Genomic DNA, 111,784 nt, shown 5'->3' on the forward strand with positions numbered 1-111,784 from the left:
CACATCTGGAGGACAGGGTTCCTGAATTCTGCCCCCAGCAGGTAGGGCAGGTAATTCTTGCTGTCCTAAGCAGCAGTTATTAGCACTGTGCCATATTCCCAGTGCTCAGTGTGGGCATCATGCCACAGAGTCATGAACCCCCTCTGTTTAGGAGTCACCTCATCCAAGGGCTCTGGAAGCAGAGCCATATTAATCTTCTGCAAAGTACGTGTGTCCCTGTGAGTGTGGGTAGGGATATTGGGACAAACAAGGCAGAACAAGCTCTGGGGACACCAGATGTGCACAAAGAGAGTGATGAGCTGAAATGGACAGACTTTGGGCCAGGAGCTAGCCTTTAACCAGCGTCTCTCTGAGATAATTCTATTGCACATGGAGTTTTGTTTGATCCAGTTCCTGTTAACTCCAACCATGGGTTAAATATACAATCTTAATGAGTCTAAATTTACAAAGTATTCTATGCAATGATGTTAATAATTAACTACAATCATGTTAAATTTAGAGGCAGAATTGTGTTTAAGTAGAGATGGGAATATTTTTGAGGTCAGTGCACAATTGACTTATGAAACACACATGAGAACAAGAATGTCATCTGCAAAAAAAAACGAGGAAAACACATAAAATCCAGTGTTCACTAATTCAAGCTAACAAGAGAAACAAGACGCATCTGTATACGATTTATTTTCTCTGCAAAGGATTTCATGTGGAAATTTAAAAGGCCAGATCTGCATCTGAAATCTGTGAGCAGTTAATAAGAGCATTCATTCACAGAATCATTTAGGTTGGAGAAGACCCTTAGGATCGCTGAGTTCCACTGTCAGCCTGGCCCTGCCGAGGTCAGCGCTGAACCACGTCCCTGGGTGCAGTGTCTGCAGGGTCTCCAGGGATGCTGACTCCACCATTTCCCTCAGCAGCCTGCCCCAATGCTTGATAAGTCTTCCAGTGAAGGAATTTTATCTAATATCCAGTCTAAACTTCTCCTGGCACAATCTGAGGCTGTTTCCTCTCACTCTTTCACATTGAGCCATATGTCTCTAACAACTATTCGTACCAACCTGTGAATGGCCCTGAAGGAGACACAAGGACAGGTTCACTTATTAGGAGAAATGCCCCAGCAAATCTTTGTGAACTGCTGGGCTAAGAGTGGCATCACACAGCAAAACCTTCTTATTTCTAGTCAGAAATCTAGCTGGTATATTCTGTATGAAATCAAGCATATTAATCATGTGGGTGGGAAGCTGCTAAGTATAGAATTGCAAAAACCTGTAGGATGGATCAGAAAGAAAAGATCAGTGTTAGGAGCAGAGCTTGTGTTAAAAACTGCTTTTTCCCCCTGCAGTGATCTGCAGACCAACTGGAACACTTGACTGATAATTCTGTGATTTTCAAAGACACCAAAACTTGTTTGGTTTTTTTGTGCTTCCTGAATTTTGGCAACAGAAATGAGACAATTTGTTTAATTTCCTGGATGAGAGGGATAAACAATGCTGTTTTAAAATACTACACAGTCTGTCACTTTTGTATTTAATAGTGCCATTCACATGGTATCTTAAGCCAGCTGTGGCTATGTAATCATGACTGGAGCAGATACTTTAAAAACTGGATTTTGATTATTTTTTTATTCTGAAATACAACAATCTAAGAACAGGGAAATAAATATTCCAGGTTGGCAACCAACTCCTAGTACCTTATCTGACTGGCTGATTAAATGGGATATTAACAGGATTAATCAGTAAAGGTCCTAAAATAAACTTGTGTTTGATTCATGGAAGAATAAAATTTTCACTGGCAGTGGCTGCCAGTGAGGGTCAAAGGTACTGTGCTCACAGGGCTCAACCTCTGACCAAGCAAGTGCAAACAGAACACATTTTAATTTTAGGCTCTTGATTAGTCCAAGGTTGCAGCTAACAGGAACTGGATCAAACAAATCTCCATGTCCAATCTAATCTTCCCAGAGTCTGGGAAGTACAGCTCTGCTCTGGAGTCCCTTCCCTTTCATCCATTTGGTGCATATTTGGAGTCTGTTCAGTTGTTCAGGAAATATGAACTGAGGGTGAAAGCACATTTTACAAACCTGTTTTTCTTGTAACCAACTGAGGATTAATTCACCTAAACAAATAAAGCATATTTTAAACATGATGCTCTATTTTATTGTAAGTAGTAATAATTCTGTGGGGAAAAACTTTTCTGCCTAATCCTTGCAGTCTCTGCTTGTTTTTTATTTATAGTTCTTTTTAAGTGAAATACATGTTTTAAGACCTTTGTGAAATCTTGAAGCTTGCTAGCCTGAAGAAGATTTTGTAATTCTGGGTAGAATGCAGAAATAAGCAGTTCTTTCTCTGTCTGTATTTTACCAAGCACATCTGCCTTTGTCTGCTGTGCAACTGAAGTGTGCAAATAGCTTCACAGAAATAATAGTTTGATGCTATTTAGGGTACAAAGATAAGTGGGCACCGAAATCTTGTGGATGTGCAGAATAAGACTGGATTTAGCTATGAAGATACAGGTAAGGATCCCATAGCTTCACATAGGTAGCTCAATCAAATTCCTGATTTCTTAAAGCTGTCACAATGTTAATACTTTCACTATAGAACTCTGGCAAGTGCCATGACACAAGATAACTCATAATCTGTCTAATGGAGACAAATAGCTATGGGTGTATGTCAGAATAATTAATGTTGAGTCAAGTTAATTTTTTCATTTAACAAATTGAATTGTTTCAGCTAATTATGTAGTGTGGCCTAAATGTGATGAGGGATATTCAGAGAAGAAAATTATTACTTTTTTTCCTCCATTGGATTAATGAAAATATTAAGGAAAACGTACACTCAGAGTATGAAACAATGTCCAGCTTCACACACTGAATTTTGCAGCCTTCATTACGGCCTGAGTCTCCTGGGCTTCTTGGGCTGACTAATGCAGCATCCTCCTCAAGGCCCCAGACACTCTCTGGAGAAGACTGTCTTGGCTATTGTGCTCCATACCTATAGAAGAAACCCTTCTTTCTCTGTTAGATGGGGAAGGTGGTGTCACTGCTTCCTGTTACTCTGATGAAGAAACAGACAAAATGAAGGGCTGTTCAAAATTCTAGTACCTTTTCAACTTCTTGAGCTATTGCCTGCCCTAAGCAGGGGCTTAGGAGGTTAGGGATATTAAAGGTTACTGGCAATAAATACAGAAATATGTAGCATTTGACTGTGTCCAGGTTACAATTCCCCTGAAAGGAGGCTGGAGCGAGGTGCAGTTCATTCTCTTCTCCCAAGTACCAAGAGACAGGACAGGAGGAAACAGCCTCAGGTTGTGCCAGGGCAGGTTTAGATTGGATATTAGGAAGCATTTCTTCGCTGATAAGGTGGTCAGGCATTGGAACAGGCTGCCCAGGGAAGAGTGAGTCACCATTCCTGGAGGTATTTAAAAGACCATGGATGTGGCACTCTGGGACACGGTTTAGTGGTGGACTTGGCAGTGTCAGGGTAATGGCTGGACTCAGGCATCCCCAAAGGGTCTTTTCCAACATAAATGATTCTACAATTCTGTGATAATGAGGATGTAGGGAGCCATAATCATGTTCAGTGTGGACAAACTCTGAAGCTAATTCCCCAGATCCCATAGGGTCTGCCTTCCAGGCTTAGCATCTGTTTTACCATATCCTCCCAGTCCCCTTTTCAGTTTTGTTTTGTTTTGTTTTGTTTTGTTGGGGTTTGTTTTGAAATATGTATATTTCTTGCACCCCATCTGTTTTGCCTTTTGTAAGCCCCATGGGCATGTGCTCTCCTCTCCATGTTTCCACAGTGACTGGCAAGGATTTATTATTGGGAGTCCAAGTTCTACTGGATTGTAATAAGTACAAGAGTAACATGGATCTCCTAAGCCTCTCCATCCACCCTAGGAGCTGTAACATCACCAAATGGAAGGCCAGTTGCATGTGTAAGGTTTATATAAAAGTGATTGCCTGTGCTGGGATTTACAAATCACGTCATGCCAAGAAGTGGGAACTGCTTTGGTCCCAGGCAGCAAAGCCAGGTTTCAGCACATCCTTGACTAGAAATGGCTGAGCACTGCAGAACAGATTCACTGACTCAACTCTCACTGGAATTGAGAGAAAACATCTTGTGGTCACCCTAATATATGTTTCATGTTTGTGGCTTTAAATTATGACACACTTACCTGTTCTCTGTCAAAATGTGTTTCATTTCACAAAGGAAATCTTAAAACATTAATTACTAAAAGGTCTCACAGCTTCCTCTTGCTATTGTAGCCCAAATGTAAACTTTCAATACTTGGTAATTTTACAGCAGCAGTTAAAAAGAGACTGTTCCCAAAATCACAGACTAGTTCAAGCAGAAAGGGACCTCCAGAGTTCATCTGATTTATCTGCCACTGCTCAAAGTGGCATCAGCTAGAACAGGTTACTTGGTACTGTGTCCAGATAGGTTTTGAATACCCCCAAAGACTGAGCCTCCACCACCTCTCAGTATTCTCTTTCCGGGGTTTGACCACCCTCAGAGTAGCAGTTTTCTTCTGTGCAACCGCACAAAGACCTCTGAATTCTCCCAGTTTCCCCCCTGGCCACCTGCTTTCACCTCCAGGCCCTTCAGAGCCTCCTGCTCAGGCTGGTTTCTCAGAAAAGGTGTGAGTGCTCTGCTCAGACACTCTCCTGTGCCCTCATCTATGTGCACAGGCTTTATGTGGCCGCCCTTCCTCACAAGGTCTCTGCTGCCACGGCACCCTGCAGGCTTTCCTCACTTTCATCACAGTTTTCAAGTTCTCCTTGCCAGGCTGCTCAGCCTCTTGGTAGGGATGATTTTGCCCCATTTTTCATTCTTATCCAAGGTGACTTGAGACCAGAGGAACCTCGTGCAGAATCACATATGACTTAGATGCAGCGATGCCGATAGAATGGGATACTGAGGAATGCTGGTGTGAAGAGAAGCTCTGGGAGCAGGCAGTGAAAAGGCAGTAAGCAGGGAAATAGCCCATTCTCCACTGAGGAAATAATTCAGCAAAAAGAAGAATGTGAGGCAGTTGTGTGCTTCTGACATTTATTAAATCTTTAAAATCTTTGATGAGAAATACCTGCATTGTGAAGATCTCAGCTGTTTGCTGCTGGCAAAATGGGGCTGAACTTATGTGTGTGTGTGTAGATGTATACATGTGCATACACAGATGGCCAAAGAAAGCACTTCTTAGTGAATAAAAATTGTTGGACTATACTTCAAAAAGAAAAGAATCCACACAATGTATGGCCCACCCTGTATATGATCCTCAAACTGAAATATTCATACAGCATTTCTCCCACAGGACTTCAAAATTATGAACAACAAATATAGAGTCAAATTCTGTCCTTCATCCCTGTGATGGGCAACTTATTCCAGACTGTGTTTTAATAGTCTTTCATACACCCATGTGTCAGATTAAATAGTAGAAATGCCAACTGGATGACAATGTAGTATCATTTCTGGAAGTATTGGCTTTTAATATTTATCTTCAATGGGATGCTTTACTGCAGGCATGTGCGTACATTAGATAACCCTGGCATGCAGAGAGTATTTTAAGACCTACATAATTTTGAAACACCCTTTAATATTTAGTGAAAGTCATGATACATTCCATGCACATAAGATCAGAAGCAGACCTTCCAGGCTTGTTTTACTTCTCAGGATAGATGCCAAATTGGGAGCCCACAGTATTTTGGTTTTCTGTAGGACAGTTAAAATGGCATCACAGGCTGTTCCACTGACATCTGAGCCCGGTCTTGGGCAGTCAGATCACAAGGTGGAAGTGCCAAGGAGAATAATAAATACAACTGTCTTCACATGCTTATCTTTTAAGCTGAGATTAAATATGAGATTTCCAAAACAAATGCTGCCAGCTATTTTGGATTCTGGGATGTTGAACTGTGATGTCAGAAAATTCATTTTAGTTACTGACCTCCAGCATCTGGTGCTACCTGCACTGTCCAGAATCAACCTGTTAAATCATAGGCAACTTTACTTTGTAACTACTTCTCTCTCACTTTCTGTTTATCCATTGATGATTAAAAAAAAAAAAAAAGCATTCTTAAGCTTTAGATTTAAGCAACATCATTTTATATCCACAAAATAAAAGACTAACCCTCTGTAATTAACAGAGTTTGTAGCAAACAACATGCTTACAGATTTTCACATTGAGTTAGCTGCTGCTTAGAAGGAGGAAGAAGTGCATGTAAGATTAGATTCAAAGCAGTTCTGTGAAATCTATCTGGCCCCTTTATGCAACAACCTGCTACACGGGGGAGAGGAAAAAAATAAATCCTGGCCTTGATGTCAAAACAATGTAAACTCCTTTTAGCATGTTGACTTTTGGAACCAGAGAGGCATGAAAACAAAAGTGCAGAGCCCTCAGTAGTGACAGTGAATATTTTATCTTACCAAGAGAAAGCAACAAGAGACCAAATCCTTTAAGCATATGCCGCGCTGACAGTGTGCTCTCGCTGTGACAGTAATGGTATTTGCAATCCCAGCTGCACTCAAGGCTGTGCTGTAAAAGCACCCATTCCTTAGAGTGCCTGTTGCCCTTTGCTGGCCCTTAGCCAGATGAAGGAGCTCCTCTCTGTTGCTCTTGTTGCCCTGTAGAAACAGATGTTTAAACAATTATTTCTCTCCCCCGAAGTGAAATTGTAGAGATTTTGGCACCATTATCTCTTCTGCAATTTTCACGGTGATGAAAAGAATCTTTGGGTGACTGTAGCTTTTTGTGCATAAAGCAACCATTCTCTGGCTTTTTACAAATATCTGATATAAGTGTTGTTCTGAAATTCAGGGACTGGATCCTCATAGAAATGTGGAAGCAAAAGTACCACTGTTACTGCAGTGTTGTTGTTTAGGAGTGGTTGGTAAGAACGTTTAGAGGGTGATTCAGGGCTGTGACTAAAAGTATTCACCAGTCTCTGTCAGAGATCATTTTGATTATGTCTAATGAGCTAAGAGTTGGTGAGCTGATTAAAGATAAAGGAAGTTGCTCCTCTGGGAATGTGTTTGAATGTGAATGCTCTCCAGTTTTTCCTAGCACCCATTTGTTTGTTGTTCTCTCCCAGTTAAGGCATGAAATTCAGAGGGAATTGGAGAATGTTGCTTATAAATTATGAATTTACTGCCTCACAATTACCATTCTGTCATCAAAAATGTCAGTTTTTCCTTCACTAGTCAGTTCTTTCTCAGTTTCTCCATCCTCTGCTTAAAACTGTTCCCCATCACTGCATCCATTCTCAGTCCAGGTCTTTGTGTGGAGACCCAGTCACCCTACACTGACTTCTTATTCCCTACTTCATATTTGAGCAATTCAGGAAGTTTTGGGTGATTCACAAATGTGATTACGTGGTAGCATTTCAAGACATCCCAGTATTGCTTTAGAGAGCCAGCTTTGAAGAATGCATGTGATGGGCTTTAGAGAAAGTGAGGAAGCAACATGGATTGTGGTGTGGTAAAGGAGGGATAAGCAGGAGGCACAAATTAAATCCTGGAATTGTACATAATTCCTTCCAAATGTGACCGGTTGTGTTCTGCCCTATCCAGAAGTAAGAGCAGCAACCGAGTCACTTCCAGCTCGGCTTCATTCTCAGTTTGACCTCCTGTTTCAGAGCTGCTGACAGGCTGCTTGGAGCCCTGTCCACAACTGCAGCCAAGCCCACAGCAGAGCTTCCAGCAGCTACAGGCTCCCAGGCAAGCTCTGGTTTCAGCTCAGACCCAGCACGCTCTCAGCTCCCACATATTCACTGCTATTGCTAGGCTCGGTGAATTTAGGTTAGGAATTACCCACATTTTTGCCATCACATTTCTGATTTCTGACTGTACTGTAAGTATCCATTATATCCTCACCCTATAGGCTTTTTGCAATAGGATAATATGGATGGGCCAAAATAATCGAAAAAACATTTGCAACTAAGTTTTTCAATTAAGTTGCTAAACTGTAAATTGCCATTTATCTACATGATTAGATTTCTCTTCTAGTATGTGCTGATGTCTAGGATATAGCTTGAACATCTAGAAATTTCTAAAAATAGTGATACACTGGTTTTGTTTCCATTCAATCACTAACTAAACCCTCTAGAAGTAACAGCACGGCTTCTGACTTGATTGTAGCGTGAGTCCTTTCCCCCGGCAACTATCAAGGAAAGATAGTCCCAAAATAATGGGGGAAGAAGGAATGCCACAGAGAGGAGTTTCTTGGGGGGGAGAAGATAGGATTGTTATCATTTAAGAGTGCCCCACTTTTCTTGTAACTTTAAAACTCTCTTTTGCAGATAGACTTTCTGGTCAAGCTCCAGATGCTTTTGTGCGAGTAGCCTCGACCTCCCTATGGACTCAGCAGATGTACCACGAAATGGCACTGCTCACTGGGAATGCAGATCCTGACTTCAGCTCCCGCTCCTTCAACAACTTGGAAAACCTGTGTGAAGTACAGACCAAGAAAGGATTCTTCTACAAAAAGGCCAAACTTCTGCATCCTGGAGAGGACCTGTGCTGCTTAGCTCGCTTGGATGACCGGTCCAGGTTTGTGATCATCAACGTCGGCGGTATTAAGTACAAAATTCCCTGGACCACCTTGGAGAACTGCCCCTTGACCAGGCTCGGGAAGCTAAAATCTTGCAACAATTATGATGAGATCATGGACATCTGTGATGATTATGATGTTAGCTGCAACGAATTTTTTTTTGACCGTAACCCTAGTGCCTTCAGAACGATCATGACATTCCTGACAGCTGGGAAGCTGAGGCTTCTCAGGGAGATGTGTGCTCTTTCATTCCAGGAGGAGCTTGTGTACTGGGGGATAGAAGAGGACCACCTGGAGTGGTGCTGTAAAAAGAGATTGCGACAGAAAGAGGAAGAGGCAGCTGAGGCCAGGCTGTTTGAGAGGGAGATGGCATTTAATGAAGCCACGCAACGTGCCTTCCAGGACAACGGCCGACTGAGTTTGTGCATGAGAAAGCTCAGGGATATGGTGGAGAACCCCCACTCAGGGATCCCAGGAAAGATCTTTGCTTGTATTTCCATCTCTTTTGTTGCCATCACTGCTGTCAGCCTCTGCATCAGCACCATGCCGGATGTCAGAGAAGAGGAGGATCGGGTAAGTGCAGCTTTTCTCGGGGTAGAGCATGTTTTGGATTCTTGTCCCCTCAGGAAAGGAGACAGGAAAAATCGCTGCAGCAGATAAGCAGATATTGTGTTCAGTATATATGATGTGGAGGGCTGGCTGGGTAGAGCACAGAAAGCATTATGTCACTTAAAACTGGGGCAAGATTGGCCAAACTCTGCCCTGCTAGCCCAGCTTAGCCAGTGCACACCAGCAGATAGCCTTACCCACCAGATTTGTTCTCTGACATGTCTAACCAGATGACAAACTAGCTGCTCTGGGGATAAAAACCAGCCTTTCTTTTGGTTTAATGCTTTGAGGTTTAGAGCTAACAAATCAATTTTCCCTAAAGGTACTTTAACAAGTTGAATGAACTCTCAGTGCGCCAGTGTAAAAACCACATCTAAAGCATTTTGGTGCTATAGGGTGATGTAAAGGCCAGGGAAGCTGAGGCAGCAACTTAACAGGAGAAACAGAGCAATTGTCCCAATTTTCAGACCTGCTTAGTATTCTCAAGCGTAAGCTGTGGATGATTCATGCCCTTGAAAATCAAGTCTTACAGATATTTTGTTTATTCTTTAGTTCATCAAATTTCCTAAGGGTTTAGTCCCTTTTTTGTGCAAGCAGTTCACTTCCCTAGGATTAATTGTATGTAGGCCAGGGAGAGCTCATCTGAAAAATGGTAGAGGAGGACATTCACATTTTCTTCACCTACGTGCTGAAATGCAATCTGAGGAGTTGGGGGTGGGGACAGGTTGGGGAATTCGTGCCCTCTGTTGTTTTACCCAACTCCAAGGTTGACACTAAATGTTTGGGCTTATTTCCCAGCCCCGTGGTCATTAAATGTGGATGGCTTGTGCCCTACTGCCACGAGCAGAAAAGAGGGAGATCATCCCCAGACCAGAGGCATTCACTGCTACGTCACCTTGGAAGTAAAATGCAAGGGGATGGGAAATGGATCCAGCTGCTCCAGAGAGACCCCTGCACCTCACTGAGCACCCTGTGTACAGCTGAACCCACCCTTTGCTTGAAAGGTGACATCTCAGCTGAGGAGTTTGATTTGGAGTCAGACTCTTTCAGGAGCAGCCAGGAAAAAAAAATAAAACATTTGGTATGTTGACTGATACATGATTTATTATCAGATCTTTATTTTAAGGGCTTTTTCTGATTTAAAATTTGAGGACGGTAGTACTGGGTACTAGTTCACACTATGTTGTCCTAATAATGTTTTTTTAAGATATCATTTTTAAAACACATGCCTTTTACTGTAAATGACCATCAGGGCTCCAGTATCCTGAATTCTAAGTACAAGGGATATTCTACTGTTGAAACTGAGATGTATTTAGTGTTTAGTTGTTCCCAGGTTCAAGTGAGAGCTGAACTACTGCTTTAAGAATTACAAGAGTTTAGGGATGGTCTAACATAAATGGGACTCATAATAATAGGCTAATAATGTTTTTTGAGTGGAATAGGATAATGATGAGGATAAAAAATGCATATGAGAGAAGCCTGGATTTCTTGGTAAGCTGGAACCATTAGAAGGAGAACAATTTCATAGTCAAAAGCAAAATTTTGCAGTAAAGGTGAATGCAGGCTTGCTCGTGTAAAAGCAGGGACTCTAGTTCCCAAAATGAAGCTCTGAATAATATTTAGGGTACAAGCAACCATAAATTCCTATTGCAGCATAAAGTCAGAAGGGTTAATGCCATCCTTGAATATCTAAGCTGGGAAGTATTAATAAGAAGCTGGAAGATTTTTTTGTGTCTGTATGCAGGATTGGTGAGACTGACACTAGAATACTGCAGTCAGTTCTCACATTCATGTTTTTCGTGGTGTTTTGAAAAATTGGGAGAGGGCTAAAGACCTGTAGGTCTTAGACACCTGGGAAAAATGCCATACAACAAGAAACTTGAACATTTCAGTTGATTTAAATTATTGGAAGGAAGGTGAGTGGATTAGGCACGTAAGTAAGTTTTTTATGAGGGGAGAAGAACTGTATAATCTAAAAGACCTTTAAAATAAGCAGGGGGGTGATGCATGGATAAAAGCTGGATCCTTATAAATTCATATGGGAAACTATATGGCAATATTTAACACCAAGGTGATTCATTACTGGGACAGGCTAGGAAGAAAATTAGTGGATTTTGTGCTTTTCGACATTTTCAGTAAAAAGCTCGGTGCCCTTTTGTTTAGCCCTCAGCTAAACAGATTTTCCTTCAGTCAAAAGAAAAACATCAATTGCAGATCAAGTTACAAAGGTGAAATTCTTGCAATACAGAGAAGATCAGAATAAATTACCCAACGTTCTTCTGTGCCCTTAAATTCTAAAAGCACAGAACTCCTGCAAATAATCCTTTTTGTTCCGCGCTTTGCACAGGGAAGGTCTGTGGACAGGCTGGAAATGGTTATTCTGTTTGAGACAAAGGTGGCTCTCTTGCACAGGGGACTGGTGAAGGATCACTTCTGGCAAGGCAAGGAGTAGGCATCTGCCCACTTGGAATCACCTGTAGGGTCTGGGGCCGTGGCTGCAGACTCCCTGCATGTACTCCCTACGTGGCTTAGCATGCCAAGGCAGCTCTGCAAGTAATAGGAGTGGAGATAAGGGAGCTCATGTGAAGTCAAACTCATGGTAATCATCCTGAGCTGTATTCCCAGTATCTTGATTAAAATTTGTGCCCAGGGACAGCTCTTTGGTCTGGCTTTGCAGTCTCCTAACAAGCAGAAAAAGGATGTGCATCCCTCCTGACTCAGGAACAAATAAATAGTAAATACAATTTCAAATGCACACCATACCCAGTGTGCACATTTTCCAGGCTTTCATTGCTGGTGTTATGGTTCCATGTCAGGGCTGTCATAGGTGCTCTGGCTAGCAAACAGTGGCCTTTTCCTTGAGCTGCTGTTACCACAGAAAGCAAAAGCTCTATGTGCCATCTACCTGTCCTGTTACTGCTTCAGGGAAAGGCAGAGAAGCCAGTCATGAAAAAAGCCATTCTGGGGAGCAATTTTCCATACCCTGATCCTTCAATGCCATCTGAATGGACGAGGTGTTGCACCCAGTGATGTCCTGCAGAGGTGTAAACGACCTCACACAAGATGTAAGTGTGGGACCTTGAAAGCTAAAAGTAATTACCAGGTGGGTGAGGAAATTATTTTAGGTACCTGCCTTTCTCTTTTAAAATAGAGCAGAAAATTCAGTCATACATTTTGTTAACTTTATTAGCTCTCCAGGTGTTCTGGATGACAGTGGCAATCCCTGGTGGTTTAACAAGAGTGGGAAGGCTCATGCTCCCCTGTACTGTAGATACTTGTTCTTACTAAAGGTCACCTTGATTCACCTTGAGAGTTACTCTTTTTTGAAAGTAGTATCATGTATTTCAGATGCTGCACAATTGTCAGCAGAGTTAACAGAATCAGATCCTGAGCTACTTTTTACTTATCCAAGAAGGGTATATATTTAGTCAGGTTTTTTTCTCACTTAGCTTTTATTTGCTTAATAAATTAAATAAAATCCACCAATCCAGTAACGTGTATAATAGCTCCTCCTGGAAATTTCAGGAAAGGGGGACTTCAAGTATGTGAAGAAACCAAACATGTGAAGGCAGTCAGGTTCTTCCATGTAAAGTAACAAGACAATGATAAACTTTTTATTTCAAAATTTTCAGAATGAGAGATTTCAATGAGAGATTTAGATTTAATGGTGAAAAGTCTCCTCTAAAGGCAAAATCTGCTGAGACAAAATCATAGCGGGAGCCCCCAGGCACCAGGCTCTTTCAAGACCACCACAAAAGTGATCTCCAACACATAAAAATAGCCAGAGGCACAGAGTATCCTCAAGGCATTTTAGGCATACCCTACCTTTAAGTGGACTTCTCACCTCTCTAAACGAATAGCAGCTATCAAGTGATTCAAAGAAAGCAGCTAATACATCAGAGAAGTAAACCAGTCAGGGATATATTACAGCAAGAGCTTTAAACACACAGTAAGAGCTGGACAACCAAAAGACATTCAGAGAGGTTCAGCTAAAAGCCAGATGGTCATCATGCTAGACTCTTCATTTTTTTCTTGGTGAACACAGAAATGTCAGCCATTTCTCTCTGAAGACAAATCTCTTTTTTGTTAGACAGCAGCCTTTGTCATCAGAGAAGAAAGGGTGGAACTTAGAAAATAATATCAAACATTCTGTCCTGATTCAGAAAAGCATTTGTAGGCCTGAGACCCCTGAGCTCAGCCATTTGTAGCAGCACATTGCAAAACAGGAGAAGCAGATCAGAGAGCTCGTTCTCCACCGCACTTCGTAAGGTGCTGGGAAAAGCTGGCCTAATTAGAGATGGTGTGATAGGGAGTTACAGTTCAATAGCCTTCAGCTGAAGAACATTACAACAAAGAGACTTATAAATAATGAAGTTAATAATAGCTCATAAAGAAGCCAAAACTGTTTAACCTTCTAAGTTCAATTTACACACTGTGCTTCTACTTCCATAATGCTGAGGACGGGGAATAGGCAAATTGTGAATGTGCATTTTAAACAATCTTGTGACTAAAGGTTTCATTTCACAAAGGTGCACGCAAAAGTAATCTCAGACAAGGTTAAGAGAGTCTTGTATAATGATTCTCAATAGCTTTTCATGGACAAGCTGTTCTGTAAGAGGCTGGATGAGCAGACAGTGAGGCTGACTGAAAACTGTCTCAATGGCCATGCCCTGAGCGTGGTGGTCAGTGACACAGGGTCCACTTGGAGGTCAGTAGCTGACAGTGTGCCCTGGGGGTCTGTGCTGGGTCCAGTCCTGTTGGGCTTCTGAACCAGTGGCCTGGAGGGTGAAGCAGAGTGCCCCTGCAGCGAGTTTGCTGATGACACAAACCTGGGGCACGCTGTGGCTGCACAGCTGCGCTGCTGCCCTGAGCAGCCCCGGCAGGCTGGGCAGACAGGCTCAGGAAGAGCGTGCACCTCAGCAAGCTCAGCAAGAAGAAAGGCAGAGTCCTGCATTCCTGGTGAGGAACAGCCCCACACTGCAGTACATGCTGGGGATGCCCAGAGGGAAGGAGGATGGTGGATCCCAGCAGGCTGGCCCTAAGCCAGCACTGTGCCCTCGCTGCAAAGACGGGTACCGCTGTCCTGGGCTGCATCAGGCAGAGTGCTGCAGCACATCAGGGAGGAGGTTCTTATCCTCAGCACTGGGGTGGCCACACCTGGAGCAGTGTGTCCAGCACTGGGCTCCTCAGTGCAAGAGAGATACAAACATGCTGGACAAAGTTCAGTGGAGCTTGCTGTCCTAGGATGGCACTCTGCTTGAGACTCTGGAATTACTGTTCAATTGTTGTGATACTGAGACCTTAACTTTAACTTAGAGCCACGTGTGATGCATATATGCTTTGTTTTCATGAATTAAAGTATTAATGAAACTGCAGCTTGTGTTTTTACTTTCATTGTGAAATAAACTAGAAATTACAGCACAGTCAACAAAAAACATGTATTAAGAAATATCTCCCTGCTGATGTTACAGATAACTATTAATAGCATGTAGGCACTGAGGGTGACTTTTTATAAAAAGAATCCTGGGGAATTGGACTAACTAATTTCCCTAGGGATCATCTGAGAATTTGTTATACCACTCTCAGCTCTGCTGTTGAAATGCAAAAATCATAAGCTGTAACATTATCACCAGTTTTGGCATCTGAACTGATGTACTGTACTTGTACCCTATATTGCTAATTTGCATTTTGTGTCTGCTCCAGGCTCCTCAGGCCACAGCTGACTGGAGGCCAGGGAAAGACCAAATGACTCAGTAGCAGTGGTCACCTGCCTTTTTTACGTCCTGCACAAGAAGTTCTTGTAGGCACATGAGATTCATATTCAGTTTACCGTTCGCATGTCCTTCCTTAAGGGGCGTAGGACTCAGAGTGCTGCAGAGATCTATTTTAACTAGAAATAAGGTATTTCTTGCTTTTTTCCTTTCATAAGCCAAAGTAGGCTTTTTCCTCAGATAGTACTTAAATGAAACTAGTAACACACACTTTTTAAATCACAAGCTTTGAGAGCATCCTTTGCTCACAGTTTCAGTTATCAGCAATAATAAATGTTTGCTTTCTTGTTGAAGTCCTCAATTGGCCTCATGCAGTTCCATCACCTGTTTTGTGTAACCTTGCCTTTAGGTTGGGAACGCTTTGGCACAGAATATCTTAAACACAATGTCTATGGTCATCATATCAACAGAAATAAAACTACATCTGCCTGCTGTTCAGGTACCTTCTTCACGCCTCACCTGCAAGACGTGTTTCTAGGCAAGGGAATTCTTTTTTGCAAGTGAGACCAACTTAGTTCATGTTGAATCCAAACTGAGGAGTAACTGCAAAGTTCTCAAGTCTGAGTCACGCTAGCATGGTGTCCCAACTCCTTTCTGATGGTCAGAGGCATTTGCCAGGCAAGTTGTCCTACTGAGAGATCAGGTTTGTCTGAAAGCAGTGGGAAGTGATGAGGTTTGGTTTTAATAAGTGATGCTGCTTCTGTGTGTCACACAGACAGCGTTAAAATCACAGAGCTGAGAATGTCTGCACTACTCAATCTAAACCTTAGATGTCCTTAAAGGTTCTGTGGGGCTTTCTGCCTCTTGTCTCTGACTCCCATGGAGTTTATAAGTGTGAGACCAATGGCAAAAGGTTCTTTCCAAATATCAAGAAGTGGTGATGATGTCCTTTGATCATTTTCCTGGGAAATGTCTGTGAGGCATCTGAAAGACACAGCCCCTAATGTAAAAGAATGCTTTTCTTTGGTTTTGCTTCGTGGATCTGAATCTCAATCCCTCCTTTCCTGCTGTCCCAATCCAGCTGTTACATGGAGCATATCTCAGTATCAGTTTATTTTGCTGAGTTCAGGATTGCTCTATTCACACACTGAGGAGACACATTGGGTGCTGGGAGTCCCCAGCATCACTGCTGTACATCTCACTGCCCCCTGCACCAGCTCTGCCAGCCACTGCCCGGGACCCCTGCTGCCTGCAAAGCCCCTGCTCAAATAGCACACCATGTGCCAGCTTTGCCAACCCTTATACAAGACAGTCCTTCCCCTTTGCAGGGCTGCCTTAAGCTGCCAATGAACAGAAAACATTTGAAGGAATGATTGGTTGCTCTTGCTATTGGTTGTGTGGACAGAGTGCCGGATAACAACTGGCTGTATTTAGTCAGGCTACCTTTGGAGAGTTCTCACCATTTCTTCTCCTTGGCTTGCTCGCTCTTCTTGGGAAAAAAAGAAGTTGTTTTCTGCAGTTGTCCCACCCCTGGAAGAAAAAACAAAAATCCAGCCTTCCTGCTTCATTGAAGCCCTCTAAACCTTGGCAGAGGTCCCTGGTTGTTCCATCGTGGCGGCTGCTTCAAGAGCAGATAAAGGAACCATGGTCCCAGTAAGAAAATCATCCTCTGCTGTGTCGGCAGGATTAGGAGGAATGTTGTATTTTCTTTCCCTGAGAATTGCCCTTAGGTTGAGGGTGGGCACACAGCCCTGTGTGGCAGGTTTACACAGAGTCCCTTAGGGAGCCTGCAGACCCTCTGCTCAAAGTTCCCCCTCTTACTGAAGTCACCACCTGAGGTCTGCACGCCTGGCTCTTCCCAGCCGCAGCTCTCATGGCAGTGCCTGCCATTGGTGGCTTTCCCCAAATAAGAGAGAAATCCTGATGGGTTAAGGAGCTGCCCTGGAAGATTTTGAGGACAGTAGGTTACAATATAGACTTTGGGAGCCACCTGAGATTCTCTGCAGTGTTTTAGGCTCAGAAGTAAAAAAATGGAGAGTGTTTCTCTGCGCTGCTTGGGAACAAGGCAAGAGTTGGCTAAGATAAAATTACTTTTGACTTGTTAATAACTTTATTCTGGGCCAATGAACTCTTTCAGTCTGCAGGATATCTTCTCATGAATAAATAGCAAGCTTGGGTCTTCTTTTAAATATTATATAAATATGCTGCAATGTGACATTAGTGATAAATAATTAAACAGCTAAAACTATTTCATAAAAGCATTGGTAACTTTGTCACACTGCTAACTGGTTTATATTTGGTGCAGGGTGGCTCACCCAGCAAAATATGCTCCATGTTTAATTTCTTTTAATATCTCTCTGGTTCCACCCCCATAAGTATCTGTCCCTACCAGTGAGTTTATTCTTCAGACTTCCAGGTAAATAATCCAGGGAATCTCAGAAGATATCTCACAATAATAGCCGCTTGGCCTTCAGACATGCTTGTAAAATTTCTGCAGCTACTCATCACAGCCTAATATCCTGGGGGTACAGCACAGCTCCTGTATTCCATAGATTGCTCCACTGCCTTTTGCAGGAGAGCTTGGGCACTGTGGACTTATTGAGTACTGACCCAGTGTTCTGAGAGAAAGAACTCTCATATTTATTTGAAATGAAAATATAATCTGGAAAATTCATTTCAGAACTCCAGGATAGGTTGCTATCAATTCTGGAGGTTTGGAATGAAAGCAAGCAGGCAGATTTACATTTGGCTGCACCTCATATAGCTAGGCTGAGGTAATGAGCTGATTCATGTGTACCACACTTAGAAGAATTGCATTAAATCATTCAACATTATAAATGCTTACATTTTCATTGCCTAGAGTGTAGCAATGGAGATGAAACATAAAAGTTTTTGAAACGGGTTTTTTTCAGTGTAGACATTTATATTCAAGACAAATTGAGTGGTGTACAGATGGGGAAAAATAGTTGTAAGATTTTTTGCAGAAGTTTTTAAACAAAGGCTTGAGAAAGGACCAGGAGAAATCTATAAAGTTGTTAGGTTTTCTAATGGTAAGCATGATATTATCTCCAAGTAAAAACATCAAAAACATGGTACTGAGTACAGTCAGTCACATTTTGATCTAGTCTGTGTAGAACACCTCTCATTAATCAAATTTTTTTGAGGTTATAAAGTTTTCAGAAGAAAGTAACTTCTGATGTAAGTACTTCTGTAAGACATTTGAATTAGTGCCACAAAATATTCTTCCTTAATAAAAAGGCATTTTTCAAAAATTAGATTCCTTACTATTTAAAAAATTCTCTTAGATCTCATAATAGTAGAAAATCAACATAAGACATCAAATGAGGCTTGAGATACTGTGTCCAGCTTGGCAGGCAAATGAAAAAAAAATTTTTTAAATGGTTTAAAATCTCCAAGTTCTGCTTTATAATGAGACACTAGAAGTGCTTTTAATGCAGTGGGAATAATAATAAGAGAACGTCTGTGGGCAACAGTGAACTGAAATAACTGAAAGCTGCAGCTGGACAAACTCATGCTCTGAATTAAAGTGTGCTACAGTGTGGGTAATTAACAAGGGAAATCATTAATCTAGACATGCCTGTGTGCATCTCACAGAGTTTTTAAATACATTCTGTCAGTCCTTCTAAACATTATACCTCATCTCAGCTGAAGCCATGCATAAGGTTCATGAGCCACTTGGCAAGATCCTCTGCTCCACAGAGGATCAGCTCAAGAGCCTCTCCTGCCCTTCCAGGGTGGTGAGCCACTGCCATCCTGTCCCTGACTCCTGCTGCTGTGGGAGGTGCCAGCAAGGATGCTGTACATCTTCTGCCTGTCTGGGGCTTCCTTGGCCCTTGTGAACATTCATCAGTGAGATGAAATGAGCAGTGACAGATCATAATTGTGATTAAAGGCGAGGGCAGCCAGGAAAGCTCAGAAGCCTGGAAGCTCCCTTCAGAGCGGTGTGGCATGAGCCTGGTCCCATGAAGGCAGCATCCTAGCCCAGGTGTGTTGTCCAGCACTGACTGTGTTTGTAGGGGGTGCCACAGGGGCTGGGACGTGCTACTGGTGGGGCTTAGCCCCAGCCAGAGCAGGCTGTTCCCCAGGACACGTGCCAGCCCACCCCTCTGGCCATTCTCTCTCTCTACCTTCGCCCTTCCATACGTCACATGTGCACAAACAACCCCTTCCCCTTGCCCCATCTCATTTCCTGAGCCTGGATTCAAGTAGGAAATACAGAGAATAGTGTGAGGGTCCCAGCAGTCCAATGCATCCTGAGCTGTGCTGGAAACTTGGCACCTGCTGGAGATGATGACAGGAGAAATTGCAGCACTCTCCCGAAGAGTCCCTGGTCCGGCTGCGAGCAGGCACTGCAGAGATTTCCTCCCAGCCTGCAGCTCATTGCCTTCACACCCAGTAGAAATGCTGGGTGTTTTAGGGTAAGCTCTGGTGTGCTGCACTGCTGTCACAGAAGGCACTGTTTTTATTGTTGCCTCCAGCAGAAAGAGAATATGAAAGTGTGAGTGGTTTCGCCGTGGCCGCAGCCACCTGGTAAAACCCACTCAGAGCATTTCAGAGCAAGGGCACTGCGGGAGCTCCCTGCCAGCTGTGCCCGAGCTGCTCCCAGCTGGAAGGCAAAGCTTCCCACAGGCAACACAGCAAATCCTTCTTGCTCTCAGATAAGATAAAGGGAGACTGAGCAGGAGAGATACAGGTTTGGAAAAAAATGTCCAAGGAAAACAGTAAGCTTGACTCTGTCCTCCCTTCCTCCAAGGAAAAAACCGACACCTCCAGATCTTGTAGCAGGTTACAGGGCTGCACGAACCAGTAAAATAAATACGGGTCAGTAAAACAGAACGAGCAGTGAGTGGGATGCAGGAGGAGAAGAGCTTCAAAAATGATTGAAAGAAGTGAGAAATTGGGGTAAATAAGAGGGAAAATACACTTTAAAATTATATTAAGAATCAGTTGATCTTTTAATATAATTAATAAATAAGAGAGAGAGAGAACAAGATTCTTCTTTTAGTGTGAGACAAGCTTGAGGAGGAGAAGATGGAAAGAGGATGCTGGCTTTAGGAAGACCATAGGAAGATAGGAAGACTATAGGAAGTGTCTATCTGTGAGCATAGCCAAGTGCCACCACATCACCTTTTCCCAGGCATTGGGTAGGTGTGGAAGCCTTGGGAATGCCACTGCCTTGTCACACAGCCCTGCCCCTTTTGTGCTGGCTCTTTTGGAGGGGTGTGCAGGCATTCCCATTCCCTGGAGAAACTGTTCAACCTGCTCCCAAGTGCCCTTGGAAAGAACTCAGTCCTGCTCTGGTTCTGCAGTTTGATGCTGGTTTGGTTTATAGCCCTCATCTTTTTTTCTGCAGTCTTGCCCTGTCTGTGAGGACCAGGGGTGCTGCAAGTGCCAAGTGCCATTGCTCCAGCTTTTCCAAGTGCCAACTGAGTCTGCCTTGTTTTCAGAGCACTAGGATAGAAAATACAGAAATCAGATTTGCTAAGTTGCAGCGTAACTGGGCTTCTTCACGTGAAAGCTCAGGCCCAAGCATTTGCTTAGATTTGCAGATACTGCTTTTTTTTTTAAAAAACATTGTAGACTTCCAGGGCTCTGACACCTCTATCAGAGCTAGAAAGTAGAGGGGGCTGAGGAGGAAGATTTCCATTCATGTAACATTAGGGGAAGAAGGGGACACTTGTCAGTAAGGACACTCCTGGTGCTTCGTTATTCTCTTGGGGATTTTTACTTCCAATTTCAGTGAAAGAAATGGGCCAAACCCAAAAAAAAAACATTCTGGAAATCCAGAAATAGAAAATTCCAAGGCAATTTTAGTCAGAAATACTGAGAACATCAGTGTTTCTAAATTGAAGCTGCTCTTTGGAGGACACCTTGGCTTGGTGAAATCATCATTCTTTTTCCTGGTTCCTGCCTCTGTTGGTGGCAGTGACTGATGAGCAAATCCTCCGTGCTGAGCTGCCCCCTGAGGCCAGGCTGGGCAGGCTGGGCTTGGTCCAAGCACAGTGGGATGTGCAGAAACCCTGGGCACACCTGGACCCCTCTGCCACCCACGGGTGTCTCCCACAGAGGGCTCAGCTGCAGGGCAGAGACAAGCCAGCCATATGGGCTGTGCTCTGTGAGATCCTGCCTGGAATGCCATGGCAGTGGATGAGTTTCAAGTACAATACCTTGTTTTCCTGGACCTGTGTCTCTTTGTGTGGCTGTTTGTCTTCAGACAGTGTCCCAATGGCACTGAATGGTTGCAGAATTGCCAAAGCAGGGCCCAGGTACAAAAGTAGTGCTTTGATTTAGAATATTTGTTCAAGCAAACGGCAGTAAATCTATTCTTGTACATGTAGGTTGTAATTCTCTATATATTAGTCTGCTTATGTCTCACACTCATGCACCAGCCAGGTGGGGATCTCAGACCCCAAAGGCCAACTCCAGCATCACCAAGGGATCATTTCCTCTGCCAGCTGAACCTTATGGGCAGGTGGGACTTGGAGGAGCCCTGTTCTCATGGGAGAGAACCCTCACACCCCAACCCTCAAAACTGAGAAGCTTCATCTTAAAAGGTCTCTCATCCTCCTGTTCTTGCAGGGGATCTCTTTTGCAACCTCTTGTGTCTTCTGGAGTCCAGGTACCGACAGCTGGTGTAGTTATTTCTTCTCTGGCCAACACTCTCCTGTCAATTAGTGAGGTGTTCCCTTTGAAGGTAGCCAGCACAGACTGGCCATGTGAGGTCCCTTTCCTGCACCCTCCTACCTGCCCTGCTGGTTATTCAGCTGATGGTGCTGCCCCTCCAGCCACTCCGGGACCACATCTGCAGGAAATGCTGCCCAGGGTGTACTGCTCCTCCTTGTGTTGTAGCACAGCCCCTCACTCCAGGGGTGTGCCCTGATCAGAGTGAGAGATAGGAGCAGCTGGCTGCTGGAGCTCACACTGGTTCCTTAAGCTGCTCCCAGCCACAGTCCCAGAGTCTGAGGAGCTTTAAGACATTGGATGTCTTGACACTTCCCCCAGCCTCTCTGGATGTGGTGCTTGTTCCTGATAGACATCTGAAAATCAGACAAGTTGACAGTTTCATAGGTATTTCATGGTCTGTTTTATTCCTTCTGTGTTTCCTGCTTCTTGCAGAGTTTAGGTTTTGGTTGCTTTCCATAAATTAGAGCCAGATAGCATGTTTTTCTCTCTAACAAATACTGTTGCTTTTGGAGAAGTGTGCGCTAAAAATGGGCACAGGCATGAGGAGAGCTAGTTCAGAAGAAGGTATTAATGAGAGGGCATTTTGTGCATCTGTAGCACTACTTACCTGCTTTCCATTCTTCTCAACAACAGCTCTACTAGGGCAAAAAGAGGCAGGATAGTGGACCAAAGAATATATCTGCATGTGTCAGGGGCAGTCCATAAGGGAGGCAGGGAAGTGGAAGACAGCCTTAGGATCACAGCAAGTCTTGCCTGGTTTCTCCACCATTCAGATGCACATGCCAAATCCGTGCAGTCAGCTGTCAAGACATCTGTAGCATTTCCAGGGAAAAAGGTGTCAGTTAAGCAGGCCTCAAAGCTCAGTATTTATATGGCTTAGGAACCTGAACACTTAGGAACACTTCAGTGTCTAATTTTGGTTGTACAGTTTGGGGCTGAGATGGCCCAAAGCATCAGCTGCTTGTGGATTGGGCAGAGCAACCCAAGGAAGCGCAGCTGGTTCCCTCTGCAGCCTCCTGGATCGGGAGTGCCATCCTGACGTGTCTCCTGTCTCTGCAGTCTGCAAGGGCAGTCTTAGGTAAAGTCCTCACGTGGTCTTCTCTTCCCTCTCATGGACTCCCAGGCACTTGTCTGAGATTTCCATGAGCACAGCCATCTGGCTTCACAGTTACAGGTCAGAGCAGCAATTTGAGAGGAATGAAAGGCACGAGCAGGTATGTCAGTAACCTCTGGCTGCATGACTGCAGGTGAATAGCACAGCAATTCCACAAGCTGGTTCGACTCTGGCTGGGTGTGTTAGCACAGCCTGCAGTCACCTTCTAGCAGCTGCCATAATCTTTTGGTATCTCCCTTGTTCCCGTTGGTGCTCTGTGTTTATTTGCAGCTTCCCTGGCAGGATAAAAATGGCAGGCTGAGGGGTTTTGAGAAGTGGTGATTTGGGGCTGTGCTGTCTCAGGATCAAGGGAAATCCAGGTGTAGCTCCTGCCCACCTCCTTGCCCTTTCTCCTCAACAAAGACAAGCTGTAGAAGAGCTTTCTTGTGTCCATAACAGGGCTGCACAAAGGTGGCAGCAGCCTCAGAAGGAACAGGTTACCTTTGCTGGCAGCTGGGCTGAAGATGAAGTGCAAGCGAAGCTCGAGTTACAGATCAAAGTGTGGACAGCAAGAGGACTCTTTCATGGCCCTTTGGTGACTTTAAAACCAGAAATTGTTACTTTGCCTTCATAGCCAGCGGGCTTTGAGGACAGGCTGTGCAGTTATCTGAATCATCTCTGCTGGGAAGCACAAGGAGCGCTGGGAGCAGGCTGACCCCAGCGCCGAGGGCAGCGGCGCTGAGTTCAACAATCACCGTGCCTGTGGGTGGCCGAGCCGGGAGCTGCCTCCGCCCCCGGGCCGGGTGGGATGCTGCCCTTCCAAGGTCGGGCACAGCGCAGGAGTCCTGCACTTATCCCTGCTGGGAAAATTGTCTGGATGCTTTCACCAGCAAATGGCTTTTCATCAGAAAATTGCCTTTCATCAGAAAGTGCCAGCGTGAGCAATACCTTGGAGTTCTGTTGGTGAGGCGTGGTTGCTCTTTTGCTGGAATTTTTCTCAAGGAAGGATTCTTCATTTCACAATGACAAGAGAAGCAAATGATCCGGCAGCCGGTGCTCCAGGCACTCCCACGCGCTGGGACAGGGCCAGGTGCGAGCTTCCACCCCGCTCTCACAGGAGCAGGAGCTGGGTCTCTCCACAGCCCAGCAGAGGCTCCAAGTGTTGGGCTGCTGAATAATTGGTGCTGGAGGAGTGCCTGTCCTCCGGGTCACCCTGCAGATGTTCATTGGAACCGGCGGCTCAGCCTCCCACCCAAATCCAAGGGGAACACCCTAAGCCTGCGGACTGGGGACTGAAGGCAGACTTGTCAGCAGCCTCAGGGCACCAGGTGTCTCTGTCTGCAGGTCTCAACACGGATCTCTGATGCTGAGATCTCAGCTGCATCAGAATGTCAAGTTCCACGCTGTTGTTAAAAAAGAGTTTGATCTGATGTGCACAGAGAAACACTTGAAACGTGTGACCCGAAAGGCTCAAGTAACAAGGGACAAGTGGACATGTACAAAAATATCATTTTAGAAACATCAGGATTTTCAAGCTTATGCAAGTACTTTTGTATGCAATGCCTCTCATGTTGGGGTTTCTTTTTCCTTAACATAAAGATTTGACAGTAAGGGAAATCTCTCTATAGGGTCAAAGTGGGCAGCATCGAAACTTCTTCTTTCAAAGTGCCGCGGAGCTGCTGACCTCACAAAAAGCACATGGAAAGCAACAGAGGAACTGGAGCAGTTAAAGGTGATCTGGCTTTTGACATCTTGTAATGCAGAGGGATTAGAAGATGGTGTCAAAGCCTGCAAGGATCTAAGGAGGAGTCACAATTCCTTTTCAGGAGACCAGAGGACACGGACAGGGCCGAGAAGTCGCACAACACACAGTGCAGGATTTTTCTGGGGCTCAGTACAGGGTTCAGTACAAGTGAAACGCACCCTGCAAGCCAAAGTAAAATGTTTCTGAAAGATGTCTGCCTCTTTTAGACAGGCCATACAGAACAATGAATACAGATGGATTTGAACTCCAGTGACACCAATTTTCCTTTTTGTAATTTTTCTTTTGCCAAAGGAACTTTTGGCAAAGAAAACGCTTCTCCAGAAGAAAGATGCCACGGTTGGCTTTTTGACAGCAAATTTCCATAGATCCTAATGAAGGAGACTCACTTTAATTTGACTGCCCAGAATTACTCACTGATGTCTTTCTTACTTTCTTTCCTTGTTCCCTGTGTTGATATTAGTATATAGCCCCCAAATTCTGTGCAACTGCAGATAATTTCCCATACTCAAGAAATTTCTGCATGAAAAAGAAACCCAAACTACTCATGGTTTGAAAGAAACAAATGTACACCGATAAATAAATATACACACTTTATGAAAAACAAAATCTTCCCTGCGGCTCAATTTCATCAATCTAAATATGAAAAAGTAGTGATAAAACTGTATCCATTAGATTACAGGGGGAAGAAATTTTGTTACTTGGTATGAGGGAGAGCTCTTTTGCTTATAAAAAGTAAAAAAAAAGCACTGTGTAGTTGTTAATGGACATGTTTATGGCCACAGGCTGGTATACCTCAATCTTTTTTGAGAGCATACAGATTTGATGAAGACCTATTTTGGGCAGCATGCCCTATTCTGTTAGGACTTATTTTTCTTGTGTTCCAATGGCTGATTAATTCCTGATTTTTTTTTCCATCTGTGTGTGCGCCTTTCTGAGAATTTTTGCTTTGTTTTCTTGAACAGAAAAACCTCAAAAGCCCAAACAGAATTACAGCATCCATTTGGACTGGAACACATAGTTAGAAGGTTTAGAAAGCTAAAATTGCCTTTTTTTTTTTTTTTTTCCTTAACCAGTGCTGTAGTCAAGCAGGAAAAAAAAACCAGCAAGGAAAAGCAGCTGCAACTGAAAGAAATGAAGTGCAAAGAGTATGATATACAATTTTGAGTTGCTGTTTTTTATAACATGTGAGGATAATAATAGGACACACCTAGATGACGTTGATACATGGTCCAAGAAATAAGAAAACATTTAATCAGTAGAAAAAAGAGACCTCTGGCAGGTTGTTTTCTAAAAGCATGTTCAGACCCTCTTATTCTTAGGACAGCCTTTGGACAGAGCCTGGCTTGTTCAGATTGGGCTAGGTTAATAAGGATTCTGAGCAAGTTGCTGGAGATAACTATGCATTTGCTGGAAGGGGGGATTGTTTCATCCTGTTGAAGTGAACTCTGTGTAGTAAAACATTATCGCTCCACTGTACTGAAAGTAAACATTTTGACTTTCAAATTATTTGTCAGCTGTGGAGAGTGGGAAGAGTGGAAAAAAGCCAGGGCCCAGCCTCAGTTCTGGAAGGAGGAAATTTCAGCTCCTCATTATCTTGATGGGCAAAGATGCAGCTTGGTTCTGCAATGTTGGATTATCTGAGCTCCAGATTCCACCCAGCTTCTTGAGCTTGGCTGAACAAAGGTTGCCAGGCTGCTACTGCACTTGTGTTTGGGACGTAGTTCTGCAATGTTTTAGGTCTGTGAACCTACACAGGAGAAACATGTCAGAGTGTGAGAGAGCAGACAGGGTCTTCCAAAAGTCATCCTCCCTGGTAGCCCATTCATGAGGAGCAATCTTCACTGCTTTTTTCTCCTACACCAAAACTCACACACAAAAGCACTTCTGCGAGTCTCCTTTCCAAATGCAGCTAATAGAAGTTGCTGGGGAAGTAGGTGCCAAATTAGCTATTAATCACCTTAGTGACTTTGTAGGTTTATTTTAAGGCTAAATTCCCCATAGGCTTCACTGACTTTCCCAAAACTTTCAGTGGCCCAAAAAGTCTATATCTGTGTGTCAGAATCCAGAACTCTTCCTGCCGGATAGGGCTCTTAAGGCAAGGGGCATCCGAGTTTCCATAGGCAGTGGTCCAAGTAATGGTGCACCTGCCAGAGAAAGCAAATTTGCACATTTGGGTATTCATCTTGTCATTGCTGTTGCTTTGCTCAAGCCATAGCTATTCTTCTCTGGGTTGTCATTCCGTAACACCACAACCTGATCCTCTAGAGCACCGGCAAGGACAGGATGAAGAGCTGCAAATCACCTCCAGTGACTGCTCTTAGGTGTGAGATCAAGCACATCCTGATGAGAGATTCCCAGGCAGCAGAGTTCTGAGACAGTACTGGTCTGAGGGCTGGTTTCTGGGTCATAAGGAGAGAAGTTACAGTGGTAGAGGCAGAGTCCTTCCACTGACTTTGTGAGCTTTGTCTCTGGCTCACAGAGCCAGATTTGTGTTGTGGTGTGAAGCATCTTGATTCTGTATTTGATAGAAGAGCCTGACAGCATAATTATGCTGTGATAGGAGGAAAGCTCCTAGAAACAAAATGTTACATCCTAGGTATTATGCTTGTGACAAAAATACTTACTTATGACCAAATTAGTTTGGTGAGGCAGATATAAATTAAGCTCCTTCTAGTGTTCACACCTATCACAAATCAGAATTTAAAGAGAGGCTATCTGAGCTACTATACTGGTAAAATAAGATTATCATTCCTCCCTGCAATATGCTTAAAATCTTGACAGTCATTTCAATGGGACAAGTAATTTGTCTCTCCATATCAGCATGACCCCCGGGGAAACAGTGGGAGGTACATCATGTGCCAATTGAAAGTGGAATACAAAAAATCCATAAACACAAGGCATCACAACTTTTTATTGTGGTTACTACAAGGACCATAAATCCTGGCTCTGAGGATTCCTTTTCACATCTTTTTTTTCTTGTTGACATCTCAATAGTTATGGTCTCAATCTCTTCTCAAGTGTAAGATGTCTCAGCATTTCGGTTGTCATACTGAGGTAACCCAAGGCTTTGCATTCAATGTGATGACACTGCTCTCACTGCTGGCAGTGCAACAGGCCTTGAAACATATCCAGTCCCTCCACATCTTGGGGAAGGCTGCAGTTAGTGAAGAGGGCAAAAGCCTCATCAGTCTTTTGCTGGCTGCTTTCTTTCCAAACAGGGAAAAAGCACACACACTTCAAGAGGGATGAAGTTAGGATGTGGTGCTGTGCATTAAAAATTTCCTTGGCTCTCTGGAGCAGAAGACTCCTGTAGCTGAGTGTGTGGGCAGAACTGCTAATAGATGTGCCAGGTTCTCCAGCGGTGAAATGGGAACCGGCTTGACACAGCTTCGCCATTCTCAGCTGGTGTGTTATTGCTGTAATTTGGCATGGGCAAGTAAAACAAGGTTGGGCATTGGGACCTAATACCTGCTGCCTCCAGTGGGAGTCACACACCCCACTAGCATGGATTGACTCCTGACAACAAACTGTTTCACAAACTGTTCAGACTAGCACACTGAGTAAATATACACTTCCCCTAATAAGTATACACTTGCCTTCCACACAAAGCCCCCAGAGCATTCACACTTTTATACAAGCATTTACAGAGGAAACAGCACTAGCCCTATAATTGTCCACATCAAAATCTGTTCATTTAGAAAAGTTGTTTATTATTCAGCTGGAGGTACCAAGAGTGATATAGCAGAGAATTGCCACAGTATTAACAACCGAGGAGTGGCCATCACCAGCATGATTGTTTGTTGCCTTTCCAGTGCACTGAGGTTTGTTTACAAGCATTGTAGCTAAAGAGCCAGAGCTCTCTTTATTTGCCACCAAGTGAGCCTGCAGGGAGGAACAGGGGAAGAAAGCTTGGGGAAGGCATTGTGGTCACTAGTTGTTACAGGTGCAGTAATTAAAAACACTTATCTCTCCATAACCCACTCTATCCTGTGGTATTTTTTGTTTTAGAAATGCCTACATCTCTCAGTACTTTATGTAAGTGTTTGACTGTAGGGGTAGTGTGCTAATAAATGTTCACTGGAATATAAAATATGTACTGTATTTAGTGAATAATAGATTATAGCTAACTCCAAGCATATCACATAAAACACTGTAGGTGTTTATGAGCCATTAGTAAGCAATTTATTATTGATCAGGAAGGGAAGGAAGGATAACATATTTATTATAACCCATGAATCCTGTATTAATCCTTTTTAAAAGATCTTAAATCTTGGTTAGAAATGAAGTGCGAGCCACTGGCCTTTTAGCAGGAGGCTGTCTGGCCAACAGCTGATAAGATCACACCAAAGCTGTCTTGGCAGCTTTGGGACACTCCAGAGCATAGTTGACCTGTCCTGTAGTCAAACATGTAGCCTTGGGTTTTAGTACCTCTCAGCAGCCATGATTTTGCTTCGGTACATCACAAATCGTATCAATTTCACGTGGTGCTTTCCTTTAAGAACTGACACTCTCTTTGTTTCACTCCCTGGCTAAATCTGTTTCTTCCCTCTTTTACATGTTTCCCACTCCTCCTCTCCCCAGGGTGAATGCTCACAGAAGTGCTATGACATCTTTGTGCTGGAGACAGTCTGCGTGGCGTGGTTTTCCTTTGAGTTCCTGCTGCGATCCATCCAGGCAGAAAACAAGTGTGCTTTCCTGAAAACCCCGCTCAACATCATCGACATCCTGGCCATTCTGCCTTTCTACATCTCTCTCATTGTGGATGTGGTCTCCACCAAGAACAGCAGCAAGCCCGGCGGGGGAGCCGGGAACAAGTACCTGGAGCGCGTGGGGCTGGTGCTGCGCTTCCTGCGGGCGCTGCGCATCCTGTACGTGATGCGGCTGGCGCGGCACTCGCTGGGGCTGCAGACGCTGGGGCTCACCGTGCGCCGCTGCACCCGCGAGTTCGGGCTGCTCCTGCTCTTCCTCTGCGTCGCCATGGCCCTCTTCTCTCCCCTGGTCTACTTGGCTGAGAGCGAACTGGGAGCCAAGCAGGAATTCACCAGCGTCCCCACCAGTTACTGGTGGGCCGTGATCTCCATGACGACTGTTGGCTACGGGGACATGGTGCCTCGTAGCATCCCCGGACAGGTGGTAGCCCTGAGCAGCATCTTGAGTGGGATTTTGCTGATGGCTTTCCCAGTCACATCCATCTTTCATACCTTTTCCCGTTCCTACAGCGAGCTGAAGGAGCAGCAGCAGCGAGTAGCCAGCAGGCAGGTGCGCCAGCGGCAAGAGAACACCGAGCTCCCGGGTGGTGACAGTACATGGGGGCTCAGTGCCGCATTCCCACCGAGTGCTGGTGAGCAGGAGGGTCTGACCTTGGTGGAGCAGTAAGCCAAGAGAAGTTCTTGACCCTGAACAGCTGAGGACATACGTTGGCAGCCCCAAGAAGCAGTGGACAAGGGAGGTCAGTTCTGCAAGAAGAATGCCATGAACTGCATAAATGAGGGGCAGACACCCCCAAGGTTTCTCTAAAGACCAACTTCTGATCTTAAGGGACCTCTGAAAAAGTACCCCTACAAATTCTACCAAGTACAGCTCTGCTCCATTGCTTTTCTTAGGGCTTTTCTATTGAGCAAGTATTTTTGGGTATGCCCAAGGAGCAGCCATTGAACAAGGCCAGCCAGCAGAATGTAATGTGAAGCACAGCCCGTGCCAGGTGCCACGTGGCAGAGCACCCAGCGCGCCACCTCCTCCGTGCCCTGCTCAGCGGCACTCCCTGTGCGAGGGGCTGAGCAAGGGGCTCCCCGTGCTGCGACGCCCCACAGCATGTTTGTTTTGGCAGCACCACCGAGGAACACAAACCTCAGACAAGCCAAGGGGCGAGGGCAAGAGAAGGGCAGAAGCATTCCTTCAGCTTTACCAGGGGCTTGCTTTTGTCTTCTACAGATGAAGCAGCACAGCCAGAGCGCTGGCAGCGCTGCCGGCTCGGAATTGTGTGAGCACAGTTTGCATTATTTAGTAGAGATGCATATTTACCATCCTAAGCTTTATATCTTAGTCCCATGACAGAAATATACATACAAAAAATCTTCCTGACTGTGGTACTGAATGTTAACTTGGTTATTTTTCCTTTGCTAACAGTCAAATATTAAAAATATCATTACAAATGATGACGTTTCTCCACTTTCTGTTAACTATTTCCATCTCTCATGTATCGAGAAATGCGTTTAACAGGCAACTGAACCAATCTGAACTAGATGTAGCTCAAGAAGGGGAGGGAAATGTTGAACCAGCAGTGACTCCCAGCTCTGCACAGTCTTTCTCAGTGCTGGTGGCTGCACTGAGTGCAGCTGTGTGCAAGCAGGAGCAGGGGAGCAGTACAAACCCAGTGAAGCCAGCGAGACACCTTCAGTGGGCTCTAGCCCAAGCTGCAGTGCAGCAGCTGTGCTCTGCCTTAGGAGTAGCCTTTTGGTTTTGCCCTCCTACTAAGAAAAAGACAATCCTGTCATTAGAACAAGCGTTCTGGCTCTTCTTTCTGATTCTCAAAGGATTTAAGTCATTTTAAAGGGAAAATTAATCATATGGTGGCATCTGCATGTTTGCTTATTGATGCCAGCCCCATGCATGAGCTTTCCAGCCCCCACCCTGGCGGAGCTCTGTAGCTGTTCCAAGTCAGGATGCTGTGTGGGTCTTTCCGTGCTCCTACAGGTGGGATGTGGTCAGGGAATAGAGGGAGATGGAACCCAACAGTCTCTTGTACCTACACTCCTATTTGTACTAAAGCCATGCAGTGTCACCCTCCATATTCTCCACCCACCAGGAAGGGAACAAACCCGATGTGTTGAAGATGGGATTTGTCTGGTCTGTTGTTTGGGGTTTTTTTTTTCCCTCAACATATGTTGTAAAACTAATCCTACATTAGCAAACTCTCATATTAAGCCATTCCTTATAGGAATGAAGCAAGGGAAATGGAAAAGTTACACTTTATTTTAATAAAAATATAAAGCTTTGTTGCTGACTCTTTGTGTCTGATGATTTGGGTGTGGAGGGAGGCGGTGTTTTGCCGTGCTGATGTGAAGCAACTCGTGTTACTTGCAGCTGAGCACTGCAGGAGATGGAGGCAGCAAAACTGAGCCCTCCTACCCTGCAGGATGCACCTGGGTCAGCAAAGCCCCAGCTGGGTTGAATTGCAGGCAAACCAAACGCAGGGGCCCACGCCAGGGTTCTGCCCATCCTTCATGGCCCAGCAGCCCCTCGTGCTAGAGAGGAGGGCCAAGGGCTGGTGCCTGGTGCCTGGGCTGACTCACACTCCTGGCAAAGCAATGCCAGCACTGGGTTGCTGTGACTCATGAAAGATTTTAATTTTATTGGGTGTTTTTATTCCCGGTGCAGACATTTCTTTCATTAAGGATTATTAAGGTCTGACATCAGGGATCCAGCTTTGGAGCCAGCTGACTGCAAACCAGCAAAGGGAGCAGTGTGGCCTGGAGCTGAGGAGCAGCACTGCATCTTCTGGTGGCATTCAGACACTCAGTCTTAAGGTGGCACCCGGCAGACTCACTAGGTGGACTCACAAGTTCACTCCTCATGGTGATTTGGCTGATGCATAGCAGGTGTGTTTCATGCTTCATCTCCAGTGTGAATGAAGCAACCATGGCTAGTGCTCGTGGAAGGTGCAGAATGCACCTCCTCAAGGTGGTGAAGCCCAAAAACTGCAAGCACCCTTACCTTAGTACTAGAAAAGCCACACTGGAGCAGACATCCTTGCATAATGAAGAGTTTCACACTTGCAGTGCTAGCAAATAACCACGAATCAATGCAGCTTTTGGCTTTGCAGCACAAAAAAAACAGTGCTGGGACAGCAAACTGCAGCTCAGCAGCTGTGTAGAAAAACAGACTGATGACACACACCATATTGCTGCTGTTCTCCATCAAGTTCCTATTGTCCTACAATAGTAAGATCTTTGTATTTTTCAAAAGGCACATAATTAATTCCAGCATGCACAGAGTTTTAATAAAGTGACAAAACCCACTCATTGTCTCCTAGTCAAAGCCTGGCTTTTAATAAAGTTTCAATTTATCTATTGGGATGACAGATGAGGAAACAAATATAAACCAGGAACCTTTTAAACAAATTATTTTTGGAAGCTATATAAAGTTGTGATGCACACATTGCCAGACATAAAAGACACTCAGAGGAGAATAAATTTCACCCAGGGCAGCTGTTGTTATGGGTGATGCTTACTGCTTTTGATCAGCTGCTGGAGAATGTTGGTTTTGTTGTGTAGAGTGGTTGGGGGTTTTTGACACAGCACACAGATAATTTTAAGGCCATTTATCTCTAACTATAATAAATGCCACACTGCTGTCTGCAGGCACACCAGGCAGTTATACCTGTTTCTTTGAACAACTGAGTGCTTTGCAATTGTAGCACACTAGTTTTGCCTCAAGGAAAAAGAAAAAAAGGAAAAAAATAATTCTCTCTCTTATATGGGACAAAGACTCAAAATGTGAGCAAAGCCATCTCTCCTACCACGGTAGATGTCCCCCCACACATCCACCTTGGTGGCAGCATGCATGGATGTAGACCTACAAATTCTGGCAGCTGGTAACACGTCATGGAAACCATAGCTTAGGAGAGCTAAGGATGTGTTAACTGGTAAAGGGACAGAGCTAAAGGGAATGGCACAAAGTCAAACACAACTTCAGCTCGTACAGTGCATGTGCACAGCCACTTCTACGGCACAGTTAAGGAAAAGCAGCAATGCAAAGGAAAAGGTGATGCTCAACTGCGAGCCAGACAGAGGCTGCTGTCCCACACTGCTGAGGCCAGAGCAGGCACAGGCTGTGGCAGCCTCACAGCAGATGCTTCAGGGGGCAAAGCATCCTTGGCACCTACAAGCCACAGCTTAGAGGACTGTGAAGCCTTGGCATGGAAGAGGACAGAGGCAGGTAGAGAAATCCAGTGTGGTGCTGCTGGCCCATCTGTGGCTGAGTGAAGCCCCCCAGTCTCCCAACTAGCACCTACCAGAGCCAAATGCACATGCTGTGTTTGCTGCCAGCGCAGTTCTAGACGCTGACAGCCACTTGGGACTGGCTGCTTTATAAGGCTGTTTAGAGGAAGACCTGCCCGTGCCCCAGGGTGAACCTCACATTATGTTCTAGTCCCTGTCTTTTATTTACTGCTGTTGGCACAGGTATCCAGGAAGTGTTTATTTACTGGCACACTGTTCACTCTGATATTGATGTCTTCTTTCCTACAGAAAGCATCCAACAAAGCTACAGTTGTCAGTCAGGTCCTTGAAACCTACTGGGCTCTCAAGCCTAAGGATCACAATCAGATTTAACCAACAGAACCTGTGGGCCCATTTTTGCTTAATATCCAGTACTAAATGTTAGCTTCACTTTATGTCTTAATTTTTTTTAATTGCACCTAACTGCACGCATCTCAAACATCTAACCATGAAATCTCTCCCTCCACGGAGCCACAGTGCAGACCACTGCCTGCCATGCACAGCAGAGGGAGATTTGCCTTGAGGGAGGCCTGGGGCAGCACTGCAGCACTGTCTGGGAGAGAAGGTGCAGGCACTGCAAGTGTTGAGCAGGCCTGACTGCTGTGAGAACTGCTTGGGTCTCCACTGCCAGCAGACTGTAAGAGAGCAGGCAGGCTTTACTCCCCACCCTGATATTCCACCTCCTTTCCTGCCCATTTTGTTGATTTACCTACCTTTACCTTCATGTTTTGGTTTTCCTTCTACTTCCCTTCAGGAGTATCACCTTTCAAACCCTTCTTTGAGCAAGCTCAGTCTCCCCACATCTCCTCTGGCCCTGCCCAACCCTCTCTCCTACGCCTCCAGCCCTCTCTCCTGCCCAACTCCCCTTCTGCAGCTCCTGCAGCATTGCACACAGCAACAGCAAACCACCTCTCCATGCCAGAGCAGCCCAGCATCCTGGATCAGCAGCCTGGCAGGATGCAGGAGGTGCACAGCAGCTGCAAAGCTGCTCCTGACAGCCTCGGCTTGTTCGCCCATCCAGAATGAACAGGGAGGGTGGTCAAGACTTCTCTTGGCACAGCAGCTGGCCATGAGATGACAGACTCAGTGTCCTCATCTTCTGTGCAGGGGCTGCCAAGAGCACATCCCTCATCTGTATCCCATCTTCAACCTCATTCTGCAGCCTGCACGACACAGGGTCCCTTTAAAGCTATGTAATAATCTGTTAGTAATTTGGTTTTTACTGTGAGCATTGCAAACACAAGTTATGTGGTCTCGATGGTTAAATTTACCCTGGTATGTATGGAAAAGCAGGGAACAGAAATCCAGAATCCCTGCTGTGCATCATGACTTCACGACAATTTCTGCCTTGTGCTTACTCACCCATCAGAAGGAAAAACCATGCTAGTTATTTGTTTCAACAATGCTCCTGACAAGATGATTTATAACAAGAGTTAAGCACACATTTTGTACCTGAACAAAACAAAGCAACACTGAAATTTATATATAATAGGCAATTTTTATTAAAAAAAACATTGCAACTGACAGAAAAAATAAAAGTCCATGAAATGTGCCATACATTCAAAGAGATGTATTTAAAGTAAGCAATTTCTTATTCTCTGAGGTGATCATTGAAACAGATACTTCCTGACAATTAGAACAAAACAAAAGTTCTGTAACACTTTGTCCCTAAAGTACCTAGCAAGAAGTTCTAGAGTTCCTGGCCAAGAGTCCTACTTGCTAAATGCCACATACAAAAGATGACTTAGACATAGTTTCACTGGCTTCTCTTCCAGCATTTGCTGCTCTGGTGTAAATGAGACTGGTCCACAGAGCTCGCTGGTTTAGGTACTGATGACAGACTCAAGAATCCACCCAAGGAAGAATCCCAAAAGGAAAAAGCAGAAATTATTTTATCCTCAGTAATATCTGTAGTTCAAAGCCAAAGAGGTGGCCAAAAGTGTGCACTCTCAGTGAAGCTATAACATACAAAAGTATGTTTCTTATGAACCATTAATTTCTCACATCCCTGTTTTGCAGAATATTAGAAAAAGACCACCAAATACAAAAATCTTACCATTACAAGTTATTAAAAAAACCCTTCAGACAATTAAAACACACAACAAAGTGTTTGTTTTCTAACAGTAGAAATACAATCCTCATTAAAGCAGCATACCGGAGAAGCCAGTTGTTACGTTTTCAATTAAAAAAGACAAAAGCCCAGATGTTCTTGAAGCACAACCAGAACACTGGAGAAAAGAGAGGAACAAAACATTCATAGTCTGCCATGCTGAGTACATTGTCTTTGTAAGGTCACTTCAGGCCTAGAAGAGTATGGTATCGAACAAAGAGCATGGAGTCAGTGCCTGGGCACAGTGTGATTCCCCTCCACTGGACAGTCTGCCACCAATCCAGACTGTCCAGACTCAAACCGTGAGGTTCCCAAAGGAAGCGCGGTAGGGGAAGTATCTGACTTACACACTGAAGTTATCAAACCTCAGACTTGCTGCCACTTCTAAGAAAACAAAAGCTCTTGGGCTATTCTTAGAGAAAAAATGATTCTGAAAAATCTGTCCAACACCTTGCCTGTGGCCAGACAGGACTCACCCAGCAGAGGGAGGAAGCCTCACGAAGGATGCAGCACAGGCATAGCTGTTCCTGGGACTAAGGGCGTTGCTACGGCCTCCTCACATCACCCAGGGCAGTTTCATGACAGCAGTGTCACAACAGGAGCCCAGGGGATTGGCCACAACCCCCACGGGTCCACCCCACCAGCAGCTGCATGTAACAGACAGAATATGGTGACCTATGCTGGCTAATGGCCTTTAGAGACAACATCTATATGAACTCTGCTCTTTCAGCTTTCTCAGTCCCTCTCAGTACAGCCTGCTCATTCTTCCAAAAGAGAAGAACCTCTTCTTTAAGAGCCTAACAGTTCACAACAGTAAAAGGAAAACATGAACTCCTCCCTTGTTGGGCCAATGCAGGAAACACTCCAAAACATAACCTGGTTCTTGTTTGGCATTAAACAACATGAACACAAACCCCAGCCTCAACAAATCAAGCTGTCAGATGCTGGTCCTGCTCCAGGGGATACAGCTTGCTCCCCCATCTCAAACTTTTTCATTTCTGAGCCAGTGAAAGTGGACCTGCTTCTATCTTTGCAGCTCAATCACATCTAGAAATACTTGCCTGGCAATACTGGCAATGCCCATCTGCTGGCTCCTTGGTTTGGGAAAGACACCCTACAGCCCAGCTCTGTGCTGTGCACAGCTGCAGGGGCAGCACTGCCCCCCAGGTGCAGGGCAGGCTATTCCCACACCCCACAGTTTCAAAGCTTAAGTTCCCAGAAGTCACCTGCTGGCTCTTCCTTTTGCCTGGATGCTTGACTGGCTGTGCCAGCTCTAGACGTGACTCCAGCACCATCAGACCCCCTCCATCATCTCCTCCATGCGTCCTCCTGCAGCAGGGATGAACATCTGCTGACTCTTTAGCTTTACAGCGTCTGTGGCCGGCTCATTTCTGGCTGCTCACCTCTTTGCAGGGCCTCCCACCCCCACCTTCTCTCACCAGACACCCTTATAGGGAAAGAGAAAGCTCCTGGATTTGCTCTTCAATACTGCTTCCTCCATCGTGGAGATACTGAATAGCTAGTATATGCCACAAACTTCCTGCCATTATACAGACTTTATATCATATAAATAGGTAGAAGTTTCAGACAAAATATCCTATAATTTCTGTGGTGTAACATTTTTAAATAGCATTAAAAACACAAACCATCCAGCCCTTGTGATTAAATATACAAACATTTGTGAATTAATAAGGCTCATAGGTACCTATGCAAAAATAAAGTGCCCCTCCCCCCACCAAGAAACAGTTCTGTACAGCTAAGTCTGAAAACAGAGCAAGTTATTTAACACAGATCCTCCCGAGCTGGACACGCAGCCGTGTTTTCCATCCTTGTTCTCGTTTCTGCTTTCAACTTGGCAACACAGGAGTATTTACAAGTGGAAGAAGAGATGCCATGGCTGACTCTGCTGACCTGCAAGCTGCCCAGCCAAGTTCCTCACAGGGCCTTGGTGCTGGTTGGGTGTGCAGTGTGGGACACGGGCTTCTGAGGGTAGTGGCTGTACAAGTAAACCTGCAACAGGATAGCGATGTCCACAAATACCTGCAGGAGTCCACAGATGGAGAACTGGAAAGGGGCCTGATTCAGGATGAAGTAAACAGTCTTGAACGTGTCCCCACTGGTCCACATCAGCACCATCTTGATACTAAAAGACAGAAGAAAGGGAAGAGTGTTTGCTGAGAGCTGCCTTTAGGATTAGACCTGCTGTGCCAGAGGATCTCACCTACTGCAGGTAGGATGTATACCCAGCAGTGGGCTGGGACTCCCCTTGACAGGGACAGACAGTGTGCCTGGCCGAGACAGGCAGCACTGTACTTGAAAGGGAGGATCAAACTCTCTGCTCCACAAACTGCAGCACTCTTATCTCAGCAATTACAGCTCCTGTGGCTATGAAGGTATCAAACATTTTCATATCTCCAGCTAGGATATTTCACACAGTGGAGCTCTGTAAACATGGCTGCCACACGCTGACAGCATTGACCACAAACCGAAGTAAAACAGTGCATGGAAAACAATTCATCCCAGCAGTTACTTCTTGTGTGTGCCATTCTGTGCTCATGCAAGGTAAAGTAACACACAGTTGCTCTCTCCTGCATGCACGCTTTTAGCATCTGCTGAAACAACCAAAACAGGTAGAAGAAACTACTCCGTACTGCAGAAAGCGCCTAACTAAAAAAAGCAGACAGACAGATTGTCCAGTAATACAGAAAGAGAAGAAATTACATGCCTGCAGCTGTTACTGGAAGGATGAACAGCACTAGGGATTTTTATCAAGGACACAGATCAAGAGCAATGCTCAAAGTTCCTTTTAATAACCAAACTTGCTTTCATCTTGCTCTTCTGCTAAGCATTTCCTGTCCTGTAGTCCAGCTCCTGCTCCCCCACATTAGGAGAAACTCTGGGGAATAGAAGCAATTTCTTCAAACAGACCAAATTATTTTCAGTGTCCTCAACAAAATGTGAACAACCAAATCTGGAAGGCTGTTTCTGAGCTTCAAGCACTTTATCAGGAGAGCTCTTTAAGCAGCTGGATAAACAGCAGTGGACAAAAGCTTTGTAGTTCACAGTATGAGCACTGTACATGATTTGTCATAATTACAAGCAATTTACATTTTGCCAGCACAGACTCCATCACACACAGTCAGGCCCATGCAGCAGGGCAGGACTTAATGTTCATTTTTCAAACACTCAGGCAGGAGCTCACAGGATTTGTGTTGTGGGCACAAGCACACAATGCCATTGCAAGCCAAATGCTGCAGCCCATTCTTTCCCCACATGGGAAGGGTGGACAAAAGCATCAGTTTGTACAGCCCCATCACACCACAGAATCAGGAGCCTTTTGTAACTTGGGTCACGTGGCCCAGAGCACAAACAGGTCTACAATAATCAGGATCTTGCACAGAATCTGTGTGGAACTGCAAGCAAGGATATGGGGTTAAGTGAGTAGTCATTCCCCACCCAAGGTCATTCTAAAAATGCAAATAAATAATCAGAAAAAGAAAAAAAACTGCTGAACTCTACACATCATTTGTGCTTGGTGCAAAGAGCCCGCACCACCTGCCCTGTGCATGCTCCCAGTCACACCAAGTCACCTTACATCACACTTACAGGACGTTTATAGATGCAGGTGGTGGTCAATGAATTGACTGAGATTTTAATTAGGAAAGCAATAAACTCTGAGGGTAATAAAACTGGCACCTTGCTTGCTGGCAGTCAGTATTTCTCCTCCTTTGATTTTAGGTGTATTAGGGTTTGTTGGGCAACTGATCACAATTTAATTGTGAATCTGTCCTGGCATGGCTAGGCACCCTCACTAAAAGCACATGCTCAACCAGGCTGATGAAACTAACTGCTCACTGTTGACAGAAGGACAATACCATGAGATACCTGACTAGGAATTTAACAAACATCCTTAATACAAAGGATATTCATCACTCATTCCCAATGGAGAAAGCCACTGGGGTTTTTTTTGAGCAGAGTTAACCCCCTCAAAGAAAGAATAATCAATCCTGAGGGAAAACTTACGGACACCTGCAGTTCAGCAGTACCACAGGAGCCAAGCACATCTCTAACTGTGTCACATGCTGTGCCAGGCTTGCCAAAGCAAATTTTGCTAGGAAGCCACCTGTGAACCCAACAGTCTGCAATACCGGCTGGAAAACTGAGTGTGTGTTCTGATAGCCTGTGCACGTTCCAGAGCCCACACTTCAGCTCCTACATCTGACACTCAAGGACATCATCATGCCTGCAGTTCTCACTAGGACATGACCACGCTCCACACACATGAAAATCTCAACTTGTCCTTGACAGAAATGATCTTTAAAAATGCTACAGGTAGTTCAAAGAGCTAATGCCACTGGTCTGTCTGTGTACCAAAAAACATACATCCTCCTCTGTCCAGTAGCTTGGACAAAGCACCAGAGAAAACCTGCAAATCACCAAGGTACAACGAATATAAAATACAGAAAATGCTTGATATCCCACAACACTCAGTCCTGTAGCTGCACCAAGGTATTCTCAGGGCTGATGCAAAGTAGTGACTGCGGGAGTGCTGGCTGCCCTCCCAGAGGAGAGGCTGGGACTGGACAAAAGGAACACGTCCAGTAGAGACCAAAAGGTGCATGGGGTAATCATAAAGAGCTTAGCAAGAAAATGGGGACAGTGAGAGAAAGCAAGAGGAGAGAAAAGGTAATGAAGGGCCATAGAGGAAAGCAAAGGAGACAGCAGAGGAGCCAAGAGGTTGGTCAGATGAGAAGAGGATAGAAAAAAAGAGACTGGAACAGGACAGGGAATGACAGGAATGGAAGAGAACTGGAAACTTGGTACACAAGTCCTTGAAAATCACCTGAATTTGGGGTAGACAGTTTGTATGGCAAGGTTTTGGTAGCAGGGGCCAGGGAGGCAGACTACAAAGTGACTTCTGTGAGAAGCTGCCAGAATCTTCCCCTAAGTCCAAGAGAGCTGATGCCAGCTGGCTCCGAGATGCACCTGCCATTTGCAAAGGCTGAGCCCATCAATGACAGTGGTACCACTTCTGGGATAACGTATTTAAGAAAGGGGAAAAACTGCTGCACTACAGAGCAGCCAGGAGAGAGGAAGTGAGAACATGTGAGTGGAACAGCCCTGCAGACCCCAAGGTCAGTGCAGAAGGAGGGGGAGGTGGTGCCCCAGGCACTGGAACAAAAATTCCCCTGCAGCCCATGGTGAAGACCATGGTGAAGCAGCTGTGCCCCTGCAGCCCATGGGGGTCCATGGGGGAGCACGGATCCACCTGTAGTATGTGAAAGAACCCACCCTGGAGTAGGTGGATGCTCAAAGGAGGTTCTGACCCCATGGGAAGCCTGTGCTGGAGCAGGTCCCTGGGAGGTCCACGGAGAGTGCAGCCCACAGCAGCAAAGCTGGAGCAGCTTTCTGTCAGGACTTGTGATCCCTGGAGCAATGGATGGAGCAATCTATTCCTGAAGGACTGCACCCCATGGAAAGGACACATGGCGACCCACACTGGAGCAGCTCATGAGGAACTGCATACCAAGGGAAGGACCCACACTGGAACTGGAAGCTAATGAAGCACTGTCTCCCTGGCAGGAACCCCAAATGGAATAGGGAAAGAGCATGAAGAGGACAGAGCAGCAAAAACAACATGTGATTAATTGACTACAACCCCCTTCCCTCTCCCTCTGTGCCATTTGTAGGGAGAATTTAGAGAAGATAAAATAAAATTGAGCTTGGGAAGAAGGGAAAGGTTTGGGGAAACTGTTTTAAGATTTGGGTCTATTTCTCATTATCATACTCTGATTCTGATTGGCAATAAATTAAACTGATTTCCTTGAGTGGAGTCTGTTTTGCCTGTGATAGTAACTGGTGAGTGATCTCCCTGTCCTTATCTTGACCCATGAGCCTTCTGTTGTATTCTTCTCTCCCCCTATCCAGCCGAGGAGCAGTATGAGCAGTATGAGGGGTAGGAACCTGGCATTAGCCAACATCAATCCACCATGAGGGTAAAGCTAGGGAATGAGCTAAGAGGTGTGTGCTGGCCCAGGACCCTCACCTCACCCTCACCACCCCAAGCACCCCGGAATGCCCCCAGCACCCTCTCCAAGTCAGTACATGTCTCACTCCTCCAGTGCCCACTCCAGGGAGAGGAAAAGCTACAACTGCTGTTGGCTCTCTCCCATCTCAAAGTTTCAGCTTGCTGGGAAACCTGTCAAGTGTCTGTGTGGCACCTTGGGAGAAACAGAGCTGGCCCTGCCCCCGCTATATCACAGGCCTGAGACAGGCTGGATGAAGCTTACACCATCAACACAGTTTCTGTCAAGTCCTAGTTGCCAGATTCTCAGTGCAACAGTAATGGTCCTCCTCCCAGTTTGGGATTTGCAATTGTTCTGTCCTTGCTGCATATGCAGATGTCACTTGCAATGATGCAGCGGTGGGTGTGGCACTGTGAGGGATGGATGGCATGGATACACTGTCACTGTTCTCATACCTTTCAGCTACTCTGTCACTTCAGGATGCCACATTGCACAGAAAAGCCAGTTTTTGTCTGCAGCTTCTCAACTTTACCCAGTCATGTGGGGAAGAGAGGTAATTCTTATATTTGGTCTTACTTTTGGGATAGACAAGAAAGACACCATTCTAGCTCAGGCACATAGCTGGCCCTTACCTGCCCTGGCGCAGAAAAGAGCAGCGTCTGTGAAAAAGGAAACATTTTACTGCCCAGAAGAAATGGGAATTTTCAACTGGTTGTGGAGAAGAGGAAAAAGAGGAGAGCACACCTAAGCTCTTGCTTCACTGCTCTACTGTAACCCTGTATTTGCCGAGTCAATCACAGAATTATTAGGTTGGAAAAGACCTTTAAGATCACTGAGTTCAACCATTAACCTAAACTCACCCAACCATGTCAAGTCTACCTCTAAACCATGCCCCTAAGTGGTACATCTGCACATCTTTTAAATATCTCCATATTCAGGTGGATGTCAATCAGCACCCCCAGGTCCTTTTCTGCAGAGTACCCCTCCAGCCACTCCCTCCCAAGCCTGTAGCTTGGGCTTGTTGCAACCCAAGCGCAGGATCCGGCATTTGGTCTTGGTGATGCTCCTATAACCGACCTCAGCCCATGGACCTGCACCTTTGCCACGTGCCACGTGTTGTGGGCTGGTAGATCACAGACTGGCACACCAGAGTCTGACCCCTGGCTTCACAGTGCAAGAGAAAACGCTGCACTGCTAATGCAGAGGAGGCTTTGCTACAACAGGCAGTCAGGGCCCACCATCAACGCTACCTGAGACTGGACAGCACGGCACAAAGAGGCTGCACGCAGCAAAAATTTCCCAGACTGTCTCACAGAGACCAACTTCATATTCCACCTTCCTGCTATCTGCAAAGCCACACAAGCCAAGCTGTTCTGTGCAGCACTGGCTACAAAGCAAAGCAGGACTCAGGAGTAAATATTTCTTTCCTGAAACAGCCCAAAGCTAAGCTGGGGAGAGGTGGAAGGCAGGAAACGCTCGCCTTGTCGATATGGAGGATACGCTCTAGGAGGACAGCACAACTGCTCTTAGCACAAATGAGCAAGCAGGTTAGGGGTGAGCAGTGCCAGAGAGCAACCTGGGGATGCAGAAATAAGCAAATGGCAGCATTTGTCTGTGTGACAACAGAGATGCCAACTGGAGAGGCAGGAACTGTGCTCAAATAGCTGGTATTGCCAGAGGCTGAGGCAGACTTGCGGTAAAAATAGCACTTGCCAGTAATGTACATCAGCACCGCAGTATCCAATGACAACAAACCTCCTAAAAAGCAAGTGCCTTCCTCACGGCTGAGCTGAGAGAAGGAGTTGGTAATGTAGTAACCAACAGGGCCAAATCTGCATAAATTGCAAATGACCACAAAAAGGAAAAGCTGGTAGTTTTTCAACTTTTTTTAAAATCGGAAAGAGCCTTTATTTATTCTGTTGCTGGAATTAATTCTCAGAGAGACACCAGCCCTTCTGATCAGACACCAGAGTAGGGGTGGGTTGCTAAATGACGGTTTTTAATATGGTAATATGAAAATGCCCTATGGTGCTGCTGTTCTCTACCACTGAGAGCAGACTTCATAAATAAGCTGTACCCATCTTCACTTGCTAAATAAATAAATTACATGCTGGAAAACAGTATTCATTTTTCTCATGGAATAACTTCTTTCATTCAGGTTCCCTGTATGTTATATATTAATCATGAAGTGACGGCAACCAGAGGCAACAGCAGCTATCAGTAACATGGTATCTGCAGTCAGCCAACATCGTCAATTTTTACAGAATTGTTTCTGTAATTATTTACATGTAGAAAGAGCTACCTTCAAAACAGAAAAAAAATCCTGAACCATATTCTGTAGCTTCTTTCAGTGTAACTATACTAGAGGACGAGTAATTTACAAAACAATTATATCTGCCAGATATTCAAGTGCCATCTTCCTTATCCAGGACTAACACTATTCTAATCAAAGCTTTTCAGCCTCTTCATTCCTTCATTCCTTCTCCACAAAACCTGGCTGCAACCAGAGTCTCAAGTCTCTGATTTTCTCTTGGAGTCTTTGCACACTCTGCTCAGCATTAGTCACTTGTGGACCATTACATCTATCTTCTTTCTTCATCTGAAAGAACAAAAACTACCAAAAAGAAGAATCTTGTAGAAGGATATGAGATATGAAGCCCGTGTTCCACTTCCCTGGTGAACCAGTCTGTCTTAATATTGTTGCCACCCTCCATCCAAACAGCAGCAGGGCTGCAGAGCAGCAGTTTGCAGAACACAGGCTGGGACTGAGCACAAAACATGCAGAGGGAAAGACACAGCAGTCTCTGCTTCCTGTTTGCACTGCAGATTTTCTCACACTGATGTTATGACTCTGCATGTTTGTAGCTTAACACACAAACCCAAAAATACCCTGTTGGAAGACTGAGAGAATCAGACATTAGACGGTGACTTCCATTGAAAAATCCCGTAGTGGTTTGAGCAGACGTTTCAGCACAAATAGCAACAGGAGGAACGTGTTGCCCTGATGTAATTACATCCTGCTACAGTCAAAAACTTACGGCTAGCTGTGCTCAGACACTTGATGAACTCAAAACTTCTAAGTCATGTTTGATAAGAGAAAAAAAGAATATAATTTATTTACCTTTACCCATGTAAAGAAAAGAATTAGCCTGGACTCTGTTCAAGAATCAGTTAAGTTGTCCACGACTTCCACACATCATGGCCAACTTCCCCATATCTTGGCCATGACACAGGTTTTGCCAAATCAGAAAATCTCATTAGACTGCCACAGTTTCAGACATTTCTTCATATATTAGCACTTGACTTACATACATGTTAAAATAGAGTGACAAATAGAAAAACAGAATAAAATAATTTAAAAGCTGATAATATGGTATTTTGTTCAAGAATAAAGTCCACACAAAAGCAGCATGTCAATGAGTATTTTCAACCCTGCATTTGGTTTTGGGAAGTGAGGAAGAAATACAGAAGGTATCTCTCCAGCAACCTTTTAAGCTGCTACCTCCCACAAGCCATTTGCACAGGAATGTCTGGAAGTGAAAGCAGATTCAGTTGTAACATCCTGACTTTGGAAAACTTTCAGTTCCCATTTGCAGCTCCAAAATAGTCTACTTAGAAAAGATAGCAAGCATCCCTAACACTGCACTTCAATCACAGGCTGGCCCGCCTACAGCAGTGAAACACAGACCAGAAAACATGAAACACGAATGCCATGTTATTTTTAACACTGCACAAAACAAACAAAAATTAATAAATAGAGCATTTGTTTCTAACAAAATGCCATATGGCTTAACAAAAAAAGGAATCCTCCTCATGCTAACCAATTTGCTTAGCCTGCCAAAAACTATTAAAAGGAAAAGAAGAAAAGGAAAACACACGGATCAGATATCCAAAGCATCTGAAGTTTGAAAACATGGAAACTAAGTGTGCATACCCTAAGTCAGGTCTTTCTGTGTGAACAAGCAAAGATCTTATTTTAAATATTGCACAGCCAGCTGGGAATCCAAGCATGAAACCATTCACCAGTCCTACGTTCCCTCCTTGGTGTGGGTGCCTTACCTCACTTCTCAACAATTCCTCTGAGGCTGGAGCAGCACTGACCATCTCCAGAGAAAGATATTCATCCAGCCCCACCACACTAGCAGGAGTTAAGAGGAGCTTCCAGCAAGAGAGATCCAGCATTTATTTTGGACCTCTGTAACCAAGCTGAAGCCGTTGAGTTAAAGCCATATCCAGAAGCAATTGATACCACAGTCAGTTGCAATACAATAGGAAATTGTCTAAAAGCTCCTGTGATTTTCAGGGACTGTACTCATCAATGAGAAAAGACGAAATGCAGGATTTCACTCTGAAACAACATCAGAAAAACAAACCCAAAAAGGTGCATCTAAACAAAAGTTTCACCAAAAAAACCCAAACAGGGTAAATGGCCATTTGTCAATTTTTTCTTTGTTAATATCTATTTTCTAAACTGCCAAGTATGGCAGTGTCAGGCACTTTGATCCCATGCAGCATATCCACTCAAAAGCCAGTATTTGTTAGAACATGCCTGTGAAAGGATAGTCAAAAGGAAACCACAGGACATGCCACACAGGGCTGGTAGATAGCCCTGGATCACTAATATAGCCTCCAACCATGCCAAGCAGCTGTGCCTAAAGCTCAGCCTGTAGGGGTCCAGAAGCTGGTAACCCTTAACAGCTATAAAGTACTTCCAGTACTTTACAACTTGCGCTGCAGAAAGAAGAGCAGCAAGTCTTAAACAGCACAAAACCCTCAAAGTTCTATGAAGCAGGTGTGAAAATAAATCTCTTCTGTGGATCAGAGGAGAGATTTGAGCCACAATTCACACCAGCGCCCTTTCTACAGGAGACACAAATGGATGCCAGCCAGACTGCAAAGCTCAGGTCTGCTTAGACATGTGGCATGAACAGAGATCAGACAGGCTCTGTTTCTGCTGCTGGTGAACTGGGAAGCTTGAGGCCTGCTGCCATGCCAGGGACCAGATTTTCTCTGGTGCCAGGGCAGAAAATCACATCCTGCACCTCTTGCAATAACCGCAGTCAGCTGCTAACACACATGGTACTGCCAATGTAATGAGAATGGTGCAGGGCACACCTTAGTTACATCATTCTTCAAGATCTCACTCGTGAAGTTGTTCTCAAGGATCTGTCCCTGCTTCCCTGTCTCTCACCTCCCACTCACAGCATTGCAATCGGTGGAGCTGCAGGCACAGCTGCTGGCTCATGCTGCTCTAGATGCTCTCCTGCTGCCCATCTTCTCTCCAGACACTTGGCACAGCCCACCCTCGGGCCCCACATCATGCAATGAAAGGTGGGTGATAAAAGGACTTGCTGCCATGCAAGGGGCACAGGGACACAATTCCCAGGAAGCAGCACTCCTTCCCATGGCTTGGTTTCCTGCAGGGTGAGTTGGCCTGCCACATCCCAGCAGTTGCAGCCTGCCCACTGCCACATCACTGCTATGTCCTGCAAGGCCAATGACAAGAAGTCTTAACATTATGTCTCTGTGCAACACCATTCAGCGCATTTGCTGCTCTAGTTCTAAATAACCTGGGACAAATTCAATTTGAAAGGTAATCAAAAGACATGAGGGAACAGAGGTCTGCTTCAGCACAGCTGTGTATCCCAAGGCTCAAAGCATTGCCTTTAAATCTTCCTTTCTTCCTGCCCTAGACAACCAAGAGATCATCAGACTCTTCATTCAGCTCGAGGTAATCCGAGCACATTGTCCCTTCATCTTCATATGGTAACAATTACATAGCTTGAGCACACTTCTAGTTTCTACTTCAAAAACTGCAATTACCTCTTCGGTCAACATACACAAAGCAACAGTCCCAGCTCCAGTGCTTTCCTTCTTCTAGATGACTGGAGTTCACTTGTCTTTAAAGCCAGCATCCACAAGGACAAAATCTAATGATGCTGCAGTCATTACTTTTCATGAATAATCACATCCTTCAGTTAGTAAAAATGCTTCTCACGTTCTAGGAAAACACTGGGGAAATTAAAATCCAAAAAACACTAGTGGATAAAATAAAAGTGATCACTCAGGGACAAAGTCCAGATTACTGTCTGGAAAGGAATTACAGACATTTGCAAGAACAAAGCTTGCATTCTCCTCCAAAACATCTTAGCACAGTAAGGAAATAATGGCAGACCCGGCAGTGTTAGGTCAATGGTTGGACTCAGTAATTTTAGAGGTTTCTTCCAACCTTATTGATTCTATGAAATAACCCCTTGCAAACTCTAATGAAGGTATGTCACCACCTAATTCTTCATCTGAAATTCCAGGTTTCTCCATTTCCTTCCACATGCTGAAGTGCACACAAAGGGGCAGAACTGAAGTTACTGGTGACAGTGACACACCTTACACCTCTGTGCTGCTTCTTAAAGCAAAGCCAAGTGGCAAGGCTGTGCTTTGTCAGGAAGTGCCATCACAAACCAACCCTTTCTGAGCCATTTTCCACATTGCACTGACCCACGGTGGCTGCAGAGCTTTGAAGCCCTACTATAGGCAGAATGGAACACTGCAGGGAAGAAATAAAGGCATCACATTGCATCCCAATAGCAGGAAACAAATCTTAAAATTTCAGCCCCAGTAGGGTTTTTGCAGTTCAGCAAGGATAGACATCCTCTAGCCTATCTTCATTCCCAAACTCTTGCCATCTGCTGCCTTGTACACTATGAATCCTGTTTTAGGAAATTCTCTAATACAAGACTTAGCATCTGAGAGGACAAGACTTCCACAACTACTCTGGAAAGCTTCCCTGAAAATGCCAGGACATCTGGCCAAGCATGTAATTCCCTGATGTGATGTAGACATGTATCATTCCTAGCCATCTTCCCCAGAACAAATTAAAACTCTACCTTCTGGCCTTGTTGAAACAGGTTTTTCTGATATCAAGATTTTTTTTTTCTTTCTTCATTCCACTCAAGAATACTATGAGCACTTCCTCCCCATCTCAGTTTTTGGACTCATCATTCAGTAGGTCAGTCTTTGCACTTCCCACTCTTCTTCTGTTTGCTTGTCCCTCTGTGTCTGAAGAGCAGGGGACCAAATAAACCATTACAGGTCAAAGCTGAAACAGAAAATCTCTGTAGTCAACTCAGTGGCCTCTGCCTGACTCCCATTCTCTACCCAATTCTTCATCATGGTCTTTCTGGACCACTCTGCAAAGTCCCTTCCTGAGCTAAGGTTCTTTGATCTCTTATTTCTGCTGTTCTGGCTCCTCTGTTAACCACTTGAATTACCTCTCTGCTGACTTTACAGATCTTCATCACAATCAACATTACCACTATGGCTGTTTCATTCTTGCATCTCAACCTACATCTCTTCAGACTCAAATCTCAGTTTACTTCCATTCCATATTTCTAATCCCACTCAGTCCTATTGCACTGAGGGAGACACCTCTGCAACCACTTACATGCAGGTAACTTAACCCACTTACACAACTGCTGTGGAGAATTCTAACAAAACAATACAGGTGCTGGAATGTCAAGAACTGAGGCACTCCTGTTCCCAAATTTGTTAGGTAACAGAGGAAGACAACATTTTCAGAAAACTTTCATCTCTCAGGTATCTTCATGACAGGCTCAATTCCCATCTTTTGTGCCTTGACCTGACCTTGTCTATGCAAAATACCTTGCATGACACTTCCTTGCCAGAGGACGACCGGAGCACCTAAACTTCATGGAATGGTTTTTTAACAGAAGTAAAATAAATTTTCTCTTGTAATTCAGATTCTCAGGGCACAGAGAAAAGCACCTACCGAGAGAGCACTCATTAAACATGCCAGCAGAGCTTTATTCCTATTACAGTACAGAGGCCTTGTACTATTTGTAAAAGATGAATGCTTTTGGTTTGAAGTCATTTGCTTTGATTTTACTTTTTGAGCAGAGGGGATGAGGTACCAGGGGAAGAGAAATGAGAAAGAGTTCAATACATGCAAGAACTTTAGCAGTCCACGCTGTGCTACAACCTTAGAGATGCTTAAGGTAAGTGGATACTGCTGCTCATGCTGTCAGAAGTGCTGGGAGGCTGAGGGAAGGAAGGTCTCCCTCCTGGATTTTTCCATGTGTCCCTTCCTTCAGTTCCTGAAATTCTCAGCTGTGTTGAGTGTACAGGGCAAAAAGAACTGTCTTTGGAGACTCATGCTGTGCTGCTGCAGGTCTTGAGAGAACAGCTCTGGGGAGATACAGCAGGCGAGCACAGAGGTGACTGCAGTGCTGACCCAGCACAACAACCCACAGGCCACAGACCTGCAGAGAGTCAAGCAGAAAGTGCAGGCTCTTGAACCTGGGGCATCAATCACAGGTCTGCTCCAAGTGAAAAGAGGGTCTGAAGAAGAGGAGAGAATCCACTTAATTCCTAGGATCAGAACAAAACAGTTTCAGCCCACCTGTTCACATGCTGACAGGACTCTGCCCTCACCCTGAGTGTACTGAGACCAAGCCTGTTTATTTTTCTGATGTAGTAATACTTTCAAAGGAGAAGAAATTAGAAATCTTCTGAGGACTACAGACTACTTTCTTTAATCTCTTAACCTTAAAACAGATTAGGGAAGGGACTCTGATGTTCCTGTTGCCCATTGGAACTAGAAAGGAGAAGGTTAAGAGAGAAAACGAGCTATTTGTAGTAAGCCTTACAGTTGTACAAAAACCTTGTCCATCCAGTCAAGACAACTGTTCACTGACTATTATGCAAACCTGGATGTGTATGCAAAGTCCAGAAATGAAAAACCTTGGAGTATTTTACGTAAAAGCCACGATAAAGGACAATAGCCACCAGCTGATCAGTGCCAGAAGCAGAAGAGGAAATGTCAGCAAAGCAACACAATCCAACAAGTAAAACTTCCCCGGAAAACTACGAATGCTGGCTGGAGCTACAGAAGCAATGACAACAATTGTAGGTTCACAAAGAAAACCAAGGATCTGAGTAAAAAAGAGCATTTAGGAAGACAAAAGAATACAATCACAGAACTACAGTAAATTATATGCATCATTTAAAATAGACAATTTGTAAGCACAGTGACAGTTCTGATTAACTCAGTGCAATAGGAAAGGCAGTGAAACTAAGAAATGGGACATACAATCCTAAGTACAAACCACTTTTAAGTAGAGCTGATGATTTTACATTTACCCAATGTAGTTCTGGCTCATGCTTAAGACCTTGATTTCTCTATTTACTAGGGCCCCATATTTAACTTTTAGGTCCTAACTAGTCCCTCAAGAACTACTTCCTCTTTCATAACTTAGTCCCTATGATTGTCTGCACAATGCTTTATGCAATGAAAACCTGCTTCTTAGTTGGGTCAGATGATTTGAATCCACAAAACTATAATGGGGGTTGTTTGTGTCTTTGAACTAAATGGCCCTCACCCCCCATTACCCCTCTTCTGTGTTCTCTGTTTTGCCTGTTTAATATATAAAGCAGCTGCTATTTTAGGAATACCAGAAGACACTGCTTAACCAGCACCTGGAGGGTACAACGCCAAAGCCTGTGGGAAACTGTTCTCTCTCTGTTCAGCATCTTCCTTGGTGTTAGTTCTGGACTGGATACAATTGACTCCTAACTCAGGTCTCCCCTGTACTGGTCAGCATCTACTTTGTGTACGTGGCATACTCGGGAAAGGAAATCTTTCACATAGGCATACATTATCCCTACTCCTATTTTTTTGATTTCCCTCTCATCCATGCAATTTCTGACAGTAAGAAAAAGAAGCTGAAGAGAAAAAAGCCACAACATTCAATATGGCCATTGCCTGCATCACTCTCTTTTAACTTCCCTCCTTTTTAGCACTTTTTAAGTTCTTCTCCAGTTAATTTCTCTCACTCCTTTACTGAGCCTCCCCAAAAAAAGCACAGATATGTAACAAAGTTGCCATAACAGATGTGAATTGCCGCCCTTTTAAAGGAACTAAATTTATGCTGAAGAGGCTAATACACAGTTGGTGCCTGAGCAAAAACATTCACACGTCTTGCTACCTCCCTCTAGCACAGAGTTTTGTTTTCTTTTAAATAGCATAAAGGAAGTAATTCAAAAGTTACTCCAAAGGAAGTAACTCACTGAAGCTGTTTTACTTATTCACAAATAAAAATTCCCTCAGGCTAAAAAATCCCAAGAAATCACAGGAGTAGCATTTTTAGATCACTTGCCCAATCTCCTTAAATCTAAAATCTCACTAAGGGAGGTGGCCAGACACTGGTTAGCCAGTCCTGAATAAAGCCTTCAGTTGCTCCATCACAGCAACTGGTTAATACAATACAGGCAGAAAAAATATAGCAGCTTTCATTACTTCACAGCTTTTGAATAAACCCATGATTTGGGGTTTGTCTCTGGGACAAACACTGGTCTCAGAAGTCAAAAGTTTCTCCTGAAAAATGATATAAAGAGCTTCATGTCCCATAAAGGAAAAAGCTATAGAGCAGTATTCAATAAAAGCAACCAACAATAAAAATTATCTCCCTAAGAAATACTGTCTTCTGGTATTTTTAATATTATCTATAGAGGAGAAAGTAAATAATATATTAAATATATATACATATTAGAATAATTTAATAGTTTTTTTTCTTTCATACGTCTTTATACCACACACATTTCACTGCATACATTTCAGACAAACACTCGCTCATAACTAGCTCACAGCTGCAGCACACCTTATAAAACATTTCTGAATGAAAAAGCTTTTTCTAATTTGCAGCTTTTGACTCCAGCAGCTTCTGAGACAATAAATGCCAATTATTTCTCCATCAGTGATTTGCGCTTTTTAAAACAGGATAATCACTGTGACTGACCCAGCGCTGCCACAGGAGGGACTAAATTAATATTTTTCTTTCATAGCACAATAACCCGATTGAATGAAATCCTGAAATTATCCCCATTCAGCCTTTCCAGACTAGATTTCCCAAAACAGTCTCCTATCAACACATAAGTAGAGTCACTGATTGTGTTGGCTGCCTCCAGGCAGTGAAATTCTGCGCCCCCGACCCAATGTCAGCCAAACACAACAGTCAAAGTTGTGCAGAAAGGAGGTTCCTTCCAAGCAGACTGAAAGCTGGAAAGCTGGCCACGAGCAAGAAGACAGACCTGGGAAATTGCCTGCAGAGGGACAACACAGGTTCTCCCTGCTTGTGTCCTTCTGACCCTGCAGCTGCACGTGCAGCCCTGAGCCCAGCACAGCAAGGGCCACCCCATGCCCAGGGTGCAGCCACGGAAGAGACAACACTGCACATCAGGACCTCAACTACTGCTGCAAAAATACCTTGCTTTACTGAACCCACACGTTTCCAAGCTAACAAATGATGGGCACATTTGGGTGTGAGACTGCAAGATATGTAGCCCAGCTTTGTCCTACTGCCAGACCTCTCTGTTGGACCTGGGAAGATTGGGCCATGCAGCAGCTCAGACTGAAAATAAACTGCTTCTCCATGGGGTTTGAGCAGCAGCTGGCAGTCAAAAAGGGTTACTGCCAGGTGATTTTGAGAAGCCTTTGCAAAAAACTTTTGATGAAGGGCAGTTGCTTTTTTTTGGAGCAGGGCAGCAGACAGGAATGCAATACTGTCCTGGATCAAATCAACTCTCATGCAGTCCCAAGAGTAACATGGTCCTTGGGTAGGACCATACACCTACCACTTGGCCACAGACCTTACAGAGGAACACCCTTGTCCTGGTTTAGGGCAAATTTGGGAGAAAACCTCCAAAGGCCTTTCCTCTAGAAAGCAAACTCAAGTGGCCCCTCCCCTATCTGGTTTGGGAAAAGATTTCCTTGGAGAAAAGTGGGAAAAACCTGTTTATTTAAGAGGCAAAGCATTCATCAGCATAAAAAAATTGACCAACATTAAACAGTAGAACCTCTTGCTGCTGCAAAAGAGATGACAAACTCACGAAGTCCCCTTAGTGGGCTGTAGTTTAGTTCACTCAGTCTCTTATCAGTCCCTCCGGCGCTGGAAATGCCACAGGTGGGAGCTGCTGGTGCTCCTCTGTGTTCAGTCCAGAGCAGGTTTAAACAGGTCCAAGAAAAAGAAAAACCACAGTCCAGGGAACTTCTCTGCCTCAGCTAGGTAAAAACTAACTAAAAGGAAAGGTGAGCTCTGTCCCAATGTCTGTCCATCTGCAGACAACACAGTCCAGGAGCAGGATGCAGGGGAGCAAGGGCAGTTTCTGATAAACTCCACACTTCTCCCCCCCTCTTCACTCACAAAACCAGTCTAAAAGCTGCAAAATTTATTTCTGGGCTAAACAAACAAATGGGGATACAGGCATCATAAAGGCACCCGAGGACAACCCTCCATCCTCCTCCTTTGGTGGAGGGAGGTCAGATGGGATTATGAGGAGAGCATAATAACAGCAGTGCCTCCCCCCAGAGGCTCTCCCCACACCTGCACAAAAGCACACAGTGCCTCTCTACAGGAGCTCCTCAAAAGCTGCTGTCCACACAAGGATGTGATTCTCCCAACGCACTGACCTCTGTGTGCAGCAGTGCTGCTGCCAGATCCAGAGCCAACCTTCCTGCCCTTTCCACTGCCTCCTGTTGAACACCATCATTTCTCATAAGCGCAGTTTATTAGAGAAAGTGGGTACGCAATGATAAATGACAGAGTAAGTTCCTGTCTGTACGTTTCTTGTCTCATAACAAAAGCAGTTAATAAAACAAGGAGCATCAGATCCCAACTGTAGTATTCAGCAGCTCTGACTCCTAACAGGGGGTAGAGGAGAGGTGTTCTGGATGTCAAATCTTGAAATATTTTACCACATAACATATAGCAAATCTACAAGTCATGAACCATCTTTTAATGTCATAGTGCCTTTTTTCCTCAAATACTCTAAAGCTCTTCAACTTTGAGGCAGCTTTTGTCCTTCTTCTAACATAACCACTTATAATTCTAATCCACCCCAATATTTAAAGAAATTAAATTACTTTTACTAGGTCACCTGACACAATTAGTTTAGTTCTTGAAAAGAATGGAGATTAAGGGAATATTTATTTGATAGGTATTAACACAATTCATTACAAAGCACTTCTGTCAAGTTTAGTACAATAATTTATATAACTACTACTGTACTATTTAGGTTTGCAACCATTCAAATGTACTTAAATACTTAAACAGAGCTCCAGGTTTCCATAAAGTACTCATTCCAAAAGCAGTCAGGTGAATTGTCAAAGAGAACATGATGAAAATTTCTGCTGCTTTGACTAGCTTAGTTGTTTACTTAATCATAGGAAAGTTTCCACCTATCAACCATCACCCATCACAAGGACATAATACACTATCTTCACCGCACAAAAGCTGTTACTCAGCATGCATCTCCTTTCTATTTTTATTGTTTCCATTTCTTTCCAACTTCTCCTTTGGTCTCCACTCTGTCAGAAGAGAGAAGGAAGCTACAGGATCTAGTAGTAATAATCCCACAAAAAGAAGGAAAATGAGAGAGGAAGGGAAAAATGAAAACTTAAAACTAAGATGTGAGGAGCTCTATTCAGCAGAACAGAGATATCAAAGAACAGCAGACTCATTCTCAGGAGGACTACAAAGCACATAACTGTGATTCCTTCACTCTAGTCATGCTCTGTTACAATAAACATAGCTGCCTAAGCTGCAGGTGCCCGCTGGACATTTACTTGACACAGAGGACATTTTCAGTAGGGGACTTTTCAGGCAGTAGCAAATGGAAATACAGGGGTGAGATGACAGGACCCTTTCCACAACAGACTCCGAAAGGATATCCTGGCTGCCACTGCAGCCATCTCTCCCATTTGGCTCTCTCATGGCCCCTGGTCTTCACGTTTGTTTATTGGGAAATGACTGCTACCTCAAGTATGAGATGTCCTCAACTTCTCACTTAAACAGGTGTTACTGGGGGAGGAGAAGGATTGTGGGTAGTGTGGCCTTTTTTCAGAAACAAGAGTATCAGAGGATTCTGGCAGGATACTCTGATCAGATGGGACCACATACTGACACCTTATTCTCGATTTCTTTTTCAACAGTTAACCTTTATGAAAAGACTTATTTGCTAAATAGAATTAATGTATCAGCTGCTCTGTCCCAGTTCAGAGACAGATGCATGTTACAGCTTTTCCCAGCCAAACCATGAGGACCTGTGAACAACCACTTCTGTGGCAGTAGTGAATGCTGTGATCTTTATCAGGGACACAGACTGCACTCCTGCACAGGGTGACAGAATTACTGTGGTTTAAGAAATTACCACCTCCAACCAGGATGTGACGATTGACTAGAAGGTCACTACATAGAACAGCTTAATACTCATTGCTCTGCCCATTAAGCTTAAAGTCACAGAAACACTAGAAACTAATTTCTTTTTCTTTGCCACTGAGCCTTGCTAAGAGCATGGCTGGCAGCCAGCCATTTTGGACCAGATCCCCAATGCAATTGCTTCCAACAGTGTAACCAACCACACACATGGTTATTTCTGCCCTGAGCTGTAAATAACTGCACAGAGCAGTGGGAATCAGCTAACCTGGGCATCAGCCAGCCCTCACCTGGTAAATACCCATGCAAGTAGGCTGGCTGCACTATTACGTGCTCCCTTCAGTGTTCCCGTGACCTCGGTCTCTTCTAGACATGCTCTTAGAGAAGTGGGCACAGGAAGGTAAGTTCAGAGGAAGTATTTCCCACAGTTCCTTCAACAGAAGGCAATACACTGGGAGAAGTCACTCACTCTCACAGGAGGAACAGCCCAGTAATGCTTAGAGGATATCCAGTCAATTTAGGATTGCATGGTACTACAAAGTGTGTATGGTACCTGCAACATATATAAAACCACAATTTAACTTGATAAAAAGAAAGAGCACCAACATATGCATTAATATCCTCCCACTGCAGTACAACAGCACAAAGTTGTGCATTACTTCATCAGTGCCCAGACCCATCAATGTCCAATGCCACATAAAGTACTGCTTCAAGGGTGGAACAAGAGAGAGGAATGCATTCTGGAACCGTGGGCACAAGTGAGAAGCAGCATGGCTATGCTTGACCTGGTTCTGTTTCATGACAAGGAAACATGAGCTTTTATGCTATTTTCTCTTGACTAAACACAGCACTCTTTCACCAAGCAGTCTTAGACAAGAATTCTGCAATTCTGTGCTTAGCAGTTTACAAAAAGAAAAGGGGTTTTTAAAATCCTTTTGCTAAAAGTACATGCAAGAAACAGCAAAACTGAAACTCACATCCCCAGGAAGGTGTTAAGGAAAAGCAAAACACCACCAGTAGCCATCATTAATATGGCATTATGATTCACAGGTGAAAAATAGAAAAAGAAAAAAAAAAGTCAAACAAGAGCATAAAAGCTGTTTAGATAAGCCAGATAGCAGATAAATTGCTTTCTGGATATCACAAGTACAGAATTTTCCAAGACAGTGAGCGTATGAAAAATACCCCAATATTTTGGAAGCAAATCCTGACTCATTCTGTATGAAACGGGCTCCCAGTCAGAAAATGTCTGAAACATCAAAGTAAATTTCTGAACATTTCAACATTACAACTTAGAAAAGATCTCAGAGTAGTATAAGCATGCTCAAGCCAAACAAGTATAGTGAACCATGTGAGCAGAGGACGGAATTGCTTTTGTTTGGGGGTGGCATAGTTAATTGTCTTGACCAAAATAAAAATTATCCCCCAAAATTATCCCCCAAAAATTATCCCAAATTTTAAAAGGAATGCAGAGAAGTCATAATGAAACAGTGGAAGAGATGACAGTCAAAAGGATCACAGCACTCTGTGAACTGAATTTGCTGCTGTATTGTTTCTACAGACCAGTGCACTGATGCACCACAGCGAAGGTTTCCTCTCTCAAAAAGCTTCACAAGTTGCCTTTGTAATCTTAGTGCTACCATATGAGTTATCCAATAAACAGTGTGAAAAAATAATCTGACATAATGATTCAAGAGTGGGCACAAGATTAAAATTTTCTGTCCCACATTTTTACAGTCATGACTGTAAAAGTTGCATTGGCGCTTTTGCAAATGTCAGTTTCAAGCTTTGACACAAAAATAAATACTGATGTCATTTGCTACAAATGTAGTAATGGATTATGAAGAAGTGATGAGCAGATATGTGAGGAAAAGCTAATTATATGAGTTACACTGATAGTCATAGGCTGCAGGCTCAAAATATTATCATCCTCTTTATTACTTTTGATATGCAAGATCTCTTTAGACCATTTCTAATTACCGGTGTAGCACAGCTCGAGTAGAACTGCAACACGTTGCTAATGGCAACAGCAGTGGTTTCACATGTTTATTTCACTAGAACATGTTTCACCTTGGAACTCTCCAGCTGGACTTGGATAATGGGTCAGACTTCAGAGGTGTCATGGAACTCCCACTGCCTTCAGCAGTGCTGCACCGGCTCCTACTGACAGAAAGTCTACTCCGATTGCTGCTGCGTTTTCAAGTAAAAATTGTAGAGATGACATTGCCCTTCCTGGAAGAGCACTCCCACACTGCAGAGACAGCCCCCACGAAGGCACACACCCGTGTTTTGTGTAGGACAGGCACCGTACCTCATTCCTTCTGTCGATCTGTTCTGGTAGTTGCGGTACAGCTGGGGGACGCCCAGCATGGCCTCGGTGAACACCGCAAGGAAGCCCAGTGTTTCCACAAAGAGGGAGGAGTCCAGCCACAGGTAAGTGATGTAGCCAGTCACACCAGTGAATGTCAGGACGCACTGCACGTAGTCTGTAAACTTGCTCCAATGCCAAAAATAGTTCAAGTCAAAATCTGCAACAGAACAGGAATGTAAGAAGAATTAAATATGTTCTCCCAACCAACTCAAAGGTAATCAGGGTGGAATTGAGAACTGGGAAGCATGAGGGAGCCACAGTCCTTGGCGGAAGGGGTTAGTAGAAAATGAGGGATAGGATTAAAAAAATTAAAACAAAACAACCAAACAAACACACTCACAATCACCCCCACCCCACCCCCCAAAAATAATCACACAAGACCAAGAAAAATAAAAAATAATAGTCCTGATTTCAAAACCATTTTTTGGGGGTGTTCAATAAAGAAACAAGAAAACAAAGTAAGCATTTAAAAAATACCTTCCTGTCAAACATGAGGGACTCTGGATACTGCTCTAGTGGAGCTGGCATAGGAAATGTTTCATAAAAACCTTCCAGTACTAATAACAAGCCCCAAGCACGCAGTGCAAGCATTCTTTCTCTAAGGTCATTATTTCTGCCTTCCAAGTGCCTCAATCCAAGCTGCTTAGAAGGTCACCTGAAGTCCACAGCTCTATTCCCTGGTGCATTGCAGCTGCCTGTGGGGAAGGGCAAGATGCCAGTGCAGCTGCTACAGTTTTACTGAGACAGGTACAAGACTGAGGCAAGATTTTCCCTGGAAAAAAGCCTCTCACAGACATCAGCACTTCCACTTCTAGGACAAAACTTTGCTCTTGCCTTTGCCAGCACCGAGTAGTGCAGGTGTAGCACCCATTTCTGCATCCATCACAATGAAACACTCAGCCACAGAACGCAATATCCCCTGTTGAGGGAAGGAGAGAAGGAACAAACCAACCATGGCATTTGCTTGGTACATTACAGTGTATCATTGGGAGATACCTAGAAGCCTTATTGATGAACAATAAAATACACAACCACATAGCAATTGATTGTATAGCAATATAACAACTTCATTTTTAACAAAAATGCTACAATAACTGTTTGTTAGCAGGTGCTGTCCCTGCCTTCCTTTCATAGAAGCACCTACTTCAGACCAACTGGACTCTCTGAACTACCAAGGTGATGAACTACTGTTCTGACAGGGATATTCCAACCAGCCCAAATCCATGCAACACCCAGCACATCACCAGAAGATTTCCATTGCTGTCACTTCAGAAGTAGTCGAGAAAGCCACAGAAACAGTGCCACTGCTAACTCAAGCAAGGAAAACATCAACCTCCACTGACTAACATTAACAGAAAATTCAGTGAGATGGGAATATAAGCACTTGGCTGCCTCTGGATACATACACACATCAAGTAATAGTTTTATATTCTGCATCTCTTCATACCTTCATATCAGTATCAGTCTGGCCCTCAGACACACTTTATTAGCTATTCTCTTTTTAAAACTTGGCAAACCCTCACCTCAGGACACCTCCTGAGTGCACCCAGCCGAATCAATTTATTTTGCCACCAAAGAGGGAGGCACAACTGGTCAGGAGCCATACCCAACCTGCAGCATTATCAGCCATTACCCAGAACTGAATAAAATGATTTGGGGCACAACCACTGTCAATGTAAATGTTGACTTTCAGTATTTTATGGTAGTGGCTCCTCAGCCTCAGAATTCAGGGACACAAGACTAAATAAAAGACCCAGTGCTGGCACAGCCCAAACCATGTGAACCTCGTGCATTTCTGGAGCTTTGTGAAGGCTTTCCTTTTTGGAGATGAAGGGCCCATGGCCCTTAACTCATTAAACCTTCCTACCAGCTGTCACATCTGCCCTGCATACACTGTGTTTTTTCCTTCTATGTTCTCCACATGCTCAAAGATTCTTTTCAAAATACCCATCCCCAGACACCAAATCCTAATTTCCCCAATGCATTTTCATAACAGAAATCAAAGAACTAAAACTCCATTGAAGGAACAAAAAGTCAACATTCCCACAGCTACTGTGAGGAAAGCTACAAAATCCATGGATCCATACAAACACTTCAGCATAGATGGGAAAAAGTGTGTGAAACAGGATTTCAACTGAAGCAGGAGAACTAATTACTAGTACAGAGACCCTATTTCGCTCAAAGCTATCATGATGCTAGATAATCTCCATTTAACTGTAGTAGTCTATAAATTCTGGTCTCTGCTATAAATTTTGCTTGGTAATATAGTTAAGAAAGAAGGGAAAAAGGGAAGATAAGACAAAAAAATATAAGAGCAATCATAACCTTGGTAATAGTTTTGCAGAAAAACATCTGAGTTATTGTAAAAACAACCCAATATATAATCACTAATTGCTCTACTTAACAGATGTATTCTCCAGATGCAGAAGCCTATTTTAGGACACTAAACCTCACCCCACTGCATTAAAAAAAAAAAAAAAAAAGTAGAGAATGAAACACCTGACTTTCCATAAGGGTTGTCATTTCTTTAGCCCTTATTTGAACTGCTAAAATGTTTTGCCCCATGATTTCTTTTTTTTAACCAAGGCTAAAGTTTACTTTCTTTGAAAAATGGTTTTAAAAATTCAGAGGGAAAAAGCCACACACCCATCACTTCAAGGTCTGGAAATAAACTGTGAGATTTTTCCAAGTGGTTCCCTTCTCAAGGGGGTCCAAACACATTAGTTCTGCAATGGAGTGATATTTTTTAAAAGAAAAAAAAGTTGATTCTGCTGAACACAGTGACAGGTATGTGCAAAAAAAAAATCTTAAATGCTTTTTAAAAAAGTAGTTTTAAAAAGAGAATAAAATTCATGTGTGTGCAAAACAGTCCTATTCCAAGAAGATAGGCAGAGAACACCAATCCGTGTCCCAGACCACGTCATCTGAGAACTAAACGAAGTTATACGTATTATTGCAAACATTATTCATGTTTGAAGAAAAGTATGAATAATAAATATCATATTGGGATTTTTGCTTCCCCCATCACCTCTTTTCCTTAGAATGACAAAACAAGAAATCCCCTGTACCACCATTTATTTCTAGCAAACATCTTAAAAACTAAGTTAAATGTGGATGCATATCTTTCTACTCCCTGAAATGGGAAGGCACTGCCTGCATTCTGCCCAGTGAGAAATCCCTGACATGGGTTTGTAAGTACACTCAGCTGATGTAGCTCATGCAGTAACTCCCAGTCACTAACAACCTGCGTGGATCAGAATTAGCATTACTGTGGTGAAAGGTACTGTTTTTTACTACCCATGGCTGAGCTCTTTAAACCACCCAGTGAATTGCATTTTAAGCATGTTAATCCATTGATAGATGAGAGATTTATGTTGGAAAATCCTATTAATGCTGGGGGAAAGAGCAGCTCAGTAGGTTTTTTGTGCACTGACTGGATAAAACTCTACACAGCTTGAGGGTGAAGAAGGATGAGATTAAAAGACCTCCTCTGGGAGGCACTTTGCATGTCAGAGATGAAAAATGTAAAGCAGGCAAGAGACAGCATTGTAAATAACAATGGTTATTACCAGTCGGGCCAAAATGCAAGTAGTAAATTCAAGATTCTGGTGTGGGATAGATGCCAAGTGACACAGAGAAGAGCCCAGAGTATCAACTTTCAAGTGAGGATGACACAGAGGTCCAAACAGTTACATTATTTTTAGTCAAGAAACATTTTATACCAAGCCAGATACCATGCCAGTTCCTTCTGGGAAAGTGAAGCAAAGACTTTGACATCCTAAAAATTATTTACTGTAGCTCTCAACTTCTCTTACTAGTTGCATCTTATTTTGTGCCTTGACCTAATTCTGTACCTACATCCTTGCACTACATTTACCTACACTTGTCCTTAGACATTTGACCCAGCTCCTCCATTTGGTTGGTTCCTTCCTAGTTTTGAGGTCAAGGAAAAGCTTACCATTTCCCCTGCCTGTCTTTGCAAGGCGGAAGAGTTTGCATTTGAGCCCTCTGTATAGCTTTGACAAGGAAATAAACTCTTTTCTTCTTATGAAGGTTTTGCTGGTTTTACCATCTCTCCCACTCCTTACTGAATGCCACTACATAAGTCAGTCACCCAAACTGCCCCCTGTAACTAAACTCCTGACCTCTTGTATGAAAAGCACTGCTTACTAACTCCTAAGAGCATGCTGAGCAGATAGCCTCTACCCCTGAGTGGCCTTCTAAACACATGACTCAGTAGTTAATCCTCCCAGCCCTTGGTACACAGCTAATTCTTATGTTCTGTCAGACTGTGGTGCTGTTCAAAGCATATCCAATTTCCATCATCTGGCTGTCAACCACAGTGCCTGCCCACCTGACCTGTTCCTGCCACACGATCAAAGGAGTCCAGGCCGAGCAGTCAGATGTCCAACGCCTCCCTCAACAACATCACAATCCAAAACCTGGCTTAGGTGCTGTGAAAGAGCCTGATAACAGTAACATATCCAACCTGGAACAGTTACAAAATGCAGTCATGGCTGCGAATTACTTCAGATTATTATCCATGGTCTGTTTCTTGTAAAACGTACACACTTTGAAGATGCAGAAGCCACAGCCTGCAACACTCTGTGCTGCCTGTGGGTCCCAGCCACTGGGCTACAGTACAACACTCTCCCCCTCATTTGCTCTTCTGCTTATCTCCAGAACTCGTGGTCTCTGCTGTAAAAGGGGTTCAGCTCTGAGCTGCAAGCAAATACGCTGCTGCTCCTCATCCCAGCCCAGCTACAACACTAACTCTCTGGGCAGCTCACAGATGCAGATTTGTATCTCCAAGCTGACAAAAGAAACTAACTCAGACCTCTCACACTTCCAATGAGTGCTCTAAGCTATACACAGCTCCTGCACTCAGCAGTGGCATCTTAAAAATAAATTCTGCCACATTCTCTAAAGAGGACTTGCAAAGCACCTGCCGCAAGAGGTTGAGCCCAGGCAGTGGATTCTGAAAAGGAGACTTTTACACTTCCAGTTCTTCAGCTGCAGCAAATCCTCAGACATTTGCCTCAGGCATTATCTGTCTCCCTGGCAATCCTGATTTCAGCTGTCTCATCTAAAAACAGCAGCAGGATTGCAGAGAAGCATGCTGGCTAGCATCCTTACCTTGCTTATTCTGAGCCGCTCCCAGACAGAACCTGGGTTTCTCTGATGCTCTGTTCTGAAATTCCTGAGTACCCCACAGGGCACTCAGGAAATAACTGGGGTGATAAGGGCAGTAAGACTATGCATGAGTGTTACTGTGTGATCCAAAACTTTTTCTCTCACTCTCATCATCCACATACACAGCTAGGCACCCTTTTCTTCCAGAAAGAAGGAAAAAAGCAAGCAGCATTATGGATAGTCAGTGAGAACTGATACATTTAGATTTTCTTTCCTCCTTTTTTAAGAGCTGACAGAAACCTGCAAATGCTGTCTGAAGCCAGCATTTCCACTCATTGGGACTGAGAAAGGACTTGTTATCTTTCACTCATGGTACAAAAGAGAAGAAAGGAGAGCTTAGCACAAAAAACTTCTGGCTCTAATCCAAACCACTGTCTTTTTGAAGGACACTGTATATAAACAGACAATGCTCTTCATTCCTTCAGGCCCAAGACCTAGGAACTCCTCAAACTCTGAGTTACTTTTAGGTTATCTGCTCAGCCCTGTCAGCATCTCTCAAACATTTCCTTCTATCTGGTCTTCACACTGACCTGTACCTAAACATTGTCTCTGTTTCCCCTCTAGCCAATGCAAGATGGGAGCAAAACATTCCGGAGGGTCTTGAAACTTTTCTGAAAATATCACCCCAGCCTATACCAAGCAAATTACTCTCTTCCAATGAATCTATTTTTGACATCCCTTGGCTCGTACAGTGCCTTCTCTTGGCCAGATGTAGACTAATGTCAGTTCTTTAAAGCCACTCCTCTTAGTATGTGACTCTCCCTAAAGGCCCAGCATGAGTCCTCTAGTCAACAAAAAGTAGCCAGCAGATTTTCATGTGAGAGGGGGGAAATGTCAAATCCTAATCGCATAGAAAAAGGCTGAAAGCCTGACCCACACAACCCTTGAGGATTCACACAAAGAACTTTTGTTTTTAAAAGTTCAATGCAGCTTTCAGTACTTGATGGGGGAGAGAACACCTGAGATTAGAAGTTCAAGTGTTATGAAACCTCCTCTACATCAAAATTATTCCTATCTCCCCTCAGTCATCTTCTCGAGTTTGACAGCAAGTACCTGCCGTAGTTTGCTTTGCCTTATTTTAGGTAGTTTCACAATCTTCTAAAATCTTCTATGCTGGGTCTCTGTTTTGTCACATCAGGTTTATGTTTTTTCTCTCCTATCAGGATTATTACCCACTCTTCTTCCTTCTTCTCAAAAACACTACATGTAAACGGGTTGAAATTTTTTCAGTGCTATCCTGCCCATCCAGGGCTTCTCACTCATATTCCACACTGTCCCCCAGCACACACCTACAAGCATCAGCAACTGCTCTATCCTTCCCCTTTGGGTTCTGCAGGTCCACTCTACCTCCTCACCAAAAGTAATTATCAATTGCCCAGTTAAGAAACACATGCAAGTTAGAAATGCTTCAGAAAAAGCTGACACAAATGCACTAGTATATAGGAAAAAGTAAAAAAATCCACACTCTATTTCTTAATACCTTGCCTTTCCCATTAATGCGCTATTTCCCTGATTTTACAGCCTTCAGTTTGAGGGAACCTTTGAATACCGCTTAGCACAGTGGTCCTCACTAGAGACAATTAGTGATAACACCAATCTTGACTATTCTGTGACCCTTTAAAAGCAGCAATTTAAAAGTTACAATTTATTCTGAAAGTTTTACCCCTGCTGCTAACAACACAAACGACAATAGGAATGAAAAGTTAAATCAAAATATTCATACCCTAGGCACCTTCTGTGCAGCTGACAGCCTTTGCTGTGCTATCTGCAGTATAATTTGCTTTGTACACAGCTTTGGTTTATGGGAGTCTCACAGTGAAGAAGAAAAAAAAAATTGTAGAGAAAAATGCAGTTATATAAACCCACAAAATTAGGTTGACCTTTACCTCACCTTTGAGAATTTCCACTGTCTAACAAAAGGATGCAGAATTGTTTACATTAGTTGTGCTGGACTGATATCAGCCCTGTCAACATTTTAATTTGTGTGTTTAAACCTAAATATGCTTGCATGCACGTACATGCCTCTCCCTCACAGCACTGCTGATATATAAGCATGAAAAAGAAAGCAAAATTTTAAAAGCAAGCAGAGGAGAACAAAGGTTTTTTGTTCTAATACAGGAAGTTTTAGCAAGAATATTATCTGTGAAGAAGGTTCCAACTGTTGGGCTCGGAAATTGCTGGTGAATGCCAGCTGAGGTGGGAAATCCTCATGGAGCAGTACAGCTCAGCTCAGCCATCTCTGAACATCACTGCAGAATGAGTGGAACCAACCTGGGGACAGCCAGAAGCAAATTCCTACCCCAATATCTCCAACAAAAAGTGTGCAGAAGAGTACTCCAGACTTCTCTTCCAAACATTTCTTGGGTTTCTCCAGATGGAAGATGCTTTTGGGCAATCTTGCAGCAGGTACACATGCAACCCCCCTACCACTGTACCTTGTGCAACATATGCTAACCAAATTCTTTGCCTTCCAAGTCCAGCTGAGAGAAAGCACTGGGTCTCCTGGTATACTAGTAGGCCAGTAAGATTAGGAGAACAAAAAAAGACAACAGCCAACACCACACACGTGCTAATATTGCTACAAGTGCAGTGCACTGAACTTAAGGCTTGGTATATCTAAATCAAGGTACTTACAGCACTATATTCCTCCTGTAAAGACCTGCTTCCTCAGTGGCATCACTACTGCAACTCCTTTCTGTGTTACTGCTACTCTTGCCTGTTCAGTACAGAAGTCTCTCCTTTCAATTCCAATGTACTGACTGTTCTTCTTAGTCACTGCATTCATGAGATAGTCTCAACAGCAAGCAAAAGTGGAAATTATGACCAATGAGGGAAAACAGCCTAATAACTAGGCAGACCATGGGGCTTGGAAAGCCACTGGAATAAGACAGCTATGGCCCAAAGGTTTCAGCGCTACAGAAATAAGTTCTGTATTTGAAAGGTGGTGTGAAAGCAGCATGAACAGCTTTAGAAGCCATGTGATTCAGAAGGAGCAGGGACCCCAGAAGGAAATCCTCCTCTAAAGCTGCAGCAGTGGCAGTGAAATGGAAAGCCCAGAGAATGCCACAGCAGAGTTTTGATGACTCTGGGCAGCAGCTGCCTTTGCTACAAATACTCCTGATTCTACTCGCCTCCTACACCAGGAGCATCAAAACCCCCAGAGCAAGTCAAACTAAAGAAGTGCCCTAACCCTTCACCCTCAAGGCAGAGCTGTGAAGTCAGGTCTCTGCTCCCAACCGTGCCAGTGATGGAGGTGGCAGATAAGAGATAACCTCACTCTTCTTTGGGCCAGATACGCCTTTCTAGGCTAACTATAGAAAGAGACTTCTTTTTCTGACAGCAAGATAAGCAGGGATGATGAGAATGTCACAGCAAGAAGAACATGTAGTACCAAGTTTCTATTTCTACAATAATTTTAACAATATTTTACACTATCATCTGCATAGTTTATCGAAGATATCACCCACAGCCCTAGCAGGCAATATACAAAGGCCTCCAAAAAGGACTAAAATTGAATAAGTTAAGCATTGCAGAGCAGGCAGCCTTGACTCCCTTGTAGTTGGGAGCTATAAACTCTATATGAAAACAGTTTAATTTATTTTGAATATTGAAACTTATTCTTTGCAGCTTAAGTCTCAGAAGTTATCAAGACTACTATAATATTAGAAACAATATGCCCTTTCTCATTTAAAGTCTATAATTAAAGAAATGAATAAAAGTTCTTCTAAACATTACAAAACCAAGCTGTGCATTAGACCAGATGTAGTTTGACTCAGATTCCACTGCGCCAGAGATTACAATGTCAGGTTGCATGCATAATGCAGGAAGTTACTCCCAGAACCTCTGGAAGTAACTGCCAGGTAAGCCTTTACCACCTTTTGAACTGCAGACCCCTGAGAAAAAAGCTGATAAGTGATTCCTCTTTTTCAGCGTTGTCTGAGCTTGACTTTTGTGAGACCCTTTCTCCTCTGTTGGGAAGACACCACAAAAAGAAGGAATTTGTGATTTTTTTTCAGAGACCGAAGTCAGATGGATACACATGCATAAATGCATGTGCAAGTATGTGCACAACACAAAGCTAAACACTCTTCATGAAAATACAAACTCAGCTCTCCTCATTTAGGATTTTTGGGGGCAAGTTTAATCCTTGTTTCCTAGGTAACCCACCACCAGCCAAGACAAATTCTAGCTCCCCAAACTGGCCCTAGCAATTTAGCATCTGAACAGAAGAATGCCCTGTGCAGCTGCTTCATTTGCTAAAACAATGTGGCCTGCTAAACATCTCTTGGCCATTACCTCAGTTAACCACACAATAACCCATTCTAGTATTGATGGCTGAATACTTTAAAGTTATCACAAACATGGAGGAAATTGTAGGAAGTTTTCACCTCTTTTTTTCATTCGTCCTCTCCTCTACTACACATATGAAAATGGCAGACAAGTTTTCTTTAGTTATCTGAACATCATTGCAAAGATGCTAGTATCTCAAAATGATGGCACAGTCTACTCCATTTCATAGAGCTTCCTTTCAAATATCTATTATAGTTATTAATAATAGGGTAGGCTGGTGAAAAAGAATCCCGTATTCAAATAAAATTTATTTCTCGATTTTTGTTCTATGCTGGAATAAAAAGAAAGACTTTGGGAAATCTGAGGGAGGATGAAGAGAGAGGCAAACATACAGATGAGATCTGAGAAATCAGTTTAAACTTTTAATGTCTCAGATTTTAATTAAGGACCTTCCACCTAAGTTTCCCCATGTCCTGTGGCAGCAGGTCATGAAGCTATTAGCCACCCAGGTCTGGAAGCATCACCCACATTCTGACCAATTTTGACCAAATTCATTAAAATAATTTTTGTATGTGTGTGTGTGAAACGTGACCATTCACTGATGACAATCTTTATCACCAACAATCAAGTCACGAATCTCAGCCCAGCAGTAGCAGAAAAATCTCAACTTATAACTTCTCATTTACTACAATAAACATCATTTAAGTGTAAAGGTGACTATGGAAATTCATCTGCTATTAAAAAAAATATATATATAGATAGGTAAATATATATATATATATATATATATATATAAATATATAAAAGTAGACAAAGTTGGCAGTAATTCCAATCTCCATGCAACTTTCTAGAGAAAAGGGAATAAAAGGATTTCTGGTAGCAGGTTTTCCAGAAGCTCTGTGCCTTCAGTGTCCCCTCACAACCATTAAACTAAAGCTCATCCTGTTCACAAGTCTGCACAAGTCTAAATTACTGTACACAGGCACTGAACAGCAGGAATTTCCACTACACTAGCAGGAAGAATTTACAGGACAGGAGACCAGTAGAGAGTTTCATTTGAGTGTTTACAGACTGCCTTACTGATTACAGCACTTATAACTGGAGGAGCCAGTTGAGACAGAGCTTCCCTGAAACACCATTTCCCCTTCAACTTCCCAGCTGTTTAGTTTGACCAGAGATAAATCCCTGTTTTGACAAGAGCGGCAATTTTTTATGTAGGGTGCACATCTAAATACCACATTTTCTGAACACCTTGTCCCTGCACTTCAATGCTCCAAAGCTAAAAAACCTTCAAGACATAGATTAAAAGGTAGTTGAATTAAATAAGAGGCTCTGTAATGAAGAGTTTGGTGGTGACATAGGTGTGCATTCACCAATTGTTCCCACTTCCCAGCAGAAGTTTAAGTTCCTCTTATCCCCCTTAATCTCTGAACAGTTCAGTTTAGTTCCCTGAAACATTTCCCACTGAAGCCACAAAATGTGTGCTTTTTACTTCCTTTTTTAAGATTTTACACACAGAAGAAAAGAACAAGCCTACATTTTAAGCAAGACTGGTTCACTTATTTGGTTCAAAACACAATCCCACAAACTGTTCTGTCAGTACCAGTGAGGGGGCAAGAATGAGTGGGGGAAAAAAGAGGATCATAAATGTCTTCAGCATTGCTGCTAAGCATCCTGGCACACAGCCATTGCTAGAGTCAAAAGACTTTGGCTATTATTCCCTTTTACAAATATTTTTACTTTTAAAAAGGACAACAACCTTCAAACCAAAACAGGCAGAAGAGAGTGCACTGGAGCACACTCACCAGAGAAATGACTTTGCCATTACAGGGCACCATCCTTTTATCCCTGGCCAAGTGGTTCTGGGATCTGCCCTCCACTGCTGTTGTCCCTTTCACAGTGTGTACTCAGGAGCGCAGGGGATGTAGAGAATGATGACAGATGAACCATAAACAATGAACTGCAAACAACAATACTATCCACAAAATCCTCATTGCATTTCTGAGTTCTGCTGTGAAGAAATAGTGAATTTCTTTCAGGGCTGTTCTTTAACATCTACCATACACAAAAATTAAATTAGCAACTTGTGTACAAGACTATTTTAAGCCATATTATTAATATTTCCATATTAATTTTGCTCTATCCCCTATGTGCAGTTACTTGTTCTACTACAACCTACTCTCAACAGGGGGTGAAGAAAGGCATCAGGGAGTAAATAGCGTCTCTGAAGGCACAGTGAAAAATCTAAGGCGAAAGACATTTTCTTAAATTAACTGCTCCTGATTTTTACACGCCAAGGGGTGCAAAGACAAGAAAGGGCAGCAGTGGAAAACACTGACATAACCAAGGAGTCACTGCAAGTTTGTCATGGTTTGTATAAATGGACAAAAAAAATGGGGGTGACAGGAAGCAGAGAATGTCAAGACCAGCAACTGTTTTTTTCCAAAGGCTATACAAACTGAAGATAAGGAGGGGAAAAAATTTACTTACGAACAACTGCAGTTTGTGACACTTCCAAAGCAACCTACTAAAAAGCCACTTTAAGAAAGGAGAGGATGGCATAATTTTTCTTATCGTAGAGATACATGTCAGGTTTTAAAGCTTAGCTACGCACACGTGCACACACAAAAAACCACAGCAAACTCGCAAGGGCTACTGAAGTGTGCGTAGCACCAAAGCAGTCAATGTATTTTAGAAACAGCAGCACTGGTCCTGATTTTGATGGGAAAAAAATCCTGACACTCATACCTTACGCAAAGAAACAGAGATGTTCTGAATATTTAAAATGTTCCATCTCCAAAATTCTCTTCAGACTTCTGAGCTGCAATGGGTAATAGTAAAAAAGACAGCTTTAAGCAGCTTTTGAAAATAAAAAATGTTTCCATTAAATACTCAGGATCTGTCTTCCTTTCACAGATTCCTATTTCTCCATGGAATCGGTCAGGATGAACAAGACCCTTTTTTTATAAACGTACAACGCAAGTAAAAATAAATCCGTCAGAACTGAATTCTGGGATTTGGAATCTTTCCCCCACCCATGGGAGGGGACATAGGATCCTGATGCAGAGATGTAATGCATACTGATCACACAGCAAAGAGAAAGTAGGGCACATAATAAATGCATCTGAAAGGAGACCTTCATAACTTCAGGAATAACGGTGGTATAGTTGCTTCCTCCTGTAGCTGCTCCAGTTGTTTCCTTCCCACATGAAGGGAAATATGCCATTTAGTTGTAATCCAAGTGTTAGGAGGGAGACTGTGTACACCCTGCCCCTCACCATAAATTCACTATTCAATTAAAAAAAAAACTTTTCTGCTGCTGATTTGAGACCACACAGGAAGCAGCTTCTCACGAAGAGCTAAGTTACATCCTTTCCTCCCAACCTTGCTCAGTGTTATGTCACCTCCTCCTACAAGAGAGAGACTGCACACCATTCTCTTAGTTACAAGGTTACATTCTGAAGCTAAAAAAATTTGCTCTGAAGCAGAAAACAAAATCAAATTTTGAAATGTGGTTATGCACCCCTTTTGATGAGGTCTATGTTTGCCAGCCTATTAACATCACTTAAATCACTACTGCACACCTTTAGTGAGTCAAATACTACATCTGAAGAATTACTGGCTGGTGCACTGAAGCCAGAACTTAGAAGGCTTTGTCTGCTTCTGCAAGAACAATTTTTATACTTATTCAGTTTTGCTTAGTAAAAAATATCTCATTTATTCTCACAACAAGAAACTGATTGGAGCTAACATCTGCTTTGTTCTTGTGTCTTTGAATAGCAACTGAGAGTATAAAAGAATGAGTAAAAAAGAGTAAATTTTACTAAAAATCTATCTGAAAATAATATCCACTTCATTTGTTTTTGAAAAAGAAACATTTTCACAAAACGACCCTTCAGAACAAATACTGCAGTTCATTTACCTTTTTATAATTTAAATTAAGTCATTTTGCACTTCTATTGTAAATCAATTTTCAACCCAAACAGCTTGCTGTAAGTAAAAGTAATGCAATATTTGACCATTTAATTAATTTTTAAAGACAATAAGAAATGTAATTTAAATTGATCATTATTAAAACAGTTATTCTATTTACATGTATCACCACATGAACCAAACTTTCTTTAGTAAAGACACAAAATCATTTATTTTATTACCATATTTCTTGCTTGGTAATTTAAAACATTATTTTCAGTAGCTCCAACACTAACCCTTCTTTGCACCAAGAGAAAAAAGACCATGCTTTCCTCATCAGCTTTAATGAAGCAGAGTGGTTGAAGTGAAAAGGAGATGGTTTGGGACTTGAAACAGGAAAAACAGTTGGTGGGACACAACTCTGAAGTGAATTCAGGAACTGGTATGACCTACGAAGTAATCCTTCCACCTTAATTCTGCCTGTTCCTTGACACTATGTCCTGTACAACCCTCCAGCAGTCCTGGCTGCAATCTGGAATGTGGCTGTAAGCCAGCACTGCTCTACATGTGCAGTAACACCTCTAAATGTCTAAATAATTTGCCCCAATATCTAATGCAACCTGAGATAATCTATATCAGATGCATGCAACAGTAAAAAGTATCAAGCTGGAAGGCAGGGCGAAGATGATGTACTGCCTGTCTCTGAAAGCTGACTGTCACATCTCAGTGCAGATGCCCACAGTTGATACACAGGCCAGATCTGCTCCACTGCAGCATTCCCATCAAACTGCTGAACACTCTCTGCCAAGGTCTGCCCACCTCCCCAACACACCGGAACAGAACTGATAAATAACTTGTAAACAAGTTTCTTCTCTTGAGCATTCATAAGTCACTCTTTGGGCATCTGTTAACTGGCAAACAGCAGAAGTGACAACTTAGCATCCACACCAAAAGGGTGTTTGGTTTGGTGTTTGCTCTTCACCACATCTTGGTTCATAAATAATTATTCCAAAAAGAAAAGTAGACAAAGCCAACTGTGAACTTACTATTTGCAAAAGAAAATCAGTAAGTAAAACTTCATGAGGCAGGCAGCTTTCCCTGACACAGCGCTGATCTCAGCACCACAGAAGGCTGTATTCATCTCATCTTGAGATGTGGAGTCCAACCCACCAGACTGAGCCTCAGATTCAGGACCTTTGCAATTCATGGGGAGAGACTGGCTTGCCTTCAGCTTCTGCAGGCCACTCAGCAAGTCATGGACAGACCTAGACAGGATGCCTTTTTCTGTTATGGAAAACACCAAGATTTCAGATGTTTCTCCATCCTGAGTCAGGAAAAAATCACACTAACACTAAAAGATGGGAAACCTGCAGTACCTAAGCAGCCTAAAAGGTTAGGATGCAGGCTTCAGGCTCCCATTGAGGGCTCTCTCTCCCCTGTCTGCAGCCTGGCTTACCAAGAAACCATCAGAGCCACTTTGCTCACACTAATAAACTCGGAGTTACCCGTGCAAGCAGGAGCCTCCACCTTAGTCTCTTGTATCCCATCCAAGTGCCATGATACTGCTTGGCAGCCTGTATAACTGGAGTGCTCAGCTCCAATCTTTACAGGGCTAAAAACATTTAGGGGCAGAGACAGACACAAACTAAAGGGGCAATGAGGGCTAAACAGAGCCAACTGCATGTACCTTCTTGTGGTGGCAACAGGGGATCAAGTACACACAGGAAAGCAGGAGCACCTAAGCCCCCTGCCCTAATTCATCCTTTCTCAGCATTCACATGGAATACAGAGTACCTAGGTTCTACTGCTTCATTTTCCTGCTTCAGAGATGGGACACAAAATAGGATTTCCCATGTAATCTCTTAAAAGCAAACAGACAAGGGAGACTGCCTAAGAACTCTCTTCTCTATCACTTGAAATGTCCTCCTAGAGTTTGAAAATCCTTTTCCAATGAACATTTGGTGCATCACTGCTTGCAAAGTGGGAATGTGCAGTGGAGAGAAAATGGCAATCTTTTCAGAAAATAAAGTTATCACAAATTGTTTTCAGTCCAGGATGGTCAGTGTACTGCATTACAGGCTAAAAGCATGACATTTGCGTCGAAACAGAAAAGGGTTTATTTTGTTTTCTTTTCATACAGCAATGAAAATGGCAAAGCACTGATGTTTCAATGATAAGTGCCTTTCAATCTCCAGCATCAGGAAATGCCTTGTTAAAATGGTGTTATTTAGAAGACCTTCAGAAGCATTGATTTATTTATTCATATTCCCTATTTCTAGCTTACTAGAAACTGGCAACTTCATCTTCTCAGTGATTTTTAAATAATTAAATATAGCTAACAAAACACACAGGACATAAAATGCAGTGAAAAAAATCCATCAGGTTGTGCACAACAATCACATTGTACTTTTAGCATTACCTCCACATACAGTTCATAGAGCAAATAATGCAGCTTACACATCCAGTGTCACACCTGCCCCGTGCAGCATTTTAACTGGGAGCAAATGGGTGCTGCCACCCTGCCCAGCACTTCAGATCACCTCATTGTCCATTCCTCCCACTGCATACAGCAGTGGGTATGGTTACCTCAGCAGGCTCACTTCCAACAGAATGCCCTAACATATCCAGGAGCTTTCCCAAATGACATCTGCCTTTCCTAGGGAGTATGGTTAGATAGTCAGCAGCTATGCCCCATCCCCTGTACATGACAGAACTTTAATATTGGCAGATGCTGACCCTGATGACAGGCTCATGCGTTGAATTGTTGATTCTACACCACTTACCTAAATGCAAAGATAAGGTTCTTTAAAAACTCACGAAATCTACAAAATCTGGATGCTCTAGAATTGTAAAAATGTGCTGCAACCACAAGTTCTCTCCCTAGCAAGCTGTCTAGACAATCTATTATGTCTGAGCAGGCAGCACTGGGCAAAAGTGCTTCTTTAAGCACACCAACATGCCAGCTAGTGCTATAAACTACTTAGGAAAGTTAAAAAGCAAGCTGTCAATGTATCTGTACTAACAATTAAAAGCCCCTCAGCCTGAAAGTTTATTCTGAAGTCTGCAGGGAGTTGAGCCACACTTTAAAAATTTCTTCACTTATATTGTTTGCACTGAATTGGCAACTTGGTCATCATACAAAAAATCAACATTTCTCTTCTCACTTTTTTGCTTACAGAAACTGAAAGAGAGCTGGCAGGCAGCAAAGCAGGACATCACCGGGAAAGCCAGGTAACTAATTGTCACCATGGCTCTAAAATCACCTCTTGCCTTCTTGCATTAATAACGCTTTAACGTGCTTTCACTGGTGAGGTCTGCCCCCTACAGCTCCCCAGCCCTGCTAGCAAAGATGAGGGAGTGAAGCACTACTCAGGAACAGGAAAGCAGTAGTTTGTACCTAAATTTTCATGTGGCACAGACAGGATGCATGTGGGGGTGTTTAGGGTGCAGGCTTCTGTCTTTCCAAGGCTAGTACGTAATCTCTGAAAGATCATGGTACTGGGAGAGATTTTCTATTACTCGGGACAGGGGGAAGGAAAGGTAAAAAAATCACACCTATCTGCAAGGAGAAGACATGGGGACTACATGCCAGTCAGGATAACCTCATCCCTGGGATGGTTATGGAAGAAGTCTTCATGGAAGTCACTTCAAAACACAGGAAGAATATAAAAGTAACCAGGACAGCCTGCGTGGCTTTACCAAGTGCAAACTGCTACTGACCCGACCTGACCTTTGAGACGACAACCTTCCACTACCTGAAGGGAGCCTACCAGGAACTGGAGAGGGACTCTCCAGCACCTGCAGTGATAGGACACTGGAGTAAAGGGTACAAACTGAAAGAGGGGAAATTTAGGTTAGATATTAGGAAGAAATTTTTACTTTGAAGGTGGTGAGACATGGAACAGGTTACCCAGGCAGACTGTGGATGCCTGGCAAGTGTTCAAGGCCAGGCTGGATAAGGCCTTGAGCACCCTGGTCTAGTGAGACACATCCTGCCCATGAAGTGGGATTGGGACTAGATGGTCTTTGAGGTCCATTCCAACCCCTTAACACTCTATGAATTCATGGTTTTAAGAGCAAGAGGAGAGCAGTAGAGGAGTTGTTTACAGCACCTTTAACAAAGCTACTGACAGTCTCCTGTAGTATCTTTATTAACAAATTACCGATTGGTTTGTGGACAGTAAAAAAAGGCAGAAAACTGGCTGGAGCATCAGGCTAAAAGATTTTCACCTCTCAAAGAAAAAACATACAATTTACAACCAGTTACAGGGCAGCTCACAGTGATTATTAGGGCCAACACTCTAGTATCTTTCATTAACAACCTGGATGACGGTGAGTTCATGAATACCAAATAAGAGAGAGTAAGCAATAAACAATTTCATCCCAATGTGAAGCAGAAGGGAAGATGCCAATCTCTTTTTTCTGCTGACCAGTGTCAGGACCTCAGGAAACAGCATGAAGTTGTGTCAGGGGAGGTTTAGTTTTGATATTAGGAAAAGGTTCTTCATCCAAAGGGTGGTTGGGCTCCTCAGAAAAGCGGTCACAGCACCAAGCCTGACAGAGTACAAGAAGTCTCTGGATAACACCCTCAGGATCACAGTGTGATTTTTGGGGCTGTCCTCTACGGAGCCATGAGTTGGACTTCAGTGATCTGTACGGATCCTGTCCAACCCAGGATATTGTATGATTCTATGAACTGAGGACAGCACTGCTATTCAAAGGGATCTTAGTCTGAGGACATGGGCTGACAGGAATGAAGATCAGGGTTATTGTGCAGCTGGGAAGGAGTAACCACACAGTACTGGTGCAGAGAGCTGACTCACTAGAGAACAGCTTCACAGAATAGCAGAGGGTAACATGGCAGGCAATTTGAGCACGAGTCAAAGTGTACACCCACAGTAAAGGCACTCAATCACCTTCCAGGCTGTATAGTTGGGCAAATGTATGGCAAGCAGATGGATGGATGTGTTTATTCCTCTCTACTCAATGCCCACAAGACACATTATCTGGAGTCACGCATTCAGGGCTTCCAAGTACAAGAAAGACATTGGCCTACTGGAGTGCGCTCTCAGCAATTTCACAGATGACACCAATTTGGGTGGGAGTGCTGATTGCTGGAGGGTAGGAAGGCTCTGCAGAGGGATCTGGACAGGCTGGATCAATAAGCTGAAGCCAAGTGTATGACAGTCAAAAGGCCATGCACCTTCAGTTCCAACAACCCTATGCAGAGCTACAGGCTGGGACAGAGGGGCTGGAAAGCTGCCTGGTGGAAAAGGACCTGGGGGTGCCTGCCAGCTGGCAGTTGCTGAACACAAGCCAATGTGTGCCCAGGTGGCCAAGAAGGCAAATGACCCTGGCCTGCATCAGCAATCAGTGTGTCTAGCAGGACCAGGGCAGTGCTTGACCCTCTGTACTTGGCACTGCTGAGGCCACATCTGAAGTCCCGTGTCCAGTTCTGGGCCCCACACTACAAGAAAGATATTGAAGTGCTGGAGCGTGTCCAGAGAAGGGCAATGGAGCTGGGAAAGGCCTGGAACACAAGTCTGATGAGGAACAGCTGAGGGAGTTGGGAGTGTTTAGGGAGAAAAGGAGGCTCAGGGGAGACATTCTCACTCTTTACAACTGCCTGAAAGGAGGCTGTAGCCACATGGGAGTCAGTCTCTTTTCCAAAGTAACAAACAATAGGATGAGCAAAAATAGAGGTTTGGATTGTATATTAGGAAAAAAACTTCACAGAAAGGATTGTCAATCACTGGAACATGCTGCCCAGGGTAGCAGCTGAGCAACCACATGTGAAGGAATTTAGAAGATTAGGTGTGGTGATTAGGGACACAGGTTTGGCAGTGCTGCAATAACAGCCGGACTTGATGATCTCAGAGATCTTTTCCAACCTAAATAATTCCATGATTTTATAAATGAGCCCAGTGGTGGGCCACCAAGATGATTAAAGGGCTCAGGTATATGGTGTACATGAAGAGGCTAATAGGACTCATTCAGCTTTAAGAGAAGGGTTCTTGCTGCCTACAGCTATCTAAGGGGGAAGTGGATCATGGAGGCAGGTTCTTCTTGAAGGCACTTGGAGACAGCACAGGCAATAACAAGACACGAGGTACAAGGGAAATGCCAATTAAATGGAAGAAAAAGTTTATCATCATGAAGACAGTCAGACACTGGCACAGGTGCCAGAGAGGTTGTGGAATCTCCATCTCTGGAGATACAACTCACCCGGACAAGGCCCTGAGCAACCTCATCTAACTGGACCCACTTCAAGCAGGGAACTGGATCAAATAACTTCAGAAGACCCTTCCAAGCCAAATTTAAAGAATGAAGCTCACCATTCAGATCAAGATGTGACCAAGTTTCCAACAGCATGTGACAAGCTCAAGAAGCAGGCAATTGCAAAAGCTTCTCACCTCTACCAAACCAAAGCAGCAGCTTTGCTGCACACATGCTCCCCAATGTGAAGGGTGAGCAGACAAACCAGCTGTCTGAACATTTAGATGTTTCATTGCTGATATTATTAAGGGACCTAATTATTCTGGGTCCCACCAAGAAGGAAAATATTTTTTTCAACATCTTTGTTTATTCACTATTTCCACAGCCCTGTAAGTAAGCTCAGCCTTGTCTCTGAGGTTCCAGTTCAGCGGCTCAGCAGACAAGTTTTGGAAACCCCAGAGCACCCTCATGTGGCTAGACGCTGCTAGGAGTTCTCCTTCCTCCGTATGAATTGTGTGCAAAATCCACATTTTATTCACAGGTTTATCTCCCCACCACAGCACCAACTGGGCATGGTTCTTACACTATAAATAGTATTTCTGCTGCCCCAGAACAGGTCCAACAGGCCCTGTTTTAAGTCTTCTCTTCCCAGCAGAGCAGAGCTGGAGGACAGGCCAGCCAGATGGCTGGTCAGGGGCAGCAGCAGCCAGAGCAGGCAGCCCGAGCAGCATGCTCCACAAACACAGCACTGAACCTTGCTCCTGTGAACCGCTAGGTATTATTGCTCATGCCAGGCTGGGGAGCAACCTTCACCACCTCTCTTCTTTTCTCCCCAGACTGAAAACCAGTTTTCTCTCAACTTAAGGTAAAGACAGGCAGCGAGAACAGCTGCAGTGCTTCTTTCAGCTTTCCCAAGCACTGCAGTGTGCTCCTTGTGCTGCACAGCAAAGGAAAGGCCCCTGACACTGCATACACCCCCTTCACTCCACCTAAACTGTGCCTGCCTAGCCAACCCCTTTTTCCTTGCAGCAGGCAGGCTTCTGGAACAGGCATGGGCCCTTCACATGCTACATTTAGCCTGGCAGATCCTCTTAAACTATAAACATAAGCACTGTTAACTACATTATGAAGTTCACAAAACACCAGTGTACCCACATGTTCATTTCAAAGCCATTCAAAAGCAGCAGCAAGGCTGGTGCAAAGAGGGGGTCAAAAGACTTAGGTCCGAACATACAGCTCTACCACGAAATAACATCTTACTGAAATGACTCTAACTCACAAGAGATTGTACAAGTCTGTGGTTGACTATCTCCCTACTGACTGTAAGCTGAAAACTTAAAAGGAGCTAAATAATAATTTCAAAATGCAGTAGCAGCAAAAACAGAACAACGTCCACCAGGTTCCCTGCCCTGGTAACAAGTAAACAAAGGTAATACTTTCTCAACTCCCTGTTTTAGGGATAGAGAATATGCATATTGTTTGATTACCACCAATGACAGAAGCCCTATGAATTAACACATTATACAAAACATTACAAAGCTAATACAGTTGACAAAACAAATTACAAATATTTTATTTAAAATCCCACAATAGTTTGGATCAGAAAAACCCTCTGCAGGACATCTAGTCCACTCTGTTCAACAGTGTCCTGTTAAAAATTTAAAAACCAAGGACATTTCACCTTATGAAGTGGTACTTTGAACCTTGCTGATTAAAAAGGGGTAAATTTTTAAACTGTGAAGAAGAACCAGTTTAACCACAAGTTACTGTATGCACTCCAATAAAACATAAGTACGGAGGGGCTTGATAGCTGGCTTGCAAGTTAGCCAAGTTAACAGAAGAAATAACAATTGATGATTTTCAAGTGTATCTATAGCAGGGAAAAAGACAAAGCTGTCTGCATAGAAACTGATTAGCAAAGATACATGAGAATTTTTGTAAACTAGACTAATTTCTCCAGTATTTTGAAATAGTACTTTTTACAATACAGCTCTTAAAGCACAGGAATGCTACTGCATTTATCGCTGAATGCAAAACAATTTGTACAGTGTATCAACTCTGCCGGTGCAAAATGTGTGTCTAATATGAAACAATCACTAGTCACCATCTTCCACATACAAACTAGGGAGAGGAACATTACTGGCCAGGTAAGGTTTTCATTGTTGAAGGTGCCAACTCTGGTCTCTGAGTGAAGCCCAAAAGACAAGAATTTTTTTGTAAAGTTGCCAAACAGTAAGTCTAGAAACTAAAATTCATCAATAGTTATAAAAAATTATGGACTCTAGAACTGTTGGCATTATTGTCCACTAAAAATATAACCTGAAATGCAACTCACCCATCCACATTCCATGGTGGGTGTTCACTCCATTCCCCATCCCACTATTCTTCCTGCTTAACTGTTGCAACTGATACAAAAGTTAAACTTGGTGAGAAGCAGCTTCCAAACTGAAAGGAGCTTGAAGCTCATTGCTTCTATTTCAGACCTGCACAAGAACTTGCACAGCTGAAAACACTTTTTCCCTGAGTCGTCTGTTAAAGGACATTACCTCTCTGCCTACCAAGTCCAGTTTTATCTCAAATTAAGGTAAAATATCTAAGTTTCAAAACAAACCCCAAAATCAGTAGGAACCTTCGACCATCCTTGTGCTAACCAAAATTCTGGGAAAAAAGGATTAAGTGTTACCACCTAAATAAGATCTCTCTCCTCTGAGTTACGGTACCTACATAAAGAAAACAGCAGGTCAGCAGCCAAAAAAACTGTTTACCTGGCAGACACATGTCATTCCATTTTCAGACAGCTGACAGACTCAGCAGGAATCCACTATGAAGCATACTAAGATAAGACTTCAACTGGAAAAGGAGGACCCATGCGCTAGCATGAAGTAACAGGTGCTCCACATCTCTCGTACACTTCTAAACCAGCAAGCAGAATTAAGAGAGGAGTCCTTGGCATTTCTTGGGCTCAGAAAAAACGCTGTGTTTTTTTGGATTTATACCACATTCTATCAACTCGCCTTTCTTCAAGAAGCAACTCAAGCATCTGTGTTTAGGTAACATAGGCCTGTGATAAGAGGCACCCTATCAAACGTTCTGGAGATAAGCAAATCACAGTAGAGCCTGCCTGTGCTGGCTCACACATTCATCAAGTGATCACAGAAGTGTAAGCAGCATGCTCAGGAGGAAGAAGCAGGGACGTCTGAAATTATGGATTTTTGCTCCATCATGTCCCGTGATGAATTCCTACTTCCCTAGAAATGTCTGAACATTTGCTGGCCGATGGAAAGTAGAGAATGAAATCCCTATTTTGCTTTGCCTGTATTCACAGCTTTTGCTTCACCCTTTAAAGTGTCTTTATCTCAACCCAGGAGTCTCTCACTTCTAGCCTCCTGACTCTCCCCTCCCACCCATTGCAGGGGAGTGAGAGGGGGGCTCTGCTGGGAAGAGCTTCGTGCCAGGGTGAGCCTACAACACTGGATTATTCCCTATGGCTTAACTACTACTACTGATAAGTCTGCAGTTCACAAAGGGAACAATATATCTGAGACTAGTTTAAGACTTGGGAGCTATTGCCTCATACTTTACAAATCAGTCACGCAGGTAATGTCAGTCTCTTCCACTTCTACTGCATCCCACTGTCCTGGATTGCCAAGCAAGTTTTATTCTATTTGCCATCTGTATGGCAGTTGTCTTCTGTTAAGTGGGCAGATTTCCTTATCTCTTCCACACCCACTCCTCCCTCAGGAAGACATCTGCTGATAACAGGCTGTTGAATGTCACTGCATGACTGATAAGAACTACAGCATCCCACCATTGTGAGATGCTCTGCCCAGAGGGAGGAGCCAAGCATTCCTACCCTGATATAGTCTTGAGATTCTGGAACACAAGCACGACTTCTCCACTGGATTTCCCAGAGGAACAGCAACTGCCTCTTCCACTCGATCTTCAGAGGAAGACTACACCCTTCTACAGGATCACTGCTCCAAGAGAAGCACACCTGACACTCCAGGAGGACTGCAGCCACAATTCCAATAGGGTGCTACCAACACCCTGACCAACAGGGTGTCAGGTTGTGTTCTGACTCAGTGTTGTTTTAGTTTACTGCACTGTTTATTTTATTTTTTTATTTTCTTCCCTAATAAAGAACTGTTATTCCTGCTCCCATATTTTTGCCTGAGAGTCCCTCAATTTAAAATGTATAGCAATTTGGAGGGACGGGGTTTATATTTTCCAATTCCGGGGAGGCTCCTGCCTTCCCTAGCAGACACCTGTCTTTTCAAACCAAGACATCCACGAAAAGAAATACCCCTAGGTTTTCTAAAGGTGACCACCTTAACTCTCATGCCTGTCTCTCAGGCCTAAAGCCACTACATGCCAGGCATTACAAGAGTGACTTATCCACCTGGATCCCTCACCACTTCATCTCTCAGTCTCTGGATTTACTGCAATTCTCACTCTCCCCCCCCCACTTCCTCCGCCCTCCAGATAACCACATGAGCCAGTTGTCTCCAGCATACAGAATGGGAAAATAAAAGAAAATTCATTCCTGACCACTGTGATCAGGAATGCGCTTTCAGAGCACTGAGGTAGGCAGGAAGCAGATCGGCCTCATGTCTCCACCTCACTGCAGAGAATGTGTGTTATTTCTGGATCTCTCACCTTAAGGAAACTGCAAACTGCCAGAGGCAGGGATCATAGCTGCTCAGAGACCTCAAAAATCATTCTTTGGGTTTCTGCCTTCCCAGCTGTCTTTTCTGAAAGGAAAAGGTCTCTCTGGAATACAGAAATTAAACTTATCCTTCCCTCTTAAACCTTCTGAATAATACCAGATAAGCCTGCAAAAAGGTATTCCCTCCTACTGAACCACTTTCAACATTTTCAACAGAACATAAAAGGCCACAGAATTTTTATTTTGAGGCCCATTAGCCTAAGGGGCTGAAGAAAGATTTACACTGAATGGAACTTCAAAGCCTTAAAGAAAGTATCTACTGGGAAACATAAAACTGGTTCCAGAAAACAGACTGATCCAAATCCATTTTTGTCAGGTTTTCTGAAAGAAAATTATTTCAGTGTTGAACTTGTAGTGGTTCAGGACAAACTCCCTACGAAAATAAAGGAACAACTTTTTAAATGAAACTATTCTCTGTCTGTAGTTTAACCAAAAAAAAAAAAAGTTCTGTTCAATCTGTTCAGTATGCCAACAATTTTTAAGCTCCTTTAAAAAAAAATCAAGTGTTCTATTTGGACTGAATTATTCTGAAATGTTTGAATAATTTCTACCTCCAGCACAGACCCATATCTGTAAAGACAAATTATTTTCCAGACTCGCATTGGTCTCTTTTGCAACATCAACCAAAAATAAACGAAAATTATGTATTTAAAAAGACACCAATGCTTACCACTTAAGTATTTACTTAAAATAAATCTTAAATTGCCCCTATGTGTTTATAATCTCCATTTCTTACTCTCCTTTGTCTCCTAAAAGGTCTAAAATTGATGCAGAGAAAGACATGGAGAAATAACTGTTCCCATCATATACAGAATTACAACCAAAGTGTTAATGCAGACAGGTGCTATTTTCTCAGGCAAAGTAGACCTGAAAACATCAACAACTAGAACTCCATTAATATTTGTTTAAATCCCGTTTTAAAATAATTTTAAAAAACAAACAAACCACAAAACTAAACAAAGCAAAACAAACAAAAAAAAAATATCCTTTTGGCATCCTTTTTTCTCACAGACATGCCATTACAATCCCCTCTCCTGAACATCCTCCCCAAAATACTAACAAAAGCACTCTGAAATAAGTATAACTAGGGTACATATGATCCTGGAGAGGAGGGATAAAATCCTTCCAAGAGCACTTCCATGTTCAGTCATGCACAAACAGAGGTGGTGATATCCCAGCAACAACTCTGCTCTCATTGTTCCAGCTGTACAGGGCAGTACAGTGCAGAAGTCAAGCACTTTCAATGAAAGCCAGGTGCTCCCCACAACCAGCAAGGAAAGCTGTGCCTGTGCTGTGTTCCCAGCTCTGCTCAGGGTGTTAGGGCTGGACAGAGAAGCACACTGTGCATGTGACTTACAGAGCACCCCTGGAAAAACACAGTGCTTGCCCACAAACTGTGCGGGATGCCCTAAGCCCAAACAGACCAAACACTGAACAGAAGTCAGAGTGCTGATTAAATAAAGTTTACATCCTTCATGGCACATGTAATGCAGTAGTGCTGTTCTAAAATATGTCAACACTGTGGTGGTGCTGTTGAACAACTCAAGACAACCGATGCCCTGAGCTAACTAAGGAGGATGGACAAAAGGAGAGGTGGAAGTGTGAGTCATTCACCAGGCTGTCACACTGCCAGTGGAAACATGCAGCAGATGCCTGCACCTGCTCAATTCACATTACTATTTTCTCCTCATTATTATGCAGGTATAAGTCTGCAAAGTCAACTATACATACATTTTACATTTTCCCCCCGCTAAAAAATGTTTAGTAGTTTCAAATATTTTGCAACAGGCATTCAATGAATCTAGGTTTTTGCTGCTCCATTACTACTAGTTCTTATTACTTGTGTTTTAAAATTTAGTGTGATTTGATGAGGTTTTTTTGAGTTAAAACCAAGGTTCAGGATTCAGTAATACAGCAAGTGTTAAAACCATCTTCAGATAGAGAAGGAAATCCCAGAAATGTCTTTCCAAATGCTTAACCATCTACTTAGAAGGAAAAAAAAATCCAACACATCCCATCCACGTTGAGGCTCACCAGCCACACACTGAAACCACTCTGAACAACTTTAAACAATACAGCCTCTTTGGAGCAATGATAGTGTTTTGTTACTTCTTTAGTGATTTTGTTACCTCAACAGTCCCCAACACTCACAGGAATAAAAAAAAAAAAAAATATATATATATATATATATGGAATTGTATTTTAGTAAAACAGATTAATACACTTATTCACATTTGTTCTAAATACTCTCACCATGAAACAAAAAACAAGCAAAAACCCAAATTTCAACTCAACTGCACCTTGCTCAGTCTTAGCAGTTGCCATACTACCAGGCACTAGGCAGAACTAAATATCTGAATTAGAAAACAAAGGAAATAAAGCATTAATCCTTCTGAACTGGAGCTACTTCTTTTTAATCTTTCCTTCACCAAGAAAAAAAAGGAAAATAATTTTATTTCTGTATGGAATCAGAAAACCCTACACCCTGGGGCCAACCTTCCTGTAAATTTTTTTAGGTCACTCAAACTGTAGTAACCTTCCCCCACACCCTCAACTCTCTCTCCGTACTGACTGATAGAAAGTCACTTTTCAGAGTCACATGACAGAGATAAAGACTTTTTCAGATAACATGTGGAAAAACAGTAGCATTAAGTAGTTTCTTGAACTACTGACAATAAAACAAACCTAAAAGCAATCTCGGGGAGCTCTTCAGTTCCTATTGAAGGAGAAGCACCAAACAAATGCCTCTGTATTTATCTAACAAGTTCACCTAAAATTCATCAGTAGCCCAGTACATGTTCAGATTAATTGTTCAACAGCTCTATAACCAAATAGTTTTCACAGATCATCTTTATTTACAGATATAATTTACCACATGACCAGAAAAAGAAAGTAATATAATAATTTCTGAAGCCTAAAAACACATTGAAAAAGTTTTTACACCACTCAACTATTCAAAGGAAATTAAAAAATAATATGTTCTTCCTGAGCAGAAGTTTTAATTAAAACTCATTAAAGGACATAATGAGAATGCACTGGCACATGAAAGTATGGCAAATATTCCCCTCAGCTAATCTCTAAGTGAGCTTCCCCAGAGCTGTAGCAAAACCCAGCACTGCAGGGCACAGCTCAGTTAAGCACTATGTCAATTGAGTATGACATAGGCTGTGACACACAGCACTGTGCACCCCACTCTTTATACCACCAGCACATACTTTAGTATGCACATTATATACAAAAAGCTCAAAACATTTCTTATTTCTTTATAGCAGTGAGAATTGTCATATTTCTAACTTGCCCACCCAGTCTTTAAACTTCAGAGCAGTAGTGTAAGGCTGTCTCGTTCCTTAGCAATAATTCAATTCATCCCATTTTGCTAAGCAATTCCAAAACAAAGCTCAAATAATACCTATTAACCAAATGTTTCAGACTTAGACCAGCTAGATTAAGATGTGTGGTGCTTTATTCTACCTCTTTTTAAGCTATCAAACTACCAACAAATTACTTTTTAACCAAATAGGACAAGGAAAAAAAATTGATTGAAATAAGTAAAAGGTCGCATTAAGTTACTTATTTCTGTTTAATTTTAACCACTTGAAGCTGACAACTGTTTATAGCTCTGAGACTGTAAATAAAGGATTGCTGGAAACTAGAAAAAGACAATAGCAATACAGGCACACAGAAGACAGAACTGCTTAGACATTACATTCCAATGGTTAGTGTTGCAAGCCAGTGAGAATGACCACACAAACTAGAGTTAAAGACAAACAGAAAGAAAACAGTTTGATACCAAATCCAGAAAAAATAATGTTTTGAAAATACAAAAGGAAAAGGTGCTTTGCAAAAATACTGGTATCAGACAAAAAAACCTGATAAATTTCTCAAAGCATGGATTTTGCCCCTAAATCTGAAAGGGGAGATCCAGAAGATGAATCATTAAAAGAGAGTCTTATTTAACCTAAGCAGGGATGGCCTTATGGCTTCAAGAAAGCACTCAGGTTAATACCACTCTTGGGCAGTTTCTTAGAGCTAACTCCAGCTTGATTAACTGAGTGTTGAGAAATACAGAGACTCTCCTTTTGCCACAGTAATGTTCTTCTGTGCCCTGCACATTGCCAGTTGAGTTGATCCCTCACTAACTCAAGATCTGCAACAGAACACAACTGGTACCAATGGAAGATTCTGAATCAGTTCAGTTAAAACCAGTCTAAAAGCTGACTTTGGGAAACTTCTGTGTCAGCGTAATTTCTTTGATGCAAGACCCCGACTAATTTAAAACAAAACTACAATTACTTGACTAAAACTGTCATTCCAAACTATTAAGAGTAGAAAAAGTACTGCAAGGCTGGTTTGCACCTAATATTTCTTGTTCCTTAGGTAAATTAAACAACTTAGATTCCAACTGTAAAACTGAGGATTGGAAGCTCTCACCTTGGGCATTACTAATTCCCAAATAGCAATTTTGAGGATGCTCTATAATGAAAAAGAGAGGAATATTCACAAGGATGCAGGCACTTTGCTTTAATATCAAAGTGAAATATCTGCTGGAAGATACTGCTGTATATTTCATAGTTTCCTCCAGCATTAGAGCTGCAAAAAGGCTAACTGGGCCTGAAGAGGTGAATCTCTGTTTTGTTTGTCCAGCTTGGGGAAGGAGTAAGGAAGACACACAATGTGGTCAATTCAACTGCCATCAAAGAATTAGTTTCTGAAATAGAGCTGAAAGCATCTTTTCCTCTTTTCCATGAAAGTTAAAAGTGGGCAGGTGAAAAATTAAAAAAAAAAAAAATCCAGACACCAGGTTTTAGTATGTCAAGAAAAGGTAATGCAACATTCTCTATAGAAATGATCATGCAATCATTTCCAAAAATGATCACAAAAAGTAGCAAATCATGAAATATGTGGTTAAGGGGACAACTTCAGGCAGAATGGGTTTGTACAGTACATACCCAGATAGGATCTCTTGGGAGGTGCTTTGATTTCTTCATCCTTACTATCTGCAGCTACATAAAAAAGAGTTGAAGGGGAAAAAAAAAGAAAGGAAAGACAAACAGACTTTTATGATTAAATGCAACAGTGGTTATTTGAGTTACAGTTTAGTCAGTTAGTACATTTTATTCATCAAAAAATAATAGCCAGACCTAAACATGCCAGAAAGTTTTAGTCCCCATGCTTTCTATAAGCCTCCCACCCCACAATGTTAAGACAGGACTGAGCAGTAGGAAGTCCATGAACAGTCTTAGTGGACAACCCAACAAGCAGTGTACCTATGAGGGAAAAATAAAGGCTTAAAAAACAATTAAACAGGCAGCTTGATTCTTACTTTAGACTACATAAATTCTAACTTTTCATGATCAGAGAAAACAACCTGTTACCTCAGCAACACTGGGTGTGTGGGTATGTATGTATTAACAGCTGAGACAGTGGTTACCTTGCCTCTGGTGGAAAATGCTCTCCAAAAATACTGTCACAAAGCCCAACAACAAGAAGGAGAGAACAGACCTCATCTGCAGCCATGCTGCATACTAAACCTTTTCCACTCTAACCTTCCTCTGCCAGCTGAAAACCGTATATTACACAAGAGAGCTTTCCAATGTCAAAACCAAAGCTCTTCAAAGGATCAGAGTGCTATAGTAAGATACAAGTTATAAAAGAGATTAAGTCAATCAGCAAAACTGGATGAATGACAAGAGAAAATAATCTTAATGTAAAAACACAGGAGCTCATGTTCTACTTGTGGAGGTTGGGCTGCACAACTACGGAGAGATGTGCAAGAGTCTCCTTTCAGCAAATATTGTCCACTGGTATTCAGTATAGTTCATACATTCAAGGGGATCAAAACCTGTCACAACGTCTTGGGCATTACCAGAATCTTTGTAAGACAGAGGTGGGAGACTGATCTGGGGAGAGTGTCTGTCTCTCCAAGAATATGAAGAAATTGCTCTGGCCCACCAACATTCCCAAAAGTAACCAGATGTTTTCAGCTGTCTGTACCTGTGACAATTTTGCTTCAGCCACCTCTTGGTTCTTGAGTAAAGACATAGCACATCCACATTTTATATTTCAATATTCAGCTCTTTAGCATATTTAGCTCTTCACCATCATGCCCCAAAATATTACAATACTTTGAACAAAAAGAACAACAACAAAATTAACAAGAAGCCTGGCCCTTTCTGTACTGAGCCAACAATGCAGCATACATATTGCTCCACAGATAAAACTTTAAAACTTGGGAACAAATATGGAAAACTACTGTTACCTCAACAATGGTACCAGAAGATCTGCATTAGAGCACTTAAGATGCAGTAAGGTTAAATACAGGATAAAAGCTAAAAAGCTGTTGTTCATGCCTGCTGATTTCACCTGAGAACCCATGTAGTTTTCAAAGCATTCTCATGTGGAGGAGAAAATTGTCCTATCACTGGAGATTTGAAAATCAAATTGGGGTATTTGTTAGTATTTTGCCTGATTTGGGCGCTGGCTTTCCCCAGCCCAAATTGTTAGACACAGGCTACACATTCCAAGTTTAAAAAAAAAAAGTAATAGAACAGTTAGATATATGAACAGCATTTACTCTGTTTTCAATTGGTATGTACTGAAGGATAAAGTTTCTGTATCCAAAACAAAAAATCAGAGAAGGCAGCAACAGCACACACAAGATGGGCTGCACCATGTTCAACCTAATTTCATTTTGCAATACTAAAAGTGAGCGGGGGAAAAATCCCATAATTGAGAAGTAACTGTGAGAAGGGAAAAAAATTTAAGAAAATTCACATAATCTTTTTAAGTTCTCTACGTATAGAGTCTAAAAAAAAAAGAAAAAAATCAAACATTTCTAGAAAATCTAGGGAGATTGCATTTCTCATGCTATGATAGTTACCCTACAAATCCAAGTACAAGCAAATTGACTGAATGACGATATGTTCTGAACAGCTATTGACATTTTGGGTATTTTAAGCCAGTAACACCACAAAACATGATAAAGAATACAGAAGAAGCTTGTCAGGATTTGAAGAGATTGCTTCTTAATGCTTTAAGATAGGAAGCAGATTTTTTCTGAACTAGTTAATACTTAAGGGACCTAATTTGTGAGAAAAATAAAAACAAAAGGAAAAAAGGCAATTCCCATATAACTGAAAACACACTGGTAAAAATATACTCAAGCCACTTGGAAGAAATACCACATTTAACAATACTATAAGAAAACAGCAACTCCCTTCCACTGATATATTCTATTCTTTCTAAATATTTTGGATTACTTTGCTGAAACATTCAAAGGGAGGATAGAAAAGAAAAACGCTTACAATGAAGACCAGCCATGGGAGAAATAATTATATTATCATACAGAAATGCTGTACCTTCCCTCAGGATTCTGCAAGGTTGACCAAAAAACAATGACTTCAAACCTAGCCCTTCACTGCCCCAGTAAGCTATAAGGAAAGAAAGTAAGTACACAGACTTATCAGCTTGCCTAGATCACCATACAACTTTAGAGATAAGATTAGGAGCATGATTAGAAACACAGTTCTCACTCCTGCTTGTATTGTGCTTGAAACCTATCATTCTGTCCAGTTTGAAAGGAGCTCTGTATGCATCTGAATGTTTATTCTGAGCCAACATACAGTTGTCCTTACTAAAAATCAATCCCATGTAAGAAAAACATTCCAACTATTCTCAGTGTTTGTGGGAAGACACAGCCTTTCTATGAAAACAAACAATTAAGGACTGCAAGTAGGTAAAAATCCATCTCTCTAGCAAATTCTACATGACAAAATGGGTTTTAGGAAAAAGGTTTATATCATACAATGCAATCTTAAAGAGTTTCTATCATCTGTCAAGGGAAGGGCTGATTACCCCTTAGGAGACTGTATGTCTTCCAGGGAGAGTTGCTTAAAGAGCACTACATATTAAACTGAAGAGCCTCCCTTTTCTGTCCAAAGGTTACTGAAGGAGCCTGCAAGTATGTGTGTGTAAATGTGCACAAGAACAATTTCCTCCCAGAAAGGGCAAACAGAGAAACCTCTCTGTCGCACCACAAAACGCTAGCACAAACAGCGGAGGAGGAAGAAAGCATACGTGCCCCTCCCAAATGCTTCCTGGATTTTACCTGCTGCTAAATCTGGCTGAAAGCAGTTTTTAAGTCGTTCATCCTGCCACACTGAAAATCCCTGTGAACACAGCTGCTTGTGTTTGGAAGCTGGACTGCAGAATTCACTTACCTGAATAGTTTCTCACTACACTCCACAATGAGCAGGAATGGAAGTATCTTCCTTAACTATTAGATAAATTACCCTACTGCACAGCCAGGAGCTGCTGCCTTCTAATGATGGCTGTGGATATCTGGAATTGGATCAGACCCTCAATTACTAGGGAGTGTGGAAGAGAACAGATGGAGAGAATAAATTATACATCCTTAATGGCAAAACAACTGACAGAAAGCTGACAGTGTTAATTCTGTTCTTGTTGGTAATAAGCTGTTACATAAAATGTTGTAAGTCAAAGTCAACATAGAGAAACAAAAATCTACCCATCTCACATTTCTTATCTGCAGGGAAAAAAATAAGGACTTTGCACAAAGACTGAACATTTTATGAAAAAGAATAATAGTCTGTCCCAATTGAAATTATCAAAATTAACCAAAATAAAAAATATGAGAAAATTCCCATAAATCCCAACTAATCCCACTGAAGCCAAGGGATGGTGCACAAAAAAAAAAAAAAAAAAAAAAAAAAAAAAAAAAAAAAAAGACAAAAGAGATAGTTTTGCAACCATGGTAAGAAGCACCTGGTTTCTTGATGGTCAGTAACTCAAAGTAAATAGAAAATTATTATCTACAAAAGCAAATGTTTGCAACTACAACATTCAACATTTAGATAATAGCCTAAGATCATAACTAAGAACTTGGTAAAAAGTACAGCTGAAAAATATAACTTCTTATTCCAGCCAAGATCTTTTAAAAAATCCAGGCTAGCACAATAACATAACAATAAGGTCTATGTTCAGAATGAGGTGTGAAATATTACGGAGAACTCCAATTTCTAGACTGAATCAAGACCTGTCTGAAATAAAATTTCAGCTGTACATTTTTATCCGGATAATAAGCAGCTTCAAAAAAAAAAGTTCAGAAAGTGCTACAGGGGGGAAACTGGAGTGCAACACAGAACTTTTGTACCAAAAGTAGAGCACACCATATTTTCAGAGATATTTATCCTAAAAAATCTAATTCCCATCACTGACCTGCAAAAGAGCGGCGTTTCACGTTCAGCTCATTGGACACACGAATTTCAGTGCACAGTTTCAGCATCAGTAACATTGTAATGATCATGATAATGCTCTGCCACAGAAGAGGGGATTCAAAACGCCTTCCAAACCTAAAAAAAGGAAAAGTAGGTAAAACATCTAAGCACCTGCAAAAAGAAATGCTAACAGTAACAGGTATGGAAGGCTTAGGAAGTCAGAGTCACCAGACAGACCTAGTTGCCCATACAGGAGCTCAGAGCAGAAGTATCTGAGAACCTCATTTCAACATCCCAGTGGACTGATCCTAGAAATACTGAAGAGAGAAGCTTGAGTCTTTGCTTCAAAAGCCAGCAGCAAACTTATTGTTTTGAAAGGAGACTCGCATTCATGAAGCAGTAACTCAGTAGAGAGGGACCAGAGAGTTATGCCACATTAACACCAGTTATGTGTGCTCTCCACACACACACTCCAAAGATTTCACGTGGAATTCTGTGCAAAACTTCCCTTTCTCAATTTTCCATTTTTAAGTTAAGTCATAAAAACAACAGCACTTGCCCTATAAAGAAATAAATACCCACAGCCCTGTCCAGGCTTATCCGTGTGGATAAGCCAGGTCTGCAGAACACATTTTTGCCTTATCTGAACGAAGATTGGGGGAAGTAAGGAAGTACAGATGACATGTCATGGGAGCTTCCGTGCACTTCCTTTACACAATAGAGACGGTGAACTTGGATTGTAGCCAGTCCTGACTGAAGAGCTTACTCTTAAGTGATTGCACAAGATTCTGCTGTAGGAAAAGGAGAATTCTTCAGTGGAGATCAGCAATGCTCTTCCAACATCACTTGATGAAAGCTCAGCAATCCGCACCACAGGCTCAGTAAGTGCATAAGGGGTTAAGGGTGGAAGCATATTGCATTTACAACAGGAAGGTGACACACACATCACAGTGAGCTGCTTCTCTGTGCTCAGTTCTGCCAGGTTTTATGCCTTGAAGACAGAGATGCTGAGGAAGTGATTTGGTCAGAACATACTGCTGTGCTCCCAGCTCCCTCACCTGCACCGTGAGGCACACAGGCTTTCTGAATTTCCTGAGAGCCCAGTTACTAAGGTCAATCTTCCACCACCTCATGCTGACTGAGTCCCAAGCCTCACAGGCATGGCAATTATTGCCCTCTTCCCTTGACAGTTCCTGTTTTACAGCACCCTGACAAAATGGAATTTGTTACGCTTGGGCTACTTTTACGGCTGAGCTCCATGCTAGTAAAAACCAGCTAGGTTCACCATCATGCTGTCTCACACTACTGTGTTTCCACTGCTGCCATTTCACCAGTGATATTTTTTGTTATGAGTCAACTAACAAGGAACAGGACAGAGACTGGGAAGTCCTTGACTAGCTTCCTTGGAAATCGTGTGCAGAAGAGCCAAGCAGCCCGCATCAGTGAAAACAGCCAAGTATTTCCTGCCTAATGGCATACAGCTGAGGAAAAGCACAACTCCCTGAGGTCCCATGCTACTGCCAGAGGGCCCACCAGTTACTACTGCAGCAATAGCAGTTCTATGACCTTCAGCCCCCCACTTATACCCTCAATGGAGCCTTTACTGTAACAAATTTGGAGGACACTATGAGGAAGGAAATAAAGGACACAGCTGATAAGCATAATCATAGGCAGTATGTGCTCTGAATAAGGCTTTCACTGCACTAGTTCAAAATGCAGGGGAAAGGAATAAAAGTTTGGTCTAGCCTGTGCTCCAGGTTCATGATTCCAGAGCTCATTCAGCCTGTGTTGCTGACTGTGGCCAAGTTCCCCTCATCTACTGGAATTCAATACTATTACCTTTGTCTCTTACTCAGGGATGAGAAAAAATATGGGAAAGACTTACTGAGAATTATAGAGCAGTTAACTATAAACCAGTTTACATCAGATTTAGAAAAACCATCTTAAATTACAAATGCATTTGCATGTAAAAATACAGTAATGCATTTAAGAGGGGCTGAGCTAGCAGCACAACAAGTTAGAAGCTATTATGACAGTAAATCCAGCCACAGGTCACTGCAAGGTTCACTTCTCCCTGCTGATGAGATTATTGGTCACTCACTAATGGGTGCCTCACAAAAGTACTGCCTGCAATATAAATACCCACTCACTACAAACACAAATAAGCATAGCCACCTCCTTGTCTGATCACAACTATTTGTCATGACATTCAAGTATTGCTACAGACCCTCTCCCCCTAAACACTAGGTGGGAAAAAAAGTAAAATAAAACTCACAACACACAAGAGAGTTAAAATGGAAATTTAAAAATTCTTATGGGAACTTCAAACAATGCAAAGCACCTGTAGGGTTTTTCACAACCATCCAGTCAAAGACAACAAAGGTTATACAACAAAACATACTCATGTGAAATATATCTCCCCAAACACCAAACCCCAGAATGAGTCTTGCAGGCAGCACAACCCGCTAAACTTGATCACATACACAGGAAAACAAACAGCTTCCACGGAGACGACAGGCAGGGCAAACTACACCACATGGATTACACCACACTACCTGGGCAGCAAGACTGAAGGGAATACCACTGTCAAGGACCACTCCTGGGTTCTTGAAGCTGTAAAAGTAAAGCCAGAACACTCATTTTGCTCAGGATCATGGACACAAACACCACTCTGAGCTACTTACCCTACTTTGCATTAATATGAGGGCCTGCCAAAGCAACAGTAATCCAGTTTAAGACTCCTCAGGCCAGCTTGAGCCAGGAGCACTATGGGATGTAAGCCCTGCAGGGAGAGCGTGCCATTCATGCTCTGTTTCCTTTCTGCCTCACAGACATTATTCCTGTCTCTGCGTGAGCAGGAGCCAGGGGAGGAGGCACACTAAGGTAATTAAAGCACCTTCTGAGAGAAAGGTGAAGAGCCTTAGGATACTAGAACAGGCTTGCAGAAGAGATCAGCTTTGAAGTCCTGGGGCTGAGGGGTCACCACCATTATTCTGCATTTTCACCCCATAACTACAGCGTTGTATAACAAAATGAACAGTGACACTTGCAGTATTCAAGGAACTCAGAGTTCATATGTCAGACTACAAAGAGACAAAGAGCTTTTCCATTGTTTACTTCATTTGTAAAAACAAAAGAACCCTTTATTTCCTGTACTAGTCAGGCAGATAAAGTGGGGGGAGTGGCTTACATGTTATTAGTTATGTTACTAGTGTTTCCACAGCCTTCAAATGACTAATGCATGTTCAGGCTGAAGACGACAAGAGAAGTGCACGTTCAAGCCAGAGCAGAGACTAACTAGTTATTGAGAAAACTACGTAATTCCATTGATACAATTCTGTAATAATCCTGCTATTCCAGTCCTGGGCCTACTCGAAACAGCAAATGCCAATTGTGAAAAAGAAGCCTAAGCTAGACCAAACATAAAAGGTTTGCTTATCGCTTTTCCTAAGGCATCTTTGAAAAGAAACTGACTGCTTTTGGTGCAGCCAGATCACTCTGTTTCCTCCTACACTCCTGGATGCTGTTCCAGCTTTCATCTGCTGTCTACTTTTCAGCTCTTTGGGAAGTTACAGATGCTAGGCAACATGGAAAGCACACAGGATACAGCACACACTACCAGGATCATATAGCCCAGGGTAGCAGAACGGCAGCTGTCATGAAAGTCACCCCACACAATTACAGAATTTAACTTGTAGGATTTAAGCAGGAAGAATAAATAAACTAGCTTTGCAATAGGATCTTTTTATACAGGGTTCCTCTTGACATGCAAACTTCCAAGACTTCATGCATCATCCCAAACGAACCTCCTCCCTTGGGCATACAAATTTCCACTTTACTTTCTGCACAAAAAAGTAGCACATCTTATCCCTGTTCTGTGGCACTTATACAAAGGAGGAGGAATTGCATAACACTTTTGCTCTCAATATCTGATCAAGATTCCACCAGCAGGCCATATGTAAGGCAATCTTTCAAAGTTGTAGTCATTCTATCAGGTTGATTCATAGCATCATCCCACATGCCACACATGATCAAAACTGGCAAGATCCATTTTAGTAACAGAAGCCTTAAAAGCACAAGTTTCTCTTTCTCAGAGAAAATCTTTCAGACTTCACTGCTTTGCTTTCCAAAGCCAAAGCAGCACAAGACAGAAGGGACCTGGTCCACAGGTAGCACTGTAGATGTAACAGCACAATAAATACCTAGGAACCTACCCCTGACAAGAGCAAGTCCATCATTTCTCTGCAAATTACCTCCAGCTCCATACTCGCGTCTCTAAACCTCTATTCTTAAACAGGGAGCTTATTCCATTGACTCCAGCACAGAGAGCTCTGAGCTCTATTGATATTGCTGTTTTAAGAAGACTTTTGTTTCAGGTCAACTGATGTGGAATGGGTAGAGGGTTACCTATGATCAAAAATAACACAGTCCATAGTCTCCATCCTGTCCCTGGCTGCCAGAATTTGTTCCCACGGTTTGCCTTACAGCAACTATTTTGTGAGAACAACTCTAACAACAAAACTGGCTGGTATTATTTTCTGGTTTTGGACTTCAGTGGCACTGCTGTATGAGTTTTCAGACATTGTCCCTTGGAATTGAAGGGAATTCCTTACTCCCTTTGGAAAGAACATTGTCTTCTTGGAAAATACACAAAACCTATTATATAATGACATCCATTTTACAAAATATAAAACAAAAAAAAAATCCCAAAAAAGTTCTGGGGATAGCAGGCAACATAAGTACTTTTGGCTGCACTTGGTCAAGATATATATAAAAATGTCTATGCTGATTTCTAAGAAATCTATAGTTCCTTTTCCTCTAGCTATTTATTCTCAGTTTAATATTAGAAGAAATTGTAATTTTTGTCTTTATAAACTCTGTTTTAAAAAAGAAAGGGCGAAGAAAGAGAGGGGGTAGAGAGGGAGAACTCACAAGTAAGTTTTTCTGCATCCTCCACCCCCTACTGATTACACAACTCTCACCCGCCTTCTCATTCCTGTTCTCCATCATGACAATGCAAAGCTACTCAGCCGGCAGCCACACGAACCCAGAAGATGTGTGCACCTTGGTCTAGTGCCACAGGGTACTCTGGAGACATCCCACAACTTCCAAACAGCCTGGGACAGCTTAAACAGATTAATTAATCACCTCAAAGCTCAGGGTATCCCTTGAGCAAGAACACAGAGCTAACTCAAGAACGTATAATAAGACATAAGGCACAAGCTATCAAAAATGGTAATGAAGTGTTTAATTAAAAATGTAGAGGGAAGAAAATTGCTATCAGGTTTTTTTTGGAGCAGGCCATACACTTTCATATCCACCAGAATTACAAAGGCCTGGAGCTCTGCACTGCCTCTCTATGTCTATCCACAGTGCAGCCTTTCCCCAAGCTAACCAGTCCAGAAAAACAGTGACCTGTGGGGCTGGAGAAGACACACAGGAGAAGCAGAACTGACAATGGCAGGACTAAACAAAAGGGCAGCTGATGCAGCCATAAATCATATCCACCAGCTATACTGGCACCCCAAAATAAATACTGCTTCGATATGTTAGATAAAATCGTAACAATAGATTACTACTAAAAATAAGGTTAAATTGGTATAAAATCTACTACAGCACAAAATCTGCTCTTCACACTGGTAAACAGAGACTCCCTTGCGTGATGTTATAAGCACAAACTCTCTACCTTTCAATTTCTTTTTTTTTTAAAGAATCCTCTTTGAAAGGGCAAAAGACTTAAACATGGCCAAACTTGTTTCTTTTTCCTAAACAAAAGCCACGCATGCATAAATAAAGTGAAGAAGAATCACGCCCATTGCTATCCATACCCTGTCTTCATTCTTCCAGACCAATCCTTTCACACAAAGTTCTGGCACATTGCTGGAACACAGCAAGGCCAAACACACATCACTGAAGGCAGAAACAACTCCTTAAAGATGACATTTTGAGACATTGTGTGGAAAAGAAGTGTGAAAAAGGGATACTGTGCTATTGTCATCCCTAGCAAACCAAAAGTTCTTTGTGAACACCTTGAAATTAAGTGATTAGATGTAAGAATGACAAGGAAGAGAGGCATTGCACGGAGTCCTCTTGACTTCAAAAGATGGCTTACCACTGAAGACAGTCTAATCAGAGAAACAGCATTGGTGAGAACAGGTAACTGGAAACAGGATTGTTATCCTTGATCTCAGCAGTACTTTGGTCATTGGCTACTGTCACAGTGCAATTCACCAGCTGAAACTCTACTTACACACAGAACATGCCAAGAAGATTAGGAAGCAAATACTCTATTTGGAGGGGAGATGAAAGGTCAAACTTAAACCACAACAGAACCAGGCATTAAACCAAAAAAGCATAACCTCTGAAATAACCAAGTACAGTTATAGGAACCTGTGGAATCCATCGTTCCACAAAGAGAATGTGAGGGAATTGTACCCATAGCTGAGAAGAAGGAAGTATAATAAAGCCATAAGGGAAAGGTGGGAAGGCCTGTTATGAGTAACACAAATACAGAAACACCAGCACTACCCAAGAGCAAATATACACAGGCATAAAAGTCATAACAGGCAGGAACAGTCTGTTCTTGTGAGCCACAAATTCAACACATGAAATTTCAGGGAAAACCTGGAAGTAACAACAGAAACAAATAATAGAAGTGTCTTTGAAGTTAAAAACAAAACAAACAAGTAAAAAAACAATAAAAAACATCAGCCGTCCTGGGAAAAAATTAGGTCCTGAAAAGCAACACTATTAAAATTTGAAAGTTTTTAAGGCCTAACAATTTTAAGTACTTATTTTTGGATTAGGGTGGAGGGGAAGCCCAGAAAAAATTACTCTGGCTCAAACCACACACTTAATAATCAGAGGTAATGAAGTGAAACCAAAAGAATCTGGAAGCTTTATGGCAGTAGAGTTTTCAGAAGAGAGACTTGGATTAATACTGGGTTTGCTAAAGGGAAGATGTCAAGTGGTACTTGCGGGGAAAAAATTATATACAGAACAAAATTACTTGTAGGAACAATTCTGTCCTGGCACCAGAATGGATTAAATTATTTAATAAATTAAAAACAAAATAAATAAAAACCTTCTAATTTCCTCCAAAGAATATTACATATACAACTAAAATCATTCTGCTGCTTATGTCATTATCAAGAGCACTGTGTTCCAGATAATGCATTTGCCGTAGGTGACATTAACCAAATAATGCAAAAATTGACTTGCCAAGACGCTCTATGGGTGCATTTTCACAGTGTTCACAGAAATCACAGGCTCTTGCTCTATGATCTTCCTTTAATCGTCCAGATACCCAAGGATAACATCCACCCCCAATGCTGTTTTCATTGCTTACTGGTGCTTATAACTAACTACCAGGGATGCTTAATTTTTCAGGCAGACAAGCAAAATATTCTCTCCCAGGAACACTGAATTATCATTATGCAAGTACTCTTTTGTCTTTTAGTTCAGCAGAACTAGAGAGAGACAATTCATTGCAAGTACAGACAGAAAGGTTTCTGCAGGTTCCTGTGTGAAGCCATTCCATGCCAAGCTCCAAGGTGACCAGAACTTTCACAATGCCTACACATGTCAGAGAGTAATACTATTATGTGGCTTAACTACTCTTACATACTCCTATCAATATAACTGCATTCTCTCTCTTTTGAGGTACTGACAAACCTTTCAATATTGATATAAATTATAACTTTTCACTACTTGCAGTATTTATACTTTCACACATCTCTTAACTAGATGTACTTAAAATTAATTCAAATTAAAGATCTTTCAGTTTTTCCACAGTCTGAGTCTCACTTAACAGATGCACTCACCTGAGTTACCTAGAAACTGCCAGCATCTCCATTCTGGTGTAAGCCATTTCTATATTTTGACTGCCTCCAGTAAAACCAAAAATTAGACTATTTCTCTTTCTAACACTGTCAGCTCAGGCTCTTCACTTCTCCTCCTCCTGCCAGTTCCTCTACTTTCCTCCTACTCTCTGCTTTCTCCATATACTTCTCCCCAGGAAAACACAGTTCTAATGCAACAAGTAGCTCTGTTCTAGTGATGACTCCTCTGTTTGACTGCCAGCTTGTGGTGCCAAGAAAGGGTCTCCTGTTTTCCACTGCAGCAGAGCACTTACATGTTGCATTTTGCTGTAGCAGAACCCAGGAAGCCATTATGCAGAGTCAGAGGAGGTTTCTTTAAAAAAAAACTGAAAACCAACAAACGGATGCAGCCTTGTTACCTGTCAGTTCTTTATGGATTAAAAACCACTACTTTGTAGTCAAAACAGAACCACAGAATAACTGTCCTTAGTTGCAGTAATTGCCCAGACCATTTCATCTTTGGTTTCCCAAGTACATTCTCATGGTGTAGCACGCACCTGTATAATCAGAAGTAATGAGCAAGATATTTATAACACTGATTCACAGAAATCATGCCATAATAACATTTCTTTGACCACCAGCACAAGACCAAAATATGGAAACAAACTTGCTCTTAAGTATTGAAACTGGTGTTAAAGCAAAAGAAATTTGCTTTTGAAAGACAGCACATCCTTTCCTTGCTTTTCCAAGAATGAAAATTTTCATCTGTAGCTGTGCATGAAGATCTACAAGTGAACGCCCTCTGAAGCCAGCTGACACCCTGGGAAAATGCAAGAATATATGGCAAGTGTTCCAGTGACGCTAATGCCAGCTAGACATTCAAACGAGTGTGTGGTACCGAGGCTTTCACTCTGAAAATGGAGACAGAATATGAGAAATGCAAAATACAGTCGGCAAGAAAAAAGACCTGACTTAGCATAAACCTCTTTACCAACAAGTTAAAAAGTTTCATCTTGGAAGTCAGAGCTCTGATAATCAGATCTGGCAAGGGAAACAGACCATGCTCCCCAGCCCAGTTCAGTCGACTTAACAGAAACACACAGCTGGAAAGACAGCATTAAGATTTTCAAAAGAAGCGAAAAGGTACGTAAAACATTATTTCTTCAAACATTCCAATCAAAGCTTTGCACCTGGCTAACAAGCAGGAACCTTCAGAACTGAGCGGAAACGCAGCCAACTTACCAGAAAAGTATGCGCAGAATGTTTGCGACCAGCAGCACCAGGCAGACGTAGGTGGAGAAGCCCTCCGCGTTCTGGGTGCGCCGAATGTCCCGGTACTGGGGGATGTAGGGCACGACGCCGCCGAACACCATGGCCCCCGCGGCGCCCCACGACACCAGCTGCTGCATGGGCACCAGCAGCCACTCCAGGCCGCCCGGCTCCATGCCGGGGGCGCGCGGGGAGGCGCTCAGGCTGAGGGATGCCCTCAGGCTGAGGGTGCCCCGCCGCAGCTCTCCGGCCGGGGCCGGCTCTAGCCACGGGCGGGCTCCTGGCCGGGATGCGGCACCATGACTGCGCCCTCTCCCGCGGGGCCCGGACCTGGGGAAAGAGACGGGGCGTGAGCCTGGCTCTGCCGAGGGCGGCCCCGGCCGCTGCCAGCCGGGCGCTGGCGAGCCCGGACCACCGCCCTGCCGCGGGCGGATCGGGGCCGCCCGCGCTCCAGCCTCAGCCCCGGCCCCATTCCCAGCCCGGCGCTCCACAGGGGAAGCCCGGCCCCGGCACGGCAGCCTCGCCGTTCCATCGCTGAGAGCGGCCGGGCAGGGCGCGGACACGCGGCTCTGCCGCCACCCCCGCCCAGCCCCCGGGTCGTGTCTCCGAGGGGGCTCCTCCGCCTCCCTAGCCCACCCGCGCTCTCCCCGCCCCGCGGGCGGGCACGGCCGCCCGCCCCGCACCTGCTCCCCCAGCTCCGGCCGCCGCCGCCTCCATCCCCCGGCGCCGCTCCGCGGGCGGGCAGCGGCGGCCGGGGCGGCCCGTGACGCACCGGGAGCGGCCCCGCCCCCGCCAATGAGCGCCGGGGCCGCCCCTTCCTCCGGCGGGGAGCGGCGGCACCGGGCCCGGACACGCCTTCCCTTCCACCGCGGCACCGGGACGCGGCGGGCGGCTCGGCTTCCCCGGGCGCATCGGGGCGCCTTCTCCTCCTGGGGCTGCCCTGAGCCGCCGCCCCGGGTCCTGCTCCCCAGGAGTTACGGAAAATTCCGTCGTGCCTCGTGGACAAGGGGGAATGGCTTTAAACTGAAAGGGAGTAGATTTAGATTAGATACTAAGGAAGAAAGTCTTTACTTTGAGGGTGGTGAGGCACTGGAACAGGTTGCCCAGAGCAGCTGTGGCTGTTGGATCCCTGCGAGCGTTCCAGGCCAGGCTGGATGGGGCTCTGAGCAACCTGGCCTAATGAAAGGCATCCATGGCAGGGAGGATGCAACTAGATGGTCTTTAAGATCCCCTCCAACCCAAACCATTCTATGATTCTGTGATTTCTGTGGCTCTCTGAATTGCAGTGGCTGGGGAGGGAAAGTGTGCATCTTCTACCCAAAGTAGGGCAGACCCACAGTGACCAGGGGGCCTCTGCTGCTGCTTGCACTGGGCCAGGAGAGGACAAGTGCTGCTCACAGGTGTGGTGTAGAGAATGACAGCATGCACACTGCACCCACCTCCTTCAGCCACACTGAAAAGGATGGATCATCCACCATGCATCCAAGTGGCTGCACAGCTGTCCTCAAAGCTTGTTCCTTGGGCTCCCCATAATACTTAATCCCCATAATACTTAATACCCCAGACATGCTTCCTTCTACCTTGGTAGTAGAAGGAAGGCTGCTCATCCACTGCTGCTCATCCAACAGGTAGGAAATGAGATGGCTTTTCCTGCATCTTAGGGATGTATGATTTTGTGTCCTATAGCAGCAATTGCAAATGTTTTTTGTCAGTGTTAAAAGGGAAAAGGAGCTGAATTAAAAATAGAAATGTCTGTTTCAGGATTTCGGAAGCCTTTTGTTTACTTCCTGCATAGCAGCACCTTGCTCAACTGCAACCATTTCTTCCACTGGGCAATTCTTGCAGCATATGCACAGCACATGAACCTGCACATTACCACTGAAGGTATTTGTCAAAGACATTCTTGGAGTATCATCACACAAATATCCAAAAAAGCCTCCTATATAGATCAGGTGACCAGTGATAACATTGAGACTTAGCTTTCCTACAAGGATGTAGCAGCTCTGCTACTTGAACAAAGCTCTATTCCATTACACAGAGTTGACAGTTTGATTGCTGAAGTTAAAAATACATAGTGGATGTTCTGAACTCCAATTTTTGGATGAGGATCCCGAAGTTCTGATGTCATCACATATGACTCACTCAGAGAGACTATAACAATCAAATTATCTATAAACTGCATTATTTAAAACATTTTATTATTTAATGGCTCATATTTCATGTATCACATGCACATTATCATCAGGCAATTATGCCAACTTCTTTACATGCTTTCCTTGGAGCCCTCAGCACATTATTTTTCCTTAAGCACAATGGTCTAAACAAACTTCAAGTTGAAAATGGGAGTAGCCCAGATTAGAAAGCCAATTTTTGTTCATGTAAATATGTATTTTGAGAAATCATGAAGAAATTGTCTTGAGAAAACAGGTATTTTAAAGTAATGGTTACCTAAGTAGAAGAAACTACCCAAGCTGCCACCAGATCTCCAGATTAGCTTCCAGAATTATTCCAGGAATGCTCTTAAGTCTATTCAATAACAAATTGTATACATTATTCAGATTCTAAAATACTCAACTGGAAACAACAACTTAGGTTGTTTTCCCTTACATGAAACTGTAAGGGTAAAAACTGTGAATTACAGCACATTGCTTTGTGAACACAATTCAGTTCTGGTCACTAAAAAACGTCCTAGTTGTTCAGGAGTTAATCCACGGATGTAAGCTAAACTGACCAGTGACACCAGACACTGAGTAGGAGGAGGAATGACAGGCTGGCTGAACTCCTGGGCTGAGCAGCTGCCAGCATCAGGAAGGGACATTCAGGTCTCAGGATATCTAAAAAGCCAGGCTCAGGTTCTCTTGGCAGTGGTGCCATCCTGAGGTACTTGCTGCCTCCAGTGCAGCATCCTGCCAGGCACAGGAGCACCCAACCACAGCAGACCCAGCAAGACTCCAGCAGGAGAGTGTGCTGGAAGACATTTATCTAAACCTGAGGTGATAGCAGGTGATTGGAGAGAGTCTTGCATCATCAAGGAAAAGTTCCGCAACCTGCAGGTCTGAGTGCAGTCACACAAGAATGAGCCTTGTGAGGCTTCATATGAAAGCAGATTTCTTTCTCTGGGAGATAGTAACTGAGAGGGAGCTCAGAAGGACTGCCCTCTTGATGTAAAAGCAGAGCCTACCTAGAAAGAGTACTGCTTCACTGCCAGACAGCAATCCTCTGTTTCAAGTGAGGAGAAAAAGAACAGGTGTATTTATTTTTTCACAAAAATGACTGGCAAAATTCCGTCATTAGGAAAAAACACCTCTATTTGCTAGAACTACATTACCCATTCAGAAAACAGAAGCAGACAAAGTTTCACACCAGATTTTTGAAGACTAAATTAATCTTTTTAGGACATCTGCTGTAGGAGAATTGAAATTGATTATGTGAGCAGCTCTAGCCACCTAGTTATGAACTAGCTTCTAGCAGCTAACATTTGGGTAACAACGTAGTCCCCAAACCTCCAAACATCATGAGAACTTTATTTATTTTAGATTAAGAAATCTGATAAGAAACGTTCCTGTAGTATCCTTGGATGTGGTTTAAGCAAGCTGAAAATGATGAACAAACATGGGATGTTTTCAAAGGGCTTTTAACTTTAATGTTGGTAGAGGTAGTAAAAATTACTATATAAGGTTTAGTTTTTGCAAATAGGTCCACTGACTTAAAAAAAGTAAGCAGAGCCCCATTTCTACACTTGGCTTCATATGGTCGTGTTCCTACCAGGACGACACTGGCACCAACAGGACACAGGAATGAACCACCAATGGACCAGTTTCATGACAAGCCTTAGCCATCTCTTTGCAGTTTTTTACAGAAGGAGGAGGAGAGCTGTTGGTACATCACTTGTAGTTACTGCAGTAGCAAAAATAGCAGATTGCTGCAAGTCTCTCAACCAGTCTGTTGTTCTGTCAATTGATTTTGAAAGATGAGTATTACAATTATTTTATATTCTACATTAGAGGAATGCTATTGCACAGAAGCAAGCATATGAAGTCCCTGCAAGACCCTGCTAAAGTGCAGATAAGCTCTAAGTTACTTCTTGAACACATTGCACAATAAAAGGATAAAATGAATCCCTATGGTAGCCAAATTCCCTTCAATTATCACATTATATATCTCATTCTACAACTACAGCCATGGGGACATTAAAAAGAAATATTCACTGTACTGTTCATAAAACAAGTAAATGGGTCTTAAGTGTCTTGAAATTGGCCATTCCTACCATAATGTATTATCACTAAATCAGCTGTCCTAGTCTCCATTTTTTGATTTTTTTAAAGCAACTCTGCTGCAACTGGTGGCAGAAACTACCTCCTGGCCCCTCCTAGCACGGGTGAGCCCCTGTTTTGGCAGCTGATGGGCAGAATCAAGCTAGCATTAATAGGAGATACAGTTTTACTGCTTTTTCACCACTCTTCCTTTTTCCTTCTGAGCTGGTCTTTGCAAACAGAACAGTGAATATCAGCATCAGTAGACCACCCACCTGCCTGCAGAGGAACACCCTCTGCACTTCCAAGGGGAAGCTCTGACAAACATGCCCAAGCCTACAAGCCCTTCCCTGGGCAGTAGTCCCATGCTTTGCACTGGGGAGCAGGAACCACGACCATGGAGGTTGATGATTAGACTCCTCTCTGTACTTGGACTGCTACCATCTCCACAGACAAATGGAGAAAAAGCCCTAAAGTAAACATGCCAGAGCGAGAATCAGCCTGGCAGCTGGCAGAGATACATACTTCTTCAAACCATTACAGCTTTGTAAACAATGGGCAAAGTTCAGAGTGGGGAAATAAACAAACAGCAGTCCTGGTTCAACTTTTTACCTGTGTAGCTGCTTACTCAGGGAAGAAGTTGAACCAGGACTGCTTAACCCACAGCCTGCTCTTCTGTCAAACAGGTCCAGCTGGCTGCAATTATTTCTTCCCCACCTGCTCCTGGGATGCCTTTGGTGTGTCCCATGGCATCAAGGTCACCTCAGCAGTTGGCTATATCAGAGGAGTCCACAGACAGCTCCTAATCCACCTGGATATGCTTGCCCATGTCCAACAATGCAGCCAGAAGTTCTCACCTTAACAACCTTCAGGAGCAGGGCTGCTTTCTCTTAAGGAGATATGTAATAGAGGAACGTCTCCACAGATGGGATCTACACAGTGTGCCATGGTAAGTACCATGCAGGCTCCATTCAGCACCAATCCAATGCATGGCGCTCAGCATCAGAAGGGACAGATTCCTCTTTTTATTCCATCTAACTAAAATGCCTGGTTTTTGTTGGACCTTTCTTGACATGATGCAGAAAGAGCTCTGTACCATCTCCCTCTCTCATGCACTTCACTCCTCCCTGGGGCAAAATGTTCACTAATTACAGGATCAATTGTCTTCCACAAGAAGCTGCTGATACCTGGGAGTGAGCTGGGAAAGAAGGAGTGTGGTAGGTTGATCCTAGGCAGCAGTGAAGCCCCCACTGCCACTTGGTCACTCATTCCTTCCTACAGGATGAGGAAGAGAATGAGCAGGGTGAAGCCATGGGGAAAATACCTATGGGTTGATATAAAAGGCTTGTAGTGAATAAAAAGCACATAACTAAGTGATGCAAAGTCAACCATGCACCACCTCCCACTAAGAGACCGGTGCCCAGCCAGCCTCCGAGCAACAGCTGCTTTGGAAGAAACTTCCTGCCCCCAGCCTGGTTTTATTGCTGAGTGTGATGCTGTGGGTCTAGCACATCCCTTTTATCACCTGGGTCAGCTGTCCTGGCTGCTTCCCCTCTCAGCCTCTTGTGACCCCCAACCTGTTTGCTGGGGGGAAGGACAGAGTGAGAAAACAGAGGTGGCCTTGATGCTGTGCAACCAGAGTTCAGTGATGGCTAAAACACTGGTGAGCTGTTCTAGTCACAAACACAGCCTCTCTGCAAAAAGCTGACTCCATCTGAGCCAACACAGGGCTTGAAATGCAATTGGGGAGATCCTCAAGCCAGCTTTTTTTGCTGAACAAGTGAGGGTGCAAATGCAGTGTCCAAAGTGTCAGGAGAACTATCCCTGGCCTACTCTGACTCATTTTCTCTCCACTGTGGAGTAAATAAGAAGCAGAGAGAGAAAATAAAAATGACAGAGAGACTACAGCTTCATCATGATTCAAAATACCACCAGGTGACCTGGAGTCAGTCGCATTACAGCACCCAAACTGTTTTTCTTTCTCTGTTCTAGAACAAGGACAAAGTGCTCCTGGTGGCATTTACACACTGCAGCACACACCTGGCTTGTTTCTGTTAGATAAGCTCAACATCTCTGGTACAATTAAAAACAGAAAAAAACTAAATTTATGCTCTCCTTACCATAAGCAAAGAGTGCAGAATGGGGAGGGGAAAAACCCCAAAGACCATCTTTATTGCAAGAATAACACTTGAGTCGAAGATAATTTAGTCAAGACAGACACAAACACTATAGACTGACTTTTCTGAAACCCCAAGGAGCTGCAGTTACAGGTGGTTTTGCTTCTGCTTAATACTGAATCTATCCCAGAGAGAAAATTAACATCCTCATGTGTCCTCTGAGCCACTCTGGCCAGCCCCAAAAGAGGGAGCAGCCTTGGGGACCCATGCCACTGCACCTCTTCCCCAGTTGTGGAAGGCCAAATCTCCAGTGCTCCTCTGCTCAGCTGACACTTGTGCTACCTATGCTGGCAGTGTCCCTTGGCACCCTCTGGCCACTCTATGCCCTTGTAATTTCAGATGCCTTTTGCTAGGCATGCTTGGAACATGCACCCAAATGTCTCCTGCTAGCAAACACCATGTGGAACACTAAATGGAGTTGATGTGGGAGGGCTTCCAACATTACCCAAGCTGCATAAAATACCTGTCATAACTCTTAGCTCCTCTCCTCTTCCACAAAGGTCTCACAGAAGAAGCAGGCAGGCCACTGCCAGTCAAGCTTTCAGTCTTAAGAGCATATTTGCGAAAGATCTTAGTTTCAGATGAGGAAGGGCAAGCTTTTTCTTCCAAAAAAAAAAAAAAAAAAGGAAAAGAATCAGATGACCACACTCTTGGCTTTTTTTATTACTGTCATTGCTCACTGACCCACATCTTGCTGTTAGAGCCTGTGTCCTACACCCAGTGTTCTCCAGTGTTATTGCCCATATTTGCCCAAATCAACTCACATCTTATGCAACCATACAAAGTGCTTTCCATAAATTCAAGGTGAATTTAAAAATTACTGCCTGTACCAGGGAGACACTCCAGTTGGCTCCTCTGGGGAAAACTGTGTCTGAAGCTGGAAGGAACCATTAGCATAACTGGGGTTTGGTCACAGGAAGTTTTAGCCACAGTTCTTTACACCTTCTGGAAATGCAAAATGGGCATTTTCCAATGAGCCACTCCTCCCTTTGCCCAGCTTCCATCCTCTTCAGCACAGGCTCTCTTCATCAAATATTTTAGAAAAAAGCTCTTTCCATCACGCACCACAGCACATGCCATGTTTAATATCTGTGCACAAAACGCACATTCTGCTCTGGACCACGAGGTCCCTGGAAGAGAGCCACACCAGGCTGTGGGATCTGAACATGTGAGGTCAGCCTGTCCTTGTGCTGCAGGGGCTGCCCATCCTGCCCTCGCAGCAGAGCCTCGCCTGCCACTTCCAGAAAGCTCTTCTGTGCACGTGTGAGGAGCAGGGCCAGGGGGTGCTCTGAACGCAGCCCCCAGGTGCAGTGCCAGGCATGCCAGCAGCAGCCCACCAGGCCAGAGAAACAGACCCTGCTCCCTCTCCCACCAGGGACAAACGCCTCCAGCTCCCTCCTGCAGCCTTTCAGGAGGTGAGCTGAGTGGGGAATACTCCTTCACCCTCACTATCCAAAGACAATGGAACAAGGCTGGAGCAGAAAAAAGCATGGGAAGCAACATCTCTAACCAGCCATGTCCAGGAAACGTAGCTGGAGATTTCTGGATCGCCACATAATAACTCAGTCAACAGCTGCTGGGCGGGTGATTTCACAGAGCTGTGAATTACACACAGCTCTTCAGAGAGCCAGAGGATGCCACCAGCAACACCCAGCAGACCAGCCTCCAAAGTCACCTTTCGGTGCAATAGCTTACAAGGAAAATTACATCCTGTGTTCTGTTACAGCTACTTAGCAGTACATGATGCCCAGAGCATGCCCTGAACATCTGATCAAGATTATCCTTAACCCTTTCCGTTTTCTTTCTGTAGATACTTGCAGAAAGGGGCTGGCTGAAATATTTCACAATAAGGGGATTTGTGAGCCACAGTCCCAAAACTTTTATTAAAGAACACTTTTATTAAAGTTTATAAAGAACAGTTTTATTAAAGGCAGTGCACCTCCATCAGAGATCAGGTTTCCAACGGCTGGAATTACCCTTTTCTCTTCAAAGATACAGAAGCTGAAATTTGAACCCAGAGCAAACACCCAGGCTTTTAATATTCACCTCAAATGACTTTGTCTTTCAAAGGAACACCAGCTGTCAGACACCACTGACCCGAATGCCTTTTTCCCCTGCCTGAGGCATTTGCATTTCACCACATCTTTCCATGCTTTAAATAACAACTTGTTGGTCTGCTGATGTTACCATATGAAAGGAAAGCGATGCCTTCACCGGGAAGTACTTCAGTGGAGCAAGCTTTCAGTGAGCTGCATTGTGCTGAATCAAAAGATTGGGTAAATGGTCAAAGTTTGCTACAAGAACCATCAGCACCATTTGGGATTGCTGCATATAAAAGCTGATGACCTAGCAAAGCCAGATTTTTTTTTCAGCACATTGTGTCCCTCTGAATCACTACTGCAAAGCGACACAAGAGAAGCTACCTGAGAGAGAAGGACCAAGCACAGCATGACTCAAAGACCCAGCCCAAGGATTTGTTACAAAAATACCGCGATTGTGCTGCAAGCACTAATTTGTGCCTAGCCCTTTTCTCTTCAGAGAAAAGTTTTAGTATTGACCGTGCCTCTGCCAAGAAGAAAAAACAGCAAACCCACAAAATTTGCAGTGCCATTTGCATCCTGCCTTCTGATCTGCAGCCAAACAAGCTGCCACGTTTGCCCAGGAGCACTTGCCTCCTTGTCTCCTTCCAGGATAAATTCCTATTTTCTCTCTTACCACGCATGTAATATTCAGCTTCTCTTCGAGATGTCCTCTCTCTGGCTCACCTCCATTCCAAAGCAGCCCTGAGCCAGACGTGCTTGGAGTATGTGACCAGAGGATTTCTTACCCCTGGTATATAAAATCTTATTTGTCAGCAAAGAGGGGGAAAGAGGCTCTATGTAACATCCAAACAGCAAGAGTAATGTGTTTCTACAACAGTTCTACCTCACCACAGCCTTTACAGCATGGCAGTGAACTTGGAGCTTAGGTCTCATAAATGTTTCAACATGCTTTTATGTCCCATGCTGCTACTCTGACTTCTCCTTCCAGCAGTGAGGGACTGGAATTTCCCTAGGAAAAAGCACGGGAAACATGCTTTGGATAACATTTCAGCTCACACTGTGAAGAGTTCACAGCACAGGTCTGCAATACTGAAATAGGATGGAAGCAGATGGCACCTCAGCCTCGAGGTCACCCTAATTTTATTTTTACTTCATGTTCTTCATACCAAGAAGACATATTTAGACTGAAAGTGACTAAAGTCTAAGCTTTTTACTGAAAGAAAGTAGCACAGAGCATGTGGAAAGTAGCATAGAGCATTTCTATTTGGGAATAGAAAAAGAATTTGTTGTCAAATCTTCTCTTTTGCTCCTTCCTCAAACCTCCTCAGGACCTGTTTTTGTACACATTGCCAAAATGAAGTTCTTGCTATCCTTTTAGTAAATTAAGGATTCTTATTGCATTAAATACTCTTATGGCACTGGTGGTTTACTGGTTCTCAGCTAGCCCTCTGCTTTTGAAACAAAACAAAACCAAAGGGTCTTTGTTCAGCTTCCCTTAGCCCATGGGTGCATGCCCAACATGGACTATGCTTTTAAACTATGGCTCATCTTACATCCCCAGATTTCAGACCCTGGAAATGTGTGCAGCAGCTCAATTCTGAACTTCTAAGCCCTCTGAGAAGGGAGGGACTAGAGGACAGCAGAGCAAAACCAAGCATGCTAGTTCTATCATAAGTAAATCCATTGTTAAGCAAAGTCTGTTTGGTCTTGTCATTTGTCTCTTCTATTCTTAGGCTTTCTGTAGTCTGGAACTTTTCCATGACTACTTTTAGCTTTAAAGACATTTCTGGTTTTATTTCATAAACCCAGCTGTGCACTATTGGCCTAATTCAGCTCTAGATCTGAACTAAGAGGGCTATTCACATCAGCTGCTGAGCCCACAAAGTAAAAGAACCGGACTTTTGAAGGGGGAAATGCATGGCAAATATTTTTAAGTCTCTTTCACACTTTTAATTGCCTGTCCTTCATTGCTGTGCCAGCTGGATATGATATTTTTTTTTCTGTTTTGACCACACTGACCTACCTCACAAAAATGAGGAGCTAATTATAGAAAACCTTTATGAAGTCATGCTTGTTTTCAGTTGAACCCTAACCTGGCCATTGCTAAAATGTGGCACTACAAAGATGTAGTGGGATTCCTGTGAATTGGTTGGCTATATAATGCTAGCTCCTCTGCATTTCCAGCTGCTTCTTTATCCTTGCAAGCTCTTCACTACAAATAGGACTCTATGGCTTTGTTCAAGATAACTGAGCACAAGCAGACAGAGCCACTTTGACTGCCCCTGAGGCAAGTACTGCTGCATGAGAGAGAAGCTTTTGTAGCTCTTCTGAAAGGAGGGAAAACCAGGAAGACTATGGCTGTCATCAGAAGTAAAAATACTACAGCTCTACCGACTACTAGTACCTAGCCTTAAAGGAAAGAATATTTATTATTGACAAACAGGTAAGAAGCACCAATTGTTCCTTATTACTTACGCAACAGAACAAAAAGGCTGTATGGTTGAAGC

General features: G+C 43.3%; 2 protein-coding genes across 3 annotated transcripts; one reads left to right on the forward strand and one right to left on the reverse strand.

The window, feature by feature from the left end:
- Positions 1–8,346: 8,346 nt before the first annotated feature.
- KCNG2 (potassium voltage-gated channel modifier subfamily G member 2) lies at positions 8,347–29,788 on the forward strand (the record flags this gene model as incomplete). The annotated part of the gene is made up of 2 exons (XM_084208889.1): positions 8,347–9,102; positions 28,994–29,788. The coding sequence occupies 2 exons, from the start codon at positions 8,347–8,349 to the stop codon at positions 29,786–29,788; spliced, it is 1,551 nt and encodes a 516-aa protein (XP_084065015.1).
- Positions 29,789–34,906: 5,118 nt separating this feature from the next.
- Positions 34,907–101,555, reverse strand: SLC66A2 (solute carrier family 66 member 2). Of its 2 annotated transcripts, XM_084212235.1 has the most exons (6): positions 101,489–101,555; positions 100,779–101,135; positions 91,718–91,851; positions 87,430–87,483; positions 58,084–58,300; positions 34,907–37,664 (listed from the first exon to the last, which is right to left on the reverse strand). In XM_084212235.1, the coding sequence occupies exons 2-6, from the start codon at positions 100,979–100,981 to the stop codon at positions 37,457–37,459; spliced, it is 816 nt and encodes a 271-aa protein (XP_084068361.1). In that variant the 5' UTR covers positions 100,982–101,135; positions 101,489–101,555; the 3' UTR covers positions 34,907–37,456. The 2 variants fall into 2 exon arrangements, with proteins under 2 accessions (XP_084068361.1, XP_084068362.1); XM_084212236.1 differs by lacking the exon at positions 87,430–87,483.
- Between the last annotated feature and the right edge of the window lie 10,229 nt (positions 101,556–111,784).

The sequence above is a fragment of the Fringilla coelebs genome (genome assembly GCF_963513975.1).
Source record: "Fringilla coelebs genome assembly, chromosome: 1".
Lineage (NCBI taxonomy): Eukaryota > Metazoa > Chordata > Aves > Passeriformes > Fringillidae > Fringilla > Fringilla coelebs.

Coding starts and splice junctions, on each gene's coding strand:
- SLC66A2 (XM_084212235.1), bottom strand. CDS start 100,981: ATGGAGCCGGGCGGCCTGGAGTGGCTGCTGGTGCCCATGCAGCAGCTG. Junction 91,852..100,778: donor ATTCTGCGCATACTTTTCTG/GTAAGTTGGCTG, acceptor TCCTTTTTTTAG/GTTTGGAAGGCGTTTTGAAT. Junction 37,665..58,083: donor AGATCGACAGAAGGAATGAG/GTACGGTGCCTG, acceptor TCTGTCTTTTAG/TATCAAGATGGTGCTGATGT.